The sequence below is a fragment of the Zootoca vivipara genome, chromosome 8 (assembly GCF_963506605.1).
Source record: "Zootoca vivipara chromosome 8, rZooViv1.1, whole genome shotgun sequence".
Taxonomy (NCBI): domain Eukaryota; kingdom Metazoa; phylum Chordata; class Lepidosauria; order Squamata; family Lacertidae; genus Zootoca; species Zootoca vivipara.
Window position 1 is genome coordinate 8935809 of NC_083283.1, and position 144179 is coordinate 9079987.

General features: G+C 44.6%; 1 protein-coding gene and 1 non-coding gene across 9 annotated transcripts; one reads left to right on the plus strand and one right to left on the minus strand.

Annotated features, from left to right (window-relative positions):
- Window positions 1-4680: 4680 nt before the first annotated feature.
- Window positions 4681-115603, plus strand: ZFAT (zinc finger and AT-hook domain containing). Of its 8 annotated transcripts, none has more exons than XM_060277597.1 (19): window positions 4681-4796; window positions 13917-13989; window positions 15650-15732; window positions 39547-39717; window positions 44430-44696; window positions 48467-48640; window positions 51592-51748; window positions 53302-54746; window positions 59866-60098; window positions 62156-62293; window positions 73558-73645; window positions 75074-75223; window positions 77698-77871; window positions 80323-80411; window positions 87656-87794; window positions 95254-95372; window positions 97882-97999; window positions 98971-99101; window positions 107078-115603. In XM_060277597.1, exons 4-19 carry the CDS (start codon window positions 39564-39566, stop codon window positions 107318-107320), a joined length of 3819 nt encoding a protein of 1272 aa, XP_060133580.1. In that variant the 5' UTR covers window positions 4681-4796; window positions 13917-13989; window positions 15650-15732; window positions 39547-39563; the 3' UTR covers window positions 107321-115603. The 8 variants fall into 8 exon arrangements, with proteins under 8 accessions (XP_060133580.1, XP_060133581.1, XP_060133579.1 ...); XM_060277596.1 differs by lacking the exon at window positions 4681-4796 and adding an exon at window positions 4811-10658; XM_060277598.1 differs by lacking the exon at window positions 13917-13989 and having other exon boundaries at window positions 4779-4796.
- A 23513-nt stretch (window positions 115604-139116) lies between these two features.
- TRNAA-UGC (transfer RNA alanine (anticodon UGC)) lies at window positions 139117-139188 on the minus strand. The gene has a single exon. It is a non-coding gene; the product is annotated as a tRNA-Ala (tRNA).
- Window positions 139189-144179: the final 4991 nt, after the last annotated feature.

Below are 144179 nucleotides of genomic sequence, written 5' to 3' on the forward strand. Positions count from 1 at the left end.
AACATGAGAAAGGGCCTTTTCTGCAGTGGCTCTCCATCTATGGAATGCTCTCCCCAGGGAGGTTTGCCTGGCGCCTTCATTATATATCTTTAGGTGCTAGGCGAAAACATTCCACTTCTCCTTTGGTGAATTAAACAATCTATGGGCTTTAAAGTTGTGTTGGGGGCAGGGGGCTTACTGTTTTGTTGGTTCTGTATTTATGTGTTTTTATACTGTAAACCTCCCTGTGATCCTCGGATGAAGAGCGGCGCATCAGTTTAATAAATAATAATGATAGACTTGCAGTTGAGGAAGGCAGGCTGGGAGATCTTCTGCACTGTGATTCAAGTCTTGGTGGAAACTTCGTTGCTCCTACATCGAACGCTTCTGGGGAGTTGTTTTGCAGGCAGGGGTGGGTGAGAAATTTATTTTGGTTTGCATGCAATATGCATGCAATATGCATGCAATATGCAAATATGCATGCAATATGCAAATATGCATGCAATATGCAAACCTAAACAGAGATGTGCTTTGAAATTCACGCGTCTCCGAATTCTGCAATGCAGTTCTCTAGTCAAGTAAGTCTAGTCTTGTGCCAAGAAATGAATATACTAAGGCAAAGCATGCATTTAAAAATGCAAATACAGTGGTATCTCAGGTTTTGAACGTCTCAGTTGATGAACGTTTCGGAACTCGAATGCCGCAAACCTGGAAATAAATGCTTCCGTTTTCGAACATGCCTAGGACGTCGAATGGCTTCCGCTGAGTGTATGTTATTTTTCTCATTTTTCTCTATTAAATTTGCAGGCTGCCCTTTGCGTGTCGGTTTTCGACAGTTTCAAAACTCAAACAGTCTTCTGGAATGGATAATGTTTGAAAACCGAGGTACCACTGAATTATAGTGAAAAAATGTAGTGGTCATAGATTGTTAGAAGAGGGACTTGGGGAGACCTGGGTTCGAATCCCCAACCAGTCAGAAAGTTTGCTGGGGGTGATCTTGTGCCAGTCACTGCCTCTCAGCCTAACCTACCTCGCAGGGTTGTTGTTGGGGATTTAATGATGAAGGTGGAGAACCACATATCCACATAGTTCCTTGGAGGAGAAAGGTGGGATATAAATGTCAGATATACTGCATATATAATAAACCTTATTTTGTTCTTGTAAACTGCTTTGTAAATCCAAATGACTGAATGACTGAACGGGAGAGAATTGTTGTAAGGTCCAGAGCTCAGTAACCTCCAAATCTCACCTGGCCACTTTTGGAAAGCCTTCTCTTTCCTTTGTATTACTATGTGAGTAAAACAAAATGCACATTTCCCCTCTGAGAATCACATCTTCTCCTTTTTGAATTCTAAAGAAATAATGCATTTGGTCTGGTTAGCTAGCCAAATAGCATAATAAGGGACTCCTTGCTTCAGGGGAAATCCATCACTCCCATTAATAATTGGATGCCTCCCTAAATAGCTCTTGCGATGTAGAAGACAGAGCCCATGTGCTCCAGCCGTCCCAACAATACTGTAGGCAGAATGTAGCTTGCCCATCTAGGAAAAGATTTGTTTTGCACATGTAACCGTGCTTGTTTATTTCATTATTAATGAATGCAAGCAGCCAAAGGGAAACAGCCATTTGCATGCCTTTGATTTGAGTGAGGTGAAGCTACATGAGAAAATCAAAAACTCTGCATAATTTAGAAGCCTGGAAGAAGAAAAAAATCACGATCCATGGAGTTGCAAAATTTGGGTGTGTGCCTTGCAGGTTGGCATATCCAATGACTGATCTTCCTCAAGCCGTCAAAATTATATGGGAACAAAACCAACACATGATTCAAGCAAAGGTCAGGTCCCACAAGACCTAAATTCCCACTGTATTAATTCCCTCACCCCCTCCCAGGGCCCTATAGAAGCAGAAAGGGGGAAGGTAGGTGAATATGCAGTTTGCCAGCTGCAGACTTCAGAGATGAGCTTCAGGACCAACTTAAAGATGTATGCTGCCCACCATGTGAGTTATGAAGTTCGCTTTGGATGTGAAGGCTGCTTTGACTCTGGGCAGGACCAGAGTGGGAGACAAGTGTGGAATCCATAGAAAAATGGTTTAGTGCAGGTGAAGCATGGGCAGGACATGTTAAGCTAGAGGTGGAGCGTGTGGCCAATTCTCACAGCAGTTTATCCCATTGTCCCAGCGTTTCCCTGACTGTGAATTTCTGCATTATGGTTGACCTTTCACATGACATAAAAGGCACTTCTGGAAAAGCAATGGAATACTGCAGTGTTTTTCAACCTTTTTTGGGCAAAGGCACACTTGTTTCATGAAAAAAAATCATGAGGTACACCACCATTAGAAAATGTTAAAAAAATTAACTCTGTGCCTATATTGACTATATATAAAGTAATTCTCTTGAATAGGAATCAAATAAACACAAAGAAAGTATTTTATAATCACTTTATTATGAAATAGTAAGTAAACAGAAATATGAAAAATACTTTATTCAGTGTGCAACCTGGGCCTGTTTGGCTGAACACAAAGCTGATATTCTGGCTGGAATCGAAGAAAGACACACACGTAGCTCTTCAGCAACAGCTCTCAGTCTCTCTCTGTATTTAGTTTTTATAGCATCTTTTTAAAATCTTTCGAATTTTTCATTTTTTCCCACGGCACACCAGGCAACATCTCACGGCACACTAGTGTGCCACGGAACAGTGGTTGAAAAACACTGGAATACTGTATAACTCTTATTTAGTGTGCATTGCTGTTATTAGATTCCAGGGGAAAAACTCCATTTGCAGTACCTCCTGCCAGAAAATTGCAGGGGTAACGTGATTAAATTTGAGGCAGTACACTGGCATAACAGATCTTTCCCGGTGTTCTCATCGGGGAACAGAAGAATGCATGACATGAGCAGAAATGGTGGAGCAGTAGCGATATTGCCTGCTGGTGTTCGCTGTTGTGTATGAAGGATATTGACAAGCTGGAAGGTGTGCAGAGGAGGGCAACCAAGATGATCAAGGGTCTGGAAAAGGCAAGTCTTAAGAGGAACGGCTGAAGGAGCTGGGTATGTTTAGCCTGGAAAAGAGGAGACTGATAGGAGATAGGATACCCATTTTCAAATTTATCTCAAAGGCTGTTACATGGAATATGGAGCAAGCTTGCTTTCTCCTGCTCTGGACGGTAGAACTCAAACTAGTGGCTTCAAGTTGCAAGAAAGGAGATTCAGATTAAACGTTCGGAAAAACTTTCTGACAGTAAGAGCTGTTAGAACATGGAACGGTCTCCCTCGGGAGGTCGTGGACTCTCCTTCCTTGGAGGTTTCTAACCAGAGGTTGGATGGCCATCTGTCAGGGATGCTTTAGCTTAGATTCCTGCATTGCAGGGGGATGGATTAGATGACCCTCAGATCCTTTCCAACTCTATGATCCCAACATGGCAGATCATACTACCTTTGATCTTCAGGGTATGCATCATGGCCACAAACAAATTTAATTTTAACCAATTTAGGCTGCCATCCTAATCCCACTGTCCCGAGTGTATGTCCCATTGAATTCAATATAATTTAATTATGGGTAGGCATGCTTAGCACTGTAGCATTACTATATTATTATTATTATTATTATTATTATTATTATTATTATTATACCCCGCCTCCCCCCACCCCTCACGGCCCACGGGAATCAGCTTCAATACTTGAGGCACCAGACGACCTTAACGCAATATCACATGCTCGATGCCCTTAAGAAAGTTGCAAAACTTCCCTGAGAATGTTGCAAACTTTTCCGCATTCTGCAACGCACACAGGAGCGTTGTCAAGAGCGCTAAGCAAGACGAGCAGGCGCCTACCGTATGTGCCTAAGCCGCAGATATGTTGTCTACGAGCGCTGTGCAAATCGCGCATCAAATGTTCAAGCAAGCGGCGCCGGTTTTGCACAGCTCAAAGCAAGTGCGTGCGTTTCTAATTTCTTTTCGCAAGAACTGCTATTTTGCATTAATTTACAATCTGCACCTATCTTGCGAGTGCTATTATGTTTGCACTATTCTGAAAATGCATGCGGCACCTATCTTGCAAGTGCTATTACTTCCGCATTAGTCTGCAAACGCATGTGTGCACCTATCAATCTATCTAGTACGTACTATTTATTATTATTTTTTTGCATTACTCTGAAAATGCATTGCCTACACAGCTTCTCTTGTCCATCAAAGCGCGCGCCTCACTGTCAAAATCGGAAAGCAAAAAATGAAATAAAAAAAATCCCACCCACTGACAGAAAGAAGAAATACCGACCCAGCCTAGTCATCTAACAAGGAACTCCTTATTTACTTCCCAGGACCTCGAGCCCCGCCCCGCTCCCCCACGCATCTCCCGCTCCTCCAATCAGGGAAGCCCTTCCTACACCACGCCCCCTTCTCTTCTTGCCCCTGCGCGGCCAGAACCAGGAGCCGCTGCCGCCCCAGCGCGCCTATCGCCAGCCCGCGCTTCCGATTGGCTCCCGCGCGCCCACGTGGGCTCACGCGAACAGGCCTCCCCCATTCCGTCACGCCCCTTCTCTCTCTCACCGGCGTGCGAGCGCGAGAGCTCGGAAGAGGGCGGGGCGAAGCGTGCGCGCGGAGGGGGAGGGCGAAGGAAGGAAGGGAAGGCAGCGCGTGGATTGGTTGCTAGGGCGCTGACGTCAGAGACCCGGAGGGCGGGGAGAAAGCTGAGGCACGGAAAAAGGTCAAACTAAAGGCGAGGAGAAGCGGCGGCAGCGGCCGGATCGGCGGAGGGAGGGGGGATTGGGCGGGAGGGGAGAGCGCGCGAGCCCCCCCCGCACCCCCCACCCCCACAGCAGGTACGGGCGGGGAGGAGGAGTGGGGTGCGCTGTTCCCCGTGGCCACGCCCCCTTCCTCACCTTGGGGGGGCCTTTGTGGGGGGCATAGAAGGGGTGCCCCCCTCTGCCCCCCGATACCTTTTTCCCATTGCTTCTCCTCAGGAGCCCCTGAATTTATAGGGGTGACGTGGAGGGGGGAGCGTCCCCTCATGTAATGTGCCCCCCCCCCACCCACAAACCTACATACACAGATAAGCACCCAAAGGGGCCAGCCCTCCTCACATCCTTAGGTGCTTCTGGCTGGCCCCTATGTTTCCTATAGTTCTCTCCCCCCCCCTCCATTGGGGTCAAAAGCAGAAACTGACCTCCCCCCTTTTTTCTGGCACTTCTGCAAAAAAACCAGCAACAGCCACCCCCCCACCCACCCACGTAGGGGTGACCCCTGTGCTTCTCCTCCTGTCCTCAGGAGCCCCTAGACTGAAATGAGGAAGTTTCTGCTTCCCCTCATGTAATTTGTCCCATTCCCCCCAATGCCCGGATAACCACCCTAAGGTGCCAGCCTGCCTCGTGTTCTGTGTAACTCTGAGACCCATGTAGTCCCGTCCCCCATCTTGTGGGGTCAAAAGGAGGAAGATGCCCCCCTTTTTTGGTACTTCTCCCAAGAAAAGAACAACCCCACATTGAAATGCACCTATATTCGTCTCCCCGTCTGCTCTTTTTCGGGGTGGGTGGGTGGGTTTATAGGGCGGGCACCATGCTAGAGTGCCCCCATATCTGTCCGAAGTGTCCCAGCAGAAGTACCAACAGTCCTGTGCTTGTCTCTCTCCCCTCCCCCTCCCAAACTACTGCTCCCACCTAAGTTGACAAGCTTCTTTCTTGCAGTGTTTCTGGGCATTGAGGATGCCAAGGGAATGTGAAGTGGGGGTGGGTGAGGTGGGGTGGGCTTGCTGAAAAGTGAACTGGTGCAAAAAGGAAGGGTGCTGTTTGAGAAAGGTTCTCTGTTCTATATATGTTATGGGGAAGCTTAGACACACACACACACACACACACACACACACACACACACACACAATATATATGCATGCCTTGACGTCTGCATGCCTTGCAGGATCCTTTTCTGGTTGCATTGGGTGATGCGGTGGGGAGATAAAGATGTTTTTCCTGCTTTGCTGTCAAGATTTCTTTAGGGAGGAATGTCATAGATGGGTTGGAAGAGTTGGTGATAAAAGACGCAAAAGAGTTCTGTCGTGCTCTGAGCTGTACTTACTAAAGGTAAAGGAAGGCAGCTCTAATTCCTTTGATTATCTTTTTGGAGGACCCTGTCTTGATGATTGCTGTTTGACACTTTAGTTGTCCTTTAGGGGCAACTGGGTGTTTGGGGAAAAGGAGCACAACCAGCAGCTGGCAGAGCTTTCCCTTTCTCCGTAGAATTGAGGAAGTGGGGCAGGGGATATCCGGAGTGTTTCCCTCAAACTTCCCAGCAGAATAGTTTCTATAAAAGACGGATATCAAGTGACAGTTTTGTGTAACACTCTTCACTTCCCTGTTTATCTGCTTTCCTTAGCTAGGCTTGTCACTTCTTTAAGATTGTTGATGGATGATGTTGTACGGACACTCTCTCTCTCTGTGTGTGTGTGTGTATGCGCCCATGATGTCTGTTAGGGAGGGACGGACTAAAACAGCAGATTTGTTTCTTCATGGGCATTGCAAGCAATGTTGGATTGAAGGAAAGGGAGTTTGTGCGAGGAAGCAAGAATGAGACAAGAGAAGTCTTGGAGCCGTAGCGTATAGCAAACAGGAGGTTTCTCATGAGCTGGAAACTTGGGTTCTGCTTTCTGAAACTTTATGCTGACTGTACACTTCTTAGGGAGAATCTGAGTGACTGCTGATGCAGCATTGCTGATCAGGATTTTTTTGAAATAAAAATTGTGGTTCATTGAAATTACTTCATTTTGATGTGCTGTATCCAGGCCTGCGGTGATTGACAGTTGTGCATCTAAAGATGTGGATGTTGCCTGTTCACTATGTGAGCAGTTGCTGCTTTGTATCAGGAAACCACTCTATTTATGTTGTGTGTGTTTTTTACCGGGCTAAATGAAGAAATCACATGTATACCTAAGTAGATGATTGTTTGAAATAAGTGCGAAACCTCTAGAATGAGAACAGATGTGAATTGCTGTAGTCATAGGATGACTTCTCTGCAATCAGCCGATAGCTCATCACAGCACAGTCTTACCTGAACCTGCCAGACTTGTCAGCATGCTTACTCAATGCTATCCCACCCTGTCTCGTTTTGCAGAACAGCAGTAAAGAATGCTGGTGATGGCAAACCTCAACAGAGTAATGAAAAGCGAACTTCTTAGCATTTTGACATCAGGGTAGAGAATTCTTCCTCCTAGCTGCTTTCCTCAGGAGGCTTATCCAGTTTGTTGATTTGAATAAAAAATGGACACAATTAGTTCAATTAGCTGCTATGTAAAATCTCTGTTTTCTGGCCTGATTTTTCCCGCTCTCAACCCCACAATTCCCGAGGACTAGAATTATGTTTGTAAGAAGTTGTGGGGAGGCTGAGAGATGGCACTGCTTTCTCTTTTCCCTTCCAGAACAGTTTGGACTGAACACAGCGAAGTTGAGTTTGCTTGCTCTAATAACATGTCACATGAGGGAGGGCATAACCTCAGAAGGGGTATTGAAAGCAAAAAGTGGAGATTCCATTGGCCTTTTAACAAACTGGGTTAAAAATTAAGCTCCGTCTGTGGTGTGTTAATGGGCTCCTCGAAAATATGTCACCAATTTCATAGCTGCCTTCCACATCTTGAAGTGTGGGCAAGAGGCAGTAACTCAGCAGATCATTCCAGATCTTATGACCTTAGTGGGTTTGTGGAGGTCACTAGCCTAAATATGTTTGCGTTCTCTAAAGCAAGTGGGATAAGCATCTTTTCTCAAAACCTTGAGGTTTTATTCACATTGGCCTTTTTTTTGCACTTTTTCACTCACGAGATCTGGAAAAAGTACACAGTCTCTTGCAGTACGATACACAGCTCTTCATATATGTCATGTTGTTAGTCCCTTTCAAATCTGAGGAGATGGTTAACTTGCTGAGAGTAAAGATAGTGTTGCTGTGAGACATATTCTCAGTGGTAGTGCCTGTTGGGATACTTGTACATGCATCACGAATATGAGGAAGTAGTTATGTAATAGAGTTTTCCATCCTATCCCACCTGCAGCCTTCCAAGCAGCCCTGAGATTGGGATTTCCCTCATACTGAACATTATGGAGAATGTGCTGTTCCTTTATCTTCTGTGTTGGACATAATTGAGTTGGGAGCAGGTTGCATCAGTTACAGTTGGGTTGTGTGGGAAATGGGAGTTTGGGTACAGTCTAGATTGGGGTAGGGAACCTGTTTTGTCTACGTGGGCCAGACCGTTATCAGGATCATACCCGGCAGGTATGTAAGGCTGCCAATGTGTGACTCGCAAGGCATCAATGACATCTTGTGCTGCAGTACTTTGAACTCCCAGAGTTGGGACTTAAAAGCACCTTGTGGGCTGTTAAAAGGGAGGGGTTGTTCCTTCATTTTAGCAGAGAGTTGCATAGAATCCCCTGCTAAAACAGTGGTTAAAAAAAGAAAAAACCCTCCATTTTAGCTGACTTTGATGCACTTCTCTTTCTGAATCCGGAAGGATGCTGTTTGGGATATTCTGCTAAAAATGGGAGGGTCCTGCTATTTTGGCAGGAGATCAAATGCAGGCTTTCATGGAAAACTGCCTAAAAGATGTAGAGGAAGCCCGTTTCCTTGAAACAGGGAGGTGTTTGCATGGAAACCGGCCAAACTGAGCAGGATTGGCCCCTGCTCCTCAGCTGATAAGTGGGGATGCATTCCTGCTCAGTTTGGATGTGCACTTCTGGGAACACGTACCCAGCCAATGCAGGATTTAACAATTATCTAGCGCCTATTAGGTGACATCATGAGTGATGTCAGCCGATGGGTGCATGGGCATAGTTTTGGGGAAACAGCCTGGTGGTTCAAGTTGGACTCCGGGTGGGACAGGAGTGGCCTGGGGGCTGGAGGTTCCTCACTTCCGGCTTAGATTATATACATGCGTAAGTGAAACCTTTTGAAAGTGTTATCCATGCGTACAGTGTTTCTAGAACAGTGTGTGGTATGAGGAGGAAAGTTCAGCTTTCAGGTTGTTCTCAGGTGACATCTACATACATCACCATATTAAAACAACAGTTGTACTAGAGTAAAATACCTGTTCATTTCTTAAGAATAAATACTGCCGTGCAATTGTGGGGAAGGGAGGGCAAATGGAGAAGAATCTGCACAGTCTCTCTCATCTACTGTTTCTTGTATTGGTTTCCAGGAGGTGAATGAAGCAGTGGCTGGGACTCTGCCTTAGCAACCATCTCCTCTCCGGGAAAGAGAATTCTTTCTCCCTCTCTCCCTGCCCCTCAGGCGTGGCCACTTCACTGCACGAAGTATGTTTGCACATGTTTCACAGTAAAATACCCCGAGAGCACTTCAAAGTTCTTCACAGAGCTGGAATTTCAGCTGCTCTGGGGAATCCTTTATTGTGGCACTTCCATGAGCAAATTCCAAATACTGGCATTTCTCAGAGTTAATGCTTGTGTGAATGAATCCTAAAATCAGCTTCTTTCAAACCAGAGTTGTATGGGGAACAGCCCAGAGGTTAAATCAATGTGCTAATTACTTGTTGGGGGTTGAAACTATGGCTCTAGCTTATGGTGGGGTGGACACACACACACACACACACACACACACACACACACATACATATATATAGAGAGAGCGCTTTATTTTTCCTGTCAAAGCTTTTCCGTTTCATAAGTTCATTCATAACAATGAATGGGTTGCAACTGCAACTGCAGTATTAGAAAAACTTGGCAGTTTCTGTTTAATAAATGCAAGTGAAATAAACATGCTCATTTCTGGGGGGAAAAATTGTGGAACACCAACATCACAGAGAGAATCTGAAGAAAACTTAGGGAAGGTGGTCAGTGGGACAGATGGCAATACTGTAGAAGGGAAAACGGCAAACAGTTTTTTTCCAAGCTGAAAAGGAGAAAGATGGGGATGTCAGAGTGCTTAAGTCGTAGAAATTTGCCACTTTCTGCTGCAGTGTTCAAGCAGTTCCTCCAGTTGACAGTTACCAGGGAGTTGTTGCCAAGCGTCTTTTCTCAATGCCTGCCTTCGAAATCTACCCTGTCCTGGACGCATCTCACATTCCTGTCTCAAAAATGCAACTCAAGCTTTCTTCAAGAGGCAGCAATATATTAAAGCACAGTGATGTGGATATTCGGGGGCGGGGCGGGACTGATTTGAGATTTTTTTTCCCATTAGGATAGCGTTCATTGGGAAAAAAATCGGTTGGCATAAGAAAATATTCTCACATGCTGGAGTGTGATCTAATTTAGCATGATCAGTTTGCTTGTATTTATTAGACAAAGCAAAAAAAGTATTACATTCCAAGCTTGCCTAGTATTGTATTTGCAATTGGCATCCATTCATTTTCTGCAAATGAGCTCACAAAAACGGAATTTCTGCACAGGAAAATAAAGTACCAGAATTTTTTCCGCCCCAAGCCTCTGGATTTTGTAAACTCAATTCTATATAAATCAACGCTTGTAAACAATTTAACATTAGTGACAACATTCCAATCACCACCAGGTGTTTACTTTGGAGAAAGAATACGTGAACTCTAGGAGGTATTTCTACCTGACTTAAAGTCTATCTTACTTCTTTTTAGGGAGAATTGAAGATGTGGGGGCAGTGCTTAATGAGTTTTGGACCTTCTTGAAGTCCTGCAGTTTTCCAGTTCCCTGTCTCTAAGTTTATACGAATGCTATCAAAGTTGATAGGTACTTGTGGGTCAGAAATTCTTTCTGTCCCGATTTCTATCTATTCCCCCCCCCCTGCTTACCCCTACTTGCTGCCTGAAACCTTGTGTAATATTTATCTTAGTGCTAGAATGTTTCTGGAATACTTGAGGTAAATTGGATGAGGCATTTGGGAGATAAGAGGGTTCAACAAAAGGGGTGACTTCACTTCTTGAATATTCTTCAAGTCTGTGTGAGTTCCCTAACCACTTGGCTCGCAACTTTTCTAATCTCTTGCTTTTAGTGGGAGTTAATAAATTGGGCCAGCTCTCATGTGGAAGTTGGCAAGTCTTAGTGTTAGGTACATATTTAATTGCAGCCTTTATCTCTCAAATGCTAGGATAAATTGCAGGGGCAATGCCATATTTCCATAGATGTGGGAGGAGAGGCATGGGTTGTGCAACTTTGCAATAATTTATTCTGGGTTGCTTAGCCGCAACCTGTATTGTTTGCTGTTGTTCCTCTCTTTGTTGTGTTACCATTCCCGCCAGTTACACTTTTGCTGGTTTTTTTTTTTTTTTTGAGGGATTGTTCAAAGTGTTCTCTAGGGCTGAGGGCCATAGTTGCATGCTAGCACTTCATAGTACTGCCTTGTTTAACACAAAACAGCATTTGTGATGTGCTCATTCTCCCATCTAGTTGGTCAATAGCTCTTGACAGATGGGAGAGCGAGAACTACTTGTACAGCCTCTAAAGTGCAGCACTCTGGGTACAAAATGCAGGACTGTCTTCCTCCCTATAGTTAGTGTTAGATCTTAAAGCTTGAAGGAGAATGAGCAAGTGTTGCATGTGATCATCTTAGCACAACCTGCTCGTGATCTACACGTGTCTTTATCCTTGAGTGAGGCTCCTGCTTGTCTCCGGAGATCAGTGGAATTTTAAAAATGCCAATACTTATGCCTTTGTTTTGTACAACAGGGCACTCGAAGTCTTATCTGCCATAACTCAAATACTGCATGCAGGTAGGATGATGCACGTGGTTAAAAAGTGGTTTATGCAGAAGTTGCACTGTGTGAAGTGCTATAGAAAGCCTTGCTCATCATAATCGTATGAGGTTTATTTTTCAGATTTTGCAGATGACAAAATAAGACCGTGTAGCCCAAAATTGCTTTGAGAGTTCATAACAGCTGAGGTGGAATTTGGCCTTTTAGATCATGGGTGAGTGGTGTAGCTTCACATCACTAGCTTTGTGAAACCATGATATATTTGTAAATGGTTTTCATCTCGGGGCCTAGTTGCTGCAAAATTTGGACATTGCGGTAAGGACAGAGGTGGTGTGAAGGAAGGAATGGGTTGTGTTATAGGTGATGGAGCTCATACAAATTAAAAGCCATATAATTCAAAGCTAATTATACAGCAAATGTCTCTTTGGCTTTTCTCTGTTTTCTAAGCAATTACTTCTGCATCTTCAAGCTTTCTCCTTGACCGTGAAGGCTAAACCACCTTAGAATTTTCAAGATTGTATGTTCCTGCCAGATTTTTCATCCTGTGCTGGCACGTGGCACAATTCACAATCGACTAAGCTGATTCCCTTTTGGAGAAGCACAAGTTTGGCCTTAATTTTGCACACGAGCATAACTGGAAAACCTCCAAGACATGACTTAATATCTTATCAATACTGCATAGAAATTTATTTACTTGGGACATGGAGCTCTGGAACGAAAGCAAAAAAGATACAGGGCTCTGTCCCAAGGAGCTTCCAGTCTGATGTTTTGATAGGAGTGGAGATGATAAAAGGAGGACCGGAGAGGGCTGTGCAAGGGCTTCATGGAATAAATAATTTTTGAGGGAGACATTTGAAGAAAGAGTGAAGTAGTGCCAAGAATTCCTTGTAATTTTACAACATTCATTAGATAGGGCCTTGTTCTTTGCAATCTGTGTGCCCATATTGCAGCAGAATCTGTGGTTAATCTTGTTCCTAAGTAATGGTAATTGAGTTTACACTGAAGTGAAAGTTAGAAAGATTAAAGGAAAACAAAATATTAATGATCAGTGACATAGACAGCATTTCTGTTCCATGTCCGAAATTTCCTCAGAGGCGTTTTGTTTTGAATCTCACAGAGTAAGGCAGCTTGGAAACTTCATTGTGTTTTTAAAGAACGGAAGCTGAATGAAAGATGCAAGAAGGGAAGGAGTGGTTGCGTCGACAGGTTTTGTTTTTTTAAAGGGTGATATTCAACGAAATACACTGAGTGAACCCACCGAAATTAAAGTTTATGACTAAGTATTTGAGTCCTGATTAGCTTATGAGGAAATTCCTCAGAACACTACCTGAAGACGACTAAAGTAGAGAATAAGCGAAACCAGCACTGAGGGATAAGAACACAAAATAAAACATGCCAAAATACAATTTAGAGTTAAGCTGAAATGCGTCTTTCCCTTTCAAAACTGTTTGTAGTTTACAAATGGCCTTTCTTTCTTTTAGTTTTTCCACAGAATCACAGAATTGTGTAGACCATGAGGATCAACTAGTTCAACCCCCTGCAACGCAGGAGCCTTTTTGTCCAATGTGGGGCTTGAACCCATGATCCCCCAGGCTAAGAGTCTCTTGCTGTACAGACCAAGCTATCCATCGAGACCTTCCCCTTTATCTGCTACTACTTTGGCATCTTCTCGGCCGCTTTGCTTACAAGTTTTCCTTGTTGGATTCGTGTGGCATCGCCACAGAATTGCAGGGTAGAATTTTGCTATCCTGCTCCATGTGACCTTTTGAGTAGGCTGGTGGTTCGCTTTGGTGGTGTCATGTATCATGTTGTGGTACAGCATTTGGTGCATAATATTACAGAAGCCATTGTTGGCATGACAGCAAACTCGGTGGCAGAAGGGAAATTTAGAAGCCATGGGAAAAAATAGTTGGCACCCGCTACCTCCGCCGGTCTTTTTTTTACACTAGATTGTATATATATATAGATTGACCTGCTACACCTTCAATATACGAGGCCCAGCATTGAGCCTCAAAGTGTCTCAGACCTAGACTGTTCTACTAGCCACCTTGTGTTTAGGATTAAAAGGCAAACACACATCTATTCTGCAAGCCGGAACTTCACTATTGCTTAGCATATGAATACGTAGGAGAAGAAATGCAAATGCTAAACATGCAAATGTTAGCTACTTACATACCTCACAGTTAAATATTAATAATAAATGTAGCTGTTTCTTAAGCTGTGTAACATAATATGCACAAATTGAATTATACACAGACTAGCTTTCTTTCTCTCTCCCATCCCCCTTTGTCAACAGATCAGCTGTCTGAAAAGAAAGTGAGAAGGTTGTACAGGGAGTAAAGGCTGCAACAGACCACAGACAAACACATGTGAGGAGCTCACTAGACTCAAGGATCTGAACTTGTGCTACTGGGCTGTGTGCATTGCTGTCTTTGCACGTTGTTTACATTCAGGAAAGCTATTTTTGGTTTCTCCAAAACAATGCTGTTCGACCTTCCTGTTTTTAAAAAGCAGAATAATTAACTTCATTAACCTCAAAATCAAAACCTTTCTACATTTTAAAGCAGATTTTTAAAAAGCAAAGCAAACCCATTATTTATTTGTGTTTGCAAACGAGTCTCCCTGGAATTCCTTTTAAGGTCATCTCTGTGAGTGTCCTTTATTAAACCTCTTAAAATATTTATTTCCCTCTCTATGTTATAAGATGATAATGTTGCTTGTATAATGACTGGCAAGGATGTTTTCCTTTCAGTTGTTTCTATACAAAGTAAAACAGATTTCACACGTTTTAAGAAGGCCATAAATTCAAGGATACTTTATGTTTGTATTAAGTTCAGATTTAGTTTACAGTTCCTTTAAAACAACAACAGAAACATTGGCCATGCTTTGAATTGTGCCCAGATACGCACAGGAAGGTATTAAAACAAATTTAAGACTGATTCGGTCCTCGGGGGGGGGGGGGGGTTGTAATCCAAAACTTTGTAATCCAGGTTGGTGAACGGCTACTCTAGAGTAACACGGTACCTAGATTTTAAAAAGGGCAAGACCAGATTTTAAACAGGAGAGCTTGATACAGCTGTCTGCAAGGAAGCCTACTCATCAGCGGGTTCTTTGCTTGCTTTTATTGTCTAACATTTAGATAGTTGATGGTTAGACTCTAGCATTAAGAGTAAAATAAAATGGGATGTTCTCCCAAGACACCCCCATCCTAAGCAAGTTATGAACCTGCCTGCCCATTGAGATAATTGTCTGAGGCCCTCCTATGTGTCCCATTATCCTGAGAATTGTACCCAGCTGGGACCATAGAGAGAGCTTTCCGCCGGTTGTTTCCAGTCCTGGATTTTCTGCCTGAGGGATGCTCATCCCCTTTCCTCTCTAATGGCTTCCCATAGGATGGTCAAAGCCTTCCTTTTCCAGAAAAGGACATAAATAATTGTTCTCTTTTTGAAGTGGTTTTAATTGCTGCAGTTAAATCATTTTTTTTAATAGGAGGGTGCTTTCTATTTTTAAATTTTAGTGCTTTTATGGCTGCTTTATTGAATTGTGAAATTGTAACTGCGATTACGTTATTGTTTTAACTTAGCTGCTTTGGACTTGTTGAGGAAAGACTGAGTATAAAATGTTGCAGAAATAAATTACGTACAGTATTTGCAAATCATGGAATTGTAGAGTTGGAAGGGATCCTGAGGACCATTTAGTCCAAAATATCCTGCAATGCAGAAATGTGCAGCTGTCCCATACAGGAACATTATCAGCATTATCAGCACAGCAGTCTAACCAACTGAGATATTAATCTAGTCTTATTATTTTTAAAAAATATGTGAAACTACCTGGGGTTTGGCCTTAGGGACATTTTCAACAGCTGGTAGGTGCGTATTGCATCTTTGGCGTGTGGCCTGACAGAAGCAAGACAGATGATGCAATTTTACACTTTTTGACTTGCTGTTTCTTGAGATGTGCACAAATATATTTGCATGGGTACTTTAAAGACAGACAACTGGCACTGAAGAATGTATTTCTGTTCTGTAGGTTGCAGACTACTGGATGTTGGTTTGTGGCAAGTTGTATTAGAAGACTCCAAGATTCAAGAAAACAGCCCTAACAGTATGTTGGTAAGTTTAGAGGGTGGCTTGGAGGTTTGGAGGGTCACTTCACGTGGGGTGGGGTAACGAAAATGTTTGTCCTCTAAAATTAATAGGGGTATACAGTAGAAGATGAACAGAGAACTTGCGAAATCAACTTGACAGAGTTGGAACCACTCCACTGAAAAAGTCGTATAAAAGTTAGTGCCAGAAATGGCCACCTCTGTTCTCGAAATATTAAGAACATTTAAATGTATGAGCATATGACATTGCTGCATATTGTCAAATTGTGGGTCCATGATCTCTCCAGCATCTCTTTTTCAGCCTTGCTATCTGGACTTTTAATGAAGATGCCAGGATTTGAACCCGGGGCCTTTTATGCACAAAGGTTGTGTTTTACAACTGGGTGGTGGCTGTTCCTTTTGATACGCTTAGTAAAGAAATTGTGCTGAGAGTCAAGCTTCAGCTTTCTGTAAGAAGCAATTAAGGGTTAGTGTTCTTGGCTTGGACCAAGAAGACCCATGTTCAAATCCTCACCCAGTCATGCAATACACTGGGTGACTTTGTATTGTCTCTTAGGCTTGCCTATCACACAGGGTGGTTTTGCAGACAGAGCATCACTGTGAGTCTACTAATAACAGACTTTTAGGAGAAAAAGCATTCCTGCAAATACTCGTCATAACAAGCTACTAGCATTTTTTTTTCAAACTCTTTGGCAAAATATAATCAATTGGGGCTAACAGAATAACAGTATATTAAAATAACTTACAATTGCCACTTCGAGTTAAAATTTGTAAGCTAGGGTTTTAGTTGTGTGGTTGCTAAAAGCAATTGTGGTCCTTTAAAAGATACAGGAAAAGCCCTGCTTACCCTTTTGAGGCCTTTGAATTTCTGTCTGCTAACTGGCAGAATAGAACTTTGATTGAGATTTTGCATGAGTGGGATGAATGCCGGCTGTTGAAAGCCAGAAACAGATGATCATGATTTGTATCCCTACTTGGAAGTTGCTTCTTAATTGGCATGCTTGGGCATAATGATGTTCCTAACATCTTTATCATGTAAATGGCCTCTCATGGTTGAATATGTATTGATCTCTTTGGAACGCTCACAGAAGCAGTCTTTCATGTTGAGTTACCGGAACTTTGCACTTCAGCCTGAATTATATTGCTGCTTAAAGGACTGCCTCCTTGCTCGCCAGAATGTACAGTTTAAGAGGCAATAGTTCAGCTGCAGAAGATGAGTTGACTCATTTTCTAGGACAGTTTGAATGTGAGCGTGTTTTGGCGTCATCAGAACGATTGCTGTCATCTGCCCTAGCATGCTGTTCTTCCTTCCAGCAAGCCACTGAGATGATGCAGGGAAAGATGAGTAAGACTCCAAAAGGCTGCTTTTTGCCACACTTAGGTTAGGGCAGTACAATGCTTCCCAATTTCTGCACAACAACTTGGATGTCAAGGTGCCCTGCAGGATATATATGCTCTACAGGTGACAGATTATCCCTGGCTTTATCTTGCAGGCCTCTTGATCGGCAGCCACTGTGCATCTTGGTTTTTATTATTATAATCTTCCATAGTAGGGATTAATCTAGGGCAGGCATCCCCAAACTTCGGCCCTCCAGATGTTTTGGACTACAATTCCCATCTTCCCTGACCACTGGTCCTGTTAGCTAGGGATCATGGGAGTTGTAGGCCAAAACATCTGGAGGGCCATAGTTTGGGGATGCCTAATCTAGGGTGATAAATCTTGATAAGGGATGTCCAGCTTCTGTAAAATCTAGGCCTATTATGTTCTTCTACCATGTTTTGTGAGCTAAGGGGTTTAGTTTTGTTCTGCAAACATGGCTCTTTGCATGTAGTCAGGCGTCATAGTTGGCCACCGCAGTTATAGAGCAGCTGGGAATATGCAGCTGTCTTGTAAAGGGATCGAACCTACAATCTTGATGTTATCAGCACCATGCTCTAACCAATTGAGCTTTGTGGAATATCAAATGTGCAAGTTTATAAAAGTTTACAAATTGCACCCAAAAGGGGACTTGTAATAAACAGATATTTGTTCCTTTAGTTATAACTTGGCATTGTTTTACTTCTCTTTGTGATTGAAATTGTGTAAGTTGATGCAGCTAGGTGACCACTGGATCCCTTCCAACTCTACAATTCTATCATTTTAAATTGATTAACATTTGGTAAGACTTCCAGTGGCTATGTTGAAATTGCCTTTGGGACCAGATTTGGCAGGTGGGTTGCCTGTTGGCAATTTTTAGATAGAAAGTGGCATTCTTGTTATACAGTTGATAAACTTTTTTTTAATAGGGAAATAATAACGTTGGGCATCTATTGCTTATTCATATTAACTTAATCTCCCAAGAAAATCTGTAAATCTCAAACAGAGATACAATTACTCAGACCTCTCTGTGGTCTAAAATGTCATCCTGTGTTGTGGCCAGTTCCCATAGCATTTTTCCCCAAAGAAGAGAGTGCTCTTTTATTCATTTTATTGTAGCTGACACCAGGTCTCACTTTTATTTCCACAATTGCTTTTCTTCTCTTAGCAGGATATATTACTTAGTTGATTTTCTTTTACTTTCTGTGGCCTTCCTGGTCTTTTCTTCCTTCAGCACTGCTTCAACCATCCTATCCATCGCTCTCAGGGGATTGTTGCGGCTACTCCCGAGTAAAGACACTCCAGTCCGTTCTGTCTTTAAGGGTTTTATTGTGCATACTATTTACAGTGCAGAGATAGCAGAAAACATGACCTCCTAGTCACTCTCAGAATCCGGCAATGGCGCCCTTCTGCTTCAGGGCCAGCATAATAGCCTGGGCACCCCAAAACGCCGCCCTCTGGCCCTGTGTTTGGGTGCGCGCCTTAATTCAGGCACTGGAAGAGGCTGTGCTCCCTCTTCTACTTGTTGGCTAGGGCAGTGCTGGGGCTCTGCTACATCACTGAGCCTTCCCTCCTCCGCTAGTTGGCTGGAGTGGTGCAAGGGCTCTGATGCCTCGCTGAGCCTTCCCTCCATTCCGCTTCCTCCTGACCCGCTGCTACCGCTCTCGCTGGGCGAAGTGCTGGTCTGCATGATGGGGGGAGGCTCCCTGTAGGGAGTCCCCCTGACAATCCCCAACCAACTCACCCTCCTTTTGTTTTATCTTCACACATCTCAAAAGGTGTGTTTCTCCTCTGCCTTCAGGCTGTCTTTGTCGCCGCCTTGTTGGACCTTGATATTCTTATACAAACTCTGTACATCACTTTATGATGTCATGGAAGGGGACACTCGTCTGAAACGAGTAGTTGCAATTGGAAACCAGTAGGGGAAAATGCTACTAAACTTTTGTATCATTCATACAGTATAAACATCAAACCGGGTGCTCCTATGAATAAAACAGCTTTTCACCCTGTGTGTTCAGTAGCAGCACTGTTTTATGTTAAGAAAACTTGCACCCTTTGAGAGCAAAGTCCTTAATAAGATAGGTCCTAAAACTTGCTTTGGACATTGTTGAGAGGAAATTCAGTCTTCAAATCGCCAAATAACTTTGTTTTTGTACTTCTGTTAAAGATTGCTTGCATGCTTGAAGTACGAAACGTGCCTGTATAAATGAAAGTTCTACATAGCAGTTGGGCCAAGAAATGTCTAAGGAAGGGGTTTTCCCCCCTCCCTCTCTCAAATGTTACCATCAAATACAAAACAGCAGAAGTGCTTTCTGAATCACTCTCAGATAGTAACCCACACACCTGAAGTTGTTATCAGGAAATCAGAAATGCTGGAACATAGGATAAGTGTGTTGACTTCTGGCTTTGTGAGCACTCATCAACAATGTTTATAAAGTCCCAAGCTATATGTGACATTAAAAACACTGCTCAATGACAGGTGTATCTTTTAAAAACTGCAAATAACAGCCAGTGGCCCCTGAAAGTACTATAGCGGATGATGAAGCAAAGTTTATTCCCTGTCCCGTCCCAACAAATATGGTTGATATGCAAGTGCTATTTGCATTGGGAAGGAAGGTTGCTTTCTGATTGAAATAGCAGTTCTGGAGGAGAAATTTTTGGTGGAACCGTGATGGGTGGAATGGATCGAACTTCACGTCATCACCTACTGAAGTCTTGGTGTGGGAGGCAGTAGCTATTATTTGCAGTTTTCAAAAGATACACACTATGGTAAACCATTTCATACAGTCAAGGGAGTAATCCTATACACAAGAAGCTGGCGTAAAACAAGATGGCATAAAATTATGGCAGATCCAAACCCCATTCAGAAGCAAGACTACTTGCAAGGAGCAAGCATAGAATTTCTCCCAAGTGCATCGTAACCCCCACCCCCCAAAAAATTAGATGTTCCTTTCAATGGTAGGCTTGCACCTGATCTCCTGTTCCAAGTGTTCTTGCTGTTGTAAGATTTGTATAAGAACAGCAACAGTGGAATGTTTGTTTACTGTTGGGAGATCTACCACTATCTTGGAGTTATTTCCTCTTTGAAAATGAATGTGTGGGCAGTTCTGGCTGAAATATGGCAGTGTGGTGTGCCCCTTTCAAACAGACCAGCCTCCATAACCCCTTGCCTTGATTGAACCTGGTATATCTGTCACTAGTCTCAGACTGGGAAGAAGAAACAGCAGTCAGAGAATCATAGAATTGTAGAGTTGTAAGGGACTCTGAGAATCATCCAGTCCAACCACTGAAGTTAATGTGAGAAGGAGTCTTTGCTTTTTGAATAGGCAGCTGTAACTTCTGTTTCATTTTACTCTTGCATTCTGCATTTAGATTTTGTTGCCCCAAACTGTTCTCAAAATAGCCTCATATTTTTCTTGCAGAAATCTAATTTCTGGAACGCCACTTTATCGCCTACTATGTAATTAAAAATAATTAAGTCTTTGAAATTACATACTTTCGCACTCAAAAATGAGGGCCCCCACCACACCTCTGTGATTGTCTGCTGCACCTGCTATTGGTGGCAAAATGTCAGTTTCATAGTTATTTTAAAAAGCTATTTAATGAATGGGTGTAATATTTTTATCCAGATTTTCAGTTTGTAGTTGTTAACGCAGGAACTTTCCCTAGACTTTCTTTAAAAAATGAAATATGTACACTTTATCTAAAGATTTAATTAGTTTACACATGGTTTACCACAGATAACATAGGAAGAAGAATGTGTAATAATATATCTGCTTACTGGAAAGGAAGGGTCAATAAGTTCCCTGGGACTTTCTCTTAAGAAAGTGTGCACAGGATTGCAGCCAGGGCCTCTTTCCAGAGTGCTGCCTGGGCTAAGTCTTGCTTGCACACAGGGACTTCTGTTTCTTCTTCTTTGTCTGTGTGCTTCCAAAATCTGATCTGGAGGGTCCCCCAGCCCTCTGGAGCTGATTTTGAGCTGATAGCACAGTAGGGGAAATTCTGTTGTGCCCACAGAAGTCTGTTCCATGAGTAGAACTGCAGACTTGGACTGCTTCTTGAGTGACCTGTTAGGAAAAATAAAAAAGGAAACCAAAGAAAAAATGCTTTTGAATAAGAAAAAGCCACGTTACATGCTCAAGGCCAGTGCTTGAATTGTTGGGGCTGGGGGTGTTTGGGAGACCCTTAATGAAATATACACACCTGACTTCCTATCTATCTATCTATCTATCTATCTATCTATCTATCTATCTATCTATCTATCTATCTATCTATTCTAGCTTGCTTTTCCACATATTGTTCAGTGCAGCTGAGACAAGATGACTCTGTTAACAATAAAAATATCTCAGAAGTAAGTCATCTTAGGTATAGTGGGATCTAACTACCCTGTTTCTCATATTTTAAGACATACCCATAAAATAAGCCATAGCAGGATTTTTAAGCATTCAAGGAATATAAGCCATACCCCGAAAATAAGACATAGTGATAGGCGCAGCAGCAATGTCGGCCGCGGCAGGAGGAGGAGGAAAAAAATAAGACATCCCTTGAAAATAAGCCATAGTGTGTTTTTTTGAGGAAAAAATAAATATAAGACATGTCTTATAATATGAGAAACACGGTATTGTGTCAGAGTGCAAGGATTGCAGGCCTAATGATGAAAAAGGATTGCTAGAAGTGATGACAACTGCTTCTTGCATGCATCTACTGTTTGCTGCAAATTTTTTCTTTGTGTGAAAGGAGAAAGTTCTAATAGTGGCTTCTCATAGAAAGTTTTAAGAGCAGCCTAATTAGTCAAATACAATGTGATTATCTCTCCATGAAATATCACATTTCTTTCCAGATTTCTAGTTGTGGAATTACTGGGTAGAGTGTGTTTTTGGAAATAATTCCTGCTTTTTTACACTTGGTCATTATATATATATATATATATATATAAAATAAAAGGTCAGTTTATTAGACTGCATGTAGTTTCCTCAGTCCAACCTTGACCAAGAACTACTTGTGTACCACCAGCAATCTATAAATATGAAGATGGCAAATGATTTGCTTCTGGTCTCCTCATTCTATTTTTTTAAAAAATGTACACATCTGTGTTTCTTTGTGAGCCTGCTGTTCATGCAGATGTGTTCACTCACCTAGAAAATGCTTAACTCAAGTGCCAGATTTCTTTGGGTAGGTGTCTTTTCGTGGATAACTTGTACTATCTCATTTTTTTGCACTTTTGAAGAAATGTCCCAGTGATTTTGGGGACAAGTTTGGCTTGTTTGTCTTAAGTGGCAGTCCTATAACTTGTATCCAAGGGTTGTTGAGTAAAGCCTAAAGAGATGACCTGGATTTCCCCCGAGCATCTTCCCTTTTCTCTCTCCCCCTACCCCCAACTCTTTGGCCGTTACTGAATAACCCATGGATATCTGTAAACTTGAGTATTTTTTTTTAATGAACTGCTGTTGTCATTTCCTATTATTTAACAGGACGCTTCTACCTGACAGGTTTAGCAATGATAATTTTAAAAAGGATACAAGTTATAGGACTGTCATTTAAATCAAACATGCCAAACTAATCTAATAACAAATGACGGAATACTTATTGAAATAGGGCATGCAGGATTAACAGCTGGTTCCCACCTGGTCTTTTACAAGGTTCATTTGCTTGCCTGACACCTGTTCAGATGAATGCCTCTTGCTAACTCCTTTGATCGTACTACTGTCAGTGACTGTGAGCCAAGGCGCTGCTGATCCCCTTCTGATCCTTCCCTCTGAAGTGTCACCTCAAATTTGGTGGAGCAATATTGATGGGGAGCATTGATGAATGGATTGTGTCACTTTTTGTGATCAGAATAAATTTTCCATTTCAAGTATCCAGAGTTTTTATTTTTATTTTATTGAAAAATTCAGGACCTTTGTTTGATTTGAGGAATGTTGAGTGTTTATATCTGAGAGCACATGGGTTGGGTTGTTTAGCCGGGAGGTGAGAAGCCTGTGGCCTTCAGATGTTGCTGGACCATCAACATTTCCAGTGGTCAGGGATGTCGGGAGGAATTGTTGGACGGAATCTAGAGGGCCATGGGTTTCTCATCTCTGGTTTAGCGTTGCATCACCTGATTGTATAGTTAAAGAGGAGACTGAGAGGAGACATGATACCCATTGAATATCTCATGGGCTGTCACATGCAAGGTGGAGCAAGCTCCTGCTCTGGAGACTAGTACCTGAACCAATGGATTCAAGTTACAAGAAAGGAGATTCCAACTAATCAGAAAGAAGTTTCTGACAGTAAGAGCTGTTCAGTAGCAGGTAGAACCGTCTCCCTTGGGAGGTTATGGACTCCTTCATTGAAGGTTTTTAGAGCAGAGTTTAGGTGGCCATCTCTCATCCCTGATCTAGCTGAGAATCCTGCATTACAAGGGGTAGGACTATGTGACTCTCAGGGTCCCTTCCAACACTTGTGCTTTATGAAATAATAGAGTTTTTTCCAATGGTCCATGGAATTTAATTGAAATATATGACTGGAGGGAAGTGCAGGGGTTTTTTGCACACCTAATGATGGTTTTATTTTAGGGATGGGGAACCTTTTTGGGTTTGTGGGCCAAGTCCTAATCAGGATCAGCCTCATGGGCCAAATTTGACAGGTGAAGCTGCTTGCAACCACACGGTTGTTAGGTGAGCAGAGCTTCACACCTATCAAAATCCCTCCCACAGCTTTGCAAGTGGTCCCTTGTTTCCTTCTTGTTTCTCGGTTCCTACTTGTTCATTCGCTCCCAGACTTCCCTATATAGAGGTGAATCTTAGGATAATCAGCGAGAGCTGGAATTCAAGATTGTGCCAGGGGTTTTGGCCCCATCTTGCTTCCTACTGGAGAAAGCTTTGAAACCTGTTTCCTAACACTTCAACAGAAGCTTGTCAGCTGTATTGGTGGTGCCGAATCCTCTTTTAAAAAACAAAACCCCACTTTTGCTTACATAAATATTTTTAGTGAGATCCTTTCTGCATAACTTAAACGTTAGTCTTTGAGCGCTTAACTGCTGTGCTTTCTCAAAGACTTAACTGCTGTGTTATCGAGGGTGATGGATTGCAGTGCTGTCATAATTGGTACCATGAAATGGTTCAAAGGAGATAATGGAAACGTGGTGGTGGGTTTTTTTTTTTAAAAAGATTAACTTTTCTTTTTCTTTTCAAAGGTGGCTTCCTTGCTCCAGATGCACAGTAAGTAGTCTGTAGCTGTAAACATCCCCGACTGGAAGCTGGAAGCTTTAGCTTTCAGTCAGATGTTTGCTGCCACCGGCTATTCATAAACAACGGTGGAAGAAAAAGATCCATTATAAAGATACATTATTTTAAGCTGACAGGCATGGAGGGGTGTCTTAACACTTTTTAAATAGATGCCAGGGATTTGGACATGGGGGTCTTCTGTATTCAAAGCATGCACTCTTGCCCATTCCCCCCTTCCTCATTTTTCCTAAACCTTCTTTGCATTCTCTGCCTTAGAACCTGCCCTTTTGCACAAACGCACATATACAAAGGGGTGCGGTATACATATTATTTAGTAATATTTTACCTATCCATTTTAAACATATACTGCCCTGCATCCCATCAGAAGCCTCTTAGAGAATATTTTTTATACTTCTGCTTGCATAATATTTGTGAAGCCTCTGGAAGTTAAGCTTGGAACTGAGTAATAAAATCTGACGTTAACCATCTAAAAAGGCAGGAATGCAAGGGAGAAGAAATGCAGGGTGCTCAGGAAGCACCCTGTTTTGCGCAACAGCCTTGTGATGTCATATGTGACACCCATGTGTATGTGCTCGAACAGGCTATTCCCCACCTAAATGCCAAATATGCACTGAAAGGACAGACTGCGGTTTTCTGCCATTACGGGCTCCTTTTTAGATTACATCATTTATATTTACTCCTCCACTATATATAGCAGGCCAGCAACTAGGATTTTTAATTACCAATAGAAAATGCTTTGTTCTTGTTTGTCAGAAGTAAAGCATCGCAAGTGTTGAATCAGCAGTTTTTAAAATAGCTGATTGTTTCTTACTGGTACCCACAATAAGCATTTAGACATGATTGCTAATAACAAGAGTTATTCAGTGTTCTCGCTTTCAGATGTCTAAATATCAATATGATGCTTACCTTTCAGATACTCTTGTTAGAACAGTTCTAAAAATATGTTTCATTCTTGGCAAAGCGATTGAAGTGGATTTATTTACTCTCACATATGCTCTTACCAGCTGAAGTGGCCATATTGTTATCCTGTTTTGTTTTTATTTTATTTTCACCTACCTTCATGGCAGCACTAGAGTGTAAATCTTGCCATTCCATTTGCTCTCTGGCTCACATCATAAGCATGTACACTTCTACCTAGAACAAACTTAGGTGGTCTCTAAGGTGCTACTGGACAATTTTTAAATTTATTTTGACTGCGTCAGACCAACACAGCTACCTACCTGAATCTATTAACTATGCAGAAATTGATGGCGAGACCAATATACCAAGCTCCTCACCCACCAATGAGTTTTCCTAGCTTACGTCAAGGTGCTTGTGTACACACATGAAAGCAAACACAATGCCTTTGTAGATTCAGGTACGTAGCCATGTTGGTCTGATGCAGTCGAAATAAATAAAAAAATAAGTTGATTGATTGATTGTCCAGTAGCACCTTAGAGACCAACTAAGGTAGTTCTGGGTATAAGCTTTCATGTGCATGCACACTTCTTCAGATGTGTATCTGAATAAGTGGTATCTGATGGTATCTGAAGAAGTGTGCATACACACAAAAGCTAATATCCAGAACTTACTTAATTGGTCTCTGAGGTGCTACTGGACAATTTTTTTATTTATACTGTAATGCCTTTGTGTCATAAGCTGGTTGGGATCATATAAAGTATGCAAATGGTTCTGTGTCTAAGGGGCTTTGAAACTTGTTCTTATGAATGGTGAATCACTGACTCAAATGGCAAACAAAATTGAGGGGACTTTTAAAAGCAATTTGTAGTATGGCAGAGGGATGCTCGGTTTAGAGATATGAAAGTAAAGTCATACTGAGATCACCCAAACTCTTGGATGCATCTTAAGTTGCTCTTGGGATCCCTGCTGCAATGTGCAAGCAATTAATCTTTTAATTTTCACCTCAGCTATGCTTTAAATTCAGATTTCTGGGAGATCGTAGGGGAATGTCAATAATCATGATGGAATAGTGTGACCACTGTCTGCTTGCTTTTATTGCCTCGTGGTTTTTATTCCCTTATTTTATTCCCTTATTTTTACATTTTTGCTTGTTCTTTGGACATTAAAAACTTAACATACCATTAACAGAAAAAGGAAAGGTAATAATAATAATAATACTATACAGAGATGTGCTGTTCAAACGCAATGTGTCCTAGTTGAGATTTTAACTCCCTTAAAACGAAAGTTCTGGCTTGAGCAAGGGGGAATTAAGGGTGGAGGGTAATGTTGATTCTCTCCATTGCATTCATCATACCTGGTATCTTGAAATATTGAGGTATGGAAGCCTTTGAAGTGCATCATTGTTGTGTTCACATTGTTATCCCTGATTCTTAGTTCATGTAAACATCCTACACTCAGCTCTAACAGATGGAACGGCTGAGAGGTGGGTGTTTACTTCAACTGATTTGGAAAATCTGCCTTCCTGAACAATCAAGCCCTGAAACCGGATGGACTGTGGGAGAGGGCAACTGTCAACTGTGCTGATTTCCACCTCATTTGAATAAATGCAACCTCCAATTATCTGTTAAAGTGGTAATCCATGAAAAAGTTTGTCTTCAGTTTTGTGTTAATACTGTGTATTTGCCCTAGCAACCTTTTGTGCCAGTGGTTTGCTTCAAGATCTACGCTGAAGGCCTATTTTTAAAATTTTCCTTTCATCTGCTGTAAACCAATTCCAAATACTTTACTGCATAGTCAACGTATGTGGAATACCATATCTGTGCAAAATATGTTGCATTTTCAGTGTGACCTTGGTATAGTTCCGGTTCATGTCCTTGTTGTCACAACACGCTAACTATATTATTTGGCCTGCCATGGTAGTGATAGCAGTGTTGAAGACCCACTTAGTAACACAGTGAGTCTTCATTCAGTGGCCATGTTGAAAAGATTTGTCCTGCCCTTCGTGCATTTTTGTCTGAACTTGGGTTTTCTACCATTAAGTTTTACAAAGCCAGCAGCATTTGTAGAGGGTGTGCTGAATATATTTATGACCTTAAGTCGCTCCTCGTTGAAGCTGGCAGGCCTTTTAGTCTGAAAGAGTTAGTGGCACGAAGGTCCCTTTTCTATTCTGAGGTTCCTGTAAAATACAGGAGCAAGCAATGTGATTTAAACTGCCTTGCAGCTGTAAACTGTGATTTCCCCAGAAGGTTCGGCATCCGGCAGAACAAGTTTTGCCACCTTTGACACATAGCTCCAGGTGGCATAGGAGGAGGGGCAGAAAGTGTCAACAGGTTGCGGTAAGTAAGGAGAAGTTGTTCTCCCTTATGCAGCAGTGCATTGATGCACAGCCTTATTAAGTCTTGTCAGCTGTATTAAAGAGAAACCTCCTTTCTCAGAAGAGTGTGCCAGGCAGTCAATGCCGCTGTCTGTTCTGGCTGTCAAGGGCTAGGAAGTGCCATTGGGTGACCTTGCCAGCTTGACTGAGGCAGCATTTTTCTGGCTTCAGAACCCTGGTGCAGCAGCAAGTGCAAAAGTAGTGACACATAAGTGGCTCTGATAGTAGATACAAAATAAGATGACAATCCTATAGAAATGTTTTTGCTTTTAACTGTGTACGTGTGTATATAGGGGGGGGGGGTGAAAACTGCTGGGTGCCTTTTTTAAAGCAGGGTGCCTTTTTTAAAAAGTAGGATTCCCACATTTATTAAAATGTTGCCACCCTAAGCTTCAGGAAGAAGAGCTGGACAAAAATCAAATAAGTAATTAATTTCTGCTCCTTAAAGCGGATTCCTGGTGGTATACAGGCTGGCAGAGAGCACAATCTACGGTATAGGCATTTTGTGCCTGAGATAAGGTGGTTAGGAGTACAGTGGAACCTCGGTTTATGAACACCTCGGTTTATGAATTTTCGGTTTATGAACGCCGCGGACCCATCTGGAACGGATTAATTCACTTTCCATTACTTTCAATGGGAAAGTTCGCTTCAGTTTATGAACGCTTCAGTTTAAGTACTCCATGGACCCATCTGGAATGGATTAATCCACTTTCCATTACTTTCAATGGGAAAGTTCGCTTCAGTTTATGAACGCTTCAGTTTATGAACAGACTTCCGGAACCAATTGTGTTCATAAACCAAGGTACCACTGTACTGTATGGGAACAGTATATAGCTCAATCATGAGAAGGAGGTGGCTTTGAAGAGGCATATCCTAATTTTGTAAAATACTAATAATAAAGCTGGGCCCATCTGGATGCAATTTTATTTGTGAACCCCAAGGTTTACCCTGTCTGACAACGAATGCCCAAGATCTTTAGCCTCTAATGCTGCACGAGTTTTTATAGGTGGGTTGCTGATCACACCCACCTGCATTTTGTTCTCCTCTCCCCCCCCCCCCCGGGCAACCTTCCAGCTTTCGTCTTGCCTCTAACGGGGAGTGGGTGGGTGCCCCTCGTCCACTTATTTAATCTGTTCTTGGGGATTGTTTATCTCAGGAGCTGTCCAGCCCCACAGAGATGCTGAACGCCTGTGTGGCTGAATTTCCTCTTGACTGCTGTATTGATCCTGTGCTGATGCAAGATAACTAAATAAGAGTGATATATACCTCTGTAAGGTTTTAAGCACTGCCTTTTTATTACAGATCTTGAGAATATTGGAAGTTTGTTTCTCTCTTGGACAATGCCCAGCTATCTCTTGCATAAATAAATAAATATTCTGGATGTAAAATTTTAGACTGGTTGGTCACTTATTTACATTCAAGTTATAAGCTGGTTTTGTTGTACTGAGAATTTGGAATGGTTTAGCAGGGTCTGAAGCTGAAAAAAAGGGCATGCATGAATACCCATATGACATTCTGCTCTGAAAAAAGCAAGCTGGTTTATTTATTTATTTTAGCCTTCTCTTGTACTTAAATATATGAAAACAACTGATGGTGGTGTTAATCTCCCTAGAATAACTTTTTTGGGCCACTAGCTTAGCCTAACGTAGCTCACAAGATAGTGAGCCCAGGTGTCAATGTTTATATTAAACATTTGGGTGGGGTGTATAAAATAAAACCTGAGTTACACTGTCTACAACAAAAAATGTCTACAACAAAAAACTGGCTGTAATTGGTTTGTAGGATTGTACAATTTTAAAACAGCAACACTGAATGTATTTTTTGTTACTTCTGGAGATTTTTTTCAATAAAAACATTTTTTAAAAAAACAACAACAGTATTTGTTGCTACTATTTCCTTCTTGGTAGGCACATTACTGCCCAGTCACAGTTAGACTAGAATACCGGGTTTCTTAATTTTCCTGGGTTTCTACCGATGGTGACTTGTTCGCAAAGTACTTTAAGGATAAAATTGCCTGCGTCTGCCAGGACCTTGACCCCCGTTACAGTAGATGAATCTTGAGAGGTGCCCAGAGCATTGTCTAGTCCTGTTGTGTTGGATGAATTTCCGTTAGTAAGGCTCAAAGACGTGGACTAGGTGCTTGGATGGGTCAAGGTGAGCACTTGCACTCTGGCTCCTTGCACCTCTTGGTTGATAAAAACTAGTGAGGGAGCAGCTGGCTGGGCCAGGGAGATTAATGCCTCCCTGTGAGAAGGATGGTCCCTGCTTGCTTGAGGGAGGCAGCGGTAAAATAATTATCAGTAATTTTTTTAAAAAAAACATAAAAAGAGAAACCCTCACTGGATTTGGAATATCTAAGTAATTACCAGCCAGTTACCAATATCCCCTTGGGCAAGTTTCTTGAGTGGGTGGTTGTGGACCAGATCCAGGTGTTCTTAGAGGAAACTGATTTTCTGGATACATTTCAGTTGGGGTTTCGGCCTGGTTTTGGCATAGAAACTACTTTGGTCACCTGGTATGATGATCTCTGTCTGGAGAAAGACAGGGGAAACATCTTAGTTGATTTCCCCCCAACCTCTCTGTGGCTTTTGAGTTACACTTAATTCCGTGTATTACAGCCTAAGCCCATTGGAACAGTTCCACTCTGGGAAATGTGGAATGTATAGTACACGCTTCGCTCTCGTGTGCAATGTTCATACAGTCACAACTGTCTTTAAGTTGTGCTTACTATATATATATTGGCACATTGTACTTTTCTCTGGCTGATGCTTCAGGACTAGATTTATTAGGGCCCGTGCTTTTGAGGAAGCGTCACACTTCCTCTCCTGAAATGTGGTACACTTCTTCCTCAAAATCGCTCATTTCTTTTTAAAACAAAACAAACAGAATGTTAATAGTAAGTTGTTGTCGTTGTTTAGTCGTTTAGTCGTGTCCGACTCTTCGTGACCCCATGGGCCATAGCACGCCAGGCACTCCTGTCTTCCACTGCCTCCCGCAGTTTGGTCAAACTCATGTTGGTAGCTTCGAGAACACTGTCCAACCATCTCATCCTCTGTCGTCCCCTTCTCCTAATGCCCTCCATCTTCCCCAACATCAAGGTCTTTTCCAAGGATTCTTCTCTTCTCATGAGGTGGCCAAAGTATTGGAGCCTCAACTTCACGATCTGTCCTTCCAGTGAGCACTCAGGGCTGATTTCCTTCAGAATGGATAGGTTTGATCTTCTTGCAGTCCATGGGACTCTCAAGAGTCTCCTCCAGCACCATAATTCAAAAGCATCAATTCTTCAGCGATCAGCCTTCTTTATGGTCCAGCTCTCACTTCCATACATCACTACTGGGAAAACCATAGCTTTAACTATACGGAGAATTGCCGAAGAATTGATGCTTTTGAATTATGGTGCTGGAGGAGACTCTTGAGAGTCCCATGGACTGCAAGAAGATCAAACCTATCCATTCTGAAGGAAATCAGCCCCGAGTGCTCACTGGAAGGACAGATCATGAAGCTGAGGCTCCAATACTTTGGCCACCTCATGAGAAGACTCCCTGGAAAAGACCCTGATGTTGGGAAAGATTGAGGGCACAAGGAGAAGGGGACGACAGAGGACAAGATGGTTGGACAGTGTTCTTGAAGCTACGAACATGAGTTTGACCAAACTGCGGGAGGCAGTGGAAGACAGGAGTGCCTGGCGTGCTATGGTCCATGGGGTCGCGAAGAGTCAGACACGACTATACGACTAAACAACGATAATGCAATATTAAGCATGTTTACCCAGAAGCAAGTTTCACTACCTAGTGTCAGTATGCTGGAGTAAAGCCTAGCACACTGATTTCAGCTACTGCTTATTTAAGGTTACTTGAGAAAATAAAGGTTACTGTCTGCCAAGAAGATAGGAAATTGACCAAATTTCTAGAAAAGATCCCCAAATCCCTTAAAAAAAACATAAATAGGAGTGGGTCTCTTGCTCAGGAAGCATGGAAGGCAGATGGAGATGGCATTTATGACATATTTAATTCCAGTGCATATTTCTTCTATACAACACCATGTCTGCTTTTTTTTTTAATTAGGACCTTAATTCTGCTTACGGCAGGAGACGCAGCTATTCATTTCTCTTGACATCCATCTGTTTTTACACTCAAGTACCCTATTAACAGAAATCTGTTCACTCTTTCTCATCCCATCTGATCTTTCCTTTTCCTTTTTCTCTCATCTTGCTCTTAAGATCATTTGCTTGTATGGGGGGGGGGTGGCAGTTTTAGTGCATTATATATTATTTGAATCCCATTCTACTATTATTGCTAAACTTCTAATAGCATGATATTTTTGTTCCTTTTGGAGCATGATTAACAAAATGCTGCTCTAGTCCAAAAATGGGGTTTCTGCCTTGCCTCCAACCAGGTATCTGCCATTTCTCTAAAACATTTCTTGCATGAGCATGAATGCATTCAAACTTGGAAACATTCCTCCTGCATTTTGCAAAGGAGCAGTTCTTAATAGAATATAAAGAGTCAACAGTATTGCAGTGTAGTGAAGAAGATGCTTAAAATGATGAACTTTGAGTACTGCTGAACAGGGAAGAATGTCTTAAACACTAGGCGATGCCATGTGGATTTTGCCTTCAATCTTCAAAACGTCTTGACCTCTTCTGAAGATGTTTGATACTGATGGCTGTTTTAATGCAAGACATTAAAATGAGCAAAGGTTATTGTATTTGGAAGTGTTTTTGTTAAGCTGTACACAGGGTGTTTCCCCTGCAAGACAAGAGGGAAATACTGTCCATAATATGAGGGAAATTTTCCCTATACCCCGTTGCTCAGAAATCAAGCCTATTTCCCCTCTTATGGGGCATAAACAAGATTCTAGCCCCATTTTCTTGACAGATTTTATTTATAAATCAGCTTTAAGCAGAACTGTCACTTGATGAATCCAATATGCAAGTAATTTTTTTGCTCTCCTGGGAGCATAATCGCCTGACCTATGCTGGGAGAGCCACAAAGACTGTGATGTCATACTGATTTAGAAACTGCAGGGGAATGGGTTCCCCATCTCTTGTATAACATTGGAAAACCCTGTCCTTTCCCCTTGAGAGGGTGGGTAGAATCACAATGAAAGAAAAAATGGCTGGCTATTAATGATGTGTTTGCCCCTTGAGCAGGGACGCAGGTGGCGCTGTGGGATAAACCACAGAGCCTAGAGCTTGCCGATCATAAGGTCGGCGGTTCGAATCCCTGTGATGGGGTGAGCTCCCGTTGCTCGGTCCCAGCTCCTGCCAACCTAGCAGTTCAAAAGCACGTCAAAGTGCAAGTAGATAAATAGGTACCGCTCTGGTGGGAAGGTAAATGCCGTTTCCGTGTGCTACTCTGGTTCGCCAGAAGCGGCTTTGTCATGCTGGCCACATGACCTGGAAGCTGTACCCTTGGCCAATAATGCGAGCTGAGCGCCGCAACCCCAGAGTCAGTCACGACTGGACCTAATGGTCAGGGGTCCCTTTACCTTTACCTTGCCCCTTGAGCAAGGAGCATATTCTGTTTTTAGATTATACAGGTGTGTCACAGCAGCCATTCTTACAGTCTGCTCTTCTAAAAGTGCCCAGAGGGTGGTGGACAACATACTCATAAAACCACGTTATATAACCTCTGAAAGTCTAGCAAACCATTTCTAAAAGCAGTAACAAAAGAATATGCCGTATAGTTCCCTAACAGTAAAAAAATGTTAACACAGAAATGAAACTAGGTGTTGCCTATTAAAAGCCTGACAAAATAAGGAGCGCCTTCTATTTCTGTTTAAAGACACATAAAAAAGCAAGGTGGACGTGTTGACAGCAGGAGAGTGCTCTAGAGTTGTGGCAACATCTTAGAAAAGGCCACATCCGTGGTGCTTTATGAATGACCTGAGGTGGCTCTGAGAACAGGTAACCTGGCCCAGTTAAGGTCTTTAAAGCATATATAACCAGTACGTTGAATTGAGCCAGAAAGGGAGTATGACGCCAGTGATGGCTTTAGGGACATGTTACTCCCTTTCACACTCTCAAGAGAAATCAGCTGCCCTTATTCTTTATGTTAAGTCTGCAAGCTGCACATACTCTGTCATCTTAAGTTGCCATTCTTCTTTAGTTGCAGACTAAACATATAGAATAAGAGAACAACATATGTTTAGAAAAGATTGGAAAACGTTTATTGAATATATGGGGGAAATTATGTACACCTGAAAACGTTGGCTGGATGCAATAATGGAATGCTGAATAGTTTAGTTTTTTGTAAAATATGCAGAGATTTATGATATGCAAAATGAACCATGGAAAGAGAAGGGGAGCCATTGATATTTTAAGGTTCTTTAAGGGAGTATTTTAAATTGTAAAACAGAAAATGTAATAAAAATTATAAATAGCTGGCTGTGGCAGCATGCAGACTAACGAACGTATGGCGGCATGAGATTTAGATCTGGTACAGCAAGAACGACAGATATAAAATATATTTCTATGGTGGCAATTTCCCCTGCCGTGGTTCAGCTTAGATCAGGCCACAACCCACCAGCTGGGAGGCAATAGACCAGCACCACCTCCCCCCTGCAAATCTCGACCCAGCAATAATTGAAAATAAAATGAAACTGCCCGGTTAAAGGGGGGAGAGGAGCAATATTCTAGATTAACCAATCAGCGATACAACCCTGAATCTGAACCTGCATAATATAATATAATTTTTTTATTTAAAAAAATAGTTTCCTAGGGTAACGTCTACTACCGCAGCCAGGAGGACTTACAGTACTGTACTACAAAAAGCTCGCAGACCAGGGCAACAACGCATGCGGCCTAAGCAGGGTGGGAGGGACTGGGGCCGGCCAATCAGAGGAGGGGAAGCTTGCGCGCGTTGTCCAACGGCCGCTCAGGCCCGCCTGGGCGCGTGCCCGGACCTGCCCAACGGGGGAGCGTTTCACCCCCGCCTCCCTCCCGCTACGTCACTCGAGGAAGACGAAGGAAGCCGCCATGTCGGACACGGCAGATTCGCCATAACCTTTTCCCTGCCGAGATAATAACCTTTCACCATAACCTTTTCCCTGCACGCCGCCGTTTTAATAATAATAACACCTTAATAATGCGCGCGCGTGTATAGATACGTATTTATTTTTAACAAAACGTTAGCGCCCCTCGGTAACAGACGAATTTGAGAGCGGATTATGGTGACGGCGCTCCTCCTGAGGGGACGAAAGTGCTAGTTCTTTTTTTTTTTTTAATTCTACAGTTTTTATTACCACCATGGAAGCTTCGTCGGCAGGTGAGTGGGGGCTCCGAAGGGGGCCCTTTTTAATGTATACGGAAATCGCGTCGAGGCGTCGCGTCGGCGGAGGTATTCAGCCCCCGCGCGGGGCCTGACGGGACGTGGCGCGAGAGTCCCGAGCGGGTGGTGTAGTCACTGGTACTTCCGGTTCAGTTAGTGGGCCGGCATGGCGTCGGCCGTGTCGGGGCCGGAAATGTACGTGTGCGCTTGCGCGTGCGTCTGGTCCTCTCGGTTCGCAAACGCGCCTGGTTGGCTGTGTTTCCTCAGGGCGGAGAAAGCGACATTTTCTTAAGGAGAGCGAAGCTGCCCGGTATCCTCCTTTCAGAATGGAAGCGCCACGCCCTTCCTGCCGGGCCCACCTATGTTTTGCCCAGACGCGGGTCTCGAACCCACGACCCTTGGTTTTGAGAGTCCCGTGATCTACCTATTGAGCCGCCGAGGCCTTGGAACGGGAAACCTCGTTAATGGAACAGAGAAGCCTAACTGTGGCACCGAGTGAAGGAAACGCTGCTTTTTACCTGCCCCAAACTGTCCCGTCGAAAACCTTAACCCAAGCTGCCCATCCTGCTTTTAAATGCCCCAGACGTTCAAAGGGGGGGGGGGGGAGAGAGAGAAAGAAAAGAAGTTCATTTCCACTTTTCCTAGACCAGTGGTTCTATGCCCTATGGGCCACATTTGCTCGCACCCCACCTAATTTTTTTTATTGATAAAAAATACATTGGAAAGGAAAAACAAAAACTAGCAGTGCTGGATTTATAACGTAAAACGCAACTGCTTCATAATATGATCATGGGGTATCCAGAATGTACAAAACAATGCACCTGCTTACTCAGGAGTTCCATGCTTCATGTCCTTGCATTTTGAAAAAGCTTTAATAATAAATAATAATAAGACCAACTAAGTTTATATTTTGGTATGAGCTTTCGTGTGCAAGCACACTTGGTATCTGAAGAAGTGTGCTTGCACACGAAAGCTCTTACCAAAATATAAACTTAGTTGGTCTTTAAGGTGCTACTGAAGAAATTTTTTTATTTTGCTTCGACTCAGACCAACACGGCTACCTACCTGTAAATAATAATAATTTATTATTTATTCCCCAGCCACTCTGGGCGGCTTACAACAGAAAAATGAAATAAAATAATCTATTAAACATTAAAATAGCCTTTGTCATTGAAATTGATTTGTTGTGGATTGCCACAAATAACAGGGATCTAAACCTTTTCATAGAATCATAGAGTTGGAAGAGACCACAAGGGCCATCCAGTCCAACCCCCTGCCAAGCAGGAAACGCCACCAAAGCATTCTTGACATATGCCTGTCAAGCCTCTGCTTAAAGACCTCCAAAGAAGGAGACTCCACCACACTCCTTGGCAGCAAATTCCACTGCCAAACAGCTCTTACTGTTAGGAAGTTCTTCCTAATGTTTAGGTGGAATCTTCTTTTGTTCTAACCCAGTGCCTAACTTCTGAGTTGTTACACTGGGGGTTATTCTCAAAATTATGCGGACTCCTAGATAGTATATCACTACTAAAATGAGTTCTTGCACAGGCAAATAGATTCCATTTAAGATGCAGTCCTGCACACGTTTACCTGAGAGTAAGTCCATAGTAATTAAGTGGGGCATTCTTCTGAGTAACTATGGGGTAGCACTGTTGGTAGAGCATGAAACTCTTAATCTCAGAGTCGTGGGTTTGAGCCCCACGTTGAGCAAAATATTTACTGTATGCATTGCAGAGGGTTGGGCTAGATGGCCCTTGTGTTCCCTTCTAACTCCACGTTTCTATGATTCTATCTGTTCTTGGGTTTCTTTCCATAAACCTCTGCATGTAGTAAAGACATGCAAGGGTTCAAAGCAGGAAGACCTACTAGGCACCCTTTTGAGTACCTGGCACCTTGAGCTTTAGAAGTTTAGAAATTGCAAATTTCCATTTCTATGTATTTAGAACTTCCGTTTATGATGCCTCTGTCCTTCTTGCATTTCTGCTATACCGTGTTTCTCCGAAAATAATATATTCCTTGAATGCTTAAAAATCCTGCTATGGCTTATTTTATGGCTACGTCTTATTTTCGGAGAAACAGGATAGCTTTTTCCTGTTTGATCTCCTGGTTTTGCTGCCATTTCCTCTACCTAATCCTAGCCTGTTGCCTTTTGGGCTTTGGGGATGACTTTTGTAACTTCCATTACACCGCTGCTGCAAGTTCTTTCTTTGAACTGTCCTCTTTTTGTTCCACCTCATGAAGAAAAACGACAAAAGACTTCTGAAGGAGATGTTTTGTCAATGCTGCTGAAAATATTTTTGCCCCCCTTCCTTTCCCCCCTCTATTTGGATCAGCCCTCCTTTGAATAACATATGAGTCTACCTCTGGTCTTGAGTTCTGTGTTGCAGCTGCTGCAAGCGGCTGCTAGAGGTTGCTGTTTGCACGCAGAACGAGGCTCTTTCAAAACCGGCAGCTGGATGCCACTCTTAACTTGCTAGCTGTTAGAGTTGCAGCCCTAAAACATTTTGAATGGTACAATGACAACAGTTCATTATTTTTTATTTTCACAATGCTTTTGTGTCAAATAAACTGGTCCTGAAATAAATTAGCTTTTAGGTTGGTAGGAGAAGTTTGTGTGCAGCAAGCTGAATAATTCCACTGTCGTTCTGCTCATGGTCTACCTGCATATTTAGCCGATTAACAGCTTCTTTGATTCTCTGCATATTTTATTCATTGTCTAATTAATTGCTCTGTTGACTTCCCCTCCTAGTTAATTACCCACTGCCTCCTCATCAATTCCATTCATGCTTAATTTGGAATATTGTTTATTTGATTCTTTGCCCTTAAGTGGCTGTTTCTGTTATTGTCCTGTTGATTCCCAGCCTAATTATCAACTGATTTATCAATTACCCGTTGCATATCTGTTCAGCTGCTACAGGGATCGGCGGCAGCCTTATTATTATTAGTAATTATTTATACAGTGTGCTGTGTGATTTCCCTCTCCAGTTCCATTCATCCTTGCAACCAATATGAGAAGCTGTTCATTATCATTCTGTCTTTACGGGCAGGGAATTGGTTTGCAAGCGTGAAGTTCGCTCAACTAAACCACAGTACATTATAGCACCTAACTTCTTGGCACTTGTAAGATAAGTGTTGCTAAATCCGAGCTAGGTACCGTAGTTCAGATCTGCAAGCTTTATTCTTGTTTAATGGGATTTTAATTCTTCGGTCCTGTATATCTGAAGGAAGATCTCCACTCCAATTATTCAACCTGGACACTGAGGTCCAACTCTGAGTGCCTTCTGGTGCTTCCCTCATTGCAAGAAGTAAAGTTACAGGGAACTAAGCAGAGGGTCTCCTTGGTAGTGGCGCCTGACCTGTGGAATGCCCTCCCGTTAGATGTCAGAGAGATAAACAATAACAGTATATGACTTCCCAAAGACATCTGAAGGCAGCCCTGTACAGGGAAGTTTTTAATGTTTGGTGTTTTACTGTGGTTTGATAACTTGTTGGAAGCCTGCCAGAGTGGCTGAGACAACCTAGTCAGATCGGCGGCATATAAATAATAATAATAATAATAATAATAGTAATAATAATAAACATCTGGAAGGCCATGTGTTCTCTTGTCTATGCTTTAATTTTAAGGGTGCCTGATTGCAGAATATGCGAGTACAGCATGTCAAGTGTGGAAAGTAAAACTGATATATTTTGTTGCTTGAGGTAGAACAGAAAGTGGTTGGGTCCACCAAGTCAATGCTGTAGTATCCAAAGGCCAGCAGAGCTATTTTGCTACCCAAGGAGATGATCCCACAATCATATCACCCTGGGAGTAAAAATTACAATAATAATGAAGGGTGACATCCAGTGTTGTGTGATCAGGTTTGTTCTTGTGCAGCAGCGCCTCCCTATTTCCTGGCTGCAGTCATGCTCCTAAAATCTGTTTTAGGGAGGGGTCCTTCTGGAGCAGATTTGGGTACGCGTGGAGCTACAGTGAGGAGGAAAGTCCCATTGCACAAGCAGGAATCTGTAGTGCAAGTGGGCAGTCATAATCGGGTAGCGATCTAATTAATTAACTAACGATCTGCTTGTTTTTCTTCTTGCCCAAATTCAGCCACTTGAGGCACGTTCCACACTCTGCCAAACTGTAAGGCCGGTCCGGAAAGCATATTCTTTCCCTTACTGTCACAGAGAGATAAGAGCCAAAAGAGCGTACATGGCGCTCATGATCCAACAGCACGAGATAACCAAATTTTATGTGTTCCGTGGGCATAGCATTATGTGAATCGTGCATGGTGTAGTGAAAAGGGATGTTCATCAGCATTTCAACTGCTCTGGTAGGTGGTGTTAACCTACAGGAAGAGTACAAATGCGCACTCCAGCAAGGTGCGCCATGTGCCAATGGTTAATCTAGATGCTTTTTTATTCCTTTCTATTGGCAATTAGGCTGCTATCCAGGGCACCCTGCATGCCTCCAGTTCCCACTTTTTATGGAACTATGAGTGCAAGCAGAGTGACAGTGAAAAACTCTGGGCTTTGTACTGGGGTGGGGGAGTAACGTAGCAACCACTATGTGTTGCTTCCCGGCGATCAAACCAAATTAACAACAAAAAAATATCTTGACTTGAATAATTTCATGGGTTTCCTTTTTTCAGATTAACTGTTAAAATGGGAAAAGAAGTTAATAACCCACTTTCATTTATGTTATATTTTCCAGGAAACAGATCCATCTACATGTGCAAGCTCTGTAACTTATTTTCCCCGAACCAGTCACAACTGCTGTCTCATGTCTCCGAGAAGCATTCCGAAGAAGGGATTAAGGTGGATGACATCGTTATTCCTCTCAGACCTCTTGCGACGCCGGCAAATCTAAATAAAAATGGAGAAGGTACCGCCAGCAGTCGGCAAGGATGCAAATAATTATTACTGCTGTTCTTTGTGTTATGTTAAATTTATAAAATTGCTTCGACCTCAAAAAACGACCAGATCCTCTGTTTAATTCATGACAGCAGGAAAGTCTTTTGCCTAATTCATGAACGCTTCCAACTGCAGTGATTAAATGTCTCTGCATAAGGCATGGAAAGCTTTGATGGTTTCATGAGTCTGCCAGAGGATTTGTTTGTTTCATGAATTATAATATTTGCTTAATGTCTGCAACTTCATATGTTGAGCTACCCCCCTTCCTTATCGTAAAAGAAAAGATGCCTTAATTAAGCAACTTCACAGACTCAGCTTTGTGTGTGTATGTGCATGAAACCACACACAGCTGCACTAACTGTTCCACACCCCTGTTCACGAACAAGCACACACCCAATCCATCACCTTTCAATTCACATTCATCCCACAATCCCCCAACACCCCGTTATCCTGCTTTCTCTCCCTTCCCAGTTGCGGCTGAATCATCCTCCCATACAGCCTGCAGCGATCATGGCATCACAACCATGAAGAGATCAGGTCGTTGGGAGGCCAGATGCTGTGGTTTGGGTACCTTTCCAGAGGATGCTCTAGCTCAGTGATGGCCAAACTTGGACCTCCAGCTTTTTTGAAACTACAATTCCCATCATCCCTGATCACTGGTCCTGTTAGCTAGGGATGATGGGAGTTGTAGTCCAAAAACAGCTGGAGGGCCAAGTTTGGCCATCACTGCATTTGCACTCCATGGTTGAGTGTCACACATGAACCTGCCTGCCTGCTGGCTAGTCGTAGTAGCTGGATTGCTGAATGCTGAGTGAAGCAATGGGAGGCTACCTTCTCCAGGTCTGGAATCATTTGGGTGTGTCCGGATGAGAAGTCAGTGTCTCCAGACAGACTTCAGCCCCCTTAATGTGGGTGCCATTATATCTTGATGCAAGGCGGCCATTACGGGGGGGGGGACCAAACTCCCATCTGGCAAGGAGACAGTACTGCAGCTGTAACATCTAGCATGGCTCACAATGTGGCATGATGCCCTCCTGTGAACGTCACCACTGGAAATAAATGGCAGCAACGTGGAGGCTTTCTTTGTGATGGTAGCTATCACATTCAAGTGGCAGGAGTTGTGGCCGCGGCTCATTTGCTTGATAACCGACACATCTTTCTGAAAGCTGTACTTTGTGCCTAACTACCAATGAGTGGGAAAATTCAGGCTTTTCTTTGGAAAGCCACCAGTGCAACAAAAAATAAATAAAACTCTGCAGTCATTTGACAAGCTGATTGCCTGGATGTTATGTTGGTATTTGCACAAAAAAAATCTCTCCCTGTGATTCATTTTTATGCAAAGACAGAACAAGGACTATTCATAATTTATAATGGAAAATTAACACTGGTGCTATTAAGCAAAACAACAACAACCACAAACCATGCAGCAAAGGTTGAGCAACTTTGCTGATGACGACGTCAACTCCACCACCTAAATAGGGTGACATTTTCAACTTCTCTTCATTTTTAACAACAACATTGCCCTTGATGATAAAGGATTTCAGGCTTGAAGTCATTATGAAGGCTTCCTAAGCCCAGTTTGGCAACTGGATTTTACAAAAGTTACCAGCTAAGCCATCTGTGGCCTAGAAAAAGAGGGAAGGACCCACATTTGCAAAGCTGTTCTGCTCAGTCGTCTACAGGCAGTTCTTTCTTGGCACAGACAATCTGGGTTTTTTTGTTTTTTACACACCTGCATTATTGTATAAATGATACCAAGGCTCAGGGGTCAGTGTACTGGAAGACGCATCTATTATTGCTTATTGTTGATTTTGGGTGATATCCAATGTTACCCAGACTCGGAGCCAACCCATTTAAGTAGCTTAATTTCTGTTATTTCAGTGGTTGGACTCTTGATGTGACTAACAATGGATATCACCCTTTAATTATATTGCATTTTTAAAATATTTTCTTGTTTATAAGTCAACCAGGATGGCTATAATAAATTAATAAATTAAAAATACCTTCCAGCACATAGCTAGGGCTTGATGTATAGACCAAATTCAGTTCTGTTGCTCATTGAATTAACTGGCTATTTGTTTGCATGTGTGGTAATTGCAGATATGGTAACTCACAAAATATTTCTAATTTGTTACCCTTTTCGGGCATTCTTTTTTTAAAGGGAGTGGTGTCTATTTTCTGACCCCCACACATTCATTTGGGGATTACGAGACATGTAGGCTCTGTTCTAATCTCCAGTGAACATCCAACACATGGAGGTTGGGTGACCCCCCCCCAAATGTCTTGGATTATTTCACTTGAGTTGTGATCTCCTTGTATGGCAAAAGCCATCGTGTGATGGGCCAATCATTTACTGCTTGAAAATCTTACCTTCAAGCAGTGATGCCAGCTTGCTTCCACAGTGTCTAATTTGTTATATGATGGAAGGAAAAGAGCATGTGTAGTTTTTGCTATGGAATTTTAATGTGTCGTCTTGAGCTATCTCCCCACCCACCCAAGGCGGGGAAATAATCTTCAGATCTTTCTGTGTGTTTTGTGAAGTCCTGCTCCTCGGGGTATCAAGACTTTGTGCGGCCATCATTGATTAGAGTTATTGTTTTTGAAGCGCTCAAAACTATCAAGGGTTCTATGAAGGTAAAATCAGCAGGCTTGCAATCTATTCTTAGATGCAAATCAGCTAGCTAAATGTTACACCTACCACCATCGCCTGATAAGAGTGATTTTGTGCTGTTGTTTTTTTAATTTTTTTAAACGGCAACCTTACTTTCCCCTTTGTGTATGTGTGAATTGTGGTACAGCTTGTTATGACTGTACCTCCATTCCCCACCCCCACCCCTGACACTTTCCCCTATGTATTCTGAATCTATATCAAATAATTAATGAAGCTCAGTGCTCTAGAAATCCAAGCACATGTTAGGCACATCTCAAGGGAATAATGAAAATGTAGGGGTGTTTTCCCCGCACAGTAGCCACGGTTTTGCTCTTCTGCTGCAGCAACAGCATTTAATCTCCCCTCCCCCTTTTCCCAATGCATGCCTGTTAAAGAATTTACACAATTACATAATTATTACATGGCACTTGGATGAAAAATGTGCATTGGAGAAAGAACAGTATAAAGATTTTTCTCTCGAGATAGTTTATTTCTCAATTTCTTTTTGAAATGTCATCTCTCTGGATATTAGTCTAGGCAGAATGTGTTTTCTCCGCTTATGCATTGCTTTGAGTGGCATTTGCTGACCTCCCCAAGTCTAGATGACAAAAGAGCCAGTTCTCCCCAGCAGACAGGTTTCAGATTAGATTAGACGAGGACAGTGCTTGCTCTTTTCCTATACCAGGGATGGGGAGGCTGAGGCCCTGGGGTCCAATGTGGCCCTCCAGACCTTTCTGCTTGGACCTTGGAACTGTCCCCAGGCCACACACCCCAATAGTCTTGCTTTGAACCTGTCCCCCCCCCCCCCAAAAAATCTGGCTGGGATGTGCCTGTGAACTGCTAATGCCCCTTGGTTGGATGGAGAAGAGAGAGAAGTGGGAGGATGATTTGTGTAGAAACAAGTACATGGGTTTTTTCACCCACTTTCGGCTTTGGCCTTGGTGACTACTGGCATGTGACTTTCAAAAGGTGCCCAGAAAGGATTTCAGCTGTCGGGACTGTCAAGGTTCCCCCACCCCTGCCCTAAAAACCTAGATCTTCACACCTCAAATGGAAAATGAGGGGACAGAGGTAAATGGGCTGAACAAAAGCAGTAAACTCCGGGGGGAGGGATATTTCCCCCCATAAGCCCACCATGGACAATCAAGGCAAGGCTCCATCCCTCCTGATATCAGCCCAAAGAAGATACGTCTGGGATAGTGGAATGGAAGACCGCAGGCCTCCCTTTGGAGACTTGTTTCCCACTATGAGACCCTAGAAATACCTGCTTAGAGAAATCCAGACCTAAAAACAAATGCTTAATTTTTAACGTGCACAGCTTTAGAAAGTTTCCAGAGAGCTCCTTGTCTTAATATTTTCCTCTCAAGGGCTGTCACGTGGAAGAGGGAACAAGCTTGTTTTCTCCTGTTCTGGAGAGTAGGACTCGAGCCATTGGCTTCCAGTTAAAAGAAAGGCGGTTCCGACTAAGCATCAGGATGAACTTTCTGACAGTAAGAGCTGTTCGACAGTAGGACAGACTCCCTCGGAAGGTGGAGGACTCTCCTTCCTTGGAGGTTTTTAAGAAGAGGTTGAATGGCCATCTGTCATGGATGCTCCAGCTGAGATTCCTGATGACCCTTGGACTAGGTGACCCTTGGGTCCCTTCCAACTAGAAGATTCTATGATACTGTGACTCCAGGGCTCATTGGTGCTCCAGTCTTAGCTCCCCTATCTCCTTGCAAAGCTGCACCTCCTGCACATAAATGCAATATCACAAGGAAGAAACATGATATCTTGGCTGCTACCAGAAGCAGCAAGTGCTTGGGACACAGGGCAGCCCTTTGGGATTTGGGCTGGCCGACCCCATAATCCAACCACCAACCCTGTAGTAAATGTTAAGTCTTGGGATACTCAAATGCAGGAACAGCCTTGAGGTTAGGCACTCTTGGAACGAACTTGCCCATTACCAGTTTAAAGAGCAGCGTAGGTGCTCATTAAGCCCCAGAAGAGCCACACACAGCTGCTTTATGACTTCTTAACATTCCTCCCAACAGAGCTCCTCGTAGTGAAGAGGAAAAGAGGCAGGCCGAAAGGATCGACCAAGAAATTTTACGCTGATGAAGAACTGGCAGAAAGCAGCAACTGCGCTCCAAGCGAGGGTGCTCCAGTGGGACCTGAGGAAGGAGGGGAGCTGGTGGAAATTCCGCCAGGCAACCTGGAATGCCGGAAGTGCAACCGGAAATTCTCCAATTCCCGGCAGCTACGGAAGCATATCTGCATGATTGTTAAACCTGAAGATTTGGAGGAGGAAGATGATGGAGGTAGGTGAGCTTTCTCTTGTGTATTTCTGAAGGCATGTGCTGTGATCCACAGAAGAACAATGCGTGTGCACATGGGGAAAGCAACATACACAAAGTTGGTGTTTTCGTTTGCTAAGTCTACCGTTGTGGCTCCTGTTGCCAGCCAGGCAAGCTGCTGCTGAACGTTAAGGATCATTTAGGATTGATTGCGCCTCTGGGCAAATTCAGGAGAACCATGGTCTTATACAGTTTGGCTCTGTGGCTTCACAGCTTGACAACTGTAGGGAGGTATTGGAACGTTACAGAAAGGAGCCTTAACCCTTAAACTGTATTGGATGGATGACTTTCAAACAGGTAGGGCATACTCCTTGGTTCAAAGCAGAGTTAGAAGCTCCGATATAGAAACTAGGCGCCAAATTGCTCCTTTAACCAGGGTTACAGTTGCCATTTGGGGACCAGACAGCTCGAAAGCTATATTCTAATTTTTGGTTCCTGAAATTCATTCGGATCATGCAGATAAAAATATAGCTGATAGAATTCTACAGGATGGGGTATTAGCGTGTGAAAACTGTCAAGATCCGAGGATCCCCAGGCATGCGCCTCCAGGTCAGGCACCATCCTGGCACCCAGGTATCTTCACTTTGTCGCAAGTGGCCGATAGCCATGTGCAAAATGCACCTGGCGGATTTTGGTTCAAAGTAGGTACATCACACCATTTATATACTTTTTGCATTTGTGGGCTGGTTTCATTTTTAGTTAAGCACCCACGCTGACTTTGTACTTGCAAGATAATTTTGAGTACACATGGAAATTGTTCACTAAAGTTGGTTGCCTATGTTGCTTTCCGCAGAGATTAATTGATAGGTAGGCATTGGGTAGTACAGTATCTGGTGCTGTGGGATCTAAATAAAGCTGGCAGGAATTGAAAGGAGCTTTGGGGGGTAACGTTCTTTGTTTTCTGGTTTGTTTCATTGCTTAAGGAAGCCGCCTGGTTGCCTCATTTGCGACATGTGTCCCTTGTCTCCTCCACATGTTATTTTCAGCAGTACTATTACACTATTCTAGCATAATTGGGATTAGTAAATGCTTTTAAACGTGAACTTTATGTGCATTACTGAAACTCGCTGTCTTTGACCCCACAAGCTCATTAAAACCGTAAAATGTGATCTTGATGCAGTTTCTTACGTAGACTACTCACGGTTCTTCCAGCTGAAATTGGTTTCTGCTTTTATAGAAGAAAACAACTTTTCTGTTTGCAGGTGATGAGAAAAATAAACCAGTCCGTGCCATGCAGGGAATTAATTCTTGCCACTGCCCAATGCCTGCTTTTTGATACTGACATAAAATACGGCCTAGCTTGGGATAGCCAATGGGTTGGCCTCCAGATGTTGGACTACAACCCCCATCATCTCTGACTGCTGGCCATGCTGGCTGATGGGAGTTGTAGTCCATCAACATCTGGAGGCCAACCCATTGGCTATCCATGTGCTAGATCTTTTGGACAATGCCTATGGGCCATTTCCCACTCTCTGAGATGTTGGTTTGATTGTATTACATTATAAACATTCTGCCTGCCAACCTTTTTAAGGATTCAGATGTGCCTAAGCCTTTTTTTTTTAAGATAAATTTTTATTCATTTTTTTTCATAAAGATATTAACAATCATTCATATTACAAATAATTCAACCTATATGACTTCCTATATGACAGAAGTTACCACTTATGGGTTGGAAGGAAGATTTGCCTAAGCCTTTGGTGAGACAGTATCTTCCCAAACTCAGCTAGAAAGGCCCACTGGGAACTGTCAAGAGCTCTGGATTTCCATGCCTCACCCCACCACAACCTGACCCAGAAGAGGCTCTGGTTTTCATTGCCAGTTTCCCTGAGAGGGCTTCAGATTCCAACAGAACAGGGTACACTCCAGCTCAGGAAGTGGAAGAGAACTCCCTTGCAGATGCCTATCTAAGGCAACCCATATTTTCTGGTTCCAGGACCTGAAAAATGGCTGGTTGTCTGACCAGGGTGAAGCTGAAAACCAACAGCGGTGTCCTGGGTGCCCAGTTTATTATGCCCACTTGGCCAGGAATTAGAACAAATGGCCCACATAACACCAAGCTAATTCGGTCATCATTGCACACCTGGTTCAAATGTTACAAAAATAATTGTTCCCCCTCCATATATATATGTGTGTGTGTATACACACACACACACACACACACACACACACACACTGAAAACGGCAACCGTCCTGCAGAGGACCGGTAGTAAAGATTTTAAACAAAACAAAACCCCAAACGCTCCAATGAAGAGCAAGTTCAAAGTGTGCCAATTAAAGGACCAAAACATGTGCTGCAGATTCACCAGGGAGCCCCCTCCAATTACGAATGCACTCCACATGGCAGAGGAACCAATTAGGGACGCTGAACAGAAAATATTGATGGCTTGAACAGTCTAGCTCGAAATGCTGTTGAACATACTGATTCATATGTCATTGACAGCCGCCTTCCTCAACAGTAGAGATGTGAACATCCCGTAAATGGGAGTCTAAATTCAGATGCAGCATAGCATTAAATTACTTGTGCATGCCACACTGGGATTCAAATCGCATAGATCTGGATACAGGAGGTCAGTTTATTAGTTTGCCAAATCAAAGTGCCAGCTGTTCAAACTGATTGCTTAATGTTCCTTAGGAATGCAGAGCCAGGGCAAAGACTATTCATCTCAATCAGGCTGTTGCGAGGGGGAGGGGGGGAAAAGTTCTCAAAAAACCCACATTTGTTTTAGTCACTCTTAAGTCGAATGGGCCCCCAAACAGCTTGTAAATACAGATGGAAGGCAGAGGAGGAGAAGGCAAAAAGTCCAGATTGTGATGAACAGGGCAGTGCACACACCAACAGGGCTTTTGTGGGGCTCCTTCTCCTGCAGCTGTCATCTGGTAGGGTTGCTCAAGAACTTTGGCCCAAAACATCATTACAATGGTACTTTGGTTCTCAAACTTAATTGGTTCCGGAAGTCTATTCCAAAGCCAAAGCATTCCAAAACCAAGGCACACTTTCCTATAGAAAGTAATGCAAAATGATTGGGGGTGGTGGTGAACAACTTAAATTAGCTGCTCAAGGATACAAACGGGATGAAATAAGCCTTAATTACGATGGGAGGGGGGGGGGACTTAAATTTGCTGTGCAACAGTGAAAACGGAAGCTCAGGAGCATGTTCGGCTTCCGAGGCAAAGGTCGAAAAGCGGAACACCTACTTCTGGGTTTGCAGCGTTCATGTTCTGAGTTGTTCGAAAACCGAGGTACGACTGTATTATTATGGCAACCCTATCATCTGGCCGTCATATACAGTAGATTACCCAGTACTTCCATCTCTGCTCACAGTATTGCTCACACTCTCCAGTGGTAGTGAAGTTCTACTTCCTCCCCACAATGTTACCTGCGTTAACCCCATTTCAAATGCTATTTCCCACCTTTGCAAGCAACCTCACTGTGCCAGTTCAGTTCTTGCACTGCAGCCCCCCCCCCCACTCTCCTGGATTGCAGGCTTCGACTGCAAAGCTTTCTGAAGCTGCAGAATTGTTCCACTCCTGTTTCCGGGATTTTGGCATTTTAGAGCTCCCTTTATCCCCATGTCAAAATGCACGAGGGACAGTATCAAACATTTTGCAGGCTGGTTCCTTTTACAGGAACAGATTGGAACACCCAGGGAAGGTGCTGAGGGTGTGACTTTGCAGCACAAGATGAGAATCCACGTGTTCCTCCTTTTACCTTCTTTCCGATGTTTGCTCTTTAGGTAATGATTCTGACGTTGACCTTGACAGGAGGGAAGACGAGCGAGAAAAAACGCCAAAGAGGCAACGGCTTCAGAGAACCGAGAAGAGCCTTTCAGCAAAGGACACAGACCAGCTCTCGGGAGCTAAGAATCCTATTATAAGTGTAGTTCTGACAGCCCACGAAGCAATTCCAGGTAACTCTTAACTGCTCACTCTTAGAAACTTTTACTTCAGGAAGCCATTAAAATAAAATGAACAGCTCCAAACATTTGCAATCTGAAGCAGACCTCCTCATTCCCTTTATCTCATCATAAAGATCCCCCCCCAATGTAGCTCTTAAATTGTAGGCATCTGCATTGCTGCAATTGCAGTTCAGAATCTTGAGAATCTCTCATTTCATTTCATTTCATTTTTCTTTCGGTTATCAAGATAGCAGAGGGGACAAATATTGAAGACATGGCAGAGTAGGTGATTCACATCATGATTTCAATCAGCAAGGGGGGGAAACTGGTTTAAAATTATTGATTTAAATCAAGTTTCCTGTTGATACTTTCTATGTTTCCTAAACAGTGGTGCAAATTTGACCATTTCCTTTGGCCCCTTGTCTTAAGGTATTAGCTTACATAAATATTTACAGTTTCTTTCTTTTTTTGCTTAATGATATGTACTATTATTGCATGCTGCCATTTCTCTAAGGAGCTCCAAAGCTGTGTGTGAGTTTTTCACAATGTGTCTACTTGCAAAAGTGCACACACATTTCTTGTTAACCATGCGTAGCCCCAGAACTCAGCAGTCTGCAGAGATTTTACAAGCTGACGCCTCATTTCAATCCTGAATCAAGCTCAGTCTTAAACTTTGACCAAAAGTGTTTTGGGAAGTAGAAGGGGGCAGGGAGAAAGGCCAGCACATCACCTGCTCTTTTCTCCAGCAACACAAGACACCATTAGGCTTTTGAGATGTAGATAAACAAGTTCTTCCCTCCCCTTGTTTTGTGGTGGATTTCAAGCTGTTGTTCTGATATTAGATGTTCCAGAACAATGGAAGCTGGAGATATTTGCAGGTTTTGTCATGCACAGATCATTGCCTCTCTCTTTCTCCCACATTGATTTCTCCGATGCATCTATAGCAGTGGTTTTCAACCAGGGTGCTGTGGCACCCTGGGGTACCTCGAATGATGGTCAGGGGTGCTGTGAGCAACTCTGTCCCTCTTTCCTTCCCTCCCTTCATCTGATGCCCTCTCGCATCTCAGCCTCCCAAAGGCTTGCACAGCTGTTTTTTTACAGTAGCCCTGGCTACAAGCTCCCCAGGTGGATGGTGCCTCCAGGGCTGGCCAGGGGGTGCTTCCCAGGCCCCTGTGGGGCAGAGTGAGGAGGCACCTCTCTTTGAGGCAGCGGGGGGGGGGGGGAACGGGACTGGGGACAGGGACAACAGCTCAGAGACCAGGGGCGGTGGCAGCAGCTGCCCAGAGGACTCCCAAGCAGAGGGGAGAAGAGAGGAGGCTGGGGGAACCCTCCACAAGGGAGGGTGTTTAAACGGGGGGAGGGGCTGCCGGCTCTGCAGGCAAGGGGTGACATAACTGGGCTCCTGAGCCCCACAGGGATGCCGCAGAAAGAATGTAGTTGGTCAAGGGAGCTATGGACCCGAAAAGGTTGAAAACTTCTGATCTATAGAGATGTTTAGGGCACTGTAACTTTTTTCTTTCCACAAACCCATACAGACATTGCTTAAATAATGCAAAATTTCCCTAGAGAGTTTCACCAGATAGAAGAAGAGAGATTTATTTTATAAGGTTTGCAGCTGGCATATATAAGATAAACTCATGCATTCCCCCTGCCCGCTTTGACTACAGTAGATCATCTGCAAGCTGGAAAGAAATGCAGGTTCACATTATTTAAGCTGCAGGGATTTTTGTTATGCCTTAACACTCGGTGTCAACCTTTCATCTGAGCTGAATACACTTCACAATTGCCCCTTTCTTCTTCAGATGTTCTGTAATAAAATCCTGATAGAAGATGCCATGTAAGCTTTCTATCCTCCTAGAAGAACAGTAGGAGGAAAGACAGAGCATTAATAGACTCTCTTTTAATGGGGTATTGAGAAGGGTGTCCTGAAATGCTTGCATAACTTTTATATTAGCTGCTCAATCTGCTCGTTTTTCAGTGACACTTCGTATCAGGTTGAGAGGCATTCTTCACCTTTTTGGCATGAGGCTTGGGCCAAATTCTTTTCATCAAATCTGACTGATTGCAATTTTCTAGTCGGAAGAGGTCAGGCGCGCTAACAGAGCAATCCAGTATGTATTCCTATTATGCCGGACCAGAGATACAGTAGTCTGCTGTTACTCTGGCCATGTTCAGTCATGGAGGGAAGCAGAAAAAATTCACAAGTAGAAAGCATGAAAAGCAGTGTAAAAATTTCTGATGCATCCACAGCACCCCTGGAAATACTGTACAACTGTACAACTATGACAGGAGTGCCTGGCGTGCTATGGTCCATGGGGTCACGAAGAGTCGGACACGACTAAACAACAACAACATGACGCTTCAATCTGGGACCGTGCTGGTGACAATGCCCAAACACTGCACTTATACAGAGGGAGCCATAAAACCCACGCTGCAGACATCACAAGAGTAGCCTGGCCACAAGGGAATGCAGAGTTAGGGACCCTGCTCTTATCCGAGGCTAAACCTTGGCAGGAAGAGGAAGAGAGTAAAGAAGCATTTTGCTTTTCCCAGCTGCTGCAGCAGTTTTAAGGGCAAACATGAGCACAATAATTTCTTGCTAATATTTTTCCTGCTTTGGAACATAGACCAGGTGATTATACATAATATTCAACAGGCAGTATTTCTATTTGGTATATGTTCTTAGTATTTATCCTAGTCTTCCCTAACCCACTGCCCTCTGGGTGTTGCTGCACTACAACTCCCATCAACCCTGACCATCAGCCGTACTGACTGGGGCTGTTAGGAGTTGAGGCCCAAACATCTGGAGTTGTGGCCCAGACAATCTGGAGGGCACTAAACTGGGGAAGCCTGCCTTACTCTATTGTGAATGCATGTGCACACACACACACTTAAAAACTCAGTGTGCAGGTGATTTTTGATTTTTTTTGTTTGTTTCTGAGTTGTATGTATTTTGCTTGCAGGAGCTACAATGATAGTTCCAGTCGAGGCTGCTGCTGCTCCTGAAATGGAACAGCCCGCAAACCCAGAGACAGTACCACCAGACTCCTCTCAGCGAAGGGGCTACCAGGAATACGCCATTCAGCAAACCCCTTATGAGCAACCGATGAAATCAAGCAGGTAACTTTCATTTTCAAAACAAGTTCTGCTTCACTCTCTGCAGAAACAGTGCATAACCTTAAAGCGACCGAAGGGAACCAAACAAGCTTCCAGAAAGATGATCCTGGAGGGTATAGAAATTTAATTAACACATAAATATTGTTGATTTCGTTACACAGTGTATGTTTTTTTTAAAAAAATGCATCTAGTGGAATTTGCTGCTTGCCTTGTATCGGTCACGGGGTCCACGAGGCATAGTTTTTCAGGTGATTACCATGATTTAAGATTATATGAGGACAGTATCTGGTGATGTAGCCCTACAGGTAGGGAACAAGGAAGAAACGAGGGAGGGAGGAAGCACGAGGCCAGGGAGCTGTAGGGAGTGAGTCAGTTGTCACTTAGTGGCATCAGGCCATGTTCAGGGTGCTTGGGCCAGATCCGCCTAACCCAGGAAGGTCCATACGGGACTTCTGGCCAATCATAGTGGGGAGCCAGTCAAAGAAGCAAAAACCTCCCCAAGTGCAGCCCCTTCCTCAGGTCTCTGTGTGTCAGGTGTGAGGACCTAGATCCATCTGGTGGACCAGATCCCTATCTTCCCTACCCCTACATAGACCCAAGTCTGCCAGGTGGGCTGGGCCACCAACCTGTCAATCACCTGACATCATGATGACATCACACAGACATCAGGTGAGCCATTTTTGCCCACACAGTTTGAAATCAACCTGTACAGGCAAAAGTCCTGACAGCCAGCTACTGGTTCTCTGCATGAGACTTTGCAGGTGCCACTGATCGGCAGATCTCTTGTCATTCCAGCTGCCTCACACTTGACAAGACAGGTGGGCATGGCTTGGTCAGAACAGCCTCATTGGCCAAATGGGGGGACCTGGCGAGTCAAATTAGAGCTGGATGTTCCCTACTTCTGGTCTATGAGTATCTCTTCCATGTATCCCCATATTCTAAGATATAATTATAATAGAGTGCTTGGTATTTATAGTATTTTTTGCTCTTTCCCCCATTTCTGTCCCCCTCCCTTATCTCTTTTCTTTAGATGGGTTTGGTTTTTATTGCATTTCATGCTGAAAACATTCAATAAAAACTGATTAATAAAATACAATAAATTCCCACAATCTAATCTGACAGAGAGATTGGTTAGGAAATGTGCCCCCCCCCTCTTCACTGGTGACATGGGGCTGTCCAGAACTGAGCACACACTTTTAAGATACAGATTCTAGGGTTGTCAAGAGTTTGTTTAATATCCCCAGGTTAGAAAAGAAATCAACGTTGAGCTCAACCTGAAAGTGGCTGGCAGCCCTCTTGTTGGCTAGCTAGTTACAAAAGACATTTCTACCTACTTATTCCTTGGAATTGGGAAAGTACCAGGGTGGGGGATCAAGTAAAACTGGGAGGAAAGTTGTCTTCTCCCCTTTCCCACCAACAGGAAGCATGGAAGGGCAGAGATGGGAAAAGCAGTCATCCACTCAGTCCCAACCAACGTGGTCTTGCAAGTTGGCTGTCATTTGCATGCCTGCCTTAGCGGCGTAAGCGATTTGTGTCTCAATCCTGTTTCTCTTTAGGTTGGGCGCAACCCAGCTGAAGATCTTCACCTGCGAATACTGCAACAAGGTGTTCAAGTTCAAGCACTCCCTCCAGGCCCACCTGAGGATCCACACCAACGAGAAGCCTTACAAGTGCTCGTTCTGCAGCTACGCCAGCGCCATCAAGGCCAACCTGAACGTCCACCTGCGGAAGCACACGGGGGAGAAGTTCGGCTGCGACTACTGCCCGTTCACCTGCCTGAGCAAAGGCCACCTCAAGGTGCACGTGGAGAGAGTCCACAAGAAGATCAAGCAGCACTGCCGCTTCTGCAAGAAGAAGTACTCGGACGTCAAGAACCTGATCAAGCATATCAAGGAAGCCCACGACTTGCAAGACAAGAAAGTGAAGGACGTCTTTGACGAACTCCGGCTGATGACCCGCGAAGGGAAGAGGCAGCTGCTGTACGACTGCCACATCTGCGAGCGCAAGTTCAAGAACGAGCTGGACCGCGACAGGCACATGGTGGTCCACGGGGACGAGAGGCCCTTCGCCTGCGAGCTGTGCGGCCATGGAGCCACCAAGTACCAAGCGCTCGAGCTTCACGTCCGAAAGCACCCTTTTGTGTACGTCTGCAGCGAATGTTCGAAGAAGTTCGTCAGCTCCATCAGGCTCCGCTCGCACATCAAGGAAGTGCATCGGGACTTGCAGGAGGCTTCCGTTTTTAACAGCTCCATCAATCAGAGCTTTTGCCTCCTGGAACCGGGAGGGGACATTCAGCAAGAAGCCCTTGGGGAGGAGTTGTCGCAGACCGCGGCTGAGCTCTCGCTTTTAAACTCGAAGGAGCTGTGTATACTGAAGAAGTCGGGCGAATCGACTGCAGCGGAGGGAAGCCAGGATGAGGACCCTGGTGGCAATCTGGAAACTTTCCCTGCTCCTCCTGTAGAATCTGATAGCTCTCCAGTTGCAAGTGGAACAGATCCACAGTGCCAGCCTGCGTCAGAATTAGCCTCGCCAGATGCATGCCCAATTAGCGCTTCAGGTGACTTTCTACAGAAAAGTGCTCCTTTGGCTTTAGATGAAGCGAAGACCCTCCCTGGAAAGGACTTGTCTCCTGACCATTCATTAAATTTGAAAGGTGAAGTAATGCAGATTTCTGGAGATGGGAGCCCCAGTATAAACCAGAACGAGCAAGTTCTGCAGTGTGCTCCTGTCCTTGAAGAAAAGGGTCAAACCCTCTGTCTAGATGCTCAGGAAGATGACAAGTCAGCTGCTGAAAAGGCAGACTCCCCCACGCCAATGTCCCATCCCGAATCCAACACCGCGATCAGCGAGAATTCAGATTCTTGCACATTGCCTTCAGAGAATCGGACCGGAGCTGCGGCCTTTATGCAGATTTTGGATAGTTTGCAAAAACGGCAGATGAACACCGCCTTGTGCGAGAAGATCAGGAAAGTCTACGGAGACTGGGAGTGTGAATACTGTGGTGAGTATGCAGAGTGGGGGGGGGAGGGGAATAAAATATACATGGGAATCCAGGCTTATGTACTTCCTGGCTTACATAGTTTTGTGTAAAGCTTTGGTGGGGTTGTTTTTTACTTCCTGCCGAGAAAAACGAAACAAAAACCAAGTTCACGTCTGTGTTAATAGTGAGATCAATAGTTGTGTGCAGTCTGGAGGTGAAATGGGGCAGGCTGTTCTCTTCCAGCAAGAGGAGCTATGTGCCAGGAATAAGGGGGGAAAGAGGCAGGCAGCAGATCTAGTGAGAGCAATGAAGCTAAAAAGAGGTTTGACAAGCTAGAAAAGAGGAGCTGGAACAGGTCAGAGCAGGAAGGATGAAGCAGGGCTATAAACTGCACAGCTGAAAAGAGCTTGCAGCATGGATAATCATTTTACATAAAGGGATATATGCAATGGAATGGGCAAGAACCCGTCATGATAGAAAGGGGCAGAGCAAGATTAAGAGCTAGTAAAACTATCTGAGTTTGGGTGTATTCACTGAGCCCAACAGAGAAGCAGTGGATCTCAGGACCTCTCTCGTATTTATTTGCCCTATGCTAGTTCAGTGGCCATTCCAACTTAGGTCTTGACTAGCAGTAACTTATTAGGCAAAGAACTTCCCTCGTCCTGATACCTGTGCGTTTTGATATGGCACCTTGGGTGTCTTCTTGTGGCGAACAATTTAGTAAGCTGCTTAGGAAGTTGAGCCCTCAGCGAGTCTTGTTGTGTATTAAATTTATATACAGCCCTTCATCTGAAGATCTCAGGACAGTCCACAGCAGGAAAACAACCGAATAGAACCCCAAAGTACACAATGAAAACAAGAACATAAGCAAGGCAAGCCAAATAACCCCCTTCCCACAATCTTGTGGGGTCAGATTCACATTCCTGGACCACAGTAAGTCTCCAGATGTGTTATGCTCAGATCCTACGTGTGGGGTTCCCATGGACATCTGGTAAGGCTCTGTGAGAACAAAGTGCTGGACTAGATGAGTCTTTGACCTGACCTTACTATGTTGAGACTTCACTCATTCTCAGCATATACGGTATTCTTCCACTAAGCTGGGTGATTGTTGTTACCCCTCCCACCTTGTCCTTCCCCAGAGTGGCTGGGAAACCTAGCCGGATGGGCGGGGTACAAAAAATAAATTATTATTATTCCTGTCATCATTTGCCTGTTTGTACATATCTACATAAGGGACACGGGTGGCGCTGTGGGTTAAACCACAGAGCCTAGGGCTTGCCGATCAGAAGGTCGGCAGTTTGAATCCCCACGACGGGGTGAGCTTCTGTTGCTCGGTCCCAGCTCCTGCCAACCTAGCAGTTCAAAAGCACGTCAAAGTGCAAGTAGATAAATAGGTACCGCTCTGGCGGGAAGGTAAACAGTCTTTCCATGTGCTGCTCTGGTTCGCCAGAAGCGGCTTTGTCATGCTGGCCACATGACCTGGAAGCTGTACGCTGGCTCCCTCGGCCAATAATACGAGATGAGCGCCGCAACCCCAGAGTCGGTCACAACTGGACCTAATGGTCAGGGGTCCCTTTACCTTTACATATCTACATACTCCACCTTATCTAGCAGAGGGCCTCTTCCACCCCCTTTCCCAATTCCTGCAGCTGCAGGCCGCAGTTTGCCCTCAACTCTTCCACATCTTTTGACGAGCCCACTGTCCTTCTTTTGCACATTCGCTCTTGCATTTGTTCCTGAGGCAGCCAGACCCTTTTCCAACATCCCCTCCCACAGCTGCTGCAGCAAACTTCAGTCTCCTCATGTGCGTTTCCCTAGGCAGTACTCTAGGGTCGCCAGTTCTGCTAATAAAGTCTCCTGATTCAAATGTTTTCTGAAAATTGTGTTTCACAGGGACTGCATTCATTGAGAGCTATTAAATTAGTGAAATACCTTTCGGAAGGATTTTTCATCAGGGATGCAATTGGCAAAGGATCACACGTTAACTGTGCCCCGATGAGGTTGTTCTCTTTTAGGAAATAACAATTAAATGTGTGTCACGGGCAGCGTTCTGCCTACATTAACTTGATCAAAGGGAATTTTAGCATTTTTGTTAAAAGGTGAAATCATGGGCATGAAAAAGTATTGTTTACGCAGGTCCAATGCAGGAAGTCCAGCCATATCAATCACTTTCCCCCCTGCTTGTGTTAGACCCAGGCCCCTACCAAGGGGAGGAAAGGGGGAATGCACTGAAAAAGCTTCCCTACCCCTGTATTATAGGATTCAGGTCTTATTGCATGCCCTACTTTGGCCTGTTGCCATTCAAACGGCTTCTTTGGTTGTACATGACGTGTGTCTGATGTTACCGGGTCTTTTATTTGGCTTGGTGGCCATGCATAACCTACATCACAACTTGAGGCCTGAAATGTTTCACTCACAGTCCCTGGACAAGTGACATTGGCAAGTAGGAAGGGGCTATGTCAATATGTATGAAAAGAGGTATTCTCTGCCTGTGGAGTAAATGATAGGAGACACAGCTTAATACCGCGTCTTAAAAATATAATTTAATACAGATTCTCAGATTCTCAAACCTTTATTGGCCTATGTACAAGATTCCAGTAGTGTTCAAAAAAAGAACACTCCTTTAAAAAAAACCAACCCCTGCATCTAACACTTAAGTTAGCGTTGTATAGCATCCACAAATCATAGAATCATAGAATCATAGAGTTGGAAGAGACCACAAGGGCCATCCAGTCCAACCCCCTGCCAAGCAGGAAACACCATCAAAGCATTCCTGACAGATGGCTGTCAAGCCTCTGCTTAAAGACCTCCAAAGAAGGAGACTCCACCACACTCCTTGGCAGCAAATTCCACTGCCGAACAGCTCTTACTGTCAGGAAGTTCTTCCTAATGTTTAGGTGGAATTTTCTTTCTTGTAGTTTGAATCCGTTGCTCCGTGTCCGCTTCTCTGGAGCAGCAGAAAACAACCTTTCTCCCTCCTTTATATGACATCCTTTTATATATTTGAACATGGTTATCATATCACCCCTTAACCTTCTCTTCTCCAGGCTAAACATACCCAGCTCCCTAAGCCGTTCCTCATAAGGCATCGTTTCCAGGCCTTTGACCATTTTGGTTGCCCTCTTCTGGACACGTTCCAGCTTATCAGTATCCTTCTTGAACTGTGGTGCCCAGAACTGGACACAATACTCCAGGTGAGGTCTGACCAGAGCAGAATACAGTGGTACTATTACTTCCCTTGATCTAGATGCTATACTCCTATTGATGCAGCCCAGAATTGCATTGGCTTTTTTAGCTGCTGCATCACACTGCTGACTCATGTCAAGTTTGTGGTCAACCAAAACTCCTAGATCCTTTTCACGTGTACTGCTCTCAAGCCAGGTGTCTCCCATCCTGTATTTGTGCCTTTCATTTTTTTTGCCCAAGTGTAGTACTTTACATTTCTCCTTGTTAAAATTCATCTTGTTTGCTTTGGCCCAGTTGTCTAATCTGTTAAGGTCATTCTGAAGTGTGATCCTGTCCTCTGGGGTGTTAGCCACCCCTCCCAATTTGGTGTCATCTGCAAACTTGCTCAGGATTCCCTCAAGCCCATCATCCAAGTCATTGATAAAGATGTTGAACAAGACTGGGCCCAAGACAGAACCCTGTGGCACCCCACTAGTCACTACTCTCCAGGATGAGGAGGAGCCATTGATGAGCACCCTTTGGGTTCGGTCAGTAAGCCAGCTACAAATCCACTGAATGGTAGCATTGTCTAGCCCACATTTTACCAGCTTCTTTACAAGAATATCATGGGGCACCTTGTCAAAGGCCTTGCTGAAATCAAGATAGGCTACATCCACAGCGTTCCCTTCATCTACCAGGCTTGTAATTCTGTCAAAAAATGAGATCAGATTAGTCTGACATGACTTATTTTTCAGGAACCCATGCTGACTTTTAGTGATCACAGAGTTTCTTTCTAGGTGCTCACAGACTGTTTGCTTAATGATCTGCTCTAGAATCTTTCCTGGTATTGATGTCAGGCTGACTGGGCGGTAATTGTTTGGGTCCTCTCTTTTCCCCTTTTTGAAAATAGGGACAACATTTGCCCTCCTCCAGTCTGCTGGAACTTCGCCTGTTCTCCAGGAATTTTCAAAGATTATTGCCAGTGGTTCTGAAATCACCTCTGCCAGTTCTTTTAATACTCTTGGATGTAGTTCATCTGGCAAAATCCTTATTGCATGTTGCATATACCTGGCTACTATTTCTATCCCATCCCCACCCTCGGTAAACATAAGGAAGGCTACCTTGCGTTCGTCTGAATTCCAGTCCCTACAAGCAACCAACTGATTAATAAACTTAGGTCGAATTGCCTGATACCAGGGGCAGTACAAAAGGACATGCCTGGCTGATAATTGAATACAGAGCCCTTCCAGATCAGGCCAAAGGCCCGTCGTGCAGCATCCTGTTCTCACAGTGGCCAACGAGATGCCTCTGGAAAGCCTCCAAGCAGGACCTGAGCACAAGAACTTGCAGTTGCCAGCAGCTGGTACTCAGAAGCATGTTGCCTTCAACAGTGGAGCTAGAAGATAGCCATCTTGGCTAGCTCCCACCAAAAGCCTTATTGCCCATTAATTTTGTCCAGTGCTCTTTTAAAGCCATCACAAGTTGACGGCCATCAGTTTAGCAACAGAACATTGTGGTACGTCTGGGTTGTGCAAGGATTCCGGTTTCATTGTGGGCTCAAGTTCCTAACTAGCTTCTAAGTTGTTTCTCATAAGCGCAAACTATTTTACTCGATCTGAGCTAAGTAGAGGCAAAAATGATGGTGTATACTTTTTGTCGTGACATGGGCACACTTCTTCAGCCATTAGATTCATGAACTAACTTTATGGCTCACCCTGTTTCAAAGCCTCAGGATTTTGCAGCCGTTCGCATTTGAACCATCAGCCTCATCACAAAACACAGAAGCCTGCCCCGATTACGATTCCTGCCCCTCTCGGTTCTAAAAACCATCCCTGCTTCTCAAGATGGAGTCAGGATTTGAGCCTCTGCTTCTCCTAACTTCATCTAGCGTTTTGTTCATTACACAAGGCTTGAATGGAACACTCTCGAATGCAACTAATTTATTCTCTTCCGTGCTTTGAATTGTTCTTTCCAGGCAAGTTGTTTTGGTACCGGGTGCATTATGACATGCATGTCCGCACTCACACGCGAGAGCACCTCTACTACTGCTCTCAGTGCAGCTACTCATCCATCACCAAAAACTGCCTTAAGCGACACGTCATCCAGAAGCACAGTAACATTCTGCTGAAATGTCCCACGGAAGACTGTGATTATTCCACTCCAGATAAATACAAACTCCAGGCCCATCTGAAAGTGCACACAGAGTTGGTAAGTCTGAATCCTGGGCAGAGCTGTTTGTTTTTGTTTTTCAAAAAAGTCATAGCTATGTTCTGTACAGGGAGAGAGTTTCAATCCATGAAAATGACCCCATTGTTTCCCACTATGATGTGTTGCTTTTTTACGAAAACAGGTACAATCCTGATGTTTCTCTGTTGCCCAGTGCTTTCCTGCTTATTACTGTACTGCCTTGTTTGTGAAGCAATGCATGTGTTTGCAAAGCCCCATTTTAGGCATGGGAAAATCTGAATTTTGACAGGGTTGTTGCATGCTAAAGAGGTAAAGGCAAACACTAGAATGTCCTTAGAACGTGGCATTGTATGGGCAGGGTTATGCACATTGTATGTGCAACCCTTAAAACTCCAATTCCCCACCAAGGTATCTATGTACTCTGAGCAATCACGTAAGGGAAACATGTTTGCATTGGCTTGCTTGGCCAAGAAGTATGCAGAGCCTTAAAGACCTTAATATCAGCTAGACGCACTGTCATGACTGTATGCCATGGCACACTGCCTTTTCACTTTCAGGTTCCTCCCTTTTGAGAGTCAAACTTTTATTTTGGAGCTGGAGTGAACCCAGTTTGGGGCTTTTTATTCTGCTTTAACTGCAGGCTTTACATTTCATGAGCTGAAACTCAAGGCCATGGAATACAGGAGGATAGAAAGTCCGCAGCTAAGCCTCATCAACTAGGGCCCTCATGATTCCACCTTCTGAGCAGCTTTGGGAATTACAGTTTCAGAAGAGCAAGAGAGAATTTTCTCAATATTCTTTCTTCTTTGCTTCCAGGCTGTGCTTGTGCATTTTTCTTAAAACCACGAGTTAAACGTGATACACCTCATGTTTTCAGATCTCTTTTATGCTGACAGGAGGTGGGCTGTGGGCCAATATCTCCAACAGTTAGACTTTCTTATTGTGTGTGTGTGTTGGGGGGGGGGGGGGAAATAGGTGAAGAACAGAATAGTTCACCTCCTACTCTGACTAACTGCTGTGGTTTCAGAAGCCGCAGGATGGCTTTTCAGAAAGCAGCGAGGGACTCAAAGCAAAAGGAAGGGATACACATCACTTCATTAGTATCATTTTACTTGAGCAAGAGGAAAAAAATTCCCTTTAAATTTGCTTTTCAGAGAAAACCTGTGGTTGTTTTTAAGGTCATTTTTCTTGACCTCTATTTGCAACATTTGATTTCGCACAAGGTGCTAGGCCCCCCCGTGAGCGTTCGTGTGCATCAGAAAGTTACCCACAGCTTGTACATGATTTAAAAATCTAGCACATTGACTGAAAATAGCAGGGAAGATTTCTACAACTGCCCCGAGGGAGAGAATAAAGCCGCCAAACATCTGTTACTAGGAATGGAGGTTGCTGCCTTTTTCGCACCAGGTTTTCTCTTCTGCCTGCCCCTAGGCCCTGCTGGAAAAGCAACAATTGTGTTTATGGTAGGGTCCATCACACATCATTTTGGCCCTGCCAAAAATCCAGTATCCCATGACAGCAAGGGGAAATGGCAATAGCCTTTGCCTTTCGGGCCACAGGTTCCCCCCCCCCTTGCCTTAAAGGAGGACACATTTTTATGGTGTGAGGTTTTTTGTGACAAGTGCATTAGATGCAGCTGTTAAAGTAGTAGGCCCTTGACTACAAACGCTTATGCTTCCGTCAGATTGTGAAAGGACTCCTTTGTCATTGTCACCGCATTAGGCTAAGCACAGCTACTCTTCTGGGCAAGTTGTTCCTAGCCATTGCATCAGTAGATTTCCTAGTGACCAGGTGCACTCTCCCTGCCCGTAAGAAGGAAGGAAGCATGGCATGAACCACCAAGCTGTGCATCCACTTTCATAAGGAGCTTGTTGCTTTCCCTTGAAACCTCTAGATCATGGGTAGGCAAACTAAGGCCCAGGATCCAGCCCAATCACCTTCTAAATCTGGCCTGCGGGAGGTCTGGGAATCAGCGTGTTTTTACATGAGTAGAATGTGTCATTTTATTTAAAATGCATCTCTGGGTTATTTGTGGGGCATAGGAATTTGTTCATTTTTCTTTTTCTTTCAAAATATAGTCCGGCCCCCTACAAGGTCTGAGACAGTGGAGCGGCCCCCTGCTGGAAAAGTTTGCTGACCCCTGCTCTAGATTTATAGGCCCTGGTCCAGAGATGCTTTTAAAAGGCACTCTAGGGTTTTTTCATTTCCTTTTGAAGGTAAATCGTTTCTACTCGATCTCTCTGGATGGGGAATCATAGTCCAACTGCACGCCAAGACCCCAAGTGTCAGGTAACAGAAATTCTCCATGGGGTCACTATCTAACGCAGTATAAGGCTAGGAATTGGAAAGGGAGAAATGATACAAGCTTTGGTGGACTTGCATATTGTTCCGGGGTTACATTCCAGGGGTGGCGAGTTTATGCAGAACATCCCCTTGAAACCACCCCCACTTGAGCAACCTTACCTTCCGGAGCCGATGTACTGAACAGGTCTTAACTCCGCCCACCTTACGGGGCTCTGGGAGGCTCTCACAAGATTTTGAAGGGCTGCCCGAGTTCCTGCAAGATCTCGCCAGAGTCTGGTAAGCAAGGCAGAGAGATTTCTCAAACTTGGGTCCCAAGCTGTTGTTGGACTACAACTGCCATCATCCCTGGCCACTGGTTCTTCTAGCTAGGGATGATGAGAGCTTGATCCCAGTTTGAGAAGCAATGCCTTAAAAGCTCTTTCCGCTTCAGGAAAAACCCGGTGCCAAAAGAGCTTTCAAGCTCTCCACCTTCTGCATGTTTAATTTGTGCGATATCAACCGCCTGAAGTTGAAATTGCGCAAGTTGGACGAGTGTGAATTTGCAAGTCCACAGTAATGTGTTTCTTTGACTGGCAGGGGGATGCAAAAGACAGCCAAGAGAATCAGGTCACAGTGGTCCCTGGACTGTACCATTCAGTCTGCAGGTCGAGGCAAGGAATTAGTGTTTGACTCATCCACCCTACTGAAAAGCTCTGTGCCTAAAGATGACTGGCATGCCAGGGAAAATGTTCTCCCTGACATGCCAGTTTGGTGTGCTCTAGGTGGTGGCTTTGTTTGTTTTAAATGTGAGAGGGCATTCAAGCATAAAGTTCATCTGCTTGCGGTCTGGAGTAGTACAGCTCAGCAACACATGCTCTGTGTCATTCTCCTGATAGCATGTGTTTCTGATGGTCCATTTCTTTGCTTTGAAATGGCAGGGGGGGGGAGGAAGGTATAAAATGGCTGCTTGCATGGGAAAGAGGATCTGAAAGCACCTTTCAGCCTGAAGTTTAAGGGGGCTATGTTTTAAAATTGGTTCTTAATTCGAATGCAAGACCTTCTTCAACTGCAGGGCAGATTTGGATTATCTTCCAATCCTTTCGCGCATTAACAGAATTCGTGACACACAGAGAAGTTCAAGCGTGCTTGATTCACAGGGCAGGTGCAAGAGGTCACACTGTTTGAGTCACTGCCAGTTCCATTCGTCGCTGTCCTCTCCCCATCCACACACCTAACCGCTGCCTCTGTTCGCCTTCCACATCCTCCCTGGCTCACCCTAGGAAACGACAATTGCGTCTTTCTAAAGAGTGAGGCATTCTGGCCGAGGTGCCCGAGACTACAAGAATGGTTGGCAGATAACAGATTGAGGTTGAACCCTGACAAGACAGAAGTACTGTTTTTGGGGGACAGGAGGTGGGCAGATGTGGAGGACTTCCTGTCCTGAATGGGGTAACAGTGTCCCTGAAGGACCAGGTGTGCAGCCTGGGAGTCATTTTAGACTCACAGCTGTCCATGGAGGCACAGGTCAATTCTGTGTCGAGGGCAGCTGTTCACCAGCTCCATCTGGTACGCAGGCTGAGACCCTACCTGCCCGCGGAGTGTCTCGCCAGAGTGGTGGATGCTCTAGTTATCTCCTGCTTGGACTACTGCAATGCGCTCTACGTTTGGCTACCTTTGAAGGTGACCCAGAAACTACAACTAATCCAGAATGCGGGAGCTATACTGATGACTGGGTCTGGTCGCTGGGACCACATAACACCAGTTCTAAAAGATCTTCACTGGCTCCCAGTACGTTTCTGAGCACAATTCAAAGTGTTGGTGCTGACCTTTAAAGCCCTAAATGGCCTCAGTCCAGTATACCTGAAGGAGTGTCTCCACCCCCATCGTTCTGCCCGAACACTGAGGTCCAGCTGTGAGGGCTTTCTGGCGGTTCCCTCACTGCAAGAAGCAAAGTTACAGGGAACCAGGCAGAACGCCCTCCCACCAGAAGTCAAAGGAAAAAACAACTACCAGACTTTTAGGAGACATCTGAAGGCAGCCCTGTTTGGGGAAGCTTTTAGTATCTGAAGGACTATTGTATTTTAATATTTTGTTGGAAGCTGCCCAGAGTGGCTAGGGAAACCCAGCCAGATGGATGAGGTATTATTATTATTATTATTATTATTATTATTATTATTATTATTATTAGAGAGAGGACCTCTGTTACCACTACAGCTTTGCTGCAACACCTATAGAAGCTCTACAAACTTAGAACTTTTTTAAAGTTGAAAGAGCATTTCCAGAAGGGGTGATGTAAATGCTCTCCAAGCCACCTTGCCCAGAATGCCTCCTTCTGAGGAAGGACATCTTGGCTCTTTCCTAGAGCAAGGTGGGAGAAGGCAGAAATCCTTGCGAAGTGAGGTGAGCAACTGGGGACAGTAAGAGGGGGATGGGGGAGTGTTGCCTGACAGTTCACTGTCCCCCAAAGCTGCTGCCTAAGACAGTTGTCTCTGCTTGGCTCATGAAAGAGCCCTTGTAATGTTGCATATGGAAGTGTACAAATGGCTGCAAAACTATTATTAAAATTTGTATGCCACCTTATATCCATAGATCTCAGGGAGGTTCACAACATATATATATCACATAATAAAAATCTTGTTTGCTTCCACATTGCAAGAGCTCTTATTGACTTTCTGCCCCTTTCATCGTGCAAGGAGGGAAATACAGTCAAAAGTGGGCCTAATTAATTGCCACTTTGCAACACATCCCAAGGGTGAGGTAACACATTATGTGCAGCGCAAGGTGAAATGTGTTGGCAGAAATGTATAGAAAGCCTTGAACAAACATTTCCAGCACTCAGATTAGTTTCCAGCAGCTTGGCATTACCAGGCTTCTCCGTTTCACACTTGTAAGTAACAAAGGGAACAATATTTCGAGCCAGCAGGGAAATAAATGTGGCAACGAGCGGGGAGATGGGACTGGGAGTGCAAGAGAAGAAAACAAGAGTTTTAATGGAATGTTTGACACCTCTGGGGGCTTCAATAGCAGCTTGGATCCCTGCCAGGGTGAATAAATAGCTCTCACTGTTGTTCGTGCCTGGCCAGTGTGCTCTGACACCAAACAGAGGTGTATCTCTGTGTTCAAAGGTTTCATGTGGCATCTCCCCTTCTAAGTAGACAAGTACATTCTCAAATGTACCAATAAGCGGTACATTTGGGACACCAAAGTCAGAGTCAGCGCAAGGCAGGGAACCACCCAAGGCAGATACATCTTCAGTGTATCTGAAGAAGTGTGCATGCACACGAAAGCTCATACCAATGACAAACTTAGTTGGTCTCTAAGGTGCTGCTGGAAGGATTTTTTTTTATTTCCCATCCAGCTGTGTTGTTTTGAAGAATGGGATCCTTCCTCAGAACAAAGTATTCCAAGAAAGGTGGCTAAGTGTCACAGCCCTGTCAGGCGAGGAATGTCCAGAGTGAGGAATGAACTATTATCAAAAGTACACTTGCAAGTTATGGAAAGGCTGTTCCATCAGTCCTACGTCTCCCAGCTACTCCTAGGCGCACACCTGATGAGGCAGTTTGGCACAGCAGGGAGGTCCCACTATGGACCTCAGCTTGTGTATCTCCCCCATCCGAGCTGCACACAAGCACGTGAGGACTCTGCCTGTGTGTCACCTTCTGCTCCTCCCACTTCACCCCTCTTCCGGTCCTGGGAGACAATGGAGCAGAAGAGTTGGAGGCAGGAAGAGGAGGAGGTGTGGAAGCCCTTGATTCCCTGACATCTAGGGAAGTGCATGCACACAACCACTAGTCATTCTTTTTGAGTTTAGTTGAAACTTTAAACTTCCAATGAACTGCTTTCAAAAGAAAGTTCTTGCTGTCCTGTAAAGGTGGCATCGGCGCAGGACCTTCCCCAGACCACCTCACCCAGAGGAGGAAGGTCTTTCCTCCTATTGAGGCATGGGGTTGGGATGGGCACTCTGGAGAGCCCTGCAAGAGCTAGCTGGGTAAATAGGTGAGCCACAAGGCCAGAAAGCAGGAGGTGCAAGTTTCTTCCACTACCTGAGTTTGCCTAATGGAAGTGCCTGCCCTGACCGAGGCGATCAACCAGCGTCTGGGCTATTTTCAGTTCGGTAAAGCAAGCAGAGGCTCATATTATGGGGTGTTCCTTTCTAGAGAGGAGAAAACATTTCCCGCAAATAGAAAACTCTCATGTCAAAGAACTAGCCTTTCAAGGAACTGAGGTTCCTGCTTTGTGAACCTGACATCTAACATTTCCTGCAAACGTGATTTTCTGTGCAGGGATAGATCCTGTGTTATACCCCCACCCCCCAAAAAACCCTAAAAGTGTTTGACAAGGATGAAGATTTTGCTTTTTAAAGCTGGTTCCGAATTAATGCAAATTCACCAGCCGAGCATATTTGCTGATGCACAACCGCGGCTGATGGCAACTCTGCCACTGGAGTACTGTAGGGGTGTATCTCTGTGTAACGCATTGTACCATGACAGACAACTATCTGAAGCCGCCTTTCGTGTGACTTGGGCTTGTCTTTGTTTCTCAGTCCCTCTGCCCTAAAGGAAATAATAAAGTTTGCCAAGTTCTTTCCGTTTGCAACGCGCTGGTATCAGTTGTCAGTAGCTGTGGCAGTCTAAAAGTATGGTGCTTTTGTTCACGCCCTTCAGAAAGTCTTGAAAGACATTTCCGAAAGGTGACATTCTGTAAAGCAGGCCATATACTGCTCTCTACTTTGCCGAGGGAAAAGGCAAGCGCCAAGAATGTGACAGGGTGTTATTGGAAAGGGACCCCACCTGAGTCCTCGAAAAGAGGCTCTGTCACCACGTATGACAAGGTCACTCTGACGAGCCCCTGATCTGCGCCGGAGGCTTTCTTTGGGATTCCTTGCTTATAACCTGGGTGGGCTCAGGGAGGCAGAATCTCGGACCAAGAAATTCATAAGGACCAGCTGGAAGAGTGACAGGGTTAACTCTGAAGGATTAGCGAAGCAACATGTTCTCCAGGCAGCGGTGGGAATATTCTGCAAAAATACACCAAATGACTGATACTGCTGCTGCTAAGTTTTGGCTGGGAATTCCCTGCGTGAGGTTGAGACAGGTATATTCTAAGGACGCCGACGTTGAGAAAAACAGCACATGGGCATATCTAAGCAAAATAGTCACAAATGAATGTTGGGACGGGGAGAGAGATTGAGCTGTGGAAATGCTAGCATTTAAACTAATTTTTCTTTTTTTAAAAAAAACAAAACTGGATGCCTTTTGGTTGAGCATCCAGTGCGGGAAACAGTCCTGCAGATAGGAAGGAAATTACCATAAAATTGGCCACCCAACTCTCAAACCATAGAGCTGCTCCAGAAGGACGCCATGTTCGTTGGAACAGCTTAAAGAAAACCCCAAGGAGAACCAACAGTGTCATGCTTCCCTCATCTCTCCCGACCAAGAACATCCATCTGGGTGACCAAAGCAATTTCAGTGCCAAAACCAGGTCTGAAGCCAGATTGAAGTGGGTTTAGACGATAATGGGTCTAGTTTCCTCAAGGCACAAGTGAAGTCACCACCCCTCTGCTACTATCTCAAACACCTTGCCCAAGGCCTGGATATAGAGAAACGTTTTTGCCTGGCGCTTGAATATACAGTATGTAACAAAGGCACCAGCCGAGCCTCCCTGGGGAGGGCAATCCACAAACGGGGAGCCACCCTCCAGACCTCACACGAAGAAGGGCATCAGATGATGAAATGGCATTTTTAATATTTTTAACACAGAATTATTACCACCACCCATGTGGGGCTGTGCCACAAGCAGCCATTCAAACAGATGTGTAGATTGAGCTTTTGTTTTGCCTTAACCGCTAGAACGCTGCACTAGATGTGGCAGCACAGACCACTGCTTATAGAATTCCTGTAGCTCAATAGGACCAAGGCTGCATGGTGTATTGTTCTTGTTTTCTTTCTTCCTTTGGGGGAAGCTATTCTTCTGGTGGAAGCATGGAACGCCTTGGTTTAGAAGCAAATGAGGAATGAACTATCCCTGTCAATCCGAACCTCACTAGGGACTTATTCCATGATGGGGTGATCTTAACACCGCCTACCACCGAAACATTCCCAATCCACGCTGCTGCAAAAACCCAACAGGGAGTATTACTTGCTGTGTGTGTAATCCTGCTTTACACAGACGAGGGTTTGTGTGCAAAACACCAGCTGTGCGTTGTGGAAAGAACTACAAATACAGAGACACTTTGACAATGAACGGCAGCCAGTCCAGATTTTTTTCGCTCGCCCATGTTAAAGCTCAACCGTGAACCATTGACAGGCAATGAAGTTTAAATGATGGTAGCATCTTTTGCGTTCCCTTTGTGGACACAACTTGCATCCTGTCACTTCTCTGCGAGGCCCACACGTTTTTGTCTCTGTGCCTCGCTTGGCATTTTGCTTTTCCAGGAAGCAGATTTTGGCATTTGCAGAAGTGCAGCAGCACGACTCTTCCAGCCTGTTAGGGTTCCCAAGGGCCCTCGCTGAGCTAACTCCATATGCTCAGAATTGAGTTAGAGTCTCAAACTCATCAGCTTGGCTTCGGAATTATTAGCTCTGGAATTATAATATACTTCAACTTCTGTGTATTTTATTTTCCGGTTCCTGAACCATCCGGGCCCTGTTGTGCATATATGGTCTCTCTCTCACACACAAAAATAGAAATAATAGTCTTGGGACTTGGAAGCCGTTGCCATTAGCTTCCTTTTGCTCTCTCAGATGACATTGGAATGAAATGGCCCAGAACTCAATTCCTTAGTAAAAATTTCCCGAAGAAAGCCATTTCAGTGTAAGAGGCCCATTGTGTGGGAGCTGTCAGCCCTCTGTGACTTATCCACTTCCGAGAGACTCACAACATCAGTGCCTCAGACAAGGCAAGAATCCAAGGGCTTGCTAGATTAAGTGGTGTCAACAGCAGCACTGTTGTGCTGAGGTATGCCCAGCACGCAGGCCAAAGGTGGTGTGCAATCTATCTTTACGGACTGTCAACAGATCTTCTCTGTTCACACCTGTACATCAGGGGCACAGAAAGCGCAGGCCTGGGACAAAAGGTGACCCTCAAGCTCCCATCTCAAAGCAGTGGCACTTTCCCCAAAAATGCAAATTAAGACTTTTATCTAATTACCAGTAGGAAATGCTTGCTGTCCGAAAAAGGCTAGGCACTTCCTTTAGACACGGCAAAGGTTCCAGGAACTGATTCAACTGTAAATACCACCATTCAGTCCTGTGCATGGCTACAGCTATGCAAGAACATCCTGCTTAAACTAAGGCTGCTTTCTCTTTTGCTTCGCAAATTGCTCAGAGCAGTGCCAGAACAGACACCTAGTCCCAGGGCGCATGCAAAGTTCCAGCTGAAGTTTGAGCTTCTCAGTAACAGCACACAATCAGAGTAAACAGGGATATTTTTTTACCTGCCGGTTAAAAGCTTCCAAGGACAGGCTTGGGAAGAAAAGCCGCAATTGGGGCCACCGAGCTCCATGCAATCATAGACGGAGCTTCGGAGCCAGGCAGTCAATAGTCCTAGTTAACTCTGCATTACAGCAGGCCACCAGGGAATCGACTGAGAGGCCATCAACATGGGCTGATGCATCCCCTACCACTCTCTGGAAGCCATTTGGCTCCATTAAGTGGCGGGGGTGGACCACTCGAATCGGTCCTACCTCCCTGCAGAGGGCAAGGATCGCAGAGAAGTCTAGTTGTACCAGGAAGTGATCTGACTGGCACTTCTTTTGTTCCAATCGAACTTACCGTCTTTCCCACATTTTAAGACACCGTCTTATCACTTTTTTTCCTCAAAAAAACACTGGGTGGCTTATTTTCAGGGAATGTCTTACCGGTATTTTTATTACATCAGGAGCAGTGCCCCTCTTGCTCCCTGTCTCCCTGCGGGGCAGGACTCTTGACTGAAAGAAAATGACGGGCAACAGCCACCACCAAGCTCCATGAGAGGGAGTCTGAGGGAAGGGAGGTGTGTGCATCGCTGGCCCAGCCCTCTCTCCCTGGCCCTGGGATGTTCGTGAGGGAGGGAAGGAGCTCCTCCGAAGGGCTGCTCTCTCTCTCTCCCCTCACAGGTGGGGACTCACTTAATAGCAATCTGCTACACTGGAGCTTCTTAAATTTAAACCAGTACAGTATAATGGAATCTATCTGTGTGATGCAGTCGTAGCAGTAGCCTATACTAAAGCAAATAAGGATCTCTACCAGCCAGCCAACTGCCCAAGACTTAAGAGCGAAAGTTCCAACAATGTAGCACTTTGTAGCACTGATAGCAAAGAGGCTACCGGCTGAGATACTGTAGAAAACAAAGCAGCCAGCTGAGCAGCAATTAAGATGGTAAATGGTAGCAATTAAGTAGCAATTGAGCCAGCAGAAAGCGGGGTGAGATAATCTGCTGGTCCTAACAACCCGTCCGTGTTTCTCTTACCCACAAAATGTTAACTTTTGTGTAGGGTGTAGGGCAGTGTTTAGCAGCTCCTAAACAGCGAGAAGGGGAAAGTCCTTAATCCCCAAGGCAAGGACTGCGCCACCGGCAGCGATCCCGGTACCGGTACAAATCCTTAAAGGGGAAGCTCTACAGACAAGCAATGGAAAGAAAAAAGAATCCTCACTTTTTAAAAGGCTATTAAAAGGGGGAAAGGTGGGGGGAAGCGAGAGGTGGGCTGTGTGTGTGTGTGTGTGAGAGAGAGAGAGAGAGAGAGGCGGGGGGGGGGGGAGAGAGAGAGAGACGCGCACACAGAGTCTCTCCCTAAAGGGGAAGGCAGCGTCTTCAATCGCCCCTCTTTTTTCCCTCGTGCTTTCATCTTCTCCCCACCGCAAATGCCACTTTTCTCCTCTTCACCAAGCAAGCAGAGCTCACACAGCCTAGCTAAAAAAAAATATTTTGGAATCCTTTTACAGGTATTTTAAAAAATGCTTACAGAAACAGGAGGGGGAATCACGAGGCTGCAGGAACGGCTCTACGGTGCATTTTTACAAGCTTTTAAAAGAAATGCGTGTCTTTGGAGCGACAGTAAAATGGGGAGAGATTTTTATGGGGGAGAGTTGGCTGGCGGGAGGGGGGAAGGGTCTATCACTATGTCTTATTTTCGGGTTATGGCTTATATCGCGCAACTGCTTAGAAATCCTGCTATGTCTTATATTATGGCTACGTCTTAAAAAGGGGGAAACACGGTAAGTGTCAGATCACTATGGTAAACCCCAGATCGAAGGCATGTCCATGGCTGTGCGTAGGGCCAGATTTGTTCAGGGACAGGCCCATGGGGGCCATACTTTCAAGGAGTCCCGAGCAGCCCCTCGTAACGTGTCAGCATGGATGTTAAAATCATCCAGGACCACCAAACTAGGTGTCTCCATGAGAACATCTGGCACGGCCTGAAGCCGCTCGGGCAGGGAATGTTTGGTGTGACGGGTACTCCAAAAGGAATCTTGCACTGCCCCTATTGCCCACCTTCCAGAACACGCACTCAGAGAACTGTGTCTCCCCAATAGAACACCTGGTGAAAACAAAGGACTTTTTACAAATCACTGCACCCACACAACCTGCGTCGCTGGTGGTCAAACAGCAGCAGGAACAAGCCCAGGTCAATTCCTCCACCCACAATCAAGTCATGGATGGCAGTGGTCTTATGAATCATTGGCCTGCCATTGCATTGCTCTAGTAGTGCACCTGGAAGAAATGTTTTAGCCCTGTCCTCACCCTGTTGGACAAGGTTTCTACACCCTTGTGCAAATTAATTGAAACAAACAATGTAGTTTATTGTACAAAACTCACATATGCATGTACAAAACTCACATATACATACATTCGTAACGGATATGACCTCCACAATTTTTAAGCAGCATTTGAACACGGTTTGGCATGGAGTCTAGTAGTTTTGAACAGTCTCTGTTGATTTTTGGATCCCTGTACCGCCACTAGGGACCCAGGTGGCGCTGTGGGTTAAACCACAGAGCCTAGGTCTTGCTGATCAGAAGGTCAGCGGTTCGAATCCCTGTGACGGGGTGAGCTCCCGTTGCTCGGTCCCAGCTCCTGCCAACCTAGCAGTTCGAAAGCACGTCAAAATGCAAGTAGATAAATAGGAACCGCTACAGCGGGAAGGTAAACGGTGTTTCCGTGTGCTGCTCTGGTTCGCCAGAAGCGGCTTTGTCATGCTGGCCACATGACCTGGAAGCTATACGCCGGCTCCCTCGGCCAATAATGCGAGATGAGCGCACAACCCCCGAGTCGGTCACGACTGGACCTAATGGTCAGGGGTCCCTTTACCTTTTACCACACTTGAATCAGTGCCTGAATGAGCTTCTCCATAGTCATACAGTCTACAGCACAGAGGCGACTTTTGCATATAGCCCACAAATTCTCAATGGGATTCATGTCCGAGGAATTCCCTAGCCAATCAAGTACCTGTATTTGCTGCTCTGTCATGAATTTCTTCACCACGTTCAACAGGGCGCTAGGTCCTGCTGCAATAGGCCAGTACCATCAGGATACCTCTTTTCCAGCTCTGGAATAACTCTATTTTGTAGAACCTTAATATATTGTGGTGAGCACATCATTCCTTCTATTGGCTGCAGGCTTCTGACACCGTAATGATCAACTGACTTTTCGTGTTTGTTTTGAGTACAGGATTACAAGTAAGATAGAAAACATGCTTTGTTTCAGTTAATTTGCACAAGGGTGTACGTGCAGAGAATGGTTTTTACTTTTAAGTAGAGAAGCACTCAAAACCACAGCCAGAAAGTCAGCTCAGGAACCTGTACATAGGCAGGGTATAAATTGAATAAACAAAAGGGGTCCGTTTTACCATGCTGAGCCCACCTCATTTTTCCTGCTTACGTAGATTGAATCACATATGCAGCTTGTACTTGAGTTGGAGAGGTAGATCCTGTTTACAGAAACATACAGGCATGCACGCTTCAAGTCAAAAGCTGTAAATCATTCTGAGATAAACTATTTTGTAATGAAGCCTAATTTTCTGTATTTCCTTCGGTGTACCTCATCATGATAACTGCTCTTGCTCTTCATAACGCCAGCTGAAATTGGCATCCGACGCTTCCAGTTATCACCTTGTTGGGAGCCATATATTACTCAGCGAGTAATGAGTTTAGCAATCAGCTCAGCCAAACTGATAACAGACACTTCCCCCCCCCCTCTCTCTCTTTTCCCCCCTTCGAAGGACAAAAAGAGTTATTCCTGCCCTGTGTGTGAGAAATCTTTTACCGAAGACCGACTTATAAAATCGCACATAAAGACAAACCACCCAGGTAAGACAAGCCACATTAATGGTCTTAAATGTAGTGTAATAGTGCAGCCGTGCTCCAGACTAAGCAATAGATTTTAGCTGTGTTGTGTATGCTGGTTATCATGTGTGGAAAACAGCGGCCCAACCCTGTAGAGTCCTGATCCTACAGATGGTCCCTTAGTCTGAGCCACTCATGGCTATGAGTAGCAACAGCAGCAGCAAACTCCTGGCGCCGCACCTCACCTTGTTTGCCTTATTTTGAACTCTGCTTGGCCCTGGCTCTACACCCAATTGGCATGCTCTAGCCCAGGCACCCCCAAACTCGACCCTCCAGATGTTTTGGGGCTACAACTCCCATCATCCCTAGCCAACAGGACCGGTGGTCAGGGATGATGGGAATTGTAGTCCCAAAACATCTGGAGGGCCGAGTTTGGGGGTGCCTACTCTAGCCTTTGCCTTGCCTGCCTGGACCATTTCCCTTTGCTTCAGCAGCTGAAAACCACAAGTAGACCCCTGCTGAGGCCAGAGGCTTCATACTGCCTGCCAGTAACAGGAAGTGATATTGCCAACCCCGTTTCCCCTTTTAATTCTGAAGAGAGGCCTGACCACACAATCCGGATTTGGCCCATGAAGTTCTCAGCTCATTGCCCAAGAACCCTGGCAATGACCCTGCAGGGCTTTATATCATCTCCATTCGAGGTTTTTAAGCAGAGGTTGGGTGGCCATCTGTCATGGATGCTTTAGTTGAGATTCCTACATTGCAGGGGACTGGACTAGATGACTCTCGGGGTCCCTTCTAACTCTGCAATATACGCTCAGCATATGCATCTTTTTAAAAGGCATGCAATTAGCTTGACTATTACACACTATTGAGACTCAGCAAGATGGTCCCATCACTTCATTATTTCTAGTTGATTATAGCCTCACATCTGTATTCTCAGGCCTTTTGGCGTTGTTAATGACCTGCCTGCTTGGGTATTTCGAGCTCCTCTGGAAATCCCAGGTGAAACCTTAAGCAAATGTTATGTGCCTCTCAGAGAGCATTGAAGCTAATAAATGTTTGGTTAGCGAAGCTGCCCAGTTTGGTATTGGCCGCATGAGAGTGCTCCCTGCCAGAAAAACAAAAAAACCATTTCTGCAGCAATGGCGCAACCAGCCTTTAATTTGTCACAAAAATAGCAAGTCACCATGGGGGCAACTCAGCACACAAAAGCAATGGCTAGTCCTTGAAAAAGCTGTAAAATAATGAAGCAGTTTCCTTAAGACTGTACAACCCCACTGGAAGGCTGGTGCAGAGAGAGAGAGAAGAGAAAACAAGGAAAAGGAAGCCTACTGAAAGGACGTGGCAAGGAGCAATCTAAATACTATGTTTTCTAATTAATTGTCATGTGTTTCCTGAAGGCTGAAGCTCCCCCCATGTGCTTTTTCCTCCCCGCTCCCCTCTCTCCAGAGGTTTCCATGAACACCATCTCCGAGATTGTTGGCAGGAGAGTTCAGCTAAAAGGGCTGATAGGAAAGCGAGCCGCGAAATGCCCCTATTGCAATTTCTACTTCATGAAGAATGGATCAGACCTTCAGCGTCACATCTGGGCCCATCAAGGTAACTGCAGCATAGCTAGCACTTATCTGTTTAAAAATTGCAATCACTTCCTGACACGCCGATGCTCCGGTTATGGCCCAACTAGACACATGGAATGCCATCACACAATTTACTAGCAGCTGTTTCGGGTGAGGGGTCTTTGAGGTTAGGGACCATGTCATGCAGCTGCTGTTTCCCCCAGAAGGAAAGGTGGTAACTGGGGGGAAAGATTTTAATTCACAGCTGCTGCTCATCACGTTGCTGTTGTTGGCATCCGTCTGTCTCAAGAGACAATGGCGTGCTCCTTCGGAGATGAAGTCAAACGGCTGTGTTAGCAGTGCCCAAGTGACCTCCACGGGACGCAAGCCCTGGACAGCATGTACAGAGCTCCTGGGCTGCCCAGAAGACAGGACACACACACACCACACACTCTCAGCCTCGCTGATGTGGCCCAAAGATAAGCAAAGCAATACGTTGGGCACGAGCTTGGCTGATTGCAGAGATACATACCGGTAATTTTGGCGCTTGTTACCAAGCTGATACATATGAGAATTTTCTAGGAAACTCAGGCTGCTTCCAGACAGGCTGTTCATAGAGCATCCATCCCGATTTGCTTGCAAGCAGATTACCGTATTTTTCCATGTAAAAGACAATATTTTTTCCCCTTAGAAGTGGCATCTGCCAGGACCAATTTAGTTAATGCTGTAATTAAACATCACTTGGAAGGATATTCCATCTGATTATTTTTTTTTTAAAAAAAAAGAAAAATAGGCTAGCACGGGCCCTGCTGGCATAGGGCTTCTACATTAATTCCCACTGCTAACTTTATTTATTGCATTTCTCATTTATAGCATCTTTGACATGATAAATGGCAAGCAGTATATTTCCACCTTGCCCCCCCCCCCTGTTGCTCTAGTACTCTGAAAACAGAGCTCTGGCATAAGTCAGCTTTTTGAAGTCTCCTGCTGCATCTTCTATTGGAGCTACAGCAAAGTCTATGTAAATCAGTTGTTTGTGACACATCTAGTTCAAATCTACCCGTTTTAGCGATTTTCTGCCTCAGCAGATAAGTCAAAAGTTATTCCGTAATTAATATTTCGGATCCCTTTTGTTTTTTAATTAATGAATCACAAGTTAGTCCAGCGAGTATTCCTGCCCGATAATATCCACGCACAAAAGGGTAAATTAAATTATTACTGTCATCTGTGCAAAGGCTGCTGTTTTCAAGCCTGGATATTCTCCAAGCTCCAGAAATTATTTTCACATAGAAAAGCAAGATGCTATGACCTAGCTGTGTTTACCCTTAGGCCTGGTCTAGAAGCCTCAGCTGGTACAAAAAAAGCTGCAGCAAGACTGTCGGTAGAGACAAACTACCACCAGGACGTAACTCCAGTGTTTAAGGCTTGCGCAGATTACCCCCTATCCAGTTTCAAGGTTATTGACTTCATTGAAGAAGGCCCTTAACTTGGGTCCATGATACCTTAAGGACCAGTGGCTGCCTCATATCCCTGCCAAATCACCCAAGATCGGGGGGTGGGTGGGTTAATAAAGCATTTTATAGCAAGTGCTGGCTCATTCATAGAGAGTGTCTCATTTTTATTATTTATTACCTGTACTTATTTATTAAATTTGTTAGTCACTTTACTTTGCCCAAGGCAACCCAGAGCAACTCACAACCAACTTCTTATTCATATTAACATACCTATGCACTGTCTAAACCCTACGTGATCTCTGGCGCTGTATTTAGAGCACACGCAACAATCCATTTGGTTTACATGGTTTTGAAATGACTGGGAGGAGTTTGTGTACTCGTTTCCAAGCTGAGTATAGAGCAGGCACCCCCAAACTGCGGCCCTCCAGATGTTTTGGCCTTGAACTCCCATGATTCCTAGCTAAGAAGACCCAGTGGTCAGGGATGATGGGAATTGTAGTCCAAAACATCTGGTGGGCCAAAGTCTGGGGATGTCTGGTATAGAGGCCTGGAGAGCCAGAGGGGTAGCATTGGGGGAGGGGGTGTGAGCCTGGGCACAGTTTTGCACCCCCACAGCAGGCTCCTTTATCAGAGCCAAGGCTCTGCGTGCAAAGGATCTGTGCCTTGGCAGTGGAACTTGTGCCTGGCCGCAGCTCCGCCACTGCCTCAGGCCTAACCCGGCAGCGGAGAGCAGGAGGAAAGTGGGTGACAGCTTCCCCGCTCCTCTCCTCCCCTGGAGTGTGTGGTGTACGGGAGGGCACCCTTTGCCCCCTCCGGGGCATGCCCCAAACGACCGCACCGGACAGCTTTGTTGCAAGGATTCTGCATACTAGTGGCCCTGTCTGCAGTTAGGGGCATATAGAATTCTCTCTCTCTACCCAACATGGCGTTTCAGGGGGCTGAAGCAGTCATAGAACATCACCTTCAAGTGGCCATTCCTCGTATCCCTGCGAAGTTTTTGACTGGTCATCTCCAGACAGCCCTTTCTTCATTTCTGTTCTCTTCTCTCTCTTTTTTTGCATAGGCATCAAGCCATTCAAATGCTCCCTGTGTGAATATGCCACTCGCAGCAAGAGCAACCTGAAGGCTCACATGAACCGCCACAGCACTGAGAAGACCCACCTGTGCGATATGTGCGGGAAGAAGTTCAAATCGAAAGGCACCCTGAAGAGCCACAAGCTCCTCCACACAGCCGATGGCAAGTATCTCCACCCAAAGCCCTTCTGCAATGGTTTGCATCATATTGCTCGTTTGAAATTGCAAGCTAGCAGCGACTCAGAGCAATGCAGTGCTAGCTGCATGGAGTTAGGATGGCTTGCGTGGAAAACCCTATGCCCAGGGGTGGGGGAGTTTTGCCCCACAAGGCTAATTAGGCCTGGCACGGGTTCAGATTTGGCCTGCCAGGTCATTTCCCCCAAGCCATGCCCACCTGCCCCACAGCTGGCGCGATATATAACATCAGGTGCGGGGCAAACAGAGTTGTGGCTGCTGATGCACAACTGGAAGTCTTAAAGGGCACTCCTGATTTCCCATTGGAAATGGAGAGGAAGTGTGCTGGGTTCAGCTGCACTGGGGTCATGGCACTGGGAACTCCACTGGGCTGAAGTTAACACTTATTAGCAGATAGGCAGCGACTCCAGGCCTGTTGGCTCATGCATCCAATCCCTGAAGAAGGCCGTAACTTCAAGGCTGCTTGTCAACTAATAGCTGCTGGCTTCAACCCTCAGCCGATCAGCAGGGCTTCAGAGCACTTCCCAAGACCCGAGTGGTGCTCTGAAGTCCCAACCAACATCATCTGATGCCAAGTGATTGACAAGGGAGTGGTAAGGGAGATAAAGACTTGTGCTATGCTACGCCACGCCACACAGAAGCCCTGTGCATGGAGTGAATCAATTGGCCCCTTGATATCACCACCTGCCCAATGACGCATCTAAAAAGGTCCCCCAAAACCAAGGTGTTAAGATTCCATCTGCTCACACACTGTTACCTCTCACTTTTGTTTCTTTTCCAACGCTTTGTAAGGATGCCTAAATTCAGGCAGCGTGTTTTGTACCAAGTTTTATTATATGCATGAAGAATAGTCAGAGTTGCATGATTAGACCAAAGATTCACCTAGCACTTTCTGTCTATCAACTGGCCAGCCACTTCCTGTTCCTGAGAGGCTGTTCCTGCAAACTCAGCAGTCCCCTGTCCAACATTTTTCTATTCCTTGCTTTTGCCAAGAATGGCACATCAGTACAGAATGCATCTCTGTCCGAGTTTTTTGCTGTTCACAGTAACTAATGAAGCACAGAGCATGACTTCTAAGTTCAATTAGACAGTGAACGTTCTAAACATCAAGCCTTTCCCCCCCACCGTGTTTTATGGGAACTGTCAACCTTATGCATAAGCTGCTCTGGAAATCCATCAACAACTTAGAATGTAGAGGAGAAAACTTGACATGTTAGTATAGATTTGCCTTTTCAACTTGCACTTTGGGGTTCCCTTTTAAGTTTTTGACAGCTGATGCTGAAAGGATTTCAAACAGCAATTCTCTGCCGTAGTAATAAAGGAGGAGCTGGAGTAAAACAGAGCTCTGGGCCGGTTTTAATATGCTCATATCATACTGAGAGTCTTCCACAGTTTGCAAACAGCTGAGAGTTGAAGAGAGAAGGGCTACCGATTTAGCATCTAAGAAGAGACACGGCAGATGCTTTAAATGCTGTAAACTGTTCTGCAGTCCAGACTTGTGTAGCATAAAGTCAAGCAAATAAATAAATGATGTGAAATGTTAAAAGGGGCATTCGGGAAGAGAATTGCTTGCAGCACTTACGACATACTCAGGTTTATTTAAAGTTTCCTTTTATGCCAGCAGGATTCAAAGGCTGTTACTCCCTTGTGTTTGTTTTTTGTCCTGCGAATCTAAGGTATCAATACGAATGTACATAAACCAGGAATTATACAGTTTTTTAAAGCCCCTGGCTTTACTTTTGAATATCTTGGGGTGAAGCTAGATGTGGTGTAGGGCATCTGTGGTCGAGATCTCCTATTGTCAATTTTAAAATGTTGTGAAGCTTAAAGAAGCCACAGAGAAGTGGTTATGAGAAAGGCGGAGATAACTTACTCCACAGCACCATTTGGGGAGGGTAGTTTAGATCAGGAAAATGTTGTGGGGGAAGGATTAAACACCTCCTATCACTGCTGCCCCAACTTGATTTGCCACCCATGAAAACCTACAAGACAACTGACTCATTGATGTTCCCCTGTCACATTTAATTAACCTTTTAGACTGTCCAAAGACCTTTGAAACTATGGACTTTAAGAGAGGCAAAATCATTCTGGTCTTGCCTTAGGTGGCGATTCTCCTTCAGGACACTTCATTCTCCCAAATTCATCCCCTGAAGGCAACTGACCAAACATGTATCAAGGAAGATGCGTAAACGGAAGCTCAACGTAATAATAAAACCGTATCATAAAAGACGGGCAAATCACAGCTTCAGAAACAAATAAAAGCAACATTATAGAAACAAATTCAGGAAGATCAGGGTTGAATCTTAAGGGTCAGGGAAATGATGTCTGAAGCAAAGGACAGTCGCTGCTTCATATCCGTTTTCCTCTGTTTAAATGGAGCAATGCATCTGTATCTGAATTGGTTGGTTTTCGGTTTCAGGGAAACAGTTCAAGTGCACAGTGTGCGATTATACTGCTGCACAAAAGCCACAGCTGCTGAGGCACATGGAACAGCATGCTTCGTTCAAGGTAAGGAGGTTGCTGGTGACTTGGCTGCATTAACCGCTGTGCCGCCAAGCAGTGTAACACATGGCAGCAGTTGAGATACTGCAGCAAACTATGTCCAAGGTTAGAGGGTCCCTGGATCGGCATGGGAAGCTGGAGCCAGAGAGATCCTTATAACTTCTATCTTCTCCCCCCTCCCATGGGCCAAGTTTGGCAAATGGGGTTGCCCACCTCCATATCACCTGGCATCACGATGGCATCCGGTGACCCACTTTTGCCTGCACAGGTTGCAGTCAAACCATACTGGCACAGGCATGTCTAGAACTGTGTGGGGTGCTTTAAAGCCCTGGTATTCAGCTGAATATTTCACCTGATTTGATAGATATCTCTTCTGTACACTTCTCTCCCCTGCCCCTTAGTCTTTAAAAGTTTTGTTTCACTTTCCCGCCTTTAAGCCTCAGGTCCCTGGGCTGAACTTCGACTCTCCTGTAGCTTTCAAAGCTGTGGCTCAAAACAACCTGTGCAACACTAACAAACCCCCCCAAAGGCTAAGCAGCTACATTCTAAATGATGATGGTTATGCATTTTATCATTGATTATTAGGATGTATTTTAACCCTCTTCAGGCATTCAAAAGAACACATCTTTTGTGATGTGTTAATGTATCCAGGATTGCATATTTATGCAATTTACTTTCTCCATGTTTCCATTTTTGGGATTCCTCTTTCCGTCAGATATTTACAGAAAGAGTTCCAGCTAGCTACAGTTACCATATAACATGATACCATCTGTATTTTATTGGTTTTGTGGATGTCAGTAAGGATAAGGTAATTATTTTCTTTTCAGTAATTCTGCCACTTGCTCTCAATATATTAGACCAATATGTTTCAGTGAATGAACATGTCCGCCTTAAACAGAAACATGCTGGCATTTCTTGTGTGCATCCCAGAATAGAAGATGATAAAACACGGGCATTTTGTATAGTTTCTAAGGCAGATATTCCATCTGGTCACCATTCTGGCATATGTTTAAAAGGGTGCAAACGAAGAACGCCAAGCCAGAAATTTCATGAACAAGGCGAATTCTGAAGTCATTTGAACCGATTATCAGCACCAAACTATTTAAGTGGCTGGGACGTAATGTACCGCAGTGGCTGATGCAAGGCTGAGAGTGGAGGATTGTGTTAGGCTGAGAAAGAGAGGCTTTTCGATGAAACAATAGAAAGTACGTTTCCGAGCACAATTCATAGTGTTGGTGCTAATCTTTAAAGCCCTAAATGGCCTCGGCCCAATATTCCTGAAGGAGAGTCTCCACCCCCATCATTCTGCTCCAGCTCCGAGGGCCTTCTGGTGGTTCCCTCATTGCAAGAAGTGAGGTTACAGGGAACCAGGCAGAGGGCCTTCTCGGTAGTGGCGCCTGCCCTGTGGAACGCCCTCCCATCAGATGTCAGGGAAATAAACAACTATCTGACTTTTAGAAAACATCTGAAAGCAGCCCTGTTTAGGGAAGTTTTTAATGTTTGATCTTTTATCATGTTTCTAATTACAGGTAGGTAGCCATGTTGGTCTGACGTAGTCGAAACAAAATTAAAAAATTCCTTCCAGCAGCACCTTAGAGACCAACTAAGTTTGTCATTGGTATAAGTTTTCGTGTGCTGGGAGCCGCCCAGAGTGGCTGGGGAAACCCAGCCAGATGGGTGGGGTATAAATAATAAATTATTATTATTTAGTAGTAGTAGTAGAGTAGTAGGCTGAATGATACACACATATAAATGGTACTAGCCCAGGCATCCCCAAACTGCGGCCCTCCAGATGTTTTGGCCTACAACTCCCATGATCCCTAGCTAACAGGGCCAGTGGTCAGGGAAGATGGGAATTGTAGTCCAAAACATCTGGAGGGCCAAAGTTTGGGGATGCCTGCACTAGCCTATCTAGGCCTGTCTCTCAAGCCCTTGAGACTCTTCCCCAAGCCACAGCCCTCGCTACCCTTGCTGCAGGTCGCCCTCAAGTGCTTTTGTCTGCTGCAATGGGTCCTTGGCCACATACACAGCATCCTTCTAAAAAGCAGCGTTGTACCAACCATGTCTTCCCCCAAAAGAATCCTGGGAACTGTAGTTTGACAGGGTTGCCAAGATTTGTTAAGAAACCCCTATTTCCCTTGCAGAGACACAACTTGCAGAGTTTCCCAGAAAGAACTGATTGTTAAGCCGCTCTTGCAGCTGTAGCTCTGGGAGGAAGTTTACAACCCTCAGCACCCTTAAACTACAGCTCCCAGAATTCCTTGCAGGGAAGGGAGCAATGACTGTTAAAGTGGTACGATAGAGATTTTAATTTAGCAGCTGTGGCTCTGTGGTAGTGCTTTTGTTTGTCTGGGTGGGTGTGTGGGTGGGTGTGTACACACATGCAGAAAGCTCCTACTTTAGTGTGAATGGAATATAGCCTACAGTTCAGAGAGTCAAATATTTTTCCCTGCCTATTTGGCATTTGCCCCCAGCAGTCATTGCACGGTGTAGGAAAAGGTTCCCAAGCCCTCTTTTTAAAATATGGCCTTGAGCTATCGCAAGTGATAAATTGAACAAAAGAGATTAAAATGTATGCGTGGACTTTGTAGTACCAAGCAGGTACTTAACAATCCCTCACTTTGTGCCGCGTGTGGTCTCTCCATGACCTTATATGCATTTCTGTATTTATTTATGTGTTTACTACATCTGTGTTCCTTTTCTCTTTTTACCAGCGTCCTCGACATCCTTAAAAATGCAATATTATAAATAATAAATGCATGCTTATATATTCTTTAAAAATTGCATGAAACCCTTCCTCTTAATTTTGGTTCAAGTATGATCGAGAATCCTACCCTTCAGAATGACAGTTGTTTTACATTTCTAGGCATAAATATCCTTCAATAGAATTTGGTGCAGTTTGAAGGATGTTCAGAGGGAAATAAATAACAAATGGTCAAATAGTACAGAAAGATAAGGAGGATCGATGGGTTCCTACAACAGTCATTAAAACAGCCTTACTGCCGGGAGTAAGGCTCATTAAACTCAGTTGGGATTTGCTTCAAACTTACCATACATAGTAAAGCAGGCACAGGCAAACTCAGCCCTCCAGGTGTTTTTGAGACTACAATTCCCATCCTCCCTGACCACTTGTCCTGTTAGCTGGGGATGATGGGAGTTGTAGTCCCAAAACATCTGGAGGGCCAAGTTTGCCTATGCCTGTAGCAAAGAAATGGAAGCAAAGTTATGCAGAGGCAAAACAGTTGATTTTTTTTAAGATTCTCTGATGGTGGCTGGGAGCACGGTGGCACGGCCTACTTAGGCTGTCCAGCTAGATAGAAAACAGAGACGCTTCCCATGAGGAAGATAGATTAAGGAAGATGGACTGGGCACCAGTTTTGTTAAATACTGTATTGATCATCTTGAGTGGAGGAAGCTTAGCCTGCTTAGAGCCTATTGCGAAACTGCATGTTGATTTTTGCCTTGGTGCCACCACTTGTGCTAAGTCTTCCTAATCCATTCTCTGCCTGTACATTTCTGAGCAGAGCTACTTGCACAACCCATACCATGGAAGACTCTGCCGTTTCTTCTTGGGCAGCCTGATCCAGCACATGCTGCCCTTACCTTCTCAAGGCTTGAGGCAGGGAGTCCGGACAAAAACAGTGCAGTGGTACCTCGACTTACGAATTTAATGCGTTCCGAATGCACATTCGTAAGTCAAAAATAAATAAATTGTAACTTGAATCCCATAGGAATGCATTGCGAGAAAAAATTCGTAAGTCGAAGCAACCCTATCTAAAAATTCGTAAGTCGAAAAAACCCTATCTAAAAATTTGTAAGTCGAAAAAACCCTATCTAAACCGCATCCAAGATGGCGGGCGGAGCTCCGTTCGTAAGTAGAAACATTCGTAAGTAGAGTTATTCATAAGTCGAGGTACCACTGTACCTACCTGTCAGGGTTTGTTGTGACTACTCTTGAGTAACGACCATCCACATGCTTGTCTTTCAGACGTTTTTATTGGTGCACATTATTTACAGTGTAACGGATTGCTCATTTCATGTCTACCCGCTCGAGTCAGATTCCTGCACTAAATTCTTCCGCGTTTTTGACCAGCATAAAAGCCTCAGAACTGAGAAGCGCCTCCCTTTCCTTCTCTTTCTCAGTTCCGGCGTCAGAGGTACTGGTCTTCTGTCTGCCCTACTCCTGTCCACTCTTTCCGCCTCTCTCTCTTCCTGCCTATGGAGCAGGGGCTCTCTAGTGCTGCCAGAGCCCTGGCACTCCTTCTCCGCTTCCTGACTCACCTCTTCAGACCACTCGCTCTCATGACTGCTTGGAGATGAGCTGCTTCTGATGAAGGGGGGGGGTTCTCTGTAATCCCTCCCCCCTACACTACCATTCCCCAACTGTTGGATGCATTACTGGTTAGTGCCTCTCCACAGGGATGCCCTCGGGTACTAAGGTCCCAGTTACAAAGGATGCACTTCACCTAAGTACTCACCAACCAGGGAAGGGTTGCAGACGCAGCAGCTTCCAAACAGAGGTCAGGTACAAAGAGTCAATCGAGTCACCAACCTAATCCAGAGATAAGGCCAGGAAACAGTAAAAGGTCAACATCACAGGGAGTTCAAGCAAGGCAACTTCTGCCACCAGGGACTAGAAGCCACAGAGCTGTGTTGTTTCTCGACAGTGGAAGACTTACAAGGGAGGTCTTATATACTCAGGCCTCCAAAAGCACATCCAAACCACAGCTGTTGCCAATGAAGGTGTATTGGGGGGGGCAGCACTTACTCACAAGTAGACTGCCAACACCGGGTCTTGTGAATGCATACTGAGCCATCGCTCTTTGGCCCTAAAAGTGTTTGGTGCCCGTGATATTGAGGGCTTAGGGGCTGCTTCACCTTCTCCTTGTGGTTCCAGAAGTTCACTATTGGGTATCAACCTGGAGGTCCCCTCAAGGGAATTCTCAGCATTGGATTCAAGGAGCCCTGCCAGCTCCTCAAGGTCCCCAACATTTAGGTCAAGGCTAGACATGCCAGTTACCTTGGTATCTCAAGGTTCTCCAAATGCTGGGTTTGCCTCCCAGTAACTTTGAAGGTAATTTGCACTGTAAAAGGTGTCTAAAGCTACCTTGAAAGCTTCTTACAGATAAACATCAAACAGATAAACAACTGCACATCTTTCCAAAGACATCTGGAGGCAGCCCTGTATCAGGAAGTTTTTAATATTTGACAGTTTTGCCGTGCTTTTATTATGCTGGAAGCCGCCCAGAGTGGCCAGAAGCAGCTCATAAGTAATATGTTGTTGTTGTTATCATTATGCCTGAATGAGGAGTTGGACCAGAACACCCCACATCCAAAACCAAAGCTGTATCACACTGTAACATTGCAAGTGGTTCTGTGAATTGTTTGTTGTTGCTAAGGCATCTAAGCTGGAATACAGAATCGGTCCAAAGATATTCTTTTTATGACCTTTAGACCATTTAAAGGTCAAAGTAGTTTTTATTGTTAAATAGCCAAGCAGGCAACTATGATATTTCAATAATAGGCAGTATTGTGACTGTAAGAAATAGCCTTTTGAAGATATTGATAGTTCCTTTCCACACACATTTTGCAGGATACACACTGAAAGACGGATTTTATTGGAGCAGTGTTCATATTTTTCAGTCTTTTAACCCTTTTGTGCGTGTGAAAACTCCACAGAGCCAACTATATTTTTCTGATAGGACTACTGAGTCCTGACCACATGCACAAGGAGCTGTTTCTGATGTGGCCTAGTAAAGAGAAGTGACTGGAACTCCTTCCTTACCCCAATTACCTTTCAGCCTCAATTCCCCATTGTTAAAATGGGAATATGAACAACTGCTTCTCAGCATTGTTGTGCACCCGAAACATGTTTCAGGAATGTTAATGCCTTGCTATGTTCAATATTCTAGTCAGGAAACCTATTTACATGGATTTATTTGAGGTCTCTAAAGGAAACTTTGTAGGACATCTGTACTGATTGATTTTTGTGAAGTGATTAATTTTTTACAAAGCGTACGATGCAATTCTAACAGGACTAGCTCTGGAGACTGAGTACCTCTGTTCGGATAGGGGAAAATAGTATTTCTGAGCTTTCATAGTTCCCAGACAATGATTTTTTTTTAGTGGAAACCAGTATACTGATCAGTAAATAGACCATATCACATTCTTCTCTTCACATTATCACTGACTTCTTCTCAGCATTGCTAGGAAAGTCACTTAAATAGTGCAGACCGAGTCTGGAGAAGAAAGTCTTGAGAACAAGAAACTGTACAAAAATAGTGTATAATTTGAGGAGACAGGAACAGAGAGGTCTCGTCTTCCTTACTTCAGGCCTTGTTTATCGCAGGGAGACATTCAACCAAACATACAGAGGAAATGGTCCACCAGCCAATTAGAGGACATGCTACCTCAGTGAAGATTGCTCTAGGGAGGGCCAGAGAAGATGCAACTGGAGCAGCCATGTTTGTTTGCTCATTTGCCTGTCCAAGTCACATGCAAAACAGGGATGGAGGGTGTTTGTCTTACATTTTTTCATCACGAGGGATGTGGATATAGGGAGCAGAAAGCCTGGATGCTGAGCAGATGCTCTGTCCTTGCGCCACACTCTTATTGTGCAGGAGGCTGAGGAATTCCACTGAATGTCCAGTTGGGGTAATTGCAATTTATATGTGCAGAGTTGTGCACAGCCTTTGCATGTCCCCTCTCCCCCATCAATTTCTTTTGCTAGTCATTTCTGAATGAGGCATCAGCTCTGTGTTCCTCCCGTCTGCCTGGAGAAGCATGTCACTAAATTAGTACAGGGCATTAATTTTAATGCAGTGTAATTTATTGAGTAGCTGGAAATTCTGCAGTTGTGGGTGGTTTTTTTTGTTTTTTTGTTTTGCAACTTCAGAGTGAGTGATGCTACCTTGCTTTGCCAATCCATCTTTTTATGGAGGAGACGAGGACTTAGCAGCCACGACACATAAATACTTCGCGGAGCTGTTTGGTGCCAATGAATTTCTGCCTTATTGTGAAACTTTGCAAGGTATAAAAATGTAATACAGTTGGAGATAAGGCATTGCTAAGACATTGGCTTGCATGTGTTGCTCTAGAAGCATTACCTAATGGAACAAAGTAGCTTGCTATTATACATATTGAGATAGATTTGAATCTTGCTGTTTCTTAAGCCAGAAGCGTAGGTCTTCTGTAAAGTTCTGAAGACAGGAAACAGATGCGGCTAATTCATTTCCTTTCTCCTTCTGCAGCCTTTCCGGTGTGCCCACTGCCATTATTCCTGCAACATATCTGGTTCTCTGAAGAGACATTACAACAGGAAGCATCCCGATGAAGAGTATGTTAATGCTGGCTCTGGAGAGCTTGCCGCCGAAGCCCTTCTCCAGCAAGGTGACCTGTCTTATTTTGAAACCGTCGCACAAAAATTGCTCCTTTGAATTAAGACACAATTAAATTTCTTTTGCAGAGAGTATGCTGCGGCAGGCATAGCTTTTGAGTGGTGGACAGTGATGGGATTTTGTCTTCCCAGGTGTGTGTGCTGGTGTGTTTGTGTGTGTGAGGCACTGTCATCACTTCCATGAAAGAAAAAACCTGTAGCAAACCTTGTGTACGAGTTGAAAATCCATATGAATGAAAGCTGGAGGGAAGCCAACATCCACTTGTGGATCGGCGCAGGTTTAAATTCCTACCGAACGAGTTCTTGGCTCTCTCTTAATGGGAATGATGCCAAAGGCACTTTGAAAGGAAGAAAGCTGTTGCTGTATTTGAGAAAAGGGTTGGTTTTTTTCCCTATTTTGAAAACTGGCTGTGCAGCTGTGATCAGAGTTGGACTCTCCAATCCTGAATGTATTTACCTGGGGTTGCATTCCGTTGTCTCCCTCCTTGTCCATCAGTTTCCAGCTCAGCAGAAGGCATCTGTTATTATAGAATGGGGGGAGGCCATTTTTGCTGATTCTCCCTTTCCTCTGCAGCTCTCCCCCCCCTTCACTAGCTCAAGAGAGGCAGGGGACATTTTGGAACAGTGCAGGGGACAGCAGGAGAAAGGGGAGATCTGCAAAAAATCAGCATGCACGCCCCCCTTCATCTCACAGAAGCATCCCATGGATTCAGTAGCTCTCTGTCCACAGACGGACATGGTCGAACACACCCCTTGGAACTCCTGTTGATTTCTGCAGAAACAGTTTCACAGGATGGCAGCTTAGATTTGATGAACTAATAAATAATAATAATAATAATAATAATAATAATAATAATAATAAAATTTATACCCTGCCCCCCCCAGCCAAGGGCGGCTAACAACGGATATAAAACAATTGATTAAAATACAGCTTAAAAACAAGATTAAATACAACATTCAAATGCAGCCTCATTTCAACAGAAACTGAAATCAAAAACTGGGGAGGAAAATGTCAAATCTTTACCAGGCCAATTATCCAGACTGGTCCTATGTGGGCCAGAAAAAAGCCAAGGAAGTCCCCAAATATGAGTTCCATCAGAAAGAAAGGAAAAAGGAAAGAGGATCTGATCTGCATCTGTTGGAGCAAGCAAGCCTAACATTCTGCTCATTGCTTCAGGATATTCTTCTCACTGTGGGGAATGGGAAGCCGACCTAGAGATGAGCCTTTGGCCCAATTCAGCAGGCCATCTTCTTACATTCTTAACCTAGCCAGTTCTCCTCTGCGTCACTTGTGAAACCGGCCTGTGGGTCAAATCCTGCTTGGTTAAACGCTTAGCGTTTCTCCCGCAAAGCATTCTTCTCTTGTACATGGCACCTGCATACATTTCTCAGTTCCACTGCAATCAGCTCAGCTCACTTCCAAATAACTAGCTGAGCATCAGAGTAGGTGCCTGAGCATTTTTCAACCCTTCCTGCTATATGAGGTTTTTTGTTGTTGTTTTGATATTCACTAGAGCCTGGGAAGATAAAAGAGGAAGCAGGGAGGGGGAGGAATTCGAGAGGAGTCTTTTCACTACTCCGGGCCCTATCTAATTAAAAGTGGGTTTTGCCGAACAACAAAATATCTGGATGCAATTGCAAGAGATGTGCACACTGCACTCTTAAGGGACATTTTGCTGCTGTGCAGTTGGAAATCTGATAGCCCAGTCCAGTAGCTTCTGAAGTATGAAACGTATTCAAGGATTCAGGACATTGAAAAGCATGTAACTCTACTGCAAGTGGGGAATTAAAAGGAAGCCAAAATTGATTGCCTTTTGCTGGGAGATGCTGAGCTGTTTGTAGAAGTTGACTCCCTTGTTTTATTTTTGATGGTTTCCAAGTGTTTATCCCCATATTGAATGACAAAATGCAGAACTTTCCCCCTCCTTAAAAAGCATCTTGCAGGGATTTCAAAATTCGCTTTTTAAAACAGTAGAATAGATGCCAGATTAACACAGCCGCTCTAGATAATGAATAAAACATCATTCTCCCAAGCGTGACATTTCTAAAAAGCATTTCCAAATTATTCTTTTCTTCTTTCATAGCTTTTTAAAAAAAAATGTCTGCAAAGAATTCACGTTTATCGGAAGTGCTAACCCATGTTCCAACAACACAGAAACAGTGACACAAGCCAAATGCATTCAGAATAAATGCTGTCTGCCCTCCCCCTTCCATTGTTGCAAATATGGGAACTGGAGGACAAAAGCAGGGGTTGGCAACCTAAGGCCCATGGGCCGGAAGCACTGCGCTAAACCAGCACGGCGTGGGGACTCTCTTCTGCGGCTCCAGAAATTGCTTCTGCACATGCCCAGATGCTGGAAATCATGCCTGCTCATGTCCGCGGTGCCAGAAATCGCTTCTGTGCATGCCCAGACGCCAAAAATTGCTTCTGTGCAGGCATGATTTTCGGCGTCTGGGCATTTGCAGGCATGATTTTTGGTGCTGCGGACATGCGCAGACGCGATTTTCGGTGTCGCACTGCGCTGGTCCGACCCACGGAGGATCTCCGCAGGAGTGATCCGGCCCATGCCCGGTAGGCCTTGCCAACCCCTGGACAAAAGCATCGCAATGAGTGCACCCAGATGTTAGTTTCTTTGAGTCCTCCAAACCGCAGTGAAGATAGAGATCTGCGGTACCTTAGAAACAAATGCATTTATTGCAGCATGGACTTTGAAGGGGGGCTGCACATCCATTCAAAAGCACGTGCATTGCATTAAAATGGCCCCAGATCCAGTTCCTGTTATCTCCGGCCTGAAATCTCGAGAGCTGCTGTCTGTCATTGTAGACAGTACTGAGCTAATGGACTGATGATCTGGCCTGGAATAAGACTGCTTCCTATCCCTGTTGGCATGTGAATCATCAGGTGCATGGGCAGCCATGTTTGTTTTCCCATGGACAAACGTATTTGTGCAACAGCAGCCAAGAATGCAAGTACAGTGGTGCCTCGCTAGACGAATGCCCTGCTAGACGAAAATTTCGCTTAACGAAAGGATTTTCTGATCAGAGGTTGCCTCACTATACGGCGAGGTTTTCTATGGCCACCGCTTCGTCTTGCGAAGCGTGGCCATAAAAACCTCTGATTAGAAAATCAGGGCATTCATCTAGTGAAAGGGGAACCAGCTGTAGCAAGGGAAGAAGGCAAAGGAAGATGAGCTGTCAGCGCCTGTCAGCTGATCTTCCTTTGCCTTCTGCCCGTGCTGCACCTGGTTCCCCTTTGTGTTCCGCTGTTCTCCGCCAGCAACCGGCAGAGACCAGAGGAACACAAAGAGGAACTAGCGGAGAAAGCAGCCCTTTTTCTTCCTTCCTTCCTCTCCCCCTGCCACCGACAGAAAGGACAGATCTGTGCACGATTTCGTTCCTCTCCCCCTGCCACCGACAGCTTCGTCCGATCCGCGCTGTGTCGGGCGGGGTGAGGGGAAAGCGGAGTCCTCTTCTCCCTCCCCCCGTCCAACTGAGCCGGCATTTGGTGGCAATGGCGCCTTCTCGGCGAAGGCAAGCGGGCGGGCTGTCTTCGGCTCAGGTACTGGCTTGGCGGCGGTGGGGGAAAGGCGCAGGATCGTTCCTTCACCTTTCCCCCACCTCGCCCGACAGAGCCGGATCCGACGAAGCTCAGTCCCCCGGAGCCCATAGGAACGCATTAATTGACTTTTAATGCATTCTTATGGGAAACGGTGCCTCGCTAGACGAATTTTTCGTAGGACAAATTGAGTCCTGGAACGAATTAATTTCGTCTAGCGAGGCACCACTGTATAGAAACAGGGCAAGCCGTACATTTGATGGAATGGGGAGGAGTTTCCACTTCATGAACCTTCACAACTTGGCATTAGGAAATGGGGTATCTGCACAGGAAGCCAGGAATGTATCTCTGCCTTCAGAATTCATGCTGGATTTACATTCCCCCCCCCCCATGATACACAAATGTTTATCTAGTAGCCAGATTAACTTGTTTTAGAAGCTAAAGAAAGGAAATGTCAGGAGCTGGAGGCAAGCGCAGGTCAGAAATCAAAAAGGGGGGGGGGCTCGGTGTTAGTGAAGTTAAGTCTGTCTTCAAGAAACCAAAACAGCACAGGCCTAGTGATCCCAGCAACCTCTCCCCAGTTGGTCTTGCTCCAAGAAGGCATTTGCACGGACTGAAGGCCTCCGCCTTCCCACCACTTCCTAAGTCTCCTCCTCTCCCAGGTATTTCCCAAGCAGTTGCGAATTGTGCCTGCGCACAACCTGCCTCTGCTCTGCCCTCCTCATTTCTCGGCGCATTCTAGGAGACCAGGGGAGAGGGAGCTGGTCTCGGCAGGAGGGGGAGGCTCCCTGGCTTCTTCAGCAACCTACCTCTCTGTCTCGCGCCTCCCTCCCCCCCTCCAGCCTCCACTTCTGCCTCTGAGTCTGAATTGCCCTCTGCCACAGCCTCTTCCTGCTCACCAAACCCTGTCACCTCTTCTGCTTACGGCCCTTCCTCCTCCCAGTCTGCTCCCTCTGACCACTCATCGCCATTCCACCACTGACTCCCCTGGCTCTGAATCTTTTTCCCCTGGGGGTTCCCTTGGAGGTTCCCCAGCTGGTAGCCCCCCCCCCCCTCCTCTGCATCCAGCCACTCCATGACAGGAGCCCACTATAATTGTAGATAAAATGAACTAACCACAGGGCCTGGGCATCCCAGCTATCTCTAAAATACCCTTCAGAGATAGCCAACCACATGGCCTCCCTGTCGCCAGAAAGAAGGTGCTGTGGCCAGAATATAGGCTGTAAACTTCAGCCAGATTTGCCCAGTGAAGCAAAGCTGTTTTGTTTTTTAAACGTGAGCTGCTCCATTCAGCAAAACCTATTAATTATTTTGATGCTTAAACTTTCCTGCATTTTTAAAAGACAAACTGTAAGGATCTGGAGCCGTAACCACTGATAAGGAAATAGCCCAGGGCATGCAGTTCCATGTAGTTCTAGCAAGAAAAGTGCTTAATGGAAGTATTTTCCAGTAAGTTCCCCTATGCTACTGTCCTGATGCTGTAGCTTAAACTCAAGGACCGTAAGACGCCAAAGGAGGTTCGCCGTGGGAAGCTGAAGATAGGAAGCCTTCTAAAATGAGCGTTTTCCCATACTATCAGTAGCACACAGATCCTCGGGGGTTTTCTGGCTGCTTGTTATCTGCGACTTCTTTTCATTTTGTGACCCCTTATTAATGCAATATAGAAACTAAATGTCACTTCCAAGCGACCAGTTAGTGCATTAATAATGTGTGTGTGTGTGTGTGTGTGTGTGTGTCCAGGGGGGTGGGGGGGTCAACAGTGGAATTGCTCCTTTGGCATTTCAGAAATATGAAATCCTCCAATATGATTTGACTACATGCACGGGTGTCAAAAGCAGATAAGGTATGTCATTCAGTGACCTTTCCCCCTCTCTGCATTGCCAAAGTATTTAATGAATTGGATGGAAATTAATTTTCTTTAGCTGTGATGTCAATTAGCTGTCGCACAGTTTTCTGCTACTGGCTCAACTGCATGCTTCCATTTGTTGTTCCTTAATTAAAGTCACAGTGACAAAGGTGCCCATTTTAATTAGCAGGGTGTTATTGTTACAGTAATTTTAATTTAAAAGAAATAGAGGAAGGTCTTGCGTCTAATTGAGTTTTTATTAAGAGGGTGATATGAAATGAATATTTCATTTCAGATTTGGTAACTGATGGTATCTTTCTCCTATCCTGTGCCAAAGGTACTTACTAGGGAGCTGTGTAGTGTTGCATATTAACACATTTCACAGAGAAGCTATTCCAGTTTTGCATAAAACCAAGCAGCCTGCATTGTCTAAAGCGGTTAAAAATAATAATAGGCAGGACTTAGGAAATCCTTGAAGACTAATAAATGTCAGCAAATGAACCTCACTTTAATGAGGTTTTATGAAATGAAATAGAGGAAATTACTCCATTCCGTCGCGTTGATGAAATCCCATCTCGAAAGAGTTTGGCTTGGAGAGGGAAAACATGTTGCATTTGGTGCAAAGATGTTTCTGCAACTGATAAACAATGTGCCAGTGGCAAATTCTCCAACACACCGCTGCGAGATTAGGGTAGCTTGCCACTGCACGAAAGCGTGTGGAGTTCGGATGTAGAGACACCATTTATGTATGCAGTAGTTATTTAGTTCACTCGTAGACCGCCCTTCATGCAATCAGGAGCACAGGAAAGATCACAAGACATGTACTGGCAGCTACCACATGGTGAGCCAATTTCACAGTGAGCCAGTGGATGTTTCACTGGTGTGATTATTAGCCCTTAGCAGTTGGGGACAGGATAGCAGAGAAACAGAAAAGGCTCTTATTTCTGATATCTCTTTTCAGTTTTGAGTCTTTTCCGGTATGTTTCTGTCCCCTTCACCCCATGCCCAACGCCCTACAAAACTGCTCTGGAACCGTTTCCCAGGTTTTTCACATTCATTGTTGATCATTGCTTGCTGCAAATGACCATTTCACCATGCCGTTCCAGTAAGATATCATAAGATTTTTGTGATTTATTGATTTATTTTTAAAAAAGGAGAGATACCTTAGAATAGGGATGAATGGATCAGTGGCCACTGCTGCATTTCTTTTTAAAATCTGCATAATAATCAAATGCACATTTCTAAATGTAATTAATCCCAAAATACACATCGTATGCACATTTCAAGAATATAGTAAACAAAAAACAAACAAAAAACTGCATTGCAAAATCAGAAAAAAGGAAAGCCTGAATGGTGACTGTGCCCCAAATCGCTGTAGGTTGGGACAAGTGGGTTAGGTGTGTCTGTATCAGAAATCACAAATAAGGAATTCCTCAAGCTTCCATAACTCAGGGCTATGGTTTGTTTTGCTGCTCAGTGCAAAGTAATATTTCCCACCATGCTGTGCATCCCCCCACCCTGAGGCTTCACAGCAAGATTTCAGGGCTTCTTCTGAATCAGGACAAAAAAATAAATAAAATCAAGGAGCAATTTTTTAAAAAAAATATGTTCAAATTGCCAGAGATTCTGAGCATGGAAATAGGAAATATATTAAAAACAAATTCTTAACTCTGTGTGTAGTAGATTCATTTTCCGTGTTTCTAGTTAAAAATTAACAAAACAATTTGCATGTGCGCACGCATGCAGAATTCACCTGAAATACTCTGCTGCCGGAAAACAAAAAACCAAAAGTATTTTCAGTATCAGTAGTGAAAACATAGTAGTTATATAAGTGACAATGTGTTGCTGTTTAAAGGTGCATAAATTTTGCTTTGTGCAAATCGGAAAGTAATCATCTATTAAACTTAATAAAGTTGCAACCTGGGAAACTTGATAAAGTGCTGATGTCTTACTGGCATGCATAAGCCTTAATTTATCAATGAGAGGCAAAGATTGTGCTGGTGGAGTTCATCATGTTCTCCCCCCCCCCTTTCTCCCCCTTTTCCTTCAGGTGGTATTAAGTGTCCAGTTTGCAACTTCGTGTATGGTACAAAGTGGGAATTCAACAGACACCTCAAGAACAAACATAGACTCAGATTGGTCGAGTATGATGGGGAGACAAAGTGGGAGGTAAAGTCAAGCTATGGCAGCTGGCCCTGAAATCTCGAGCTTCTCTAGAAGGGTCAAGGTGTGGGATGTAATTGGAATCAAATGAGAATATGATGACATAAACTGCCTTATGAGCTTAAAAAAATGCACTGCCTCTTGCGTAGGCATGCAGAGATGTATGCTATCTGGCAAAAGGCTCCTTTCCCCCCCATTGCCCTTTAAAGGTAAAGGTAAAGGACCCCTGACAGTTAAGTCCAATCGCAAATGACTCTGGGGTTGCGGCGCTGATCTCGCTTTACTGGCTGAGGGAACCAGTGTTTGTCCACAGACAGTTATTCCAGGTCATGTAGCCAGCATGACTAAACCGCTTCTGGCAAAACCAGAACAGCGCATGGAAACACCGTTTACCTTCCCGCCGGAGCGATACCTATTTATCTACTTGTACTTTGACGTGCTTTCGAACTGCTAGGTTGGCAGGAGCTGGGACTGAGCAACGGGAGCTCACCCCATCACGGGGATTCGAACCACCAACCTTCCGATCAGCAAGCCCTAGACTCAGTGGATAGGGCTGGTCCCTATCAACAGCAAGGCTTGCTGTTGGTTCTGAATTCAAATTTGCTGTCAGCTGCAAATTCCACTTTCGTTGGGGATCTTTGCAACCCTGGCTTGAATTCAAGCCGCAGCTGCAAAGGAGTGTGTTGTTCTGATTGTTGCTTTGAAATTGAATTGCCTGGTGTCATATGGCACCAGGTGATTGACAGGTGGGCACACACCCCTGCATGCCAAAAGTGGCCTGACCAGATGCAGTCTCTCTCCCCCCCCCCCGGGTTTTGGAGCCTCTAAAGTAGACCTATATGTTTTTACTGAGTGTCTTACTAGGATGGGGAAAGAAGCAAAAGGGAAAGTCAGAGAAATTTTCTGAGTCTGCAGAGGGTTGAAATTAACTGATTTTAATAATTTCCCAAAATCTCTATAGAGTGCTGAATTGAATTGGATTCAAATTAGGTTTATTGGATGGCCTTGAAGACAGGGTGGATTTGATTTAAATCAAACTGATTTAAATCAAACTGATTTAAATCACGATTTAAATCACTAGTCAGTAAGGCTTGATTTAAATCATAGTTGATTTAAATCATAAAGACTAATTCTTGCTGGTATAACTTTAATATGCAAGTAGATGAAGATTTTTAGAATAACAACTTTTCATATTAGTTTTTTTATCCCCAGTTTAATAGGTTAATCATTCATATTTGGACAACTTTACTGTTGTACTTAGGAAGGAGAAAAATAATCATTACCTTAATAATAACAATTTAAATAGATTTATTCAACTGAAACAATAACATTTCAGCAAATGTTATTTGCTTAAACAAACATCCATGTTTGTTAACTAATTTGGCTAAACAAAAACAATATATATATTTTTTAAGAAACTTAGACTGTCAGCCCAGCCTACACATGAAAAACTTAAATACTGTCCACTCCAAACAATCAGAAAAATATTGTTTCTATTCTATTCACTGAACTTCTTGAAACTTAGCACTGAAGGGGTTGCTTCTGTATTCATAGGTTTGTAGAACAATAGGATTAAGGTCTTTTTCTCAACTCTGTTCATGTTATAACATTTTTGCTGTGAAGAAGAGGCATGTGATCTCTGTTGAGTCAAATTCAGTTTTGAGAACTGCAAAAGTAAACCAAGCACCTGTGATAATATCTTGTAGGCAGAGAAACTGCCCAATAATCTTACAAAAACCTCTGGAAGAGCATGACATTGTGAATGGATTAATGGAATTTATTTACCCCCAAAATTAAACATATACAACCTTATACTACAAAATTAAAAAACTAATCTTTATTTCATGATGGAATAACCTTTGGATGGTAATATGTTTTCCTCAAAAAAAAAATCCAATTTAAATCAAAAAAATCGATTTAAATCAAAAAAATCCGATTTAAATCAAAAAAATCCGATTTTTTTGATTTTTTTAAAAAAATCATTGATTTTTATCCACCCTGCTTGAAGAAAGTGTTGTTTTTTAGCTGTGATGTGCAATCCTATGCATGTTTTCTCAGAAGTAAGTCCTACTGCCTTCCGTAGGACTTACCCCAGGAAAGCGTGCATTGGATCGCAGCCTTAGCTTCCCCGTTTGGAAAGTGGATATTTTATTCATCCCAAGCTACTGCAAAGGTAAATAAGATAAAGGTTTCAGAGTACGTAAGAAGTGTAAATTATGAATTAATGATAATTTGAAAATTAGTTCCAACTATCGGTGTGACTGTAAGAATCATGCATAAAAAAATTCCTTCCAGCAGCACCTTAGAGACCAACTAAGTTTGTCATTGGTATGAGCTTTTGTGTGCATGCACACTTCTTCAGATACATGTAAAATTCATGCATGTAATTTTCAGAATGAATGGACTTAATACGGTGCTTCCTCGATAGTTTTACTGCAATAGCTGTTTGGCATCTTTGTGATGTGCTTCTGCCAGTTAATTCCCTTTGATCACCGATCACTGGCTCTTTTTGCAGCCCAAAGGAGAAATTCCTGAAGAAACACAGTATCTCCATATCACGGAAGCCGAAGATATGCAAGGAACTCAGGCCGCAGTTGCTGCTCTACAGGACCTGCGATATACCTCGGAGAATGGTAAAACGTTATCTTTAAGGAGAAACAAGCATTTCGCAAAAGCAGTGTATAAATGCTGAGCATTCAAAACGAGTCCCCGTATATTAGCTCAGTAATCCTTGCATGGTAAGACAGTACGAGTTGCAAATGTAGAGTAACAACAAGAGAGAGTAGCTAACCTAGGGCCACCCAGAGAGATTCATGGTCAAGAGGGCATTTGAACTGGTACTTTCTGTTCCAGTATTACACCAGCATTACGTTGTCAACAAAAGTGGCTTCAATAGTGAGCGTATTGTTTTGTTTCATCAAAGTTGCCAAGTCCGGAGCAACTCTGGGAAAGAAACGCATATTGGCTGGAGCCTGCTGCCACCAACACAGCTTCTTCCCAAATCCTGCAAAGACTTGAAGCAACTGGGGACAGCACAGAGGCGGGTTGCTTCTGCTCTAACATTGAAAAGGAACTGGCAGAGCAGTCCGAACCGCACTAATGCCTGGTGAAGAGGGTGAGGTGGGGTTGGGGGGCAGGCAGAAGCCCGCTCCAGGCAATGTCAGCCTATAGCTGCCAGGTTTGGGCCCGATGCTGTCAGGTGACAGCAGTGCAGCCCGTTCAGTCGGATTTGATGACTTACTGAGGTCACCAAAGATAAATGGAACAAAAGATTTGGCACCTTGGAGGCTGACCAGTTTATTAGGGCGTAAGCTCTTATCACTCCAAAGCAAACTCAGTGCCACCAGCGGAGCTTGCTTCTAAGCATATGTCCAGACCAGTGGTGAGGGGAGAAGACAGGATTCTATATGGAACTAGGGAAGAATACGAAGAGGGATTTGAACGAGGGGTGAGCGGGGGAAGTTCTCGCTGCAATGGCATGGCGGGATGTGCAGCGGCGGAAACGTAAGCAAAAGGAGATGAGTTTGAACAGAAGCGAAGATTGGCAAGTTTGTGTTACTTTTGATGCCGGCCTGGTTCTCATATTGACATTCTCTCCGATTAGGGGGGCGACTTGACCCCACGGCTGTGAACTTCCTGCAACAAATCATAGAGCTGGGCTCGGAGCCCCACGATGCAGCTGCCGTCGCCTCTGTCGTTGCCATGGCCCCAGGAACTGTTACTGTCGTGAAGCAGGTCAAAACTCTTTCCTCTGTGTGTGTCTGTGTGTTTGTGTGTGTGCGCGCGCATTAGACAGAAGGAGTGATACCTTTGGCTATTTGTTGTATGCAAATAAATAGTTAATATTTCTAAGCTTCTGGAGACCACAGCTGTTTAGCCAGACAGCTCAATACTAGGCCGTCCTTGCAGCGCTACCTTGAACCACATTTGTTTCTGGATTCGGCATTACGGAATGTGTGAATTCTCTGCCCAAAACAGAATGTAATCAACTTCATTATTCCTGTATATAAAGTTGTGGGGAGAAAAAGGGCTGGTTTCGAAAGATGACGTCAAAATATTTATTGCGAGCCTATTATGCTAGTGCATTGCGCAACTAGCAGCTCATGTGAAAGAGACATCAGGCATGCAATTTTTTCCCAGGACGGTTCCAGCTCATGATGGGGGGGTGAAAGGTTGGAGGCATCGCTGATCTTGGAAACTTCTTCCCTTTCTCATTCGCTACATTCAAAGTCCTTGCATGTTGCAGGTGGGGGAAAGCTTGGAGCATCATTCTCCCCCACACATTTGGGCATTCTACGAATAGGAGTGATTTTGACACAGGGGCCGCACTCTCAAACTTGCAACCCCCCACAAGAATACTGAGGTGGTTGCAGTCTCATGAAACCATGTGCCATTTGCCTCCTGGCTTGCTTGGTTCAGAGTAGCTACATTTCTTCCAGAGATAGGTTCCCACATTGTGGCAAAAGTGGCTGTTTAAGTTGGCCTCTAGGCAAGAGAGTTGAGAAAACTGACCTGCATTCTATTCCACTTCTGAGTGTCATCCTGTAATGAGGTAGCAATCTGCAAGCTATTGGAGGCAGTGGGGTTGCAGAGGTTCTGCTGGGGACTTATTTGATCTGTAGGATTTTGTTGGAGTCGGGAAGAAAAAAAAATAGCTTTCTAATGGTAGTATGAGGCTTCCTTCTCACCCCTTTTTTATAATGAGGACTTTCATTATTCATAAATAACCTTAATATCGTGGTTTGCTCATAAAAACACATTTCAATAAAATTGTATGTTTTCAGATACTTGCATAAGGCATTGAGTCCTTTTTATATATTGTTAGCTTTTATTCTGTGTAGACACCCTGTGAGATAAATTCTTGTGTTAATTGCCGAATGATTTCCTTTGCAGCTTTTATTTTGAATCTTTGTGTTGGTGGCGTTATGCTAATCATTTTTTGTGTAAAAAAGTGGGGGGATAGAAGCATATGATAAAGCAAATATATTTATATATGCAGAAGATCAAGAGTGGGGGGAATCATATTCCAGTGAGTCCTTATCAAATGTTGAGAAGCTAGACTAGTATAAAGCTCAAGGATTGCTGAAAGGCCTGAGCCATAATCCTGTTGCACCTCAGAGCTATGGAGTAGTGTGATGCCCCCCCCCCAGCCCCTTTGGTTTCAGCAAAGCTAGGCCTACAGTCCAACTGCTGAGCAACAACTAGCATTGCTTCTGTGACAGATGAAAATGACTATACTCTAAATACTCTTGGCATGATCTTCCACCTATTCTCCCTCGCCTTTGGGGGTGCTCATTGTATATTGCTTGTGTTGGCTGGGGGCACCAGTTCCAGCAGCCACTGCAAGCAGCACGAGGCTCCCCTGTTCATGGAGATGGGGTGACTGGCCTACCTCACACTGTCAGCCTAGTAGTTCGAAAACACACCTGTGCAAGTAGATAAATGGGTACTACTGCGGCAGGAAGGTAAACGGCATTTCCATATGCTCTGGCACTCGTCATGGTGTCCCGTTGCGCCAGAAGCAGTTTAGTCATGCTGGCCACGTGACCCAGAAAAGTTGTTTGCGTACAAAGGCTGGCTCCCTCAGCCTGAAGCGAGATGAGTGCCGCACCCCATAGTCGAATTTAACCATCCAGGAGTCCTTTACCTTTTACATTTTAAGAACTGAGTAACAATGGTACAGGGTTTCAAGTGGGCCAGAACCATTTGCAAAAATTGCATGGCTGCTTCTGCTCCTTCCCACTCCTCACCTCTTCCTTGTAGTCTCCTTTCTATTCCACCGCGTCCCCCAGGGTGTCCCTGCTCAGGAGAAGTGATGACTTGGGGAATCGCTTTGGCAGCGCGAGAGAACCAAACTAGCTGAGGACTTGAACAATTCATTGGCTAGCCTTGCAGAATCTCAATTAAGTTGAGCGAAATAAATGCCCCAACTATTCTTTGTTGCTTGATCCTCGGCTTCCTGAAATACGTTGTTGAAACGTGAGCAGGTACATCTAGTAGTAAGGGGCTATGTGTAAGAAACCAAAGAAATGGTGTCCAGGTTCCACTATTAAATAACTTTCATAAATGTAACACAAAAGACAGGAGACTGCTTCATTCAGGTGTCATATTGTAAAATCATTCTTAACAATGCTTGATCTTGACATATTAGATACCCTAGAGACCAACTAAGTTTGTCATTGGTATGAGCTTTCATGTGCATGCACACAAAAGCTCATACCAATGACAAACTTAGTTGGTCTCTGAGGTGCTACTGGAACAATTTTTTTTATTTTTTATTTCGACTACGTCAGACCAACACGGCTACCTACCTGTAACTAAGATTGAAAGTTGTTGGCATTCATCTTTCTTGAGAGACAATGGAGTGTGACTCCAGGGGTGAAGTCAATCTACTGCATTTGCAACACCCAAGTGACCTCCCCCGGGGTGCAAGCCTCGGCAGTGTGTATGGAGGTCCCCCTCTCGACCTTGCTGATGTGGCTCAAAGGAAAGCAGAGCAAGACATTTGGCAGCAGCTTGGCTGCAGGAGTTGCTGGAAGAAGGCATACCAGGCGCCATCCAACCACCTTAGGGACTCCACTCCGGATTTGTGTAGGGTTTACTCCTTAGCCTTTTCTTCTCCTGAAGATATCCTGCAAAGCAGTGGAGTTTTAGGATCAGAGTTTTCCTTCTCCTAGACGGGCTACCTTCCCAGGTGGATGAGCCTCACGTGCCCCTCACTCCCCCCTAAAGCACATGCAGAAACTGCCCTTTTGAGGTTCTCTTTGGGCTCTGGGGTGGGACTGCTTGCAAGCCAGAAGGGATCTCCAGGGTGCTCCCCATTTCTGGGTACCACTTCCAGGTACCCGGCACCACATGTGCGCGTGGTCACACACAAATAGATTGGGCATAAAGCTCTTGCCAGGAAGCAAGGAGGATGCTTCAGGTAGCAATGGAAAAGAATGTAGGTGCTGCCAGAAGAAAAAAAATGGAAGGGCATCTCCTTTTGGCTTGGTAGCTGCTGTTATCTCATTGACTCCCTTATTAGAGGGATAAAGGGGAAAAAAGAGCATTTTGGGAGAGATGGCCCCCAGTGGATCAATCCAATAGGACCTAAGCAGAGGGCATGTAAATGCTGAGCTGACATGAAGTGTGCCAACCTGAGAAATACAGCAATTTGTCACGCTAAGAGGATTATAGATAGATGTCCACCAGAGAGAGAGAGAGAGAGAGAACGAACAAGGAGCGCCACAAGTGAAAGCAGTTAATCATTTTTCCTGGAATGACAAAACCAATGAAAAACATCTGGGTAAAGGCAGGTAGGGAGGCTGTTAACTTTCTTTATTGGCCATTTTCATTTCAGGAGAATATAAAATTGAATAAGCATTCCGTTTGTCGCCCTTGCGCCAAATGAGATTCTAGTTTCATTTCACTTTCGCGTCAGCGGCATTTTTATTTATCTTCCTCTCCTTGTTATTTATTTGCGCATCTCAGATGCATTTAAAATTATGTGCGGCTCTCAACGTAAACAAAGCCAATTTCGAATCCCATTCAGGCTACAATATACTTGCTTGCAGGTCTTGGTGAATGCTGGGCAGTGAGGCTTGTTGCCTTAGGAGTAATGTGTGTGGTGTTTGCAAACCTGTTTTGTGATACCACCTGGGAAACTAAACAGCCCCCCCCCCCGCCATCTGAAAAGACGTTGAAATTCCATCACCAGTGACAAATCTCTTTGGATCCAAACACAGCAGTGAAAGAGAGGTTTTGCGTACCTATTTCAATGGCCATATATGTTTTCATTTGGCTACCTGTCTAGATCCAGCAGTATAAATTGTTATATATGTGTAATCTGTGCAGTTCTTAATGCTTGCCTTAGATAGCCCAATACCTTGGTAGGCAGCTGACAGACTCCGTGAAGCCCGCTGAGATCCTCTGATTGACCCATTGATCCTCTGGTTTTCTCCCCCTGCACACACACACACTTCTCTCCCAACTTTCCTTACAAGTGGTGCGCCAGGAAAACCTGCTGCCAGTTGCACCTTCTAGAGTTGCCACATTCTAGAGATGACACATTTGCCAACTTTTGACTATGGATCTCTATGACGACTCTCATTGTCACAGGATGTGCGTTGTGACTACTCTAGAGTAACGACTCTGTACGTTCTTGCCTTTTCATGCTTTTATTATGTGCAGTCTATTTACAGTGATAGAGCTATACAGGATACATCCTTCTAGTCCGAACCAGAACCCTGGAATGGCGCGCTCCGCGTTTTCTTCCAGCATAAGAGTCTGGGCACGCCAAATCGCCTTCCGCGTTTTCTCCTGCGTAATTCCGGAACCAGAGGGGAAAAGGGCCTCCTTTCCCTGTTTTCCTTCTCCCCCTTTTCCCCCTCGCTATCTTCCTCTCCCACGTGTAGCAGGGGCTCTCCTATGCTGCCAGAGCCCCGTCTCCTCCTTTCTCTTTCCTCACTTGACTCTTCCCCCTCCCCGCTGGCACTACTGCTGGTGGAGGAGCTGCTCCTCAGGATGGGAGGGGGCTCTCTGTACGTTTTGCCCCTTACACTCATCATGAAAAAGAGGATGTGTCCTGGAAAAAGAGGACACATGGCAATCCTATGGGTACATTCTGGTTATCTTTACTATCCTCACATGCTTGTTAATGTCTGCACTTCGTGTTAAAATACAGCTTAAAACAAAGGATGGTTTAGGGCCAACGAGTTCAGGCATGCTGCTCAGAAGTTCCTGAAGTTCCCCGCTGCCGCCATGCCAAAAAATAAGCCAGAGCGTGACTTGCTGTTCATTTGAACCCAAGCTCATGCTCATGCCAGTGTGGTGTAGTGGTTAAGAGTGGTAGACTTGTAATCTGGTGAACCGGGTTCGTGTCTCCGCTCCTCCACATGCAGCTGCTGGGTGAACTTGGGCTAGTCACACTTCTCTGAAGTCTCTCAGCCTCATTCACCTCACAGGGTGTTTGTTGTAGGGGAGGAAGGGAAAGGAGAATGTTAGCCACTTTGAGACTCCTTAGGGTAGTGATAAAGTGGGATATCAAATCCAAAACTCTTCTTCTCAGTCGGTAAAGCGTGAGACCCTTGTTCTCAGGGCCGTGGGTTCGAGCTCCACGTTGGGCAGAAGATTCCTGCAATGCAGGGAGTTGGACTAGATGGCAATTGTGATTCCTCCCAACCCTACAATTCTGTGGTTCTATTATTCCCCTTCCCACAAGCAGTAAGTGAAAAACAGGAACTCTGTTCCCCCTTTGTTTGGAGGCACAAGACTGGGTTGAGGCAGCACAACAAGCTAGTTTTATCCATGATGCATCAGGAAAGCAGCACCAACAGAATTCAACAACAACAACAGCAACAACAACAATAATGATGATGATGATGATGAAATGTAGTTGAGTGAGACTGCTAAGCTTGGCCCTGTCACAAAGCTTCTCCCAATGATCTTTATTTACTTGGGCTAGGTAAAGGGTCCAGTTGTGTCCGACTCTGGGGTTGCGACGCTCATCTCGCTCTATAGGCTGAGGGAGCCGGCGTTTGTCCGCAGACAGCTACCGGGTCATGTGGCCAGCATGACAAAGCTGCTTCTGGCGAACCAGAGCAGCGCACGGAAACGCCGTTTACCTTCCCGCCGGAGCAGTCCCTATTTATCTACTTGCACTTTGATGTGCTTTCAAACTGCTAGGTGGGCAGGAGCTGGGACCGAACAACAGGAGCTCACCCCGTTGCAGGGATTCGAACCGCCGACCTTTTGATCAGCAAGCCCTAGACTCTGTGGTTTTACCCACAGCGCCACCTTGGGCTACCGCGTGCCTTTCCTCTCCCCCCCCCCGGTGGTCCAGCTAGTTCCCAGTTCTGTGCTGCTTCACAGTCTTATTAGAAACAGGGGCTCCAAAGGGAGAGTAAAGGGTGGTTGTTTTCAATAGAGTGTCTTTGCCTGCATGGCTTACCGGTTGCCGCCTGTCACTGCGAGGTGTTGTGTCGGGCTTTTTCACTAGAGCTCCAACTCCTGTGTTGTCGTTGTCGTCTTTCCTCCTTCAGATGAAGTTAAACAGAAACGAAACCTGAATAAAAGATATTCATTCTCCAAACAAAAGAAGAAGCCAGCCTAAATCAATTAAATGGCGCAGCCAGCTTGGCATATACTGATCAATGTACACATAAAATGTCCTTCTGTTGAGCACAGCTGTGTCATATAACAAACCTTTTGGCACAATGCAATTGCATTTTTTTCTTTCCTCCAGAAAAATAATAATGATGATGGCTCCCTTTCTTTTTGTTTTACGCCTCCCCCATGCTCATGCTTCATTGCTATTACCATTATTATTTCAGAGAGCATACTTGCTGCAAATGAAGGGAGCCTTGGGCCATCTGATATTTCCATTGCTGTCCTGACGGGCATTAAGTGGATATAGTTTGCAGGTACTCTGCAAGTTGTATTTGGGGGAGAGTTGATCCCTTCCCGCAACGTTCTGTTTTAAAAAGACTGTGCATTGGCAATTGCAGATCTGTGAATGAAAATCCACAGTAAAGTGGGCTCAGATGTTCTGAGTTACTTGTTTTTAATCCAAAATCGTCAGTTGGGAGAAAATTGTCCCCCCCCTTTTTTTTTTACACCCAGGGAGTTTGTTTCGTGTTTGAACCTGTGTGCTGTAGATTAAATGTTCATTTTTGCTCCCCTTGGGAAAGTAGCCATTGTTCTGGGAGACCACCTCCATCTTGCCCCATGGAAGGAGGTGGACAGAGAAAGAGTTCCAACAGAAGAAATGGTGGTGACCAACCTCTGCATCAATTGCATGCTCTGCTCTCCCCCTACAGTGGCTCACAGCAAAGATAACCATTGCAAGGCCGACCATCTTAGCGCCCACCACTCTGAATAAATATTTGCTGGGACTGAAGGTGTCAGGTGTTGGGGTGTGATTATTAAAACACACTCCCTTCAGCATGAATGTCTTACTGGAATTGTACTTATTTCTCCAGATGATGCAGTAATGTGCTGGTGACCTTGTTTCAGATCCTTGCTCAGCCATGAACCTCATTAGGCTACTTTGGATCAGACATGTCCTCTCCTTCAGTCTTTCTTGGGGTCCTTCTGAGGATAATATGGCCCTTGGGTGGGTGGGATTAAAAATTGACAATAATGGTGACCAGTCCTTCTGGCAAGTGACCCATGGTGCTGGGCTAATCTACGCTGTTGCTCAGAGGCATCTCCTTTGTATGGAATTGCTTCTAGTCCATTGAGTGGTTATCAATGTGCTGATGTGCCTTTATTCCCCTTGTGGCACAGATTGGCTACCAACTGCTTAAACTCATGGGCTACAATTCAGCAAAGGGAAAGTGCATAAGGAAACCAAACTCCTCTGTCATCGCCTCGGCTCTGCTGTCCCCCTGCCAGTGATGAAACGCCTGTACATGCGGTGAAACCCTTAAGTTTTGGTTATGAATGCACATCCGTTAGGTCTTTCAGTAGTTCAGTATTCCTGCGACTTTTTGCATGCAAAGCAGGGCTCTACCACTGACCCACATCCCTTCCCTAGTGGGCCATTAGCTGTACGAGCTCATCTGTTATTTAACTGAAGCAAATACTGCAATCTCCTTTAGCACCAATAATTTATGAAATACGGGGCTGGGTCGTTTATTCGCACCTAGGTTTCCTTGCTCTCATTTTAGCAACATTTCAGCCCCGCCATCCAAAGAAACCCTTTGTAACCTTCTCCCGTTTTCTCGCAGGTGACGGAAGAGGAGCAGTCAGCCAACCACACGGTGATGATTCAGGAAACGTTGCAGCAAGCTTCCGTCGAGCTGGGCGAGCAGCACCATTTGGTGGTCTCCTCCGATGAGGTGGAAGGGATCGGGACGGTGACTGTCTACACCCAGGGGGGAGAGGCCTCTGAACTTATTGTGTATGTGCAAGACATGCAGCCTGTGGAGGAGCAGGTGGAGGAGCAGGAGCAGCCTGGACAGAAAATCTAGATAAAACTCCCAAGGGAGATCAGCCTTCTGGTACCGCCAAATTGCTACATGCTTTGTTTTCCAATGTATATTTAATGTTGGGCAAGAACAGAACCTCCCGCAGCTGCTACTCAATCATGTGTTTAGTCTTTGGCAGGTGGTGCTCGTGGTTGTTGACTGAACTGGTGGCTTCATCTTTTTGCCAGTAAATGTTTTGGTACATACTGAGCCATGCGCAGCTTCCTTTCACATGGCGCTACTCTCCCGCTCGTAAGGAATGCCTGAAGTCACAGCAAACAGGTCCATGCAGATGGATGGTCATGACCACTACCTTTTGGGATAAAAGATACTTTTCCTAGAGCAAAAGGTGAACCAAAAAAAAGAAGAAAAAATAGCAAGAGGAGGCAATGGCAGTGGACAGCACTTGATGAACGCTAAAATGCTTGCGTGTTATGCACTTTAAGAAGACTGTAGACCGAAAAGGACAATGTTAGCAACTGCCCAGAAAGTTCAAATTTTAAGACTTGCCAAGCAACAGGCCCTGCAGTGAAGCTATTCAGAAGAACAGGCTCCATTGGGTTGGGTTCACTCAACATGCAGAAAATGTGGTGGTGTCAATCAGAGCCAGCTGTTCTTCAGTGCTCCTTTTTAAACGGTTTTTTCTAAATGGTGTTCAGCATTTTAACCTCCCTAAAGAGAGCTTTCCTTGCTTTGTCACTGTGAATTGTTGAAGACCTGAGATCATTACCTGAAGAAATGTGTTCTCTTTTATCTATCTTTTAAACCAGGACTCTGTGCCGGTGAGCACCTCCCTGGCATGGCACGTTTTTATTTGGAAGGGATCTAATCTGATATGCAAGTGAAAAGCTCCCACCTCTAAGGGTCTTTCAGATGCCCAGTCCCTGCTGAAATGCAAGTGTTTTATGGTTGTGACATATTTTGGTCACGTATATTGGAGATATATAGTGGATTTCTTTCCTTTTTTCTATCTATCCGTGAAGCATTATTTCCTTGTCTCCCCTTTCCTTTTTTTGCAAGCAATAGCAATAACTTCAGAAATATATATTTTAAAAAAATCATAGCTCGGGCACAGTTTTTTAGATTAACACACTCGCTACAGGGTTATGTCTCACATAATATACAATGGATGCCATGTTGAAGCACTGAGAAGTAATACCAAGCCAAAAAAATCTGTGGAAGCCACAGTGATAGAATGATATTTTGGGATCCTATTTCTCCCATCCTGGCAAACGTTGAGCATTTTCTCCAAAAAAGGAGCACTAACTCTGCATCCTTGAGCTGCATCGAATCACTCTTCTGTATTGATTAGACACGGGTGATCTATGCAAGTCCTATTCTTTTTCTGTCTCCTTAAATAATAAAATAGATATCCGCTATGAGGAATCACCTAAAGTAGAGATGCAAGCATCTCTTGCTGTAAGGGCGGGCTCAAACACTCTGCTCTTGGTGGAGAAAAGGGTGTGCAATTTGGAGAAAGACTCCCATCATCCCTCGCCATAGACTCCACTGGCCAGAGCTAATGGAGTCTTAACAACTTCTAGATGACACCGTGTTGGCTACGCCAGTTTATCCACGTGGTTTTTTCCCCAGTAGGCCTTGGTGATTGGATTTAATTTGGCCCTATGTGTTCTGATCTCATGTCCCGTGGTCAGGTTGTGATTTGGACTGCATGGCATTGCATTCAGCAGAGAACTTATCCATTGGGCTCCACGGACAATGTCACATCTCATTGGGTATCTCACACCTGACATGTGAGAGTGACAATTCCTTGGGTTGCGTCAGAAAGTGGGCAGAGGAGGTATGGTGGACGCCGCCTCCCCAGCCTGATCCTTCCAGGGAAGAAGACCGTTCAGAATTACAACAGGGGTGTGAGGGAGGTCACAACTCAGAGGCAGATGAGGGGGAAAGCTGGGAAATAGGAGGAGGAGTAGGAAGCACCAGGATGGCGACAGCGGACAGACACAGTGTCTTTAGAAAGCATTCCAGACCCACCCACCCCCAGAACCTGGTGAGCATTGAAAGTAAGAGAGCAAAGAGCTCAAAGGCAAAGGGCACTTTTCAGCACCCGTAGTGATGACGCATGAGGAAGTGAGAGAGACGGAATGGATGGAGACTCAATGCCATTATTCCAAGAGGTTGCATTCCCAAGCCCCTCTCTGCAAATATTGAATAAAAAGCAGGTGGTAAGGACTTATCCTTGTCTTATCCGTTCCTGACAACCTGCTGTGGGGGTTGGGTCCTCTACCGCCTGACAGGTTGTGGGGTAGAGTGCAGGAACGGGCCGACTATACAGCAACTATATAGCTACTTGCCTTTTTTCACCAGTGTATCCTTTGTATTGTCATTCACACAAACTCTGTTTTGGGGTGTCATCCAGTATGCGAGAGTGAACTCTTTCTCTTCTTTCTTTTTTTTTTGGTAATCTCAAAGCCCCGTTCCTCAAATAAATATCAAACAAGGTGGAAATGTAAAATCCCCATCACTGTATTTATGTTTATTCAGCGCAATGTCCTAAACTGCATGTGGGGGGATATTAGCTTCTGTTGAACCTACACAATTCTGCTGTAAGTCCATCTGCTACATCTGCCTATGGCTCCATCCTTGGTTTTATGTCGCATCCCGCAAAGTAACGATGGTTTAAATGGCATGGCAATGGATGGACACAAAACAGACAACAAGATGTAAACGAGGAAGAAATGGATATGGAAGAAGAGATGATGTGGCAACAGGAGGAAGAGATGGACAATATGCATGTAACAGGAGTGGGAAACCTGATTATTGTTTTTAAGAAATTGTATTAAATTCAGATGGATTTGCAGTAATTTGGAAAAACCAATAGATAATAATTAATAAATAAATAATAAAGAAGACAATGGATGCATACCAAACAGAGAAATGACCTTTTAAAATCAGTTATCCTATCTCCAATAGGATGCTTTATACGAAGATACGTAATTGGACCCTGAGATGTAAAAGATTTCCCCCTGTTCCTGCACTTTTATGTTGTGAAATTCTGTATGTGCACACGACTTATTAAGGGTGTAAATGGCTATGTGATTCGTGAATCAGATACACAAACACTTCTAGGTTGGGAAATTGCCTTCCTATATTTCTGAACACGCTGAAATTCTACCCTTCACTAAAAGCTTGATATGTGAGCTCTAAGGAATTGTTCTTGTTAATATGTACAAAAATAGCCATGTTCGCGAGTGTAATGCTCAGATGGCTTGAATGACTGTAAATAAGGGAATTTGTCATTCTTAATCCTTGTGACCAAAATTCACCCAGAGTTAAGCATGGTTTCAGATGACTGAAACATGTCTAACAGATTGTGGTTCATGACTTCATCATGTGCATCTCATTTATTTTGGGGAGGGATTATCTTTTTTTATCTGAACTTCAAAAAAATATTAATAACGCAAGTCTATCGTGTTCTGTTCAGTGGGTTTAAATTAGACAAATTCAGCAAGTGTTCTTCCTGCCCCTAAAAACAAAAAAATTCCCAACCCAATAAATCTCCCCCCCCCCAAGTCTTGAGTTGGCTGAAGGGTGTTTCCTTGCAATTAGGCAGACCTGTGAAAGCCTTGATGTCAGAAGCATCTGTCCTTCGGGAACCAGCCCACTTGAGCTTAATAGGATCAGTATCTGTTTGGGGTCAAGAATTTCAAACTTTGGGAATATGGATCGCCACATAGACCGGTCCGGTGTGGCAACCCAGCGCACAGTAAAAGGGTTGATATGGCACTGCAAATGGGCATAAGTTGGCCATCCAATTGGGCTAGTACTAGTCAATTGCTTCAACCCTAATCATATGCTGGCCGGAATTCCATAAGGCACAAAGCCTGGAGGAAATGCAAACATTTTAGAAGACTTTCTGTGCCAGCTAATTATCTGGCTTTCCCATCACACTTGTTTAACCATTCAAAAAAAGACTACAGTGGTACCTCGGTTTAGGTACACAATTGGTTTTGGAAGTCTGTACTTAACCTGAAGCGTACTTAACCTGAAGCTAACTTTCCCATTGAAAGTAATGGAAAGTGGATTAATCTGTTCCAGACGGGTCCGCGGAGTACTTAAACTGAAAGTACTCAAACCGAAGCATACTTAAACCAAGGTATGACTGTACACTGTGTTGGGGTTTGAGTGTGATTTGGGGGAGATTCTTTCTTTTGAAGATTGGGTGGGTAACTATTTCTCGCTGTTCCAAATGCCAATTAGCTGATGGAAGCCTGGTTGAACTGAAGTGAATATTTGCAAGTACGTAAGGTAAGATGCTTGCCCCATCATTAATTGGAGGTAAATGGGGATTGTTCCTTATCATCTAGGCACGACCCAAAGAAAATGAATTTGTATTGTGGTTTCCAATTAAACTTCATTGTTCGTTTGCAAAGATTATTCTTTGCCGTAATCGGGGGGGAAAGAAGAGTAACAGCTGTGAAATGCATTTCTCTCTTTTTTCAAAACTTCAGCTACTCTGTCTACAGCCCATTTGCCATTAAAACTGCATTTGGAGCAGTGTCGTAAACGGTAGCAAGATTCACACTATTAGTAGAGAAACCTTTCTGAATCAATTAAGCAATTGCCTGTGTTAATATCTGGCTGCAGGGGTGGGATGCGAAAACTAATTTGCCATGCATCGCTTACAAATTTCCAAGTAAATTATTTTCAAATTGACTCTGCACTTCCACCGTCCATGACAGGTGTAATTTAAAAGAAAAATTCTAATATATCACTGTCATGCACACCTACCGCAATTTAAGGCTTGGCTTGTTTGGAGCCTGATAACAGTAGTTCTGCTTCCTGCCGATTGAGGATGGAAATTATTGTTGTTTTTTCCTGACTAAATGTGATGCATTTTACAAAAGGGAAGCCAAACAGCAAGTCTGTGCAAATGTTACCTTTATGACTGCTCTGAATGCAGTAATAACATTTGGCTTGGGTCCCCCCCCCCCTGTGTATGTTTTTGGCAAAGATTTCTTCTAGTCTTCATTCTCTTCTACTAATAACTTCCATCCTACCTTATTTGTGTGTTTAGTACGTCTGCCATGGTTTGATGCCAGAGCAGGCTATCTGTGTTAGACTGTTTTGGGAACAACCAACAAAAGGTTCTTCATAACCTCAGTGCAATCCCACATATAAGACTCCACACCCTCTTAAATAGATTAAGAGGGATTAACAGGCCCAGGATCATAGAATTGTAGAGTTGGAAGGAACCATGAGGGTCATCTTGTCCAACCCCCTGCAATGCAGGAACCTTTTTGCCCAACGTGGGGTTCAAACCCATAACCTTGAGATTAAGAGTTGTGCTCAACTGACTGATCGTCCATAGGCTTCACAAATGGCAATATAATGGCAAATGCAATTCATTGCAAAAGTGTGTAAAGTGATGCATGTTGAGGTCAAAAATATTAATTTCATGTACACCCTCGTGGGGTCTGGCTTGGAGATGATGGACCACGAGTGAGACCTTTGAGTCAGAGTAGTTAACTCGATGAAAATGTGTGGCAGCTGTAGAAAAACTTCCACACTAGAAATCATTAGGAAAGTAAAATGGCCAATGTCTTACTGCCCTTACCAAATCTACGGTGGGACCGCATTTGAAGTACTGTGTACCATTCTGGCTGCCTCACCTCTGAAAGGATGTTGTGGAGTCGGAAAAGGCTCAGAAAACAGTCACCAAAATGATCAAGGGAGTGGAACGACTCCCTTATGAAGAACAGTTGCAGCATTTGGTACTTTTTAGTTAAGAGAAAATGAGAATAAGAGGAGACATGATAACAGTTTATGAAATCATGCGTGTCATAGAGAAAGGGAATAGAAAAACGTTTCTTTCTCAACACCAGAACTCGTGGACATCCAAGGAAGCTGAACATTGGAAGATTTAGGGTGGATAAAAGAAATATGGGATGGAGGGATGAGTTATTTCCCAAATGTTGCATTTTTTATCTTCTTTTTCTGCGGTGCCATAAATTCTTCTCTAAGGCTGGAATGGATGAGCATGTATTGATCAAGGAAATGTGTTTTTATTTAGAAGAAAAGCAGCCTGATCATGCAAATGTAGATGACACCTTTATCAGCAAGGCAGAAAGGGGCAACCAAATAATCAATAGGCTGAGCCAAGTCCCTTGTGAAGAAAAGTCATAGCGTTTGGGACTTTCAGTTTACGAAAAAAGGCAAGTAAGGAAGAGAACACGTTATAGGTGCACAAAATGTGCGGTTCAAGGAAAGTGGGTAAAGAAGTTATTCTTCCTCTCCTACCAGCAGAGCCCAGGGCCATTCCGTGAAATTGAGTGGTGGGAGATTCTGAACACAGAAAAGGAAGCGTTTATTTTCATGGTGTTTGGTAACTTACAGAAGCTGCTGCCACAAGGTGTCACGATGGCCACCAACTTGAAGGGCTTCAAGAGAGTATTTGACACATTCACGGAAGAGGAGAAGGTTGTCAATGGTTGTTAGCAAAGATGCTCGTTTGGACTCTCCATGTGTGCCACTGAACACCATTAGTTCATGGGGTGCAACAATGAGAAGGGCCTTTTGTCTTCATATGTGAATTATGGGCTTCCTGGAAACATCATGGTTAGATAGCTGGCTACTGTTAGAAGAAGGATGAAGGCTCTAGAGGGGTATTTAGTCTAATCCAGAAGGGCTCTTGTTGGGCTGGTGTTTTGTGATGAGCTGAGACTCTGAATGCTAGTGGTGTCTAAAATGGTGTGGAGAAGGTGAATAAGAATGTGCTCTCTCCTAACCCTAGAAGACCCTGGAATCATCCAATAAAGAGGAAAAGTGTAGCTCAGTGATAAGAGCATCTCCTTTGCATACAGAAGGTCCCAGGTAGTACTTCTAGTAGTTCCTCTGCTTGAAACACTGGAGAGCTGCTATCAATTGGTGTATAGACAGTACTGAGCTTGATGAATCAATGGTCCAACTGAACATAAAGCAGCTTCCTTTGTAATGAATGAACCTGTGAATTTGGCTTACAAAGCCTGTGTCCTGGTGTCCTTTTGTAATGTCCTTCAAATTCTTCCATGAATCTATTTAGTCCTTTTTTTTCCAAAAAAAAAAAAAAGTTGCATCTTGGAAATTATTCCAATTTCTTTCCTTAACATTTTTTAATTTGCATACTCAGTTATTCTAAATTGCAACCCACATAAAAAGGACTGCATTATTTAGCTTAAATGTAATGCAATAAAATAAAATAAGGAGCGCTTCTTTCTTTCTTTTTAGAGCCATCTGCAACCAGTCTCTAAAGTCCGTAAGTCAATTTGTATCTAAGCTCCTGTGAGGCTGTGCTCTTCTTGAACCCAATAGATATAGCATCTGGATAGAGCATTTCATTTAAAGGCTTGGAAATGTACAAAGACTTTCTCGTTTCTGTACAGAAAAAAATAGGGCCGAGTGCAAACACTTACTAGCAGACAAGTGCTAAAATAAGACATGAAAGACTACTGGCATTTTGAAAGGAAATATTTGTCTTAATGCAAGTTTTTTTAAAAAAAATCTTCCAACTTTATTTTCTCTAAGCTGCATGTTAATTATTATGAAACAATGGCCATGGCTGGCTCATGCTGGAGCCAACCCAATAAAGTCTGTTTAATCCTTTTGCAAGCTTGCAGAAGTAATTACAGTCCCCTGTCCCTCTGCAGAAACGGCAACTTCTGCGAGGTTCATCTTGCCACACAGGAGGCCGGGTGACCTTTCTGCTTGCAAGCCCCCAGCGCAGAGAGCAACAATCTTCTTTGCTAGCCAACAGCAACCTTGGCGGCTTTAATCGACTGTTCATAACAGAATGTGAACTTTTGTCACCTGCCTCCGTCCACCTGGAGGAAGAGGGAAAGAAGGAGCAGCGAAATCTCTGTGGCTCTGAACATAATAAGCCGAGGCTTTAGTGAGGAAGCAAATGATTTTGAAATCCTCATGTGAGAATTAGGGGCTGCATGCTTCAAAGTATCGGTGTGTGCCATTTCTTTTTATCAACACCTAGAGAACCATCATTATATGGCACTTTATAGCATAACTGAAGGGAGAGAGGGGAATAAATTGTTTCAAATTACTGTTGATGTCGTATTTTAATACAATATTGATACCCCAAATCTTCCTGACACAGTGCATGTGGAAGCTGTTGAGGCATCACTCCTGACAATTGTAAATGGTCCATGGCTCACTTCCATAAAGCAAAATTAAAAAATTCCTTCAGTAGCACCTTAAAGACCAACTAAGTTTTTATTTTGGTATGAGCTTTCGTGTGCATGCACACTTCTTCATAAAGCAGCGTGCTCAACACTCAAGCCTGGTAGACTTTCATCTTGGCATTGGACATTAGCATCACATTCCCCCAAACCCTTTTGGAGAGGCAAGCCATTGCTGTAGGTACCTTGCCGATAACGCTTGTCCAGTTCAGCATCAATGGAGAGGTTGCTGGTTTTGGTGGAACTCAAATGGCAGGACAGAATTTTTTAAAAAAATGTTCTGTCCCAAGCTGTCACAGACTGGGCATAGGAGGGATGGTGGATACCGCCTCCCCAGCCTGACCCTTCCAGAGAAGACGACGACAGTTCAGAATTACAACAGGGGTTTGTGCGAGGTCACAGCTCAGAGGAAGATGAGGGGGAAAGTTGGGAAACAAGGGGGGGGAAGGAGGCAGAGCCGGAGCAGCTGGCTGACACGTTATCACTGGAAAGCATTCCAGACCCACCATCTCCCAGAACCCGGCAAGCCTTAAAAGTAGGAGAGCAAAGGGCTCGGAGATAGATGGCCCTAAGTGGCAGCCGTGTGTGTGAGAGAGAGAGGGAGAGAATGAGAATGAAGAAGTGGAAGAGAAGTGGGTTGCACACAGAACAACACCATTATTCCAAGAGGCTGCATTCGCAAGCCTCCCTCTATAAATATTGAATAAAAGCAAATGGGCAAATGGAAGGACTTTTCCTTGTCTTATCCATTCCTGGGGGTTGGTTCCTCTGCCGCCTGACACAAGCCCACATTCCCAGCATGTGTCTCAGCGACATCTACGCTGGCTTGGTCCCATCCACAGAATGGAAGATGGCAGGATCCCCCAAGGACATACTCTACAGCGAGCTGGCTCCTGGCACCAGGCCAGTTGGCAGACCAACTCTACGTTACGAAGACATTTTCAAACGTGACCTGCAGTGCCTGGAGACAGGCAGTCAAGTCGTGTGTCCATAGCAGTGACCAGAGGCCTCTGGGAAGAGTGCAGAGAGAAGAAATGCCATGGTGCCACTATAAGGTCCACAGCAGCCAACTGCATAAGCTTAAGCCATCCTACATCACACCAGTGACTCCGGCATTGTGTGTTTCATCTGGAAATGCAAGAACTGCAGAATCTCACACAGGAATATCCCACAGGGACAAAATTGTGCTGCAAACTTACAGTGCATTGGCAGAGAGAATTTTTTTCAGAGGTGGTCCCTTTCCAAAATGGTTATTTCAGGTAGGCTGCAAGAGGAGGAGGGGGGTGGGACACACAATGTGATAATGGAATCTCATTAACGCAAAGAGCCTTGTCTTGGGGATGGGGGGGGTGGAGAGAGAGCAGGGGGGGCACGGCGCCCATTTGTTATTGGAAGGTGGAAAGGATGACAGGTGGTGTCACACTTGTCACTGCAATCTCATCCTCTGAATGACAAAGAAAGGACAGCAAAATGTCTTGTGGGCAGATCGTCAAAGATACAGGCTGGGTGTCAGAGCCACCGCTGTCACTCAGGCAGAATAAATCGTGGTTGGCCATCCGTCGACACACAGGCACACAGCAGTGCGCTCTCTCTCCCTCCCTTGTCACTTCAACCCGCCATGAATTATTAAAAGAACAGCTGTAAAATAATATTTTTTTAAAAAAAACATAATGTCGCTGTGGCTTTCCCCCACAGATAGGAAATGCTTGCATGCTTCTTCAAGCCCAGATTGAATAACAAAGACAGCAGCAGTACATGGTTTCATTAACTTGAGGCATCAATTTAATGTTGTTGCTTTTTTATTTTTAATAAGATCTCAAATTCTGGGACGCGAAACGTAAAAATTAAACATACCGATATTCAGGAAAAGCCTGAATATGATCTGAATAAGATGGAGAGATATTGAAAAGCCATTAAATGTTAATTGCACATACGATCACCCTCCTACAGTGTGCTTTTTACTATGAAATTAAAATTAAAAATAATTATGGACAAATTTAACCTCCCCCTCCCCCCCAAAAAAACCTGGTACCCCAAATAGAAATGCAGCTGATTTTAGAGTGTTCTTAATTTTCTCACTAATTAGCAGCATCAGGTGTTCATAAGGTTGACACCTCAGAGGCAAAGCTGCCTACGAAGACTTCTAGAAAGCACCTGTGAAATATGTGTGTGATCAAAGAAACCATTGTCTTCTGTGGGTGGGCAGATTCATGTGAGGGGAAGTATTTTAGGAAAGCACCAGCAGAGATGTAAAACCCAGGACAGCAGCCATTTTTACTTCAGTTGTTAAGAGTGTTATTATCATTATGATAATTATTAATTACCTGTCCTACAAGCTGAGGTCCCAGGGTGGGTTGCAAGCGCAATGTTCGAAACACCCGAAAAGAATTTAGTTGCAGAAATAAGGTGGGTCCTGAAATGCACCTCAGGGGTCAAACACCAGGGCAAAGAGTCGTATCTTAAGCATTGTCAAAAGCTGTAGAATGAAGTTGCCAGATGCAACTCTGTGGGGAAGGAGGGGCTGCGGCAGAGAAGGCTCTCTTCCCCTGGGTCACCTCCATCCCAAGGGAGGTGGAACAACCAGTAGGACAAACATACTCCTTTGCCAATCTTATCTCCACCTAAACATTAGGAAGAACTTCCTGACAGTAAGAGCTGTTCGGCAGTGGAATTTGCTGCCAAGGAGTGTGGTGGAGTCTCCTTCTTTGGAGGTCTTTAAGAAGAGGCTTGACAGGCATATGTCAAGAATGCTTTGATGGTGTTTCCTGCTTGGCAGGGGGTTGGACTGGATGGCCCTTGTGGTCTCTTCCAACTCTATGATTCTATGATTCCCGAGGGGGTCTGTAGGGATGGAGAAGGTCTTTCAGGTAGAATCATAGAATTGTAGAGTTGGAAGGGGGACCCCAAGGGTCATCTGGTTCAATCCCCTGCAATGCAGGAATCTCAGCTAAAGCATTCACGGCAGATGGCCATCCAACCTCTGCTTCAAAACCTCCAAGGATGGAGAGTCGGCCACTTCCAGAGGGAGAGCGTTCCATTGTTCAGCAGCTCTTACTGCCAGGACATTCTTCCTGATGTTTAGTCGCAATCTCCTTTCTTGTAGCTTGAGGTCTGAGTCGTAAACACTCGGGTGAGCATCTTGAGTTTAGCCAGGAACAAACAGGCAGCCAACGCAGCTGCTTTTAACACAGGAGATATGTGAGATCTTAACGGAACCTGAGCCAGTAATCTGGCCAATGCATTTTGAACCAAGTGGAGTTTGCATGTCCTCTTCAAGGGAAGCCCCAAGCAGGGCACATTGCAGCAATCCAACCTGGAAGTTACCAGAACAAAGAGTACAGTGGCCGAGTCATTTCTGTCCAAAAGGGGGTTGTGGCTGGCAAACCGCCCAGAGCTTGAAAATGGCACTCCTTGCCACCCAAGTCCCCTGAGCCTCGAGTGACGGTGTTGAAACCAGGAGCACCCCCCAAGCTGTGGACCTGCTCTTACTGGGGTGGAGGTGCAACCCAAACAGAACTGTCTCTTTACTCACTTCCAGACATGAGAACCTGGGACGCATCACACCAAGATTCAGCTTCAGTTTATTGGTCAACATCTAACCTATCGCCACCTCCAAGCACATTGGCTAACACATCCGCTGCCTCTCTGGAGTCAGCTGAGACAGAGAGATGGAGTTGGAGGTCATCTGCATATTGATGACGCATCACTCCAAATCTCCCGAGGCTTCATAGAATCACAGAGTTGGAAGAGACCACAAGGGCCATCCAGTCCAACCCCCTGCCAAGCAGGAAACACCATCAAAGCATTCTTGACATATGCCTGTCAAGCCTCTGCTTAAAGACCTCCAAAGAAGGAGACTCCACCACACTTCTTGGCAGCAAATTCCACTGTCGAACAGCTCTTACTGTCAGGAAGTTCTTCCTAATGTTTAGGTGGAATCTTCTTTCTTGTAGTTTGAATCCATTGCTCCATGTCCGCTTCTTTGGAGCAGCAGAAAACAACCTTTCACCCTCCTCTATATGGTCAACATCTAACCTATCGCCACCTCCAAGCACATTGGCTAACACATCCTCTGCCTCTCTGGAGTCAGCTGGGACAGAGAGATGGGGGGGTAACATAGCGTGGGGGGCAATATGGAAACCTGCAGGACAACACCAGGCAACTCCCATGGGGCTGAACGCAAACTTTTCATGACTACTTTCTGGAAACTTCCCTGGAGGTAGGAGCAGAACCATTGAAGCTCAAGCCCCCCCCCAAAAAAAACTCCCAACTCCACGAGAAAGTTAAGACAGCCCAGATGTATAATGTACAATGTGTTAGATGTATGGATATATTAACATTCCACATCCCCATAAATAATGTTCAAGGAGCTCCTGAGTAAAAGAGCTGCCCGTTCCTCCGAGAGCTAGCAACCTTCTGTTTTCTACATGAATAGTCATCCGGCTGCCTTCCCTGCTTGACCCAGACTCTGATTATGATTTCTAGCAAGGGGCTAGTTTTCCATTATCTATCCGGGGCTACTGATCTAAGAGACAGACCAGAAATTCTTTTTGCTGCTGATTGATAAGCTTTAGAGTAGGCATCCCCAAACTTCGGCCCTCCAGATGTTTTGGACTACAATTCCCATCATCCCTGACCACTGGTCCTCTTAGCTAGGGATCATGGGAGTTGTAGGCCAAAACATCTGGAGGGCCGCAGTTTGGGGATGCCTGCTTTAGAGCATCTCCCCCTCCTGGTGCGCTGAGTGTACCAACAATTCAATACACCTGGAGAAACTTGGGTGTGAAGCTTTGCAAAGAAGGCATGCGAGGAAGATAGTTGAGCTGGTGTTGAAAGACTGTGTAGCAAGAGAGAGAGTTATGACTTCAGCGTTGAGTAAAAGGCCTGCCTCTCATGAGCACGTCTGCCCAAAGTAGAGAAGTCCAGCATGAGTTAGAAGGTAGCCACAACAGAGAGGCTTGCATTTCTCTCAAGACAGCTGGAAGCAGTCAGCTGTCAACTCCCTCCCTTCTTGACACTGAAAGGAATGTAGATAAGCCATTAGCAGAGGTTGGGGTGGAGAGAAGCCAACACTCTCAAGAAGCACAGGCAGGATCAGAAGGCAGGAGGGGGATCATTTCCTCACCGGAAGAGGAGGCAGTTAACCCCATGAGCCCCAGGAGTAGACGAATGGGAAAGGTATTAGGCAGAAAACAAAACCAGAAACGTAAGGGTCATAGCTTCAGGATATTCTGCAGAAGCTGGAAACATTCCTTAGCAGGGTCAACTGAATTGAAAGACACAGACACTCACTCGGCTAGAGCATCAGAGGCTAATTGTTTGTTTTCCAATAAATCTTCCAGCTAATTACGACTTGCATGCTGTGTTATCAAGATGGCAGTCTAGGCTCCAGACACTGCCCTGCGTTTCAGAAAACAAATGCTGCCCGCCAATACACCTGTGCAGAATATATCCTGCATGTCTTCTTTTTGGCGATCACTCGTAGCTGAGTAAGATTGTCTTCCATAAACACAGTTTTAACAATGAGTCCGTAAGTGACTGTGGAGGTTAATTCTGGATCCACACATCCTTCCAGAGTGAGAACATAGGTTTCCGGGCATGAGTTGATCACGGTGTGGATTTGCCAAGCGTGCCTTCCTCTTAGCACGTTTCTACCTTATGTCCTGAGTTTGAGTGTCTTCAAAGCCCATGACACCTTGGGTAAAGGCTGTTCTCCAGTTGGAGCACTCACAGGACAGTGTTTCCCAGCTGTCAGTGTTTATACTACATTTTTTAAAGATTTGCCTTGAGAGAGTCTTTAAACCTCTTTTGTTGACCACCAGCATCACGCTTTCCATTTTTAAGTCCGGAACAGAGTAGTTGCTTTGGAAGATGATAATCAGGCATGTGAACAACATGACCAGTCCAATGAAGTTGAAGTTGAAGAATCATTGCTTTGATGCTGGTGATCTTTGCTTCTTCCAGTACCCTGGCATTAGTTCGCCTGTCTTCCCAAGTGATTTGTAAAACTATGCACTGCATGAAAAAGTGATTTGTTTTATTTATTCTGAGCCTTCCAACATTCGGCTTCATTAGACAACCCAGAGTTTGAGTCTTAGAACAGGGGGGGGGGGCTTTTTCTATCCACTTTCTGCATACTATGCAGAATTTTATAAATTTCTATCAAGTTTCCTCTTACTTGCTTTTTGTCTAAATTAATTACTTTCCAAAGCTGCAACCTTTCCTCATAGAGGAGTTGAGCCACCCCATTGATCTTTTCAGTTTCTCATTTTTCCCCAATCCGTTCTCCATGTTTCCAGAGCAATTTGTGATTTATTTATATGTTTAGAAAAGATTTGTGAAAATGTTAGCATTTTAGTGCAAATTTCTCCCAATATATACATTTGGGGGGGTGTAATTCACTCTTGACATTTTTTTGCAAGCAATTTCCCCTAATATTTTTGTATATTATTTTCAGTAATATATGCATTTTTGTACACATTGGAGGACTGCATTTCAAAATTCAGAGAAATGTGCATTCTGAAGGATAGCTCTGTTTTAAACCACAGATTGGTTTGAGAAGTGCAAATCAGGTAGGTTCTCATTAAAATGCAAATATAATCTTATTTGTCACCCATCCCTACCCTCTTGCAGTCTGACCAGTGTGAAATAGGATGGAGTTATTGGTGGTTGGTTCTGGGCATTATCTGCCTCTATAAATGCATCTTAAGTCTGTATTATTTTTTTGTTTTTGTTTCTTGAGCTGGATCACACAGCTGCCTCACATTAAGCATGTGACCGGCTAAGATACCTTGATACTTCAAGGGGCCATAAATTTGATCTCTACATTTTAAAAGCACATGTCATGAATGAAAGATATATTTACAAGCTGATTGTAGAGAAATACCTATTTCAGAAGCCTCTGACTCCCCACAGCTGCCACGATCGATCAGGTAAATTGAAATGTGTCGTTTACATCACCCCCAATCAATAGAGGATTAGACCTCTCTCTAGTTCAGGGCTGAGAACAAAGAGAGCATAGAGGGGAAACCAGAAGTTCTAGCTCATTAATACTCCCTTAGATCAGCATAAGCTTCAGCAAAACAAGGAGGAACATGGGATGAACATTGATCATACACCTGTAAGATGGTGGATATCCTCAAAGGACTAGTAGGTCACAGCATATATGCTTGCCAGAATGCTGCGTCTTAGAAACAATTCAGTCCAGGGTCCTTAAACAAGACTAGTCCCCAAATATTTTGATGGATCATACAAATTAAAATAGCTTTTCTGCCTTGCCGTTTCATCACTTACAGCACTGCATAAAATAACCAAGAGCTGACTTGGAGATTCTTTCGATTCTCATTTTAATGATCATTGCTTCTTTACTTTCTCCCATTTGCAACTGTCTCCATGCCGTGGGCAGCCGGTGGTGATTTTAAAAAAGCTCAACTGCCACTATCCCTTGCAGTTAGGGATGGAGGAGGAATTTGATTCCATTCACTCTTGTTCGCCAGGAGAGGCTTTGTCATGCTGGCCACATGACGTGGAAGCTGTACGCCAACTCCCTCGGCCAATAACGCGAGATGAGCGCCGCAACCCCAGAGTCAGTCATGACTGGACCTTACGGTCAGGGGTCCCTTTACCTTTACCTTTTTTAAAAAAATTATATTTTCCAGTATGATACCCAAACTGAAAGAAATTCTCCAAAATGTGCACTTTTCTGAATTTTGCAATGCAAGTTCTCCGGCCCAGTAATGCATACAAAATATATTTGCTAGGCTAAAGACTATAAAACTATCAACTGCTTGTTAATTCTTATCTGTGTAGTTACCGAAGGGAGGGGGAGGACTCTCCATGCTTGACACTATGGCAGGGGGAGGAAAATGTAGCCATCAGGGTTCGTGGCTGCTGATAGCCCTTTTTCGTCCATGAATTTGTCCAGTCCCCTTTTAAAGCAATCCAAGTTGGCGGCCGTTGCTGCATCCATTCCATAGTTTGATTGTGTCCTGTGTATAAACACAGCTTAGCACATGGAAACAAAGGCTACCAGTGAGGCAATGATGTCAAAATAAATGTTAACGTTTGCCTGGTTTGGATGTTAAAATTTCACCTCGATGTCCAGTGAAAGTAGCTTCAAACTATGGGTGCATATACCACAAGGTTTTTGGTATTCAAAGCACGGGGGATCTCTCCCTAAAATCATTGACTGTGCATTTACTCTGAGTCCCCCCCCCAATCTTTTTATTTTTAAAAAAGAAAAACAGGTGTAACAAAATCTACTTCCTTCAAAGGGGAGATGTGGGGCTTAAATCAATAAAGGCTAATGAAATCCTTTGATGTCCACAGATGAAAAATATCCTATTCATCAAACTTATGAAAAGATTGACTTTTCAGAGCAGAGGATCAAAGCGGGGAAATGGGAATGGGAGGGGGGTCAGATGTTATCAGCACTCATCTTAAATTGGAGAAGATGGCATTGCGGCTTAGGAGGGAAACGCTGATGGGAAAATACACGTGGATTTAAATGATGTGTATAAAAGAAAGATTTGCTATATATAAGGCATGTTAGCTAGAAAAGAAGGAAGGAATACAAGATTTTGTCTACTCCAGAAAGACACTCTCACACCAGAAATGTAAGCATGCTGGAAAGGAGGCTTTGAGCTGTAGTAGCCTCAATCTTTTCTACTTGCTTATACATAGGATGAAGTGAACATTCAAAATGAGAGTTCACTGTTACCTGCCCCTTGCTGTTTTCCCCACAATTACACTTCAGCATGCCACAGACCTCCCCAATCCTGCCTGGAGTCATCATTTACTGTCTGTTCCCATGGCAGTTGTTCCAGTGAAGGGGCCACCACAGAAAAGGCTCTCTGTCAGACAAGATAGGCACTGCCTCTCCCACCCTTTTAACTCCTAGTCACACTTCTCTGAAGTCTCTCAACCTCACTCACCTCACAGAGTGGGAAGGGAAGGGGAAAAGGAGATTGTTAGCTGCTTTGAGACTCCTTAGGGTAGTGATAAAGTGAGATATCAAATCCAAACTCCTCCTCCTCCTCCTCCTCCTCCTCCTCCTCCTCCTCCTCCTCCTCCTCCTCTTCTCTGAGTTTGCCTAAAGCCATCCATGTCAGTGCCCCCTCTACTTTGCGGGATCAAATCCCATCGTTTTACCTCCCCGCTCCTTCCACCTTCTTCATTTCCTTCCTTGCACCAGTGCCTGTTCAAAATACTCTCTCTCTCCTTCTGGGAACTCAGTAGATATCCTTCACATTTCAAAAAAAAAAAAAATCGCTGGACTGTAATAGGAATCCTGCACACAGCCACAGTGTTCCAGGGGCTCTTCACCATTTAAAACAATTTTCTGCTAGAAAAGCTGCATAAATTTCAAAATCAATGCTGTCCTATTTGTTGCCCACGATATGTCAGCTGCCCACCTGGGGCTTTCCCATAGGGTAAGACTTTTGGGTATGCTTTGGAAGTTCCAAAAAAAGAAGAAGTGTGATTTAAAGAGCCCAGGAGAACATCTACCTGCTTTGGAAGCAAAAGACCAAGAATGTCCAAAGCCTTTAATGCCGACTTTGGTTTGACAATTGCAGCTGGCGCCAAACCTCCTCCCCCCCCCTCGCCCACCCCACACCCCTGTGACATTTTCATGCTTCTCTTAGCTATAGAGTGACCCTTCCATTTCACTGTAGAAAGCTCCCTCATACATCTATCTCCCCAACACCCACAAATAGCAGAGCAGGTGAGGGCATTTTTAAAAAATGGATTTTGCTGCCATGGTGGTGGCCATGAATTTGACTGCAGCTGCTTAACAGGAGACACGTCTTATGGGGATTGTTCCCAGGCATTGCCATAGCTGTTGCAGAGCCTGATGCAGCTTAGAGGTGCAACATTGCATTAATGATGATCCTTGCTGCAGCAGCGTAGCAACCTCCGCTGGGGCCTAGGGAAAATCAAAGTTGTTGAGCAACTCAAAGCTGCTGAGTTTTTTTTTTAGGGCGGCCGACTGCCGATTTCAGGGGTAGGAAGTGGCTCCGCCACTTATTGCCCCCCATGCTGGGAATAACTTCTTTAAAAAGACCAGAGATTTTCCTTTTGAGCAGAGATTTTCCTTTTGGAGATTTAAGTACATATATGTTGGTATGGGAATTGTGTGATGGGCCAATGGCCGTAATAAATATCAATCAATCAATTTCCTTTTGAGCATACTAGATAAGGATGTTCCAAAGCAATTGAGTGAAGTGCTCCTATACACAACAGCTGCAGCCAGAATCCTTGTGGCACAAGGATGGAAAGAACAGGAGGTTCCAAAAATTACGGATTGGCAAATTAAAATACAGCAATACGCAGAGATGGCCCAATTGACAAATAGTCTTCGAGGAAAATCAAAACAACAATTTAATGAAAAGTGAATGGGAAGGATGCAAGAAGTACGTTCAAAAATATTGTAACATACTAGCAACTATGCCAGGTTTTGAGTTGGGAAATGGGAAGAAAATGAGTTGGGAAAATTAAGGATGCAAAATGATGTGAGTGTAATAGATAAGCAATATGACAAAAAGAGTATTGATTTATGTACATTCGTGGTCAGAAGTATACTGCACAAGGAATTGGCAGGAAGTCTCCCCCCCCCTCAATTTCCCCTTCTTTGTTTTTTATTATTTTTATTTTATTATTATTATTATCTTGATCTTATTTAACAAATATTGTAATACATTAAGGGTTTATGTTATAGGTAGGAAGATACCTATAGATTCAATAAGAAATAGCAATTAATGAGAAATTAATATACATGAATGTTGTATATGTATTTTGGATTATGGAAAATGTAGATAAATGTTGTATTATATGAAAAATGAATTAAAATGTTGTTGTTTTTAAAAAATGAAGTGGCTCCGCCCCCTGCAGCGCCTGAAAGACCTGGAAGCCACCATGGCACAGTACAGATCCCCGTGGCTCCCTACAGAACCCCAAAGCGCACCCCCCTGGCTTGCTACCCTACTGGTTGGATAGATCTATCTACAGCAATCAGTTGTGAAAATGCAATAAACCTTCCATGTTCAGAGGCAGCTTCTTTCCCCCTATTTCCATTGTTTTGGAAGTGAGGGCTGTTACTTGTGTAGCTCAAATGGTACCACCCATGCATAAGATAGCAATTGTTAGGCTTGGGGTAACCCTGGGGTTTTCGTTGGGAAGGTATCAAAAAGGGAAGGAGACCCTAAAAATAGGCCAGTGAAGCCTGGGCACGCTCAGTTGGCATGGAATGCTGGCTGACTTTCCGGGGGAATGGAATGGAAGCCTGAACAGGAAGCAAGTCTGCACTGGAACGTTTTGTTGCAGATTGCACTTGTAGTTTGGAATACCGGTTGCTGGAGACAAGCAAGGCTCCTGTCATTGAAAAGACAGATACATTTCATACTCCTCAATTTCTCCCTATTCTCCTCCTCAATCAGTCCTCCTGCTCAGCCAGCCACCATCCCACCTGAGAAAAACCCATCTTGTTATTCACGTCGCTCCCAATTGTAAAACCCTAAAAGACTTTCCCCAATCAGATTGTGTTTCTCTATAGTGCCACTTCTCCTAAACATCACTCAACTGCACAAAGCTGTTGCTGCGACTCTGGACGCCCACTGTTCAAACCGAGGCGTGCTCGCACCCTTCCAAGCCATTAGCGCCAATCTCCGTGTTATGCTATGCCAGCTAATAAACTGAGCGTCGCCTCGTACGGCTGCCATAACTGGGCAAGGCTGTTTTACTTAATTAAAGCCGCAATGATGATAATGTCAAACGAAGGCATTGCAATGCATTATTCATGCGCCAAGACAATGTGCAGGATGGACGCAAGCTCTGCAGAATTGAATGTGAAGGAGTTGAGCGCAGCCCAATTCACGTCAAAACATGGGAATTCAATTGCACTGGAGCTGTTCTTTTATCCGGACGAGTCCAGGTGACAAACTGCCAAACAATTTGCAGACTGGGCTGGACTCAGATCTCACAGAAAGTGCTGCATTTTTAATATCTCTCAAGCCACATTTTCGGGTTTAATCCATCTATTCATGCCCTCCAAATGTTCTCGAAAGAGGGAAACAGGCATTCCTGTAAGGGATAGTCTGGGAAGCCCAAAGAGCACAAATCAAAACACTTTAATAATAACCAGCCCCATCCTACACGTGCCTACTCAAAAGAAATATCCATTGAATTCAATGGGACTTCTTTCCAAGTAAGTAGGTATAGGGTTGCAGTTCACAGATTTCAGTGGAAGTGATTTGAACATATGCAATTTGTTTCAGGGATGGGGGGGGGGCAAATTGTAGAAGGGGAACTCACCACAGCTAGTATTCCTTCCAGAGGTTCCTAGTGGTCTCCAGATTTCCCGATAAAAACCACCTCAAAAGATGCTGCATGGTGATATATCGCCACAAAGTTTTCCCCAGGTGGGGGGAATAGTGTAATTCTCTTGCCCACCTGCAGTCTGAAATTGTGCAGCTCCCATTCTGCAGTATACCTACACCAGGCCTGATTAATCAAGCACCAAGTGATGGATAAAGCAACATTACATCCATGATCCATCCATGCATGTTCACCAGCCCTGACTCCCCGCACCTGCAAACCAGGGCCCTGTGTCCTGTTTTGTTGCTTGAGGTGAAACGGGAAGTCACTTTTGCCCTGCTGCTGCCGCCGCCACCATTCCTGCTACTGCCAGCACCACTTTACCCACACTGCCAACTCTGCCAACCAGCATTGGCACCAATTTGGGGTGAGATTTTGCCCAACTTGGGCGAGATGTCAGAGAAATCATGCAAGATCTTGCACACTCTGCAAGATCATGCAGCTATTCTGCTGATACTGGCACGGTTCTGCAGAGGTGACGGGGCAGCTGGGGTACCCATAGGACTGCCGCCTGGGGGGTTCTGCTGCCTGAGGCAGCCACCTCAGTCTGCCCAATGGTTGATCCAGCTCTGCTGAGTTTGTAAGGCCGGTCATCAGTTTGACATTGCAACAATAGTGCAATCAGGGCCTTCTAAAGCATATCCGGCACCGTGGTGCAAATATCCCTCCGGTGGCCCCTCCCCTGTTTCCCAGAGTTGTCGACCTTTTCCCAAGCCTCTGTGGGGATCACTCTCCTCCCGCGGGGGCTTGGGAAGGAAGCTGCATGCCCACCAGCCATAAGCCTCTGCAGGGATCGCTCTCCTCCCGCGGAAGGGAGCTTCATGTCCGCCAGCCATATAGTTGGCAGGGTGCAGCTTCCATATTAAGCCTCTGCGGGGATCACTCTCCTCCAGTGGAGGCTTGGGAAGGAAGTTTGCCAGCCATATAGTTGGTGGGGCACAGCTTCCATCCTAAGCCTCTATGGGGATTGCTCTCCTCCCCCGGAGGCAAGCTGCACACCCGCCAGTCATATGGCTGACGGGGCGCAGCTGGCGGGCATGTAGGAGGGAAAGGGGAGGCCGCCGGAAAAGCCACGCAGCTCCCCTACTTGCTGGGGCGCCCCTGAGAGGCCGGCGCCCTGGCACAACACACCAGTACACCCAATGGGAAAGACGGCTCTGAGTGCAATTTCAACACAAGATAAATTTCAGGGCTGGATTTAGGGCTGTGTGAGTTGTGCGCACACACTAGGCGCTGAGCTGAGGAGGCGCCCTCTTAAAGCCTGACAAATGAGGCGTTGGGCTTGGGGAAGGAGGAAAGAGGCTCTGGCAGGGTCCTAGAGTCCTCTCAACTCCTTCCCAAAGCTTAGTTAGTGCTTTCCCAACTTTGGGAAGAAGGTGGGAGGGCTCTAGAACGCTGCCAGAATCTCATGCCTCCATCCCAAAGCCCAGGAAGGGGTGCCAAAGTTTGGGCTCCCACAGGGTACCATAGTACACAGACCCACCCCTGGATGCAGAGCTTGTTGTTGTTTAGTCGTTTAGTCATGTACGACTCTTCGTGACCGCATGGACCAGAACACGCGAGGCACTCCTGTCTTCCACTACCTCCCGCAGTTTGGTCAAACTCATGTTCGTAGCTTCGAGAACACTGTCCAACCATCTCGTTCTCTGTCTTCCCCTTCTCCTAGTGCCCTCCATCTTTCCCAACATCAGGGGCTTTTCCAGGGAGTCTTCTCTTCTCATGAGGTGGCCAAAGTATTGGAGCCTCAGCTTCAGGATCTGTCCTTCCAGTGAGGGCAGGGCAGGCATAGGCAAACTCGGCCCTCCAGATGTTTTGGGACAACAGTTCCCATCACCCCTGACCACTGGCCCTGTTAGTTAGGGATCATGGGAGTTGTAGTCCTAAAACATCTGGAGGGCCGAGTTTCCCTATGCCTGATGCAGGGCCTCTACCATCCCTGCTCCCACTAGCCTTCTGCACATGTGGCAAGAAGGATCCACTAATAAAAATCTGTTCCCATGTTTGGCTCCTCCTGCCTGAATCCTACTTTACCCTGAGCAAACTAAAAACTGCCGGAACCTGTTTTGTTTCCCCCAGATCCCCCGAATGCCCATGGAGATGCTCGAGTCCTAATTAAATCACAATCAGTGCATTTTTGCATCTCCCTTCGGAGAACATATTTCACATCATAATCATCAGCAAATGAGTGCAACTATTTAGCCCCGTGGCTGAACATGGAACGCTAATCAAAATGGCCACTTGAAACAATAAGGAGCAATCACTTATTGGAGAGGATTTTAGTCACCCAACCCTCCTCAGATGAATATTCAGGTCCCTGAATTAAAAAAAAAAAAAACCCACCCAAAAAAACTGTTGGGCTTGATTGTGCTGCAATTTTCTCAACTGAGCCTAATTAGCCAAGGATTTAATTGATGATATTTGAAACTGTAACACCCCATTTCATGACACTAATACTATGCAGATCATCTGATTGTGTAAAGAGGAAGCTTTTAAGGGGAGTATATCGTGGCAGTAAGCTCCACAACATATATAAAGAAAGAAACAAGATAGGTTTTGTATTTTACGGTCAGGCCTTGTTGAGAAAACGGTGGCATACAACTACACAGGGAGGGGACTCCTTCAGAATGACACAGCCAGTCAGAACTTGAGTTACCTCAGCAAGGATCTTGCCAAACTCAGCAGTGCCTCCCCCGCCCCATGGTTGCCTAACTGTAAACAGAATTGACTCTTAGGTTACTAACTGAATGATCCCTGCTGCTATGCTGACAACAGGGATGACCTCTCCTATGGGGTCACGAAGAGTCAGACACGACTAAACAACAATAACATGAGGTACATCTTCTGGTGACATTGATATCATTTTGGCATTGGGTGATGATGCAACTCTTTGCCCAGGCTTTGGGGGAGGGGGGAAGCTTATCTTAGGGCTTATCCACACTTACGTTTTGCCTTCCACTTTCTTTAAAGCTCTGTGTTCAAGTGCTCTGTTTTTTTTGCCCTGGTGCTTTCCCCACAAAAACCCGCCGTTAACACTGATGTGCAAGGAGCAGAAATTCGGGTTCCTGGATGTAAGGGGGAAGGCTTATAGGGAACAGCCCCCCCCCTCATCAGGTCGAGTTCCTCTCAGAGCAGTAAGTCCAGTAGCAGATCAGATTACAGGAGTCAGGAAGCAGAGAGGGAGGGACAAGGCTCTAGCAGCGTCAAAAAGCCTCAACATTGAGTAGAGAGGCAGCTGGGGAGGAAATGACGGGAGAGCAGTCAGAAGGATGCCCCCCCCCGAACGCCTGAATTGAGGCATACGGCACCCCGTAGGACAAGGGGGAGGCGCTTTGGAGTTCCCAAGCTGTTATGTTGGGCGCGAAACAGAAAGAAGCCATTGCGAGGTTCTGACTCAGACTAAGCAGACATGCTTTCCAGGCACTTTGCACTGTAAAGAGAATGCACAATAATAATAATAAAAACATCTTAAATACAAGCAGATGTGGAGCGTCGTTACTCAAGAGTAGCCGCAAGAACCTCTGACACTTGTGGATTGCAGTTTGCTCCAATTCAGCTTAGATGGGGAAAGGTCCAGAGCAGAGAAAACCCTGAGCGCTTGAACATGGCGCATTATAGCGCACTCTGTGCCTGGAAAGTGAGGAAGTGTGGACAAGTCCTTTCTCGAGACACTTCTTTTTCAAAGGGCATTTGGAGGAGGCGAGATCTAACTGCTGGCACTACCCCTCATATGGAGTTTATGGAATTTAATGGAGTAAGCTCCCTTAAACTCAGTACAGTTGGGACCATTGGCGGAGGAAGGCAGGTGGGGGGGGTGCGCTCTGCAACGGGTGTCAGCCGTGAGGGTGGGTGACATTGCTGCACCGCCACCCCCCACTCGCTGCGTGGGTGGCACCTTGGACACTCGCTGTGAGAGCGGCGGGCCGCTAGGGATGATTCTGCCACGGGTGGCTAGTGACGTCCCCCCAGCGCTTGCTGCACGGGTGGCTAGCACCTCCCACACTCTCCGCACAGGTGGCAGGCGGCTTGGGACGCTCACCGTGTAGGCAGCTAGCCCCACTCCCGCACCGCTCCAGGTGCCGGGGCAGGTAGCTCTGCCCCTGGTTGCACCCAGTTCTATCTTGCTGGCTTCCCACAGGCATCTACTTGGCCACTGTGACAACAGGATGCTGATCCAGTGGCAGGGCCGTCTTAAGCCTATCCGATGCCATGGTTCAAAGATCCCTCCGGCGCGCCCCCCACCCGTTTCCCAGAGTTGCTGACCTTTTTACAGCGCTTTGAGGGGCTGGAGGAGGCGGGCAGCAGCTGGAGGGCGGCTCCTCCGGCGGGGAAAAGGCGGAGGCCCCGGGTGTGGTGCTGCTTCAGCATGGTGGCCGAGGGCGCCACGCCCAGCCTCTGCCTCTTCCCTGGCACCTGTGCTGCAGTGGCCACGACAGGTGGGGGCTCTGGGTGCGGCGCTGCTTTGGTGCGGTGGACGAGGGCAGTGAGCTGATGCCGGGAGGCGCCACGTCCAACCACTGCCTCTTCCCAGGCGCCCTCCAGAACTCAGCGCAAACTTGGCGCCCTGGTGCCCCGCGCCACTTGCCTCTATGGGCAAGACACCCCTGTCCAGCGGATCTTTTCTTATGTGCCCACGAGCATGCAACAGAAATAATTCACAAGGATGGGTAGCTAGAAAGCCAGAGCTGTCCCTAGTGAGATGCAATTGGAGTATACACAATGATGCATAATAAGATACGGGTAGTTGGGAAACTTCAGTAAGTGATAGGAAGAGCACTTCTCAGAATCTCAGCATCTGCTGCCCCCCCCTGCATTGCAATCAATATCTGAATTAGTTTCACGCGTACACTGAGGCTGATGCACATCTGCAAAGATTCTCCCCCCCTCCCCACCCATTAAATCTACAGATTTCATTTAAGCCTTAGACGCCGGACTTAAAAAGCAATCTGATTTTACTTTCCAAACCAGACAATCATTTTAGCGCAAGTCATAGCAACAAACGCTTTCTTGTGGCACCCTACCTCGCTCATATGGTTAATTACACGACACTCCTGGAGAGAGCAGATGAAGGAGCCAAAAACAGCAACACCTGATCTCATTAAAGGAGGCTTAGCCAAAAGAGGAGGAAAAAGAAGTGGTTTGGGACCAAACTGAAACCTTAGAAGAAATAATAGGGTTTCCCTCCCCCAGTGATGTTCCTTGGGGTAGGGTGAAAACAGGGGCTATGGTGGTACTTGGACCACCATCTACCCCCCCCCCAGCCAAATATTGCTCCCAGACAATATTTTTCCCTAAAGAAGAAAAAGAAAAGAAAAACCCATCTCAGATGATTAGAGGCTTTTCCCCAAGTAATTAAACCAAAACGTCTCATTAGCTGTGCCACATAATCTAATGACCCAGTTTATTTCATCTTACAAATCTAGGCAGATCTAAGTGATACTGCTGCATTGTCCTTTCAAAGCGGCTTCAAAATAGTTCCTAAGGCTCCCAGGCTGGTTATGCCATGACTTGAGCAATCTCGCAAGCACAAGCTCGGCACAAAAAGTGGGGAAGCTGGAAAGATGAAATGACTTGCCCATAAATTGCATTAATTGCTACCTAAAACTATTGTGGATGCACCTTAAAACAAACATGCATTTTTAGTTGGGGCTAACTTTTGCTGGGATGTGCCCACTGGGTAAAGGTAAAAGGATCCCTGACCGTTAGGTCCAGTCGCGGACAACTCTGGGGTTGAGGCTCTCATCTTGCTTTACTGGCCGAGGGAGCCGGCATTTGTCTGCTTCCGCAGACAGTTTTTTTTGGATCATGTGGCCAGCATGACTAAGCTGCTACTGGCGAAACCAGAGCAGCGCATGGAAACGCCGTTTACCTTCCTGCCGGAGCGGTATTTATTTGTCTACCTGCACTTTGACGTACTTTTGAACTGCTAGGTTGGCAGGAGCAGGGACCAAGAAATGGGAGCTCATCCCGTCGTGGGGATTCAAACCGCTGACCTTCCGATCGGCAAGCCCTAGGCTCCTGCAAATGCATGAAAGAGCCTGAGTGAACCTTAATGTGCCTAAACTTTTTGCTACCTATAAAGGAAGACTATGGTTCAATCTGGGGGGGGGGGGGGAATTCTGCACTCATTCAATACCTGGAAGAAAAACTCCAGAATTCATATTTTGGTGGTGGAGGCAGGATTTCACTCAGAGGAGACCCCCTGAAATCAATGGATCTAAGTTAATTAGGATAGTTAATTTCAATAGGTTTCTTTGAGTAGCACCAGCAATGGATAAAACCCATTGTTTGTTTTTGAAATTAGGCTTCTAAAAAATACATACATCTTAGCCTTATTTCTTACAATTTTTAATGCAGTAGTATCCATTTACAAATTCAAGATACAGTTTATACTGTTCTTCCTTTCTATCCACCATCTTACCATTGAATTCAATACAGTGGAACCTCGGTTTATGAACATCTCAGTTTACGAATTTTCGGTTTACGAACGCTGCTGACCCATCTGGAACGGATTAATTCACTTTCCATTACTTTCAATGGGAAAGTTCGCTTCAGTTTATGAAACCTTCAGTTTAAGTACTCCGCGGACCGTCTGGAACAGATTAATCCACTTTCCATTACTTTCAATGGGAAAGTTCGCTTCAGTTTATGAACGCTTCAGTTTATGAACAGACTTCAGGAACCAATTGTGTTCATAAACCGAGGTACCACTGTAATATAAATAGTTGTTGTGAAAATCAGATTAGGATAAAAGAAAACACACCTTTATTTATTTAATTCTCCAAGCAAAGTTGTCTTAGGAGAATTGGTTTTTTCAGTTCTAGGTAAGGGGTGGACTTTCACTCAGAGCAGAACCACCAAAATGACTTGCAAGGCCCAAAATTGCCTTCCATAAAACCTGCAGCGAAATTAGAATGAAAAAGGACTTTTCATTAAAAAGGGCAATCTAGCTTCAAATGCTAACCGTCGACATTTATATATTGATTCTGGAGACACTGAGAAGGCAAGAGCCATTTAAATGTTTACAGTATCTAATCTTTCATTACGTGGCATTTGTGTGACCCATAAAACAATTTGCCTTTTGCATAGGAAGATTGAGGCAGGTAGGTGCTACCTATCAAATGCATTAAGGTCAAAAGCATCGGAAGGTGACATCCATCTCCTTTTGCTTTTCCCACACCCTCGTCTTTGTTCTACACTGCGAAGTCCTGGGGAACAGCTGGGTGATTTATATCACAGATGGTAATTCTTAAATATCTTTAATACCAGTGTGGCAACTCATCCATCTTGAACTGAGAGATATATTCCAAGATTATTTATTCAGGCGTTGAATCATTAACTGCCAAAAGGCACAATCTAGCATAAATCCATTTGCACTTCCTTCAGGGATTTGGCCTCGGGGTGGGGGGAGGACTGTTTGGGAAGATTTGTACCTGTTGGGGCAGGGGACGGTGGACCTTAGAGTTGGTATACTGATACCGGCTTGCTCAGTTGTACCATTTTGCAAGGGATGCGGGTGGTGTTGTGGTCTAAACCACTGAGCCTCTTGGCTTACCTTCCAAGTTCCGGACTGCAGAATCTGGGACCAGCAGCCATTTTACACCGGAAGTTGCATCGATGTAACTTCCGGTGTTGCTTTGCCCTTCTATGGGCACCCAAAATGGCCACCGCCGGCTTCAAAAGTCGCTTGTACGCATGTCAGGAAGTGTGCCGACGCAACTTCCAGTGTCGCTTCGCCCATCTATGGGCACCAAAATGGCCGCTGCCAACACCGGAAGTTATGTCTATGCACTTCCGGACATGCGTGGATGCGACTTTTGAAGCTGGTGGCGGCCATTTTTGGTGCCCATAGAGGGGCAAATCGGAAAGAAAAAAATGGCCGCCGGCAGGAGAAAATAATGGAGAAAAACGGGAGACGAAGTGATACGGGGGACCACCGGGAAAAGGTAAGTAAAAAAGGGGTTTTCCCGGGGAAAACGGGAGACTTGGCAGCTATGCCTCTTGGGCTTATTGATCAGAAGGTTGGCGGTTCGAATCCCTGTGACCGAGTGAGCTCCCGTTGTTCTATCCCAGCTCCTGCCAACCTAGCAGTTCGAGAGCATGCCAGTGCAAGTAGATAAATAGGTACTGCTTGTGGGGATGTTCAGGGATGTGGATGAGGAGATATTGTTTAATATATCGTATCCCTGCTTGCGCTAGCAAGCACCAAACTTAGCAGAGTAAGAACATTCCCCTTTTTCAAAATACACAGCAGAAAAGCGTTTGCGCAGGCTTGATTTAAGCCTGTAAAATAAAGTGTATCTTCCTGGTATTTTCCCCTTTTTCCCTCTTAAAAGAAAAGACATGGCACAATGCTCTTAAAAGTATAAAAGATGTTTACTTACAAGCATCTCGAGGTACAGCACACTCAAGAGGTAGACTGGCTTAGGTAAAAAGTGATATATACATATGAAGTTCACTTATAGGAAATGAGACTCCATCTCATCTCTCTCTGGGCTGGAAGCCTAGAGGGAGACTCACTAAGATGTTGCTTCTTAGATGTGTGTAGTCCAAGAGGTCTGGTCCAAGAGAGGGAAATGGCTTCTCGCTAGTGAATTTATCTGCCGCTTCCCCAACTCATTTGCACGTGGAGGAACAGGAAACCAAGCTAGTCATGTGTTCCTCCACATTCCTCCAAGTGGACTCTCTAGGGATTGTTGTGACTTGACTGCACTTAACCCTTTGCATCCCACACTGCTGTGGCGGGAATGTAAATGGTGTTTCTGTGCAGTCTGGTTTCCGTCACGGTGTCCCATTGCTCCAGAAGTGGTTTAGTCATGCTGGTTACAGGACCTGGAAAGCTGTCTGTGGACAAACGCTGGCTCCCTCAGCCTGAAAGCGAGATGAGCACCGCAAGCCCATAGTCGCCTTTGACTGGACTTAACCGTCCAGAGGTTCTTTACATTTACCTTTTACCAGTTTGCATGAGCTGTGTAACTTCAGAGTAGAGATCTTACTGAAGATCAGAATTTCTCTTCCATGGTTTGTTTGGGGTTTTTTTTGGAATCCAGTGATGCTGCTGTGATTGGTCACTTTGGAAGCTGAATCTAAGAACATCTTTCAGAGATCCACCAACCAGGAGCGTATCCAGGATCAAAACTAGGGGGGGGGGGCAAGCCATGGTCGTTCAGGTTGTGACATTTCAGCACAGAAAAGACGAATGAAACCAAAATTTTAAGAAGATTATATGTAATTATAGCAGTGCTTTATTATGGTAGTTATTACAATTATTTGCTTGAATTTTTAAAAGAAATTTATTCTAGTTACATGTCTTATACTAATATCATTTTTCTTGGGTTTGAAGAAAACTTGTTCAAAACTTTTGTTTCAATCCAGTCCTGATTTTCCTTGAAGAATTTCCGATGGACGCTCATCAAACACAACCCAGTCAGTCTGTCCTCTCCCATTGTACTTCTGAGCCAGGTCTTTACCCTTTAAAATTTAATTTTCTACAGAAATTACTTAACTTACCTTTTTGGAACCAGTTTCTTATATCCATTTAGGCAGCCTTGATGTCTTCTAAATGTAAATAAGAAGGTAAACTAATAGCGGGCGGCTCAGTTTAACGACGGGCAGCTCATGTTAGTGACGCGGAACTCACTAGACGCCTCTAGAAGATTCCCTCTTCTCTCTGCTAGAGCCCGCTAGAGACCTCTCCCTCCCTTGAATCCCAATGGCTGGCTGACATAAATTCCTCTACCAGTCACTAGGTGGCTCTAGATACTTCTCGGGTTTTACACCATTTCAGTGTGGTAAACAACTGGTTATTCGCCATCGCCCTACCTAATTTTGTTTCGTTTCATCACTTTATAACCTTTATTTTTTTGCTTCTGCCCCTCGCTGGGTACGCCCATGCCTCCAACATTTATCCGATGTAAATAGAGATGTCCTATTCATACTACTGCTGCTGCTGCTGCTGCTGCTAATACTACTCATTTTTTATATGTTGGAAGTCACTCTGGGAGGTTTCCAACATATATAGAAACATAATAAAACATTACACATTAAAAACTTCCCTACGCAGGGCTGCCTTCAGGGTGGGGGAGCGGGGGAGCGAGGGAGCGAGGGGTAGGAAGCATACGAACCAATAGTATAAATTATAATGGACTGATAAAATTCCTTAAAGTGAATGAACACCGTTAAAAAATTGGATGTGTGCTGGACTTGTAAAGAGGTAAAGGCTTTCTGGGAAATGAGTTAAAGAAAGTGTTTAAAAATACATTTGTTAAAAGACCCAGAAGCCTTTCCATTGAGGAGAGGAGGGAGAAAGGTTGTTTTCTGCTGCTCCAGATAAGTGGACACGGAGCAATAGATTCAAGCTACAAGAAAGAAGATTCCACCTAAACATTAGGAAGAACATTAGGAAGAACTTCCTGACAGTAAGAGCTGTTCGGCAGTGGAATTTGCTACCAAGGAGTGTGGTGGAGTCTCCTTCTTTGGAGGTCTTTAAGCAGAGGCTTGACAGCCATATGTCAAGAATGCTTTGATGGTGTTTCCTGCTTGGTAGGGGGTTGGACTGGATGGCCCTTGTGGTCTCTTCCAACTCTATGATTCTATGATTCTAAATTTGCAAGCACAACCTCTTTCTCTACCTGCATGAAGCAACCATTAAAAAACTAGGTCTCACCACTAGACTTCAGATCCAACCCATCCTTGTAAATGTGAAGAAACTGTAATTAAGTAGCCTTTTTTTCTTTACAAATGGGACCTCTCTGTGTGTTTTCTTTAACCCTTTTAAGCAATGCTGCTTAAGCAAGGAGCGGGGCTGTGCTTTTAGCCCCACTCTGACATCGCAGAGTGTTTTGAACATTTTGTTGGGATTCACCCAGAGTGGCTGGGGCAACCCAGCAGATAGGAGGCATATAAAGATAATCATCACCAACAACTTCCTGGGAATGGTTGTAAACCAGTATTTTTCTTCTTCTTCCAATCTTCCAATCCCAATATTACAAGTTCATTTTCTCTTCCACGCAAAAATGCCCATAAAAAGCTTCCAGCCCTGAATAAATGCAGATGACAATTTTTCTCTAACATGTTAACTTTGCCATCTCCGCCAAGTCCAATAGTTTCATCAGCCATTCCTCTATAGTGGATAGGGCTGCATCTTTCCATCTTTGTGCATGTAACAATTTCGCCAATGAGATTGCACACAGCAATCTTGCTCTCCAGAGTTTCAGACAGAAAGTCTCCCCCAGAACTTCTTGGAGATGCCAGGGTTTGAACCAGGGACCTCCTGTATGCAAGGCTGGTGCTCTACCACTGAGCCACAACCCCTCCTTTATATCTTTCCCAAGATAACATTGGGGATTTTCTATGTAGAACATGCAACCGAATGATGGGTATAGCATAGGCCTGAGTCCTCTGTACAAACTGAGAATTCTTATGGCTGGCTGACAACCAACAGCCTTCCAAGCACACCTTGGCACATCCATCTTGGTGCTCTCCTGCAGCTGTTACAGTCCTTAGCTTGCTGGCTGATGGATGAGAAACATCCAGCCACATTTCACGACACCTGGACTACCTAATGGCTTTTGGGGGGGGAGAGACAGACTGATTTTCCTGCTGCATCTGCTGTCCCCATCTACATAACTTGAAGGATGCCAAACCACCATCTCAACTGCTGCTCAGAAGGTCGGCAGTTTGAATCCCTGCGACGGGGTGAGCTCCTGTTGCTCGGTCCCTGCTCCTGCCAACCTAGCAGTTCGAAAGCACCTCAAAGTGCAAGAACCGCTCCAGCGGGAAGGTAAACGGCGTTTCCATGCGCTGCTCTGGTTCACCAGAAGAGGCTTAGTCATCCTGGCCACATGACCCAGAAACTGTACACTGGCTCCCTCAGCCAATAAAGCGAGATGAGCGCCGCAACCCCAGAGTTGGTCACAACTGGACATAATGGTCAGGGGTCCCTTTACCTTTACCTTTACCTACTACATTACTTGGTAGGTACTTTGGAAAGGCAAACAAGAATTCCATTTTCATACACTCCCCTTACTATATGACAGGCATAGGCAAACTCCGGCCCTCCAGATGTTTGGGACTACAATTCCCATCATCCCTAGCTAACAGGACCAGTGGCCAGGGATGATGGGAATTGTAGTCCCAAACATCTGGAGGGCCGGAGTTTGCCTATGACTGCTATATGATCTGTGCTCCCTGTCCTTATATACCTTTGTCCCGATCTGTTGCCAAGCTAAGGTCTCTCAACCTACATTACCAGCATAGAGTGGGGGTCCCCTCCATTGAACCCTTTCCCAGACCATAAATGGATGGTCAAATGATATATACATCAAACACGCAAAGATGACCACAGCTACACCTCCACCCGAATGACACAAACTAGTCTGCAATCCTGGCCTGAGCGAATGTAGGACATATGCCAACACAGTCAAAAATCTTTTAAAAAACAACAACTTCACACACACACAGTTGTTCTGTCCCCACACCCAACACTTTGTGGTGTCATTACCACATCTCCAGAACTTCTGCTCAAAGAGTATGCTGGCAAAAGCTCCACAAGGCAAAGGGAGGTGACCAGTCTATAACCTGATGACTGAAAACAAAGAAGGCACGAAACTAAAGGAAGAGTCGTTGTAATATTGCTAACGTTAAAAATTCAGACCATGAGTCAAACCTGCAGACAGTCAAACCTGCAGACATCACCTTGTTCTAAACACTGCCCCAGAGTTTTCAGCAATGAATTTCTCCAACCTAAGGTGGCAGAGGATCCAACTGATAAGACAAGGAAAAGTCCTTACCAACTGCTCTTTATTCAATATTCACAGAGAGAGGCTTGGAAATGCAGCCTCTTGGAATAACAGTGTTGCCCCGAGTGAGTCTCCACCCCCTCCCTCTCTCCCTTCATGCATCATTACTACGGGTGCTGAGAAGTGCCCTCTGCTTTTGAGCTCTTTGCTCTCCTACTTTCAAGGCTCGCCAGGTTCTGGGAGATGGTGGCTCTGGAATGCTTTCTAAAGACACTGTGTCTATCAGCTGTTGCCCTCCTGGTGCTTCCTTCCTCCTCCCCCCCCATTATTTCCCAGCTCCCCCCCCTCATCTGCCTCTGATCTGTGATCTCCCTCAAACCCCTGTTGTAATTCTGAACTGTCTTCTTCTTCTCTGGAAGGCTGAGGAGGCGGTCTCCACCATTCCTCCTCTGCCCAGTCCTTGACACGAAGTTGCATCTACTTCTGCATGGCAGCGCCCCTACTAATGGATGGCCGGAAGGTGGGATTTCAGCTACTATCTCAGCAGGGTTTAGGAGACACCAGAGCCAATAGGGTTCCACCTGGTCCTGTACACCTGCTGATTCTACCCGTGCTTGTCGGTCTGACCTAATCTGGCCACCCACTTGACTGCCAGCCTAGTTGCCTCCAGACCACCAGCCCTGATGCCAAGTCAGAATCACTCTCTGCAGCTGGGCTGTTGGCCAATTCACGTATATCCTCCATATATCTAGCATAAAGGGGAGACATAAATCATGCTGCTATGAGTAATAGCAGCCCACACTGTTCTGCTTGTTTGGCAGTGTAATGAACCTCCATTGTGATTCAGTTCCCTTCTCGTTTCATTCGACTCTTCCCCCCTCGCTCCGCACCCTTTAAAGATAGCCTACAAACAAGAGTGGGTGATTGCATTCACAGTGGGGATTATCAGCCGTCTCCTTCCAAGCCATTAAGCATGGGCTGCGACAAAGAGCGCGTTGTCCTGTTATGATACTGAATCTGGGTAATCCATCAAAGAAGTCAAAACACAGAACTCTGGAAACAAATCACCTAGAACTGATTCGCCAGATGCAAAACGCAGCCACAAAAGACAGAACTCGGAGCTGCAGGAAGCTTCTTCATGAGCCCAGGGACATCATAGCCATTTGGTTGTCGCCTACCTTGTAGCCAGGACAGATCGTGAAGCTGAGGCTCCAATACTTTGGCCACCTCATGAGAAGAGAAGACTCCCTGGAAAAGCCCCTGATGTTGGGAAAGATGGAGGGCACTAGGAGAAGGGGACGACAGAAGACGAGATGGTTGGACGGTGTTCTCGAAGCTACGAACATGAGTTTGACCAAACTGCAGGAGGCAGTGCAAGACAGGAGTGCCTGGCCTGCTATGGTCCATGGGGTCACGAAGAGTCGGACACGACTAAACGACTAAACAACAACAACAATAGCAGATCAAAAAATTCATAGAATCATAGAGTTGGAAGGGATCCCAAGGGTCCTCTAGTCTAACCCCCCTGCAATGCAGGAATCTCAGTTAAAGCATCCATGGCAGGTGGCCACCCAACCTCTGATTTATTACTAATAACCCTTTGTACTGATTGAAATGGTTAGTTTTCATGATACAGTATATTAATCATCTATCTATCTATCATCTATATATCATCTGTCTGTCTGTCTGTCATGTCATCTATCTATTTATCTATCATCTATCTATCTATCTATCTATCTATCTATCTATCTATCTATCTATCATCTCTATTTATCTCTATTTATTTATTTATTTATTTATTTATCCTATCTATCTATCTATCTATCTATCATCTATCTATCTATCTATCTATCTATCTATCTATCATCTATCTATCTATCTCTATTTAGCTTTATTTATTTATTTATTTATTTATTTATTTATTTATTTATCCTATCTATCTATCTATCTATCTATCCATCTATCTATCTATCTATCTATCTATCTATCTATCTATCTATCTCTATTTAGCTTTATTTATTTATTTATTTATTTATTTATTTATTTATCCTATCTATCTATCTATCTATCTATCTATCTATCTATCTATCTATCTATCTTTAGCTCTATTTATTTATTTATTTATTTATTTATTTATCCTATCTATCTATCTATCTATCTATCTATCTATCTATATCTATCTATCTATCTATCTATATCTATCTATCTATCTATCTATCTATCTATCTATCTATCTATCTATCTATCTATCTATATCTATCTATCTATCTATCTATCTATCTATCTATCTATCTATCTATCTATCTCTATTTAGCTCTATTTATTTATTTATCCTATCTCTCTCTCTCTCTCTCTATCTATCTATCTATCTATCTATCTATCTATCTATCTATCTATCTATCTATCTCTATTTAGCTCTATTTATTTATTTATTTATTTATCCTATCTCTCTCTCTCTCTCTCTATCTATCTATCTATCTATCTATCTATCTATCTATCTATCTATCATCTATCTATCTAAACGTTACTAGGAAAATGCTTGCAGAAGAGGCCCAATTCTTCTGGGCAGTGGATGGCATGGATTTGTCCCTAAATTGTCCTTTAATCTGCCCCTGTGAGTGAGAAACATCATCTGGAGCATACGGACTGGTCCCCTCTAGCAAATCCTACCCCTGTGATTTAGGATGTAAGTTACAATCAATCAATCAATGAGGCGTCATAACTAAATTTGGCTAACACAGGTGTGACTCCAGGCTGAAAAATAAATCCGCCGCCTCGTTTTAATTGCTGCTAATTAAAGGAAGAACGTTAATGTGCGGAAACCTAATTTGCCATATGTCCTGGCAGTAATTGAAGGGTAGGGAAAGGGTAAGTGTGTGTTAGATCATAGGAATGAGGCTCCTTAGCCCTAATAAAACACATTAGTGTCATCGGAATCCCTTGGTGTGTTTACTGTCATGTTCACTGCCGTCCTCGAGGCATCTGCTGGGATTCAATTATGAGGGGTGCCACCGGTCTGTTAAAATTGTTGTTTCAAGCTGCGTCTGGGTTGCAGAGTTGTAGCATATCCAAGTTTTTGCAAGGTTGATCTGGATGGAAATATTATTTTGGGGAACCTTTTTGGAAGCAAAATAATGGGACATTTCAAAGGAACAAATCAAAACGTGTGTGCATGCACATATCTCTGATTTTTTTAAAAATATAATTTTTATTTATTTTCCATTTAATATTATACATTCACATCATCTTTATCCACTATACCAGCTTGGCTCTTAGAGCCTATTGACTTCCTTCCCTCCCGCCTCGTGGCTTTCAAAAATTAACCTTTATATCATTGCAATTTATACATTTTCCAGTTCTAATTACACTCAGTACAGAATATCTCAAAAGTTTAAATAAATATAGAAAGATAGAAAACTTCTCATTACAAGTCTTCACATAACCCTGCTAGGTATGTTAATTGTTTACAATGATCTTTCAGATATTGTATAAATTTACTCCAGTCTTTTTGGAATGCTTGATCTTGCTGGTTTCGGATTTTTCCTGTCAGCTTCACCAGTTCTG

Bases quoted from the DNA above. Each gene is read 5' to 3' on its own strand.
- ZFAT (XM_060277593.1), top strand. The intron at 44,697-48,466 runs GTAGGTGAGCTT...TTTGCTCTTTAG, and splicing joins GGAGGAGGAAGATGATGGAG to GTAATGATTCTGACGTTGAC. The intron at 80,412-87,655 runs GTAAGGAGGTTG...CTCCTTCTGCAG, and splicing joins AACAGCATGCTTCGTTCAAG to CCTTTCCGGTGTGCCCACTG.